General features: G+C 35.1%; 2 protein-coding genes across 4 annotated transcripts; one reads left to right on the top strand and one right to left on the bottom strand.

Moving 5' to 3' along the window:
- Positions 1-1,946: 1,946 nt before the first annotated feature.
- On the top strand, positions 1,947-20,409 carry LOC120627321 (excitatory amino acid transporter). 3 transcript variants are annotated; one of them, XM_039895296.1, is made up of 10 exons: positions 1,947-2,113; positions 10,400-10,555; positions 11,063-11,399; positions 12,516-12,656; positions 13,635-13,843; positions 14,968-15,139; positions 15,711-15,905; positions 17,145-17,279; positions 19,333-19,438; positions 19,813-20,409. In XM_039895296.1, exons 2-10 carry the CDS (start codon positions 10,417-10,419, stop codon positions 19,951-19,953), a joined length of 1,575 nt encoding a protein of 524 aa, XP_039751230.1. In that variant the 5' UTR covers positions 1,947-2,113; positions 10,400-10,416; the 3' UTR covers positions 19,954-20,409. The 3 variants fall into 3 exon arrangements, with proteins under 3 accessions (XP_039751230.1, XP_039751231.1, XP_039751229.1); XM_039895297.1 differs by lacking the exon at positions 1,947-2,113 and adding an exon at positions 2,706-2,721; XM_039895295.1 differs by lacking the exon at positions 1,947-2,113 and having other exon boundaries at positions 9,695-10,555.
- Positions 20,410-23,543: 3,134 nt separating this feature from the next.
- On the bottom strand, positions 23,544-68,024 carry LOC120627379 (protein dachsous). The gene is made up of 15 exons (XM_039895373.1): positions 67,847-68,024; positions 64,505-64,972; positions 51,016-51,021; positions 40,317-40,492; positions 39,711-39,940; positions 38,820-39,006; positions 37,035-37,458; positions 32,169-32,516; positions 31,921-32,075; positions 30,647-31,721; positions 29,755-30,475; positions 28,375-29,501; positions 27,645-27,935; positions 27,218-27,509; positions 23,544-26,175 (listed from the first exon to the last, which is right to left on the bottom strand). The coding sequence occupies exons 1-15, from the start codon at positions 68,022-68,024 to the stop codon at positions 23,544-23,546; spliced, it is 8,310 nt and encodes a 2,769-aa protein (XP_039751307.1).
- Positions 68,025-121,896: the final 53,872 nt, after the last annotated feature.

Raw genomic sequence — 121,896 nt, 5'->3', positions numbered from 1 at the left:
TATTGTATTTAACGATATTTTCCTATTATTATTTCAGATTTTAATCTCGACGGATTTTTTTTGGTCGTACATCTGTAACCATTGGTTCAATATATTTTCAAATCTGTCTAATATCTGTTATTCATATTGTTTAAAAAAAAAAATATATTAAGAACATTAAAATAAATGTTAAGAAGCATCCCATATAAAGTGTGAGCGGCGCGGTGCTTTATGCAGCAGTTTGATCAGCTTCGTGACGTCAATAGTGACGGAGGTGAAACTTGACATCACAAAATACATTTCACACTTAGCTACTTACGCGTAATTATAACGTAAAAAACAACTGTTGTTTTTGCTAAAACAGACCGCGTCACTAACATTACCTGAAACATTTAATCCTTAAAAATAAACTTAAAGCGTTACAGGCGATTCGTGACGTCAATCATGACGGAGGTGAACCTTGACGTCACAAAATACAGTTCACACCTAGCTTCTTACGCGTAATTTTAACGTAAAAAACACAATTGCTAAGATTTAACCGGAGCGTCACGCGTGAAAAAAATTATTTGTTTCCCATTTCATTTCTATTTAGAGACGTTGTCCCATATTTGACTGAACCTATGTTTTAGTTGCTGTTTCTCTGTTGTGATAGTGGTACGTACCTTTACCTTTTTGTACATGTGGTTTTTTTTAAATATTGAGTGTGATTTTTGTTTTTTTTCTCTCTGTTACATTTTTTTATTCTACTGCACGTTAGCCCTCTACTTTTAAGACGTGGCATTCTAAGATGTCCCTGGAGCAGTGGTGAGCACTGTGGTCCTATTAGTGGAAAGTCCCAGGTTCAATCCCCAGCAGGAGCAATTTTGGACATGCGAGTTTTCTCTGATCTGGGTCTAGCTTTGGTCTATGGTAGTTAAAAACCGACCGACAAAGATAGACGTGCCGACAGCTATTTACCGATTACGGACATGGGTTGTAATATGGCTGCCATAAAACTAACAAGCATAGAATTGAGAACAAACAGAACCCTCATTCAGCCATTATTGCATACAGCGCATTGTGTCCAGAAGCGGTGAAAACGCCCTACGCACTTCACACTCGCGGATTGTTGCTAGCTCACAAATTTTTCCCATTGTATGGTAAATGTTTAAAACATCATAGATAAAATAATTACTGTCAACTGCTAAATGGAGTGAACGACTAACCACCTGTTGGAGAAACACTGCTAAAGTGGAGTGGTTTTTGATGCTTCAATATTAGTCTTATACACGGTTTCTGTATGTTCTTATTTCTTTGCTAACAAGTTAGCCTGCATCCATCTTAGACAGCGTTAATACTTACACTAGGTATATATAACAATAAAGGCATAACTTCAAAAGTAATATAAAAAAGGAAATCTAAATTTAAATAAAAATCAAAATTCAAAATTCATTTATTTCCAGTAGGCCTTCAAAGCACTTTTGAATCGTCAAGTAGGTATGTCTGTTTGGAGTGACTCTAGCACCGGTTCGGAAGGCAGATTCTACCGGGAAGAAGTAGAGTTTAGTCACATTAAAAATTCGAATGGGTTAAAAACTATGCTAATACCATACCGCCTGTATTAAATCACTCCAATATGTTAAAAGACAACCACGATACAGAAACAAAAAAGAAATGTCCGTATCGTAACATCGATTTATTCGCGTGACTTTCCTAATTGATTAAATTGGTATAAATGCCTACCAATAATCGTAATAAAAGGCCAATATGGAGTGCACTGTGATTAAAATAGCCTTGTCCCTATGATCACGTGCAGTCAGCGATTGCATCCGTAAGAAGACGCTCTTCCGCGATCCAAAAAAAAAAAATTAAATTTAATTACAATCTTTTAAATCAACAAATCGAATTTATGACGAGATTTTTAATTTTTACTCTTAACTATACTAATAAAATAAAAATAAAAAACAATAGGATTTTTCTATTAATAAAATTAATAAAGTAGTTTATTTCTTTTATGTTTTAATGTCGTTTTGTAATTAAGGGCGCTTCTAATTATTATAGTTTTTGGTTTAATTTTTATAACAGGGTTACCTGAAACCCTTTTAATAGTTTTGTGCGGGTGATAAAAAATCTATCAAAATTAAACAAATACAGGGTGAGTTTACATTTTATATGTTCTGTCTCTACCGGTCAGTGACCTCCATTATTGTGACTTTTATTTAACTTCACTTGTGTGTTCGCTTATATCATTGATTTTAAGGGTCTTTTGAACCAATTTAACACTCGTTGGTTTATTGGTTATCATATTTGACTGCGGATCATGAGGCCAATAAATAGTATTGGGTTTTCAAGAAATTCATAATAATAGCCTGCAGTTTGGAAATTGGCGTTGACTCTTCCCCGTGCTTCCTAGAGCACGTTAAGCTGTCTTGCACCTGATCTCTAGCCAGTCGTGTCACATGTACCATCCCATCAAATTATGAGAGCGAGGAAATAGATAGAACATCTGTGAGCACACACTTGTGCACTGTACAATCTTGTGTCTCCCGCTTTAAATAGTTGGAAAATCTCTTGAACTTGAACTTGAGGAAATCGGTCACGGAAACAGTGACATTTTGCCAAAAATTTTGGTATTCAGATTGTCTTAAGTTACATTTGTATAAGCCCAATGCATTATCATGGTATCTAATAGATAACCTGATGATTATATTGGAAGCTGTTTATAGAATCTCCGCCATAGTTGAATAAAAAAATCCAAAATATGTGAGTGGGTGTTTAAGTGTTTGTGTGTGTTGAATGCGTGTTTGTGTACTTGCATTTGTGAGTGTGTGTGCGTGTTTATGTGTGCGTTCGTCCTCGTCGTACGTTAATGATTTTATCCAATTTGTTACTGTTTTTTTACAGTCGTGCAGTTTCAGTGGATAAATATTCAATAATGTATTTATTCTATTATACAGACAAGATTGTTCCTTAAGTTGCCTAGAGGCAAAGGCTGTTTTTGTGTTAACTTTACAGACAATATGACTATTTGTTCTTTTATTTAAAGTATTATTAATAGTTAACACACACGTATTGACTTTGGACGTTACAGTTGTCACAATGATTATGTAGTTTACTGGTAAATAAATAATCAGGATCATACACAATCAGTAGGTCATTAGAAAACCAGTTATTTATTTTAAAGTTTTTTCTATAGTTAGTAAGTTTAAACAATTAAATATATACTTAAGGAAAACATCGTGAGGAAACCTGCATGAAGAATTCTCTATATTGTTCAAAAGGCTGTGTTAAGTCTACCAATGTACATTTGACCAGAGTGACGGGCTACGCTCGAAACCTTTCTCATCCTGAGAGGAGACTCGTGCCCCTTAGTTCATTAATTCAAATTAATTTATTTCAAGTAAGCCCCGTTTATACTTTGAAACGTAGGAGTTAAGAGTGTTTAGTAGTGGCTCTACCTCCGCTGTTTACTACAAACAGTCTGTCAGTCATTATCGTAGTATATTTATTTATTTATAAGTTGAAGTGGCAGTGGGCGGGCCATGTGTCGTCGTAAGGCCGATGGCCGTTGGGCACGCGTTCTGGTGTGGAGACCGCGAATCGGTAAGCGTGTGGGTCGGCCTCCAGCCTGCTGGACAGATAACCTTAAAAAGTTTGCTGGAAGCACCGCTGTTTGCTACAAACAGCGGTGGTAGAGGCACTACAAGACCACTAGGTCCGAGAAGCAGATTCTGGCACGAAACTCAGTAGATTTTAGTATTATTTTAGTGGGCCCGTAATGGGTTGATGTTTGCAAGATCTTGCGAACTAACAAGACAAGCTAGTTTTATTTTATGTTTTATCCACGCGAATTCCTTCGTAAACTTAACAAGTTATTTGAGGTAGTACAGCCGCTGACCTACTATTACTTACAACCTTTAATATAAGACCGATAACGCCTGCCTATGCGATCAAGCGAAGTTGTCCTCAGCACTCGCGAGCTGCTTTTTATTTTACAAAAATAAAATATCATCAGAAACCATTCCATTTTATCCGGAAAATTATAATAAACTAATTGAGTCCTTTTTTAAATAAAGTTCAGTTTTAATCTCTATCTGTAGTTGTTTATCATATTTTGTGTATTTAATTTAACATTTGATTCAAATTTTTTGGTGCTATAAGCGAGTGTTTTATAATTATTATATAAGTACCAAAGTGAAGTTTAAAATAATATGAAAGTTCAAGAAATATTTGGTAAGTTGCTTACTTACATTCAAATTCAAATTTAAAATTCCTTTGTTTCAAGTAGGCCCAGTTTATAAGCACAACGTCTAGTCAGTCTGTTTTTAGTGACTCTTCCACCGGTTCGCAAGGCAGATTCCACCGAGAAGTGCCGGCAAGAAACTCAGTGGATTGCTCTTTTTCAACATCATTTTACAGTTTACAATCTTTTAAATTCACTATCTTGTGAGAGATGAGAGCGGGGCCTGCTTCTAGGCAGCCTTGTAGTTAAGAAATTCATCAATCGCATAGTAACCAAGATTTATTAAATGTGTTTAACAGACGGTTCTAACTTATGCATTGGCAGGTCCAAAATTACCTTGGAAATCATTTATATTTTTATGGTCGTTAAAAAAGTAATTAACTTGCTTGTTCAAGCTGGATTCCTATTTAGGTACTTTTCAAATAATACTGAAATTCATTATATATTATTTATCAGAGTTTAAGTGTTTAATATCTTTTCTGGATCTATTCATGGTAAAATATTTAAATTATTTGTAAGACCTTGACTGTGTTGCGGTCATTCGGCATCAGCCTATTGGAGTGTCTTAAATTATACAGGATTCTGTCCCTACTCTCAAACTTGTTTTGTATCATAACAACACATTGTATAAGACTGTGGCCTTCTGGTGTATCAGTTCTCTTCACGATGCTCTATGCTGTAGAATGAATTCGGATTATCCTCATTACCTCTTATACCGGTTTTATTGAATGAGTATGAGTATGAGCGTTTGTAGATTGACAAAATTAGCAAGTACATCATTTATTTTATTCAACTACAAGTTATACCTTACCACTGCAATCTCACCGGTTGGTAAGTGTCCATACAGTCTAATTAGAGCCAACCTGTTAGGGTTATATGACAGTAACGTTAAAATCAAAAGTATTAATCCGTTTTTCATCGCGGTACTAAAACTCTACATCGTTTGACGCCGTATGTCTTTGTCAGTCAGCCGATAACTAGCCACGGCCGAAACCTTCCACCAAACAAAAGGGCTGTTACGTAGCCCTGTCTTACACGTTATCCATTATTCACCATGATGATGATATGTATTTTCTAGTTTTTTTTTTTTTTTTGGTCAACTTAAGAGTAAAACAATTTACGACAACTAGGTCACTCACCTCATCTCAAACCACACAGAGTTTATGTGACAAGGTATAGAAATGATATTCAGTTTAAAAACAATTTTTTTTTAATTTATTATTTAAGTTGCAATCACAATCCTACCAGTAGTCAGTACACAACAGTTAGATAGCAAGTTTATGATTACAACTTGTACGTAGATGACATACGTGTTATGTTTACACGTGCCACTACCTACCGTTTCTATCCAGCCGTTCCCTATGACCTCCACCATATTTGACGACATCCACCTTTTGGGGTTACCATTTCTCAGCATTTTGACAAACGGTTTTGAGACCTATGGCCAGTCTACTGCAAACTTTTCAGGAGCTAAGTTATCTCTGCGGAAAATTTTGTACATTTTGAATTAAAGCATCTACTCAGACGTAGTTATGTAATTGCTTGAGTGATTCAGAGTTTACTCTACAATTTGCTTTGAGTTATGCTAGAGATTCAAGGATAATAACGATTTGAATTTGAATTTGATAGCTAATGTCATTGTTTTCTTGTCTACTCCTTGGGCTCTGTTACTTCTAAATCGATTTTTTAATAGGAGCGGTTACATCTATACTATACCGTTATCATGTCAGTTTTGCAAACAAATATTAAAAATTTTATAAACAAAATTTGTAGAGAATTTTATATGCTACAATATTGATAATAAATACAAATAGCAAAAAGCGACAGGATATGAGGTATTTCCAAAAAAAGCGCAAAAAACCGATTTTTGTGACCTTTGACCTTGAAATTTAATAGTTGCTTACACCCTTCCATACGTAGGTTTTCAGACAACTTTTAGGGTGTCAATATACAAGTATTTACAGACTTACAGCTAGGTATCTCGAATTCCGAGATTCTTACCTAATTTAATCTTAAATGACTGGACTATATAGCAATAAACGTTTGATAATTCCAAGATAAGCTGTGCTATGATTTGATTTGCACCGGTTCAGAAAGCAGATTGTATTGAGATATAAAATCATGATACTCGGATGTTACAGTTGTGAGGCGACATATTTCAACAAAATCTAAAGATCAACGATACTATTAAACATGCCAGCTGTGGTTATAAATAACACAGAATCTTGGCATTGCTATTGACATTGGCTGTGAAAAATTGTCTTTATACTATTAATAATGATAGTTTGTTTAATAATAACACAACTTCTGCATGTGCACGCGTCTGTCAACCTCTTTGTTACTTTTTAATGAAATTCGGTTCCGTGAAATTATAAACTTTAGCCTATAAAAAATTTAAAAATACTTGATTTTTAAACACTATTATCGTTAGATAATAGTGTTTAAAAATCAAGTATAGTTATTATTCTAAAAATAGTTATATTTTTAGAATAATAATATTAATTTAATGATTCACATTATGTGTGCCAATTTGTGATCCAATAAATAAAATAAAATCTTATTTACTGACAACAATATGTAAGGTATTATAGTTAGGTATCTTTTATATTATAATAATAATTTTACATAAAAAAATCTTTTATTTTAATACATAATCTTATATTTTAGCTCTCATTTAAAAAGTTGGCTAAATAATATACAGTTTTTCTTAAGAAAATTTCGCATATAAATCATTATTATGAACTGGTTGTTTCCCTCACGAACTTCTATGCATTTGTCTATTTTTTTTTAAATCCCGCAGAAGTTTTTCCGGTGATACCTTAAAGATATTTTGTTGCAAAATTATCAAATATTTTAGCTTAAGGAAAGCTTATTTAGGAAGCATAAACGCTTCCTAAATTTTGAATTTAAATTAATTTAACAGAAGTCTTATGCCTGTGTTCAGAATGCAAGCTATCTCCACAGTAAAATTTCATCGACATCGGCTCAACGATCAGCTGAACAAAAATTAAAAACATACAAACAAAAGAACACACAGACCAACAAATATACACACTTCCGCATTTAGAGTATTAGCAGCGATTTGTGTTTGATATATAGTAAATTGGCGCTACAAAAAATAAGTTGTCATATTAAATTAATGTGGTCTAAATATTCTATCGTGACACCTCGTCACCAAATCTTATAAGTCAAATAACAATCCAAGAATAATTTGTACGTTAGGTAAGCCAAAATGACTGTCAATCCAATACCAAAGTTTTTAAAATTATGGCTACAGGTACCAAAATAATATGCAAGAGAAGAGATTCGGTATTATTATCATATGATTTCATTATTCTGTGAGTTTTTTATCCATAATATTACTAGCTACAGCCTCGTTGGTCTAGTGATGAGCATGGTAGACTGCGGATAACGAGGTCCTGGGATCGATGCGCGTATCCGGTCGGTCAAATGAATGGTATTGGGGTTTTCTACCAAGAAATTCTTAGTTCACGCCCGGACTTTAGAAATGGCGGTTATTCGCCCATCGTCGGACTCTGCCATCTCATGGGACTATGGGAATTGGGGAATAGAGAGTACCTACACTAATATGTCCCATCATATCCACGGAAACTCTGGAGATTCACCACCGTGACCGACATCGGTCAGGGAAACCGTAACCTTAGTAAAACCGTACCCTAATCGAGGATTCGTTCTCGAGTATTGAGATACATCAGAGTAAAATGGATCACATACTAATTGTTTCAAGTTCAAATTTGCCTGCGATTCTTCAGCTTCGGCTTTTGGCAGCACTTATGAAAAATAGCATGTACGTAATCAAATGTACGATATTTACGATTCTAAACCTAGGGCAATAAGGTACATTTTAGTTTGACGATATAAGATTTGACTCTTCGATTGGAAGCGGGTAAATATTGTTCTGAGGAAACGGTATTCCTAGTTAAAAGTATATGATACGTTTCAGTGTAAGTAGGCTAAGTGAAAAGTTCAGTCATATAAACATCGCTACTGATAATCATGCAGATATTATCTGGTACCTAAATATATCTTATATCTTTAAACGAGCAATTCTTGTATATCTTAATATATATAAATCTCCTGTCACGATGTTTGTCCGCGATGGACTCCTAAACTACTTAACCGATTTTAAATTAAATTGGCACACCGTGAGCAGTCTGGTCCAACTTAAGAGATAGGATAGCTTAGATCTTTAATTATAGTTGCAATTTTATTTTATTGCAAATTATTTGTCTATGATTAATTGACAGTCACATGTTACATATGAGACTATGTAACATGTGACATATATATATATATATATATTTATATATACTATACTCATTTAAGGCTTAGCTATACTGAATACTTTAAAAACAAAATCAAATGCAGACGAAGTCGCGGGCCACGGCTAGTATATATATATATATATATATATATATATACTTGGAATCTCGGAATCGGGTCCAACGATTTTTATGAAATTTAGTATACAGGGTTTTGGGGGCGATAAATCGATCTAGCTAGGATTAATTTTTAGAAAATGACATTTTATTCGTGTTTTTTTTATTGGAAGAATAATAACAAAAAGGTGGCGTTTGGGTAGTCCTAATTTAAACTGAAAAATATGAATCTGACATCTATTGGCGAATAATAATACTATTTTTTTTTTATTGTGATACTTTTTATAAAAAAAATATATTTATTACGAAAGATAAAAAAATGTTTGTCAAAAATCTCATGTATGACTATAGGTGTAGACGATGTAGCAATACGCTGCATTCGAAATTTACGCGGGCGAAGCCGCAGGGCATATCTAGTGAGTATAAATAGAGTTCAATGAACTGGTTCGAAAACAGTTGATATAACTAACTTTACGTGAATACAACATAATATAATCATTTGTAACGTTTTACCAAATCTTAAAGAAGAGTTATAAAAGAGCGCAGATTGTTAACATAAATATAGATAGATAGATAGATAAATTCTTTATTGCGCACAATTAAGTGATAAAGATAATATAAATTGAAAACATAAATATAAGAAGAATAATAATGCGCAAAGGCGGTCTTATAAGCGATCTCCTCCAGACAACCCTTAATGAAAGAAGAAAATATAGATATACAACTAAAATTATATCATTTTCATCAACCCAATAGCGGGCCACTACGGGACACAGGTTTCCTCTCAGAATGAGAAGGGTTTAGGCCGTAGTCTATCACGCTGGCCAAGTGCGGATTGGTAGACATCACACGCCTTTTAGAACGTTATGGAGAAATCTCAGGCATGCAGGTTTCCTCACGATGTTTTCCTTTACCGTTTAAAGCAAGTGATGTTTAAATTGCTTAGATTAAAAACGCTGATAACTGCGAAAAGTCAGTAGTGCGTGCCGGGGCTCGAACTCGGTGTCCACGAAAGAAATACTGAAATACTGAACTGTAATATTGATAGAGCTTTGAAACTATAAGTACCTACCTATGTTATTATTTAACCACCTCAGCTTTCAAAAGACAAATTAAAAGCAACTGCGCATGCTCCAATCAATGTATATACTTTCTTAGTCTAGGTAACATGATTGACCTCGAATCATGAAGTCAAGAATAAAACCCCCATCGTGTGACATAAAGACGTAATGCTACTAATTTAATAATGTAAGCAAAGAAGTATTATTGTACAAACATCTGACTCAAAAGGGTGGTAATCGATGATTGCGCGCGCATACCTTACGTACTTTCTACCACAAAACTTTACAATACCCAACTAGGTGTACATATTTTCATTCCATTGCTGGTATCAGACTACGGTTTTGCGAAACAGTAATGCAAAGAAGACATGGACAGGTCACGGGGGGATATGAACGAGAAAATTCTAATATGGAATATGGGATGCAATGGAACTATTTGTAAAATAGAACAAGAGGTAGCAGTGCATTGAATGCACTCGTGTATCTTAATAATATCGAATCAAATACAGACGTGGTAAACGTTGAACTCAATTTTGATAAGACAAAAGCATTGAATAATGAAGAAATAATAAGAATATTGAAGCTGCTTGAAATTAAAAGCGTTAAATTTAGGAAAAAGCACAATAATAGATCGCAAATCTGTAGAGGGGAAATAAAACAGAGGGTTAATTAGGTCCAGTGACCTGGGCTAGGGCGCAGAACTGTGCCTGTAATGGAGAAAGGTGAACGTTTTTCAGAGTACCTGTTTGTGAAGATGGGCCCAGGAGACAGGGGCCCTAAGACTACGGAAGACCGGTCGGCCCGTATGGACCATACTGGCGTGAAAAAATGGTTTATAGATAACACTTTACTTGTTATCACTTTGGCTGGAGTGCTTGCGGGGATTGCAGTTGGTGAGTTAATTTTTTACGTTTATCTATTAAAGATTTCGATAGAAAATCTATTATTAGGTAACTAATTAATTTTCAAATTTATAGATTTAAAAGGAAACCTTTTTTATTATTTAAGAACACGTCCTTCTAATTAATTTTTGCAATCGTAATTTTCTTTAGAAGGTTTAGCTTCTCAATCTTTTGTAATTGTTGCGATATTTAATTGTGAATTTGGTTTTAAAAAATAAGTTTTTTATTTAATGTACAAGTATTATGAGTATTGTTCTACACCTGCTATAAAAGTAAATCGAGAAGATAAATGACGGTATCTTCTCTAAACCATCTTTACCAAATTAAAATAGGGTCAGCTACTTAAAGCTTTAAAATTAAAACGAATATAAAACGCTGGAAAAATTAAAATAGAGAGTAAAAAAAGATATTTCATTGAAAGTTTTAATTCTTATACGCACATTATAAATGTATTTCAATATGTTTCGGGATATTTACTTGAATTTCTTTTTGTCTTAGGATTCGGTCTTCGCCCTTACGGTCTCGGCTCGGATGCACTTATGGTGATATCTTACCCGGGAGAATTATTCATGAGATTATTAAAGCTTATGATTTTGCCTTTAATAATTGCCAGTCTTATAGCGGGCTCCGCGAGCCTTAATGCGAAGATGAGTGGCAAGATTGCAGTCAGAACGCTGTTGTACTTCATCCTCACTTCCATGTTTAATGCATTCCTCGGGCTCCTATTGGCTGTGATGATACATCCTGGAAAACCGGAACTGAGGGACGATTCCACTGCTATCGTGGAAAATAAAAGGGACCATAAAATTTTAGACAGTCTTCTAGATATCGGACGGTATGTAACTTTTATATTTATTTTATTCATACTTACTGTTTATTTGTAGACCACGGCAATGATAGCCCAGTGGGCAGGACTTTAATATAATATGGACTAACATTTGGAATAAATATACACAACTGTACTTAACTTTTTTTATTATTATTTTTTTTTTAATTGTTTTTAATTTTACTTATTTTTTTTTTGTTTTCTTGTGTGTTTCTTGTATTGTTTCTAAGTTTGTGCAATAAAGTATTCTAAATAAAATAAATAAAAAATAAATAAAATATCCAAACAAACAAATTGTAATAAGCAGCACTAAGAATCAGTTAGGATTAAATAAATAATATCGATACGACTTCACGACGGTGTTATGACTTCTAGTGATAAGGCTGCCTTTGCACCCTAGCACTAAGAACTATTACTGCTATAACTTAACTTAACACTATACTTGTGTTTTTCAATTCACTTTCGAGGGGCCGAGTTCGAATCCCAGCACCTCTGACTTTTCTAAGTTATGGGCGTTTTAAGCAATAAAAATATCACTAGCTTCAACGGTGAAGGAAAACATCGTGCCTCCGAGTTCTCCATAATGTTCTCAAAAGGTGTGTGGAGTCCACGAATACGGACTGGGCCAGCGTGGTGGCCTAATCGCTTAGTAGCGATTTCTGCCAGGCAACCGGTTTCTATGTGTAATGTTCAAATGAAATTTAAACAATATTTAATAGATACTAAATAGATTTCAATATAAATATTTTAAATTAAAAAATTTTAACCGCATTAGTGAAATTGTGTAAAAAATAAACTATCTTTAACTAACAATTATTCATTTTAAAGTCAACATCTTAAGAGGATTCTACGGTTTCAAAGTAAAATGTGCGTAGAGAGTATATTGCCAAAGGTCAATTTGGTGTGGAGTATAAGGATTGAAGAAATTATTAATTACACCATACAGATTCTCCTTTTCGCGGAGTATCGCAAATTTAGCTTAATGTTCATAATATAAGTACAGGTTGATAACGATAAAATAAAAACTATGTAGTTTTAGTAGGTGTAGGTTATGTATTATTAATAAAAAAATATCCTTCTACTTTTTGTGTTAGATTTTTTTAAATTATTTCAATATTTTTACAGAAACATCTTCCCTGATAACATAGTGCAAGCGGCTTTCCAACAGGCTCACACGGTTTACACAGAACCGAAAACTCTATTCTCAAATGCAAACATAACTAACGACAGTGTTCCAGTTGTTTTGGTACGAGAAATACATTACCGGTATGTACACATTTATTTAAAAAAAAAAACAATTGTACTCCATTCTAATATTGTCTATGGAAAAGGATGTAAGGTTGTTTGTCTATGAATGAATGAATGAATGAATATACTTTTATTGCACACCACAAAAGTACTTAAAAATATTAAAGTATAACAAAACAACGCATACAATTTGGCGGCCTTACCGCTTCGTAGCGATTTCTTCCAGGCAACCAATGACAATACAGAAATAATACATATACTCATAAAAAAAAATATATATATAATATATAAAACAATATTTGTAACTAAAGATAAAGAAATAGATAAGTAACTACCGATATAAATATAATATATAACAAATGATTTTTACTTAAAAAAAATATAATAAATAAATTAATAATATGAAACAAAATAAATTAAATATATCTATGTCAGTTATTTTTAAGGCTTAACTTCTTGAACCAATTTTATGGAGAATGAGAAAAAACTTCAATATAACATAACACATATGACATTAGCATTAGTCCCACTTTTTTCTATTTTCTGTTAGCTATTTTACTTCCCTCTACATATTGATTTAAGAATATATTGTCCTAATTTAGCCATTATTTATGCGCATTGTGTCCAAAAACAGTGAAAACGCCCTTCGCACATCTCTCTTTTAATAAGATTATACCATTTTTCAATTTTCATCCTTGAAATGATGTAAATTTTAATTTCCAAATATTATCTTTAGCCGATATCTCCAATATTAGCAAATTTGATGGTGCATACGTTACCGATTAATTTTGCTCTAATAAAATTATTAGTTGAAGAAAAACAAAAAAAAAACACGTATAAGTTTGGTTTTTTATACCAAGCGTGTTTTTTTAGTTTTTGCTAAACTAATAATTTATTTTCAATATCTGTTGTAAGATGACCCTACGTTGCCGATCTCAAAATAAATAAGGTTGATTATGTGCAGTGTAATTTAATGGCATATTTTGTTGATTTCAGATCTGGCACCAACACTTTAGGTCTAGTTTTCTTTTGCCTAGTTTTCGGCAGTTTATTGGGAACACTTGGACCGAAGGGGAAAGTGGTTATTGATTTCTTTCAAGCTATTTTCGAAGTCATAATGAAAATGGTCACAGGCGTGATGTGGTTCACTCCGGTCGGAGTCAGCAGTGTGATAGCGGGGAAGATTTTAGGAGTAAGCAATGTTGGTATGTACGTGCATAATATGTATGATTCTAAGTATCTGTCGCCTGAATGGTGATAGCCCAGTGGTTAGTGCTTCGGCCTCCCCGGGGGGACCGAGTTTGACCCCAGGCCCCTCCGGGCCACCAGACCCCAGGCCATCAGACCCCAGGCTACCATCTAAAAACTGACACAACCCTGACTTTTCAAGGTTACATACGTTTTTAATTTAAGCCGCTAAAATATCACTTGCTGTATTGGTGAATGAAAACACCGTCAAGAAACCTGCGCGCCTAAGAGTTCTCCATAATGTTCTCAAAGGCGTATGAAGTCTACCAAAACACACTAAGCCAAAAGCAATTTTATTAAATCCCGAATAAAAACATTTCTCGGATAAAAATCCTGAAAAGGCTGTGCATTAAGTTTTATGACTTAGCAATAATCCTTTTTAAGTCAACATCTCCAGAGGATGCTCCGGTATCGGAGCAAAACGTGGATTAAAAGTATGGAGTATAAAGATTGGAGAAATTGTAAATTATACCATACAGATTCTCTTGCGATTATAGCAAATTAGCTGTTGACCGCGCCTTCGTACCCCACCCCTCCATTTTCCCGGAATAAAAAGCTGCATATGTGTTATCCAGGGTATTATCTATCTCAATTCCAAAATTCCATAAAATGGTTCAGTAGTTCTTGCCATGAAAGAGTAAAAAACATCCTTCCATCCATCCATGCATCTAAACTTTCGCATTTATAATATTAGTAGGACTCAACTTAATATCCATTGTTATATTTGTTTACAGTTTTAGTTCTTGCGTGAAAGAGTAACAATCCATCCATCCATCCATCCATCCATCGATACTAAAATTTCTCATTTATAATATTAGTAGGACTAAACTTAATTTGCCAATGGTATATCCATTGTTATTTTTGTTCATAGTTATAGTTCTTGCTTGAATGAGTAACAAACATCCATCCATCCATCCATCCATTCATCCATCCATCCGTCCATACAAACTTTCTCATTAATTATATAAGGAGGACTAAGCTTAATATCCATTATTATTTTTGTATATAAACATATTAATAAGAATTCATTTCAGATTTGGAAGAAAGTTATTTGTACTCAGTATTTTGTTATTTATTTCAGGTCAAGTTATGTCTCAACTAGCATGGTTTATAGCCACGGTGACGGTCGGAGTATTTCTGTACCAGCTGATAGTTATGCAGTTAATCTACTTCTTATTTCTAAGGCGGAACCCGTACAAGTTCTATTGGGGCCTATCTCAGGCCATGCTCACTGCGTCGGCAACGGCTTCTACGTAAGTCTATAAATCCATAACAATATTATGAACATTAATAGTTGATTTTCATGTCAAATATGGGTGTACCCATTATTCTAATATTATATTTGTTTGTCCCTTACTTTGCGCCTTACCTAAACAACCAATAGACTTGACTTTTGGTATAAAGTTAGTTGAAACGGTAATTTTGGACCTGCCAATGCATAAGTTTAAAGAATATGTCAGAAAACATTTATTACAGCGAGGTTACTATACAATTGATGAATTTCTAAACGACTGTCTTGGAAGCAAACGGTTCCGCTTTCATCTCTCAGAAAAATGAATGTTCAAATGTAAAATGTGAATTGTTGATGTTGGAGAAGAGCTGAGGTAGTAGAGTCACAGACAGACTTGACGTTTCAGGAGTGCTTATATTTTGCCAACTTGAAATAAATGAATTTTGAATTTGTTTGAATTTGACTAGTTAGAAACTATTCGGGGCTTTTAGTGCCGCGTATATATAATATACAAGTTAAATTAACTCCTCACGACAGTTTTAATTTTAGAATCTGGATACGGTGAAGCTTAATTCCATATATCTCGATTTCAGGGCCGCAGCTTTGCCTGTAACTTTCAGAGCCATGGAAGGTCCTCTAAGAATAGATCCACGCATCACCCGGTTCGTCCTTCCCATCGGCTGCAACATTAACATGGATGGAACTGCTCTGTTTTTATCAGTAGCGAGTGTATTCGTCTGCCAGATGAACAGCATGCATTTAGGATTTGCTCAACTGGCTACTATATTGTAAGTATATGCCCTTGTCTAACTGATACGTAGACTAATTAATAATAATAATAAATAAATAGACTACGACAAAAAGAAGAAAAGCTGAAAGAAGAAGAAGAAAGAAGCTATTAAATCATCTTACTCGCATCCTGGGGTAGCTGGAAGAGATCTCTTATAGAGATAAGCTTTCCTTTGTACACTTCATGTATCGTATGTTCACAATCACAATTTATGGTACATAAATAATAAATAAATAAATAAGCTAGAAGCTTTCGCTTCGTTGTTGGAACATTGGTCAGATACAGAAGGCCTCCTCACAATACGCGCCCTTTCAAGGACTACTAATTTGAAAGGGCACGTATTGTGAGGAGGTTCTGGAGCCCTGACCGCTGATTGCTTGGGCATTCAAAAGCCCCGCAAGAGTGGATGTTTTTTTTATAAATTTTTAATAGTGCTTATTTTTAATAAAGCATTGGGTACTAAGATGACTGAAGAATATTTTTATTAATAATGTATATATATATTTATAAAATACAGATAAACGCCCAGACACTGAAAAACATTCATGTCCATCACAGTAACACATTCCAGTTGTGGGACATGGGCAACATTGTTGTGTTACGGTCTGAAAGGTGTGGTTGTTGGCAAAACATTTTAAGTGTTTACTTATGTCAACCCTACTGAAGTTAAAAGACCGACACGTGTATAGTACCTATATTATGTACTATAATAAATTGACAAGAGTCACTTGATTTTACTTTTGCATGTGATGTGAAGGGCTGTATCTGATTTCTTTCAGTAAAAACTATGACAATGGTTTACTCAAAAACCGTAATCATTTCGGTTTCACAGATAAGTTTTAGAGACAGTAAATAATGTACCCCTAAAGCCTCTAAAGTATTATTCGATTTTCATTTACACGTTGTATTATCTTGTTAAGCTTTTAATCTTGAAATTGTAGTTAAACAAATGATTGGTTTTTATTTTATTTTTATTGATCAACTTGAGAGTAAAACAATTAACAACAACTAGGTAACTAACCTCATCTCGAACCACAAAGAGTTTATGTGACTAGGTATAGATAAGTGTTTTTTTTTTTTTTTTTTTAAGTTGCAATCACAACCCTACCAGTAGTCAGTACATAACATAGAAAGTTGTTAAAATGTTGTGGTTTTAACTATCCCGGACTTCCCCTAAATATTTTTTATAGCATAAAGGTTCTATGATTACATAGTGTCAAATATTATCTGTTTCCAGTTTAACGTCAACAGCGGCATCTGTGTCATCTGCCTCTGTACCGTCTGCTGCTATGGTGTTGCTGCTCGTCGTTTTAGCAGCAGTTGATGCCCCTACACATGACGTATCATTACTGTTTGCGGTAGATTGGCTTGTGTGAGTAAATATTTTTTTTTCTTATTAATTCTTATTGAAGTAGGCGCGACTAAGGAGTAACTGAGATCTTTTTCTGAAGGTAGTAACGCTTACGTCAGACGTCTGTGTAGTTTTCGCTATTAAAAATAATATACTTGTTTATTTATTACTTTTGTAATAAATAAATTAGTTATAATTTTTCTGACGATTGCGTCATAATTCAATGACAAGGTTATAATTGACATGTGCTGATCTTACCTTCAATTTTCTTCTCTCAATTATTTTATTTAACTAATGAAAATATTTATAAAACGCGAAAGTGATATTAATGAATTTAAATTGAATATAATATGAAATAGTTCAACGAATTAGTTTGGCCATCCAAAGGGGCAATGCTGCCAGCATCTTAGGAACTGTGCCTCGCTGCGGTGGTTTCGAGGACGTTTTAGATTTTATTTAGTTTTAAATAGTTTATTTTAGTTTATATTTATAAAACAATTATTTTAAAGAATAAAAAACTAAACTAATTTCTAAAAAAAAAAAGATGTGAATATAATATATTTAGATAGGTAGATACCTAAATATAATAAATATAATTATAGAAATAGTGACTATTAAATGAAATGGTGGAGTCCCGGGAACATTTTACTCTTTTATCAATAAATTATAATAAAAGTTTTACTTCAATCGCACGTAACGGTTACACGCACACACTTTTTTATACTAAGTAATAATATTCTCCATATTGGTAACCAGTTTCAGTTACTACACTATTGTTAAACATAATAAATTATTATGAAAGTTAAGCTTAATTTACTATAGTCCGCGAAAAGTAGGAGAATTTGTATGGTTTGATCTATCTTCAATCTTAATACTCCAAACAAAATAGATCTTCAGCAATATAGGGTACATTGCTGAAGACCTACGCAACTTTCGCTTTGAAACCAGGGCATCCTCAGGAGATTTTTACTTCAACATTAGCATGCTCTTCAAACCAGAACACAGCATTGAAACAATGCTGCTTAGCGGCAAAAATAAGTATGGCGGCAAAGCTCTAACCTAAACTACTTATTACTTCTGACATAAAACTGATAAGCTACATATTTATTTATTTAAAGTCCTTTTTATGTTTACATCTTGTTAGTACATTTGCACTAATTAGATTACAACTAGGAACTGCGTAATTTATGGATAACTATAAAACAAATGAATTAAAGATGGCAGTAACAATATATAAAAGGCATGATATTAATATAGTGTAATTATTACTATAGTGGTACTCTGCGGATATTGAACTAAAGGTCACTCAATATTCTCGGAGTACCTTTATTACACTATAGCTATTTGACCATTAAAATACATAGGAAATACATATTATTGTCTATTTTCGTTTTGTCTTTTTAAGTAAGTTTAGCGCCTGCACAGATTTCATAGCATAAACGCCATTGTGAATATTTGCCTTTTAATTTAAGTGTAAACAATTCAATAATTTATAACATGATAGAATTAATGAGTTTAAACACATAATTGAAACCGATATTTTATTCATTTATTTATTTGTTGTGAATTCATTAGACATGCATTCAACCATTTCTGGCGTACAACAATATATTGAAATTGAATAAGTACATTCCATGAGTGTACTTGATAATTTCGTACAATCTCATATAAAATACAAAATCATGTTTAACTAATACACTAATACCTAACTAATAATTAACAAGTCATTCAAAATTATAAATTATGAATGTGATATTAGATTAGAAGTCTTAACTGAAACTGTGATATGTGTTCGAACTTACGCAGGCCATATATAAATCTGATGCAAATATTTTGTAATCTTTCGAGCTTATTTACGAGATTCTGCACATCTCACATCCGGGTAACACGCATCACCACAATCAATAATAGGAAGTATAGGGTATTGGCTAAAGCAATCTTCGTTTTAATTGGCAGATTCTTCCAACGCCTTAGATAACCAAAGCAAAAATTTTCCGCCAATTGGTCCCCATGAAAAGGAGCTATCCAATGTGTGTATTGTCGTAGTATATTTATTTATTTTTTATATTTCCAGCGACCGCATACGCACAACAAACAACATGCTAGGTGACTGTTATGCAGCAGCGGTTGTTGAGCGTATGTCGAAGAACGAGCTAATGGCGTGCGACGCTGCGTCGATGGTAAGCTTGCTTCTTACATATAGAATTGATTGTGGTGAACCTTGGTGGTCTAGTGATTAGGTACTTGAGTATGGACGTTAAATTGTCGTCCATACTCAAGTGTGGACTTGGAAAGTCGTTTGGGCCTTTGGAAAGTTTAAAACTAAGATTTTCGTGGTTAATTTTAACATTTCTTACATATAGTTCAACGGGTAGATACCACGATAATATTTTTGGATTTTTCGATATATCGACTCAGTTGCATGGATCGTGGTCACGACGGGACTGCGTAGGTACGAGATGTCCCCAATCTGGACATGATGGACATCTCGTAACTACGCAGTCCCGATTACTATGATTTCAACGATTTGTTTACTAATTTTATTTCTTTCCAGGAACCATCTACCCTTCCAAATGGTCTGCCAACCTCAAACACTGAAGTTGAAATTGGAATCGTGACTCCCGGCAAAAAATCTATTATATCTGATGACGCCATTATTGATATGCATTTACACAACGAAACTAATAGGATATAGTCTAACACCAATAAACCTTTTTAGTGTAATCTTTGATATTGTATCAATTTATAGACTGTGCCAATCACATAATATGAATATCAATGTAGACTGCAACTTTACTATAATAAAATAGGCCTGATTGTTTTGAAGTATTTATAAAGTACCAATACTTTTCATTGTAAAATTCTTAAGCGAGGGCCGACCCGCAGCGTCCATAGAGGCGTCTTTAGAGGCGTTTAATTTTGCGTCAAGCGTGCGACTTATAAGACTCTTATACTTTTAGTCAGATATTATACATAATAATAATAATAAAAATATTTTAGGCTCATATTTTTTGTTATTAAAAATCCATTATTTCTATATAACTAGTGGAGTGCCGTAATGCATAAAAATTGTAAAATCTCGGAGTCTAGGGCAAGTCAATGAATCTTCATAAAAAAATGTTCGATTGCATTGTTAAACGCTCAAATAAAATTTCCCGATCTTGATTACAACAATTTATAATAACAATTTACTGAAAATAAGTGAGACCAGAGGAAAAAAAATTTATACCTAATAAATTAAATTTGCTTAGTAACTTTGATGTTATTTTAATAATATATATGGATTCCGAGGTATAAATGTTACGGCGCTCCACTATAAAAGATAATTAAAAAATAATAAACAATAATTAATTCATAATATTTCAATATGCGAATCACTGCCGCTCCAATTCATTTGAAATAGCACAGCAGTGACTCACATACCTGCATTCCAACCTGCCAGCATCTTCAGGATGCTGTTGGTGCTCCCCGCAACCTTCGCACCAGGGAGCCCCATCTTTTGCGCATTGTGGCATAGAAGCAGTCCACTCTCGCGCAAACCCTGATGCGCTACAAAAGTGGAGCAGCTTCATCAACACCCTGATTGTATTATTATACTGTACTCGGATTAGTGTGTTTCTAATCGGAAGCGGTGTTAGCTTAATGGCCTGTCTGTTGGGGCATTGAGTTTTATCCGCGGCATGCACTTCTCGGCATTTAACTTGTCGGAGTTATGTGCTTATTTAAAATATTGATGATAACGTTATCGATGAGGTACAGAGATACTCTGTACCGTCAGTATAAAATGGAATTAATGCACCTAGTTTTAAAGCTACAATTTCAAATATTAGGTCCATTTTGCCTACAACATTTTCGAGATTACGAGCGTGTAAATCTTATTTTAAAGACTTGGCTTGCTCAAACGCGCGCTTCTAGAGAGTGGCACGCTGGACCCATACTGCAGCGCCTTAAGACGCACGTTGGACGAGGCTGTTCGGCCTTGCCTTTAGACTTTTGAACAGTAAATTTATAAAAATATATCTTTATGTTTTATCATTTGCGGTTTTTCATGATGCCTTTGAACGGCTTGTCACACCGATAAGAAAAAGTCTTGGTAATGTTAATACCCAAAAAAAATCATTGAGGACATGCTGTGAGCACCGTTGGAGTAGAAGTTTCAGGGGAATTTCAATGTTAATTGTATACGTAGAGCATTACTATAGCCAAAAGGGTTTTCAATTTCCATGGCGCACTACTTTACTCGGAAGTTTTAAAATTACTAATTGATATGTATCAACAGAACAGAATTAATTAAAAAATAAATAAACTCGTAGCTGTTAAAGTATTGCCGTGTCATCCTTTGTATGCTACCATTGGTAAAGGATATTACAATATTTGTTTTGAGCTGTAATTTAGGTTTGTGTACAGACGAATTAGTTTGGTACTAGTATATCCTGTGACCGTCATTCTCTTTTAATGCCATAATATTCTCCTGCAGCTCTGCTTTTTACTAATTTCAGTATTAAATTATACTTTTTACTATTTGTAAGTAATTTCGAGTCTGTTATGTACTCTCAAATTACCAACAAATAGGTCCTAATTCCATTAGTATTAGTGTATAATTATTTATTATTGTTTATTTTTCTAATATATTTTTGTTCTGGATCTGTATAATTAATGAATATCATTAATTTATGTGGGCATTTTGATTATTATTTAAATATAATTATTTATGATATTGTGATCATAAATAAACAGATATTCATTATTGGTATTAATTGGGCAATAAAATAAAGAGTGTTCGAATGATTACATATATATTAAAATACAGGTTCTAAACGGATAGCGTTTTTGTTGCGAGTGCATCGAAGAAAAGTCTTTTTGTTAAAAGTTCTACCTATTTTTATTCTGTTTGGCATTTTTAGATTAAGATCGTCCGTTTGTGTAGGCAAATAGAAAAGCACATATAGATTACAGTTTCGTAGAAACCTTTGTCTTATCGGAATCATAGTGACTAGTCTCTAAATGTTTTTACAACACCTATACTTCGCAATTCTGAAACTTATTGTTAACAAAAACCTTTTTAAAATTTGATAACAACTATTATATTGTTATTGGTGCTAAATTTGGATTGTAGTAAATTGTGTCGCGAAATTAATTCCCTTTTTTGTATGAATTGTATTGTGATATATCAAGAATACGTAGTTTTAGATCCATCTGTGATATGTGGTTCATTATTGTAATGTATATCAATTCAATGTCTCCTCATATCGAGGCCGTAGTATTTATGCTTTTAAGCAATACCTTTATTCATAAGATCCGTAAATTAAGGGTTCGATTCTCTTTGTTATTAAAACCGTAACACACTCTTCAGTGCGATTTATGATGTCCGTGTTGACAGTAATTATATTTAGTTTCACGTCACGAAATGCACGTAGTTACGACTTCAATAGCATTAAGAATTAGAACAAAGGTCACTAATGTTAATCAATATAATGTACCGAATGAAACAATTAATCAATTTTACAATTTTGTTTATTTTTCACTAAACATCATCTCGGACAGTCGTTTTGTATCCTAAAAAAAATATATTTACAATCAACGATATCGCTCCGTCGGAAATAATTTGACATGATAATATACAATTTATTTACAAAGCAAATACTTATAATGAAAAGATTAGTTGGTCTCGAATTATTTCGAACGAAGCAAAAATAGGCGTTTTCGATACTTAAACGAAAATCACAGTATATAATATTTCTAAATAGGTATAATAATATAATTATTGTTCTTCTGATAATAACACTGAGGCAGAGGAAATCTAAAATTCAGATTTCAGAACTTTGCATTGTAAAATTCATTGCAATCATGGTATTAAAACAAGTACCTAGTCTGATTACAAAATAAAGCTAATAATAAAATTGCAGTATCTAAAATAACCTTATAGCTTACAGTAAAGCTGATTTGTTTGTGTTGTAAGTAACAATAACATGGCAGTCTTCATTTCATTCTTTACAAGGCACTATGATTATACAAACTAATATATACAGTAATTAAAGTTATGACCCGAATGAAGACACTATTTACATTTACCGTAAAATCGGTAATAAGCGCTTAAAATCACTTTGAGCATATCCAGGGAAGTAAAATACAGATAACATGCACAAAATGATGCTAAATTATAAAGAAACTAGTCCGATTACATCGGTAATCAATAAATACTATTAAGTCAATACTTATAAGGCAAACAGTCACGTATTACTTATGTACAAATATAATTAATACATTTAAAGTCTATTCATAAAATTACATTCTCATTGTGGAATGAGGTGGTTTTCTATTCGCTGGGGCAGGTGGAAGACCTGGTCCTACTAAAGGTGACATTGAAGGTGATCTAGTAGCTAATGGCGATAAGGAAGGCGAAAATGACGGTGACATTGCAGCTGCGGCAGAAAACCCGCCAGAAACATCATGACTTATAGGTGACCTTGGTAACAAGTGCTGTGGTTGCCTACAAGACAATGATGGAGCTGGACAACTTCGTGGTGCAACTGTTGTAAGTAAAGGTGGTGGCACACTTTTACCGCCCGATATTGACGTGCCTTTACTCTTAGCACTCGAGGCACCACTATTTCCGCTTTGTAACGATACAGCATCATCCTTCAAGCGTGCAATTTCTGAAAATACGTGTGCTAAAGGCTGATACTGAGGGCCCCAATCGAGTAAGTAATCCCAATTATAACTACCAGTTAGTTCTTCTTCTGAATGAACTATGGAGCTCAAGCTACCTGTCATAGATGGTCCAGCAGTTGGTACAGCGTTGTTGTCTCCTGATGTACTTGGGAAGGCTCCAAGTGCCATCGCTCTATCAACGGCTGCACTCGCTTCATCAGCACTACTTGCCCTTTCACTGCCAGTCACTTCATTTAATTTGGCGTATATTAAATTAGTTATATCATTTTCATGGGCACCTTCTTCATCAAATATGTGCATTGAATCTATTGGCCCATGATGCATCATTGTGTCCTTATTACCAACATTCTCAGAACATCTTCGAGAAGACGTCGAAGCTCCTCCACCAGTACCAGTGTCTACGATTCCTAACCTTGCTAAGTACTCTTGAGTATTATGGACGGAAACATCTGAAAGATTATCATCGTCTACTCCATTTGATTGTCTATGTATGCCCGTTTCACGTTGTAATGGACCTTCATTTATCATTCGTATTTCTTCATCTTCTCCATCCTCACCATCTTCTGCTGATCCACGGCCACTAGAGCCAGACTGATCAGACCCAGAAAGTTCTGAAGTCGTGGCTGCGCCAGAATTAGAGCTTGCTGTATGAGCACCGTACGGTGGTATTTCGTCGTACTTTGGAGGAGCGAATTGATTAGCAGAAGTAACTGGACCTGTGTTGCGTATAGGTATAGTATCAAAAGCACTAGGATCGACATAGCTGTTAGTAGCTCCAACGCCTTCTGAATTTAATCCTGGTTTGTTTCCTTTCTTATGTCTCTTGTTTTTCATATGCAAGAATAAAAATGCCGCAGCAAATATTATTATTATGAATATAAATGCTATCAATAATCCCAATGCCCAATCGGAAAGTCCACTACTTTGCGCGACAGATGTATCATTCATATGATTTGTAATTTCAGAAACTACTGCTAATGGGTCAAGTAGTATTTCGACGGCAGTTTTATTTGTTAGTGAACCTTGTCTTCCTGAACTAGCCGTTACTACTAAGCTAATAGATTTATCTGTACCAAATAGGCTCTTAATGGATTCAACTTTTTTCTTCAAAATAATAATACCAGTTGTTCTATTAATTTTGAAATAAGAATGTGAAGTAGACAACTGATATACAATGCGGCCATCTATACCTTTATCTCGATCCGTTGCAGTTGCTTGACCTATTACATAGCCCGCTGGTAAAGATCCAGATTTAGGGACACCAAAATTGTACGTCTTCTGAGTGAACTGCGGATAAAATTCATCACGACTTTCAATATCAATCCTTACTTTAATTGTTGAACTTTTACCACCCAAATCGGATGCTTTAATCGAAAATTCATATTTATTCTTCTGTTCGTAGTCAAAGACTGCATTAGTATTTAAGAGTCCAGATAGAGGGTCAATTTGAAACATTTTCCAGGAATCGTCGTTTCTATTGTAATTGGTCGACAATGGTACTATAGAGTAATTTAATTTTCCATATTTGCCTCTGTCTAGATCTGTGGCTCTTGCCGTAAATACCGATGTCCCGACTCGCTCATTCTCCCCTATTGTTTCGAAATATTCACTAACAGGGAACGTAGGTGTATTATCATTTTCATCCAGAATTTCTACATTTATGTACACTGCGTTGCATAAACATGGTGAACCCTGATCACAAGCCACTATGATTAGTTTGTGTTTTGTTCTACCTATATCATAATCTATTGGTTTATTAACCGTTAAGATGCCTGTTTTTGGATGTATGTAAAAAGATTTTTCGTCATCTCCCGATGTAATATTGAAGATAATAGCAGAATTCGGAGTCCCGTACAAATCTGCATCATTTACAGTTAGTTGGATCAGCGTGTGACCTATTTTAACATCTTCACTTATGGTAAGTTCGAAATCAGTGACAGAGAACTTTGGAGCGTTATCATTTGCGTCAGTCACAGTCACAAAAATCATGACAGAAGTTTTATTTTGGTTATATGAGAGGATCTTTCCTTGTTCTATAGCAGCCATTCCTAGGACATAAGAGTCTTGTACTTCTCTATCTAATCTATTTACAAGAAGCAAGGTTCCTTCTGTAGTAACGTCGAAGGCATCACCCTCATTGCCGGATATTATATGAAAGTCCAAGTTATACTTTTTGAGAACATCATTAATTCCGCCAATTTGTAGAAGTGATGTCCCTTTTTCTGTATCTTCATTAACGGTTATCCTGAAAAAAAAACAATCCTTTTATTGTACCTATAAAGTAACTTATATACGCTCACACACAATTTCCCTGACTGATTTCATGCACTATGGTCAAAGAGAGATTTTTTTATCTATTTCAAAAGTTCTAGTTCAAAAGTGTACGAGCAAACACAGGTTCACTTTCTATTCTCTCACTCATATTTCAAAAACGGCAGCACCGACACGACCAGAACTAGATTATGTGTAAGACCGACCGCTTAACGTGATGGTATAAACTGAGAAATTCGTGAAATTAAAACCCAATATTATTCATTTACCCGACCCGGAGATTTGATCTAGAATCTCATGTTCTGCAATCGAACATGCTTACCACTAGACCAACGAGACAGTTACAGTCATTAGACTCAAATGCCAATGAGGTTTTACTATGATTGCAGATAGTCCCAAAACATTAATTTAAAAGAAATATAAACTGAATTTATTGTAATCATCATTATCATCATCATCTTTTAAACCGATAGACGTCCACTGCTGGACATAGGTATGTCGTATGGCGTTCCAAACTCCACGATTCTCTCCACCTGGTTGGGGGTCGACCAACGCTACGTTTACCGGTGCGGGTTGCCACCTTGGGAGCCCAACGTCCGTCGGTTCTCCAAGCTATGTGAATGCTACTGGTTGAGAACGAGACAGTTGATTTAGATTATAAAAATTGCGAGTAAGTTAGTAGTTGCTTTGAGGTGTTTTTCTCCATTCGCTATCTCCAGTCGCTCACCAAATTTCGAAACTCATATCGAATTGGGGTTAAAGAGACTGAGATGTTTAAAGCGAAATAACGATACATAATATTACCTTAGCAAGGTTGTTTTTTTATTTTCCAGTCATATTTTTAAAGTTGCGTCTTGGCCAAAAATACTATAAATTGTGTATAATATACAACCGCTCTATTTTTGATATCAGATATAATATTAGGTTCGGTTTTGTTTGGTGATAGCTTAAGAATTGTAATAATCGTTAAGAGTTCATAATATTTTTCACAGATGGTGTAGTAGTAACAAATTTACCTGTACGTGTCTTGCCCAATGAAAGGTTTTATTTCCGAGGAAGCACCAGTACTGATTCTTACTGACGCTACGGAACTTCTATTTGGTTTTCCATTATCTGTGGCAATCACAGCCAATTGTATATCTCTGTGATGAGCAGGCAAAGCACTGTAGTTGACATATAGAACACCAGAGTTTGAGTTTATGTAATAACCAGGGGTGGGTTGAAGAATGTGGTATGAAACTTTTCCATTCTCATCACTGTCCACGTCTTTTGCGTTTACTGAACCGATTTCAATAACACCGCTGCCTTCTGAAAAATTTAACATATTTAAATTTTAAACTTAATTATTAAATTTAAAAGAATTCAAAATATTTCTCCACTGTCAAAACTTAGTTTATTTCACTTTAATTTATAATGGAGATAAAAGTAGAGCTGCATATTTACCAGGTAATACTCTGTTGTAAGATATTTCGTCGAAAACTGGTGAATTATCGTTCACATCTGTAACTTTTACTGTTAGGGTAGTTTTTGCGATATGCTCATCATCAGAAGCGCTTATGTTTACTTGATATACTTTTTTACCCTCAAAATCCAGCGCTCTGTTTAAAACTATCTTTCCACTGTATCGGTCTATTGAAAAAGTGTTATCTCCTTGAACAATCGCATATTTTAGTGCCGGGTATGTGTCGACATCATTTGCAGTAACAGATGTAAGTATCGATCCGACTTCCGCTCCTGTAAACGATAAAGAAAATAAATAAAAAGAAACAATATACATGCGGTCGCTACTCTCGTTTGACTGCCACTTTAAGGATTCGCAAAATAAAATTCTCTAAAACAAAACCCGAGCGCAGTACAATGATATAAAAACAAAGAAACAAAAAGAGAGCGCGGACCGTTGCTTGGTCGGGGAGGCCAGTAAAACATCCACTCGAAAAAAATGTAATACCGTCCAATAAATATTGATCCTAAAGGAGTCTCTTTTATTTAATCTCAGCGCTGGAATCAAAATGTCGCAATGTAAGCCAGCCGGGGAGTTGAGAATACAAATTATGTAAAATGCCTCTTTTGTAAAATGCTTTTTGTTCTACCAATTTATATCGAAAATACGATAGGCTGTGCTACAGCAATTTAAAAACGAATACGTAAGTAGGACCAACGCTTGAAAACGTACCTTCCGATACAGAAATGACATTCGGTGGAGGAAATGTCGGTTGATTATCGTTAACGTCCACCACGTTGATTCGCAGCGTAGCCGTGCCAGTCATTTGGGGATTGCCTTCGTCCGTTGCTATGACAGTCAGTTTGTATGTCTCTCTTATCTCCCGATCCAGTACAATGTTTGTCTTGACTGATCCGGAAAATGCTGGTTCAATAATGAATGCGTTATCGTGATTGCCATCGACGATATGATATAAGATTCTTGCGTTCGCCCCTCGATCACCATCTTTTGCAGCTAACTGCACGACAAACTCGCCTTTTGTATTTCCTTCGAGAACATTCGCTATGTATTGTTGTTGCGTAAATCTAGGAGCGTGATCATTCTGATCCAAGAGATTTATTATTACATTGCAGTATCCGTATAATGTAGGCGTGCCTTCTGTTCGAGCTACTATAACAAGCTGCCTACGTGGTCCTGGATAGGACTCATAATCCAAATTATCTGAATTGTTAACCCTTATGACACCGGTATTAGAGTCTATTTCAAAGGCATACTGATCATTGCCATTACCAAATTCATAGAATATTCTTTGGCGCCGACCGTCACTTCTTAGGGCGGTAACTTGTAATACCTCTTTACCATATTGTAAATTTTCCTCTATAGTAATATTATAAGTGGAATTTTGAAAAGATAAGGTTGGTGTATGCTCGGGAAAATCTCCAACTCGTATTTCAATGAGACCTACTGAGCTTTGCGGAGGGTTTCCTTTGTCTTTAGCCATAACCTTGAGATGTATTAGCTTTCCGTTTTCACTAGCTAAGCTTTGTGTTGCAGTAAGAACACCTGTGGTAGGATTTATACGAAACTTATGATTAGAAGTATCTAGAAGCTCATATAGAATTTCTGAATTTGTTCCGATATCGTTATCAGTTGCTGATACTCGTAGTAAACTTTGACCCGGAGGAGTCAGCGTGGCCATCTGTTCTTTGAATGGATATTTTGTAAAAATAGGCTTATTGTCATTTACATCATTTATGGTGACTTCTACAGATACTCTTTGAGAGCGAGCTATGTATCGACCTTGGTCGGTAGCCACTGCGTCAAAATGGTAAATACCTATTTTCTCACGATTAAAGTATCTGTAAAGAAATAATAAATTATGATTCGTTTTTCATACGAAATACACAAAAAATTAAAGAAAGCGTGAGCCATATTTATTTATCTAAAGTAAGTAGAATCATCATTATCATCGTCAACCGTATCCTATTTACGTCCCACTGCTAGGCACATGTTCGTCTCTCATAGGAAATACGGTATTAGGGTATAGACCCCACCATGCTGCTTCAATGCGGTTTATATAAGTAAAATAAATTGATTTAAATTATAACTTACCCGGTAGTAAAAATAATGCCAGTTTTGTTGTCTATTCTAAATAGTCCTTGGCTTTCATTTGCGAGTGAGTAAACGATTCGTTTATTTAGTCCCAAATCAGCATCAGTAGCTCTGACTTTAATAATTGAGGTATCAATAGATGCATCTTCTGGTATGGCAGCTGAATAATGTCCAGTATCAAATACAGGATCATTGTCATTCTGATCTTCAACCATGACGGTCAAATTACATGAGCCTTGTAAAGCTAATGGCGAGCCATGATCGTAAGCAGATATAGTTAAATCATATCTGGCCTGGGTTTCGCGATCTAATGTTTTCGCTGTAAGTTTTCCCGTAGTAGAGTCCATAGAAAACTTGTTTCCATTATTGCCAGAGATGATACTGTATGTTATCATTCCATTAGCACCAATGTCTTTATCTGTTGCTGTTACTGTATGTATAACTTCTGCGTTATTATTTTCGGGCACTGTTAATGTGTAACAGGATCCAGGTTTAAAGGTAGGTGGGTTATCATTCACATCTAATACACTTATTAGGACCGTCGCAACGTCAAAATTTGTAGTGGATTGAAATGTACTTGAATCAGTGACATAAACAGGAAAAATGTATTGATCAGCTTCTTCTCTATCTATTTTTGTCTTAACAGTAACAGTTCCTAGTCTTTCGTCAATTGCAAAGTTATTACCAGCGGCACCGGAAGGTATCATAAATCGAAGGCTTCCTAAAAAAATTAAAAACAAAATTAATACAAAGCACATGACTTAACGGCAATTTGGCCTTTAGCTTACAGCTTGCGTGCATTAAATTAACATAGGCTACTTTTGTAGCGGGTAGAATAGCTTAATCACGCATTAAAAACTAGAATTTATTTGTATTAGACAGACACACGTACCTGTATTACCTCTAGATGATTTAGCAGATAGTCTTGTAACAAAACTGTTCGGACGTATGTCTTCACTAATATTTGCTCTGTAGAAGGAATCCGTAAATCGTGGTGGAACATTTGTTGACTCTTGTAAATTTAGAAATAATGTCATATGGCTGTGTCTTGGAAATGGTGTGCCATGATCGGAAGCTGTTAAGTTAAGCTTATATTGCCCAGGTCTTACTTTTGCTATGTCGGAAGAGTACTTCTTCGTCAAAGTCAATTTTCCGGTGTCTTGTTCTAATGAAAAATAAGCTTGGTCATTTCCTCCGGCTATAAAATATGAAATTCTACCATTATCACCAGAATCAGTATCAACTGCCAGAGCTTGATATAAAGTCCCAGATAATGTGCTTAACGTTATAGATACTTTATTAGTAGAGACAAAAGTAGGTGTATTGTCGTTTGCATCAATAACAGCCACATGTACTGTTGCAGATGTAATCATCCTCTCTGTAATATTAGCTGCTAGATCGGAAGCTTCGATGACCAACCAGTACTCCTGGAGAAGTTCATAATCAAGAGGAGAAGTAAGTGTTAAAGAACCAGTAAGAGGATCTAAATTGAATGCATTTTTATTTAGTGGAAGAGAAGACATTATACTGAAATTTAGTTCTCCGTTTGATCCAGCATCTGCGTCACTTGCGGTAAAGTTGTAAATAGTCATTCCTACTGGAGTCACTTCAGAAACTTCTATTTTTATTGGATCTTCCGGCCACTGAGGTGCATTGTCATTGACGTCTACAATTTCAATACGAACGGTGACTGCACTACTCTGTGGATTATTTGTAGCAGATGTGTCCAGCGCTCTAACTTCAAGCCTATATTCGTCCTGTATTTCTCTATCCAATTGTCTTGCAACAACAAGATAGCCAGTTCTTCTATCAATTTCAAAGGTACCAGGAGAGTGATCCGATGTTAAAGACATTAACAAGTATGTTATTTGTCTTTCTTCGTCACCGCTTATAGAATTTTCACGTAAATCACTATCACAGCATGCAACCGTCCCCACAATATGACCAACTTTGGCGTCTTCTTTCACCTGAAAAAAGTTAATTGTTACATTTTTATTTGAATAAAATTCTTGAGTATTAAATTTAAAATGTACACGTCAGCTACTTATAACAAACTTACTGTTTAAGATCCGCATGTAAACAAAAAAAAATGCGTTAAGAACCTAAAAATATTTTATCTTTCTCATATTTTACAAAAAAATTGCCATCAATTCTTATTTTACTAACCTTAAAAGATAAACTTGAGCTGGTAAATGTGGGTCTATTATCATTTAAATCTAACACTTCTACTTTCAATTGCCTGACGGTCTGTCTCGGTGGGTGCCCTCCATCTGTTGCTGCTACTGTCAAGCGATAGATTGACCTTTCTTCGTGGTCCAATACTAAAATAAAAGTATAAAGCATATTATAATGATTTGGTTTAGGTATTAATTTATCTCTTATTAAAATAAATAATGTTGATGTCTTGTACAAACCTGTACTTGTTTTTATAACCCCAGTATCAGAATCTATGACAAAAACACCAAATCCGTCCATATCTCTCTCATTTAAAATAGAGTAGACTACAGTAGCGTTTACTCCATTATCTCTATCAATAGCTTTTACTCTAGCTACTTCTGCTCCCGGTTGCTGTTCTTCTCTTACACTAACTACATCTTCTCTGGGGTCAATAATCTCTGGAGAATTATCATTGACGTCCGTTACTTTAATAGATATAGGCACTCTGCTTGATCTAGGAAGAGATCCCTGGTCACGCGCTTCAGCAAATAATGAGTACGAAGTTTTATATTCTCGGTCCAATATTTCCTTGGTTGTTATAATGCCTGCAACAAAAGTATTAATTGATACCATTATAATATACATATGTGTTGTGACTATAGTTTCAAATAAATTTTAAGTAGCAGTAATTGATATGTTTAAATCAACACGTGAAAATTATGCCTTAGAAATTTTTGCGAAGTCTTGGATTTAAAGCAATTCAAGTCTCGTTTGTCATCGTACGCGGTCATGTACATGACATTGACAAAATTACGAGATATTTATTGTAAATAACATGAACTATAATATACCATGACGCATATTTTGAATAATTGACGTATATTGATGTATGTATGTATACTATCAAATCTGTTTAGAACTACATGTCAGCAACGGAGATCATTTGATACTGAATACCTATGATAATACTTCGACCCCGTATTGGGAGCCTAAAAATTGTCATAAGAGAAACTTGGAAGGAAGACAAATGTAATTTTACCAATTATTGACGTAGAAAATTGATCTTTATTTCGAACGTATCAAAGCATTTATTACCATTGACGGATGGAAGTCGGCGGAGGATAATAAGATGTGGCAGGGTCCCTCGTAATGAGCTAAGTGATGCAGGCTCGAAAATAAAAGTTATTTACCCAGCGCAAACATAGGATTTTGTTTCGATAATATTTAAGTAAGGATTTTTTCTTTGGCAGAATTAGATGGTCGTGAAAATCAAAAACCTAAATGAATGAATGAATGAATACACTTTTATTGTACACCAAAGAAAAAAAAGTAGTTACAAAGATATAAATACATATAAAGAGAGTACAATGTAATTATTTTAAGGATGGGTTGCTTTTATAAAAGCCACTAAACTGAATCATCATCAGTCCAATCTCTTGTTCCATCGCCAGCGTGAAAGCATCTAGCTATCGACAATTTTCTCAGACAAGATACCCACATTATATGATGTAGTACCCGTGTCAATTATATAATACTCTTTTCATGCATATTCCAGTCCACTCAGTTTTTTTAGTATCAACCATAGAGTTAAAAAGTTTCTGAACGTTGTAAATGCAATCGATTGGTATTGCTACATACCTACTTTTTTTTTATTCGAAGTCGTATGTAATTAAGATACATTGCATCGGATCATGGTGATACATTATACTCGTAATTCGTTTAGACGCAGCAAAATAAAAGACAGCCATCGAGCAATGACTCATAATCGGTATTACAGGATAAGTATCATTGTATAAGTAGCAAGAGAGCTAGTGGCAATTATATATTTAAATCAATAATCTATGCCAAAAATCCGAACTTAGAAATTCGGGGGTGCTGGACCATTCACACATTTTCTGAATTAATAATATGCAATTGATATTATGTTTTATCATTTTGAATTCACATTATATTTGATTTTATAAATTAAATTCAATTAAATTATTAACCATGAAAACAAAATATCTGCATACAAGATACGTAATATATCTAATTATATTTTCATTACGTATTTAATTTTATTTACATACTAGTTTTGTCAACTCGACACAATAAAGACTCAAAACTTCCAAATAAATTTTATTGCAAAACATGTAAGTCCGGGAATTTGCAGGTGATTTATTATATTTATTATTTTTAACTTTTATATTTAAGCTATGACAAATAGCTTTTCGTTGGATTCGTTTATATAAAAAAAAAAAAATTAAAATAGTAAATTAATGCTCAGCATGATCAATCACTGAAATATGACTGCTAAAATTGCTACCTGCTCCCTTACTATAGGGCCTCAAATATATTCGAATATGTGGACATAATGGCGAGCATTGATAAGGTTTACGTGCTATGCTTGTTAAGCATATATCTGCGTTCGAACCCGACTTAAGGTTTAGGGGACGTTCTGGCTTGGTGTGGCATCATAAAACATGGAAAAGAATGGCGGGCCTCCTACATAGCAATATATTAATAGCACTTGATGGCTGGTCTCGGCAAAACGCGCATGCAACGACATTAACAACTTGGCAATCGACGCGCACTAATTCATTTAAAATGGGCTGTGTTATATCTAGATATAATCTTTTTTTATTGAACAGTACACTTTTTTATTACATATAAATTTTTTATTACAGGACAGCTTTATTTAATCGAAATGATTACTAGGAAAGTTAATTAAATAAAATTTTATAGTTTAATAAAAAAATAAATTAAAATTGGCTTTCTGTTGTTGCCAGTAATTTTTAAAGAGCTCACTTATGGGAAGATATAGGATTTTGTCAAAAGAATTCTCTTAACCATGGAAAAGACAAACCGTATTTCAAGCGAAAGCCAAAGGTTCAAATGATAGTAAGGAATATGCTAGGCTACTTAATAATAAAGGTAAGGAACACAAAAATGCTGCTATTATAGTGTGAAAGATAAAACTCAATCTGAGAACAGTTTGTAATAAAATATTTAAATTTTAATGCAAAACCTTAATTTTTACAATTATTTTAGAAAGAACAGCAATAAGTAATAACAAAAATTTGTAACTTAGTTATGGTCATAAGACAGAAAAAAGATGCCTGCAATAAATTACAAAAAGTAGGCATCATGAAACCTGGCATTTACCTCAATCGAAACAACATTTATATCTAATAAAACTTACGACTTAACATTTACAGTAGGTACTAAGTTTCGAAATCGCCGAATAATTGGCATAAAGAATTGATTCCAGTATCCACGGTTCGGCGTCAAATGCCGTCTTTGAAGACGCCGACGTATAAAACAAACAAGTCACGAGCGATTATGGACATAAGGTTGGTGTCGCCCACCGAAAACGCACCTGTCGAAATTCCCTATCAGTAGAGCCGAATGCATACAGTTGTCATTGAGTATTGATTTATCGATTCATGGATTCACTTGGGGTTGGCTTGCGGAGATGCGCTAACTAGCTCCGAATCGATCTTTGATAAGCCAAATTGAGATGGTAAGTTCCACCGTGGTTCCACCATTCATCAGTCACTGAAAGGCGATAACGACCTAACCTCCTCTTTTTATTGGGCCGGTACCGATTCGATTCAGATTGCAATCATTAAACGGTCAAGACAAAAAAGGAATAAAATTTTGGCATATTTTTTGCTCTCTCACTAATTCTAACTCAAAATAAGTAATCCCGTAGTTGCCTAAGCCCTTTCCTACTTAAATTATTGTACAATTCTGTTTGATTGATCCAGACCCAATGATAAATCTATGAGATTCCAATATGGAATACATTATGCTGTCACATATAGATAGAATATTAAAACAACCCATATTCACAAAATGTTGCCATAAAGTCCTAATTTTCAGAGAACCAGGGCCAGGCCCTGATTAGATTTAGAAAGATAAATTTGTATTTTTATATCACCATTCAGACGGTTTCAATTTAGACTAATTTTACTTTTTAAACCATTATTTTTTACTTTAATTACTCGATTTGACTGCAGAAATACCGGAGCACCGAAATTTTATCGTATCTATCAGAAATAAATAGCCTATAAATCGAATATATATAGTATTTCATATTTTATGATACTCGACCAGTTAGTTACGTATTTATATCTTAGCAGATAAAACATAATTATAAACATTATGTTATTTTAAAATACAATATACATAAGTCATTTTAACACGAACATTTCTAGTAATACGAACGAAATAAAAGAAGATATTGAAAACGATATTCACGAGAAGGTCGGCAAACAATCTTCAGACTGCTCCCTATATCTTTTTTTTTAATTATGCAGGTATTAATGCAGTTTTGTTTATTCAAATACATTTGTTTAGTCGACGAGTCTTAAGTCACAACATACTTTGGGTTTTAGCTTTCAAAGGCGCCGACTAGTCAAACACAGTGGAGTGGCTGGCGGCAGGAATAATTCTTGGGCTGACCAAATAGTAGTAAGGATGGTTAGGTTCGTCGAAGTTACGGTAAACGGCTTTGTTTTAAGCCATTCAAATATTGTCAAATAGATTGTTATGCCCTAATGATGATGATTAGTTGAGAGTAGGAAAAATAATCATAAACCGTCTACTACCAACAACTAGTTATTCTTTATAAATAGAGAAAAATAAAATGGGTTTGCTTCAATCTATTATTAACTTTTTTTTATTTTATTAGTAATAGACTTCTGATAAACAGCTTTTAGACAAAGCCTCTTTTGGCGTGTGAAAATCTGATTGGAACATTTTACTGTTTGTAACAAAATTTACGAAGATTTGACGAGATGAAGTTAAGACTCCTGTGTAATACTATAATTTTTGCTCGTAGAAGTCTCCTTCTATTGTTTCACTGAGTTCAAAATTATAATAATAGAAAAAACATTTGTAATAATAACGTGCTTAACAACTTATTCAGAATGCCCGTTAACTCTCCTATCAAAATATACACAACGTTTTATTTATTTATTTTATTTTATTTGGTAACTTTGACCCATCTACACAATTATATAACAGATTTAGTTGTGTGTTACTTATTTATTTTAAGAAAGTAATTAAAATAAAGGTGTACATACTTGTGGTGAAATGTACTTTTGGCTATTTAAATAATAGTAGATATGATATCTTACCTGTATTAGGATTGACGACAAAACTGGTATTAGTTGGGAAGAGACTGTATTTCAGTAGGGCATTGTCACCCAAATCAGCATCTGTTGCAGCAATTCTTCCAACGAACGCGCCAACCTTTTGATTCTCCTCAACATGAAAGTCATAGGCAGTCTGTGAGAATACTGGATCATTATCATTAGCATCTACCACATTGACAATAAGGCTGGCAGTCGCTGACAGCGGTGGGATGCCATTGTCTGTAGCTATTATTGTCATTTTGTGTTTAGCTATCGTCTCTCTATCAAGTTGTTTGGCGAGGTATACCCAGCCTGTGGCCGGCTGAACTTTGAAATGCTCTTCGTTTGTATTATTCTCTGATACTACGCGATAGGTTATGCGCGCATTGTTACCAGTATCCTTGTCGATGGCTTGTATTTCTAAAATCTGAAAGGAAATGTTTCTCTTTTTAATATGCCCGTTTGTTTATTCGAGGAAAATGAAATATGCATTCAACGTAGTTACTCTAACGATACTTAGTGTATGCAAAAGTTGGAACATGAAGCATTCTATACCTAATAAACACTAGTTTCACGAATAAAACAGATTAGATCATTAAAATAGCGTAAGAAGTAATGGAATCAGATATTACATAACAAACAAAACTGGGTAAATATAAGAAAAAAATTAAATAGCAAAAATCCAAGTATAGAAATTAAAAGCTACTAAAAACTGGTTAGATCGTGAAGTGTCTGCAGTAAGTCGTGCCGTGAGAAAAGGTTAAAATTAATTGATTGTGATTTGAAAAATTATTTTTATTAGTTTGTAACCAACACCAACACACAACCAACGATCTATTTTGGATTCGGTTGTGTTGTGATTTGTTGAAAATAGTTCATTACGTCATGTGAAGATCTATAACGTTGCATTCCTGTTATGAATTCCGTATGCTTGAATATTCATACATAAGATACATTGTATGGACCTCATATTGTGTATAAGAGTATCACAAACGCAGTCGGCCCTTTTGTATAAGATTATCGCTTTCGTCGGATCAGATATGAACACGTGACACAACGAATACTCTCATGAATACAAAGAATATTATTTTGCATGTGTATATGGATGCTTGCTATATGGAGGTACATGAAAAAGGGTGGGTGGTTATGTTAAAAATTCTTGATTTAAAACAAATCCCGGAGCAAAAATTAAGAATAATAAGCCATACATCGACATCAGTATTCACTGTTTACGATAATACAAAAGTAATCTCTATAAGCAATCAATATGTTCAAAGATAAATTAACAAGAAGGGTAGAGCTCTGTGTATTTCTTAGCCCTTTTTTTTTTACCATTATATATATTTTTGCAATTATCAGTAGATATAAAAACTAGTGCGATGTGGTATAAACTACGCGTTTTGCGAATGGTTAACTGTAATTTTAAACTTTATTTTTTATTGATTTTGACTAAATGTGATGATGCCAATCGCATGCGGACAATTAAATATCCATTTTATAAAGCCTATGTCTTGTTTCTTATAAGTTGTCCTATTCCTACATTGAAGTGCAATTCAGCACATTTAATGTGTTGATTAACTGTGAATCAAGCAAAAATATTTTTTAACTCTTCTTATTTTTATTTATGTACTATTCGATACTTTGATGTAGTGTTATATTATAACTTTGCCTGCGCAATCATGAGCAACCTTTCCTTTCCTGGGCGCAAGGTTTAAAATATGCGATTTGTATAGTAAGACGTAAAATTTATTGGGGGACACCATTTATTACATCAAAACAAGCTCTTACCTTTGTTTTTACGGTGTCCGATTCTAGAACATTCGCGCTGTAGGTGTCATGTTCGAAAACTGGCGCGTTGTCGTTCACGTCTTGTACGTCTACTGCTAGAGTAAGGTTGGCACTCAGTTGAGGGTTGCCACTGTCCTTGGCTGAGATGATAAGTGTATGACGAACGAGATTTTCGTAGTCCAATGACCTGAGAAATTTATGAACCTATTAGTCCAACAGTAAAATCTAAAATACTTAGCGCTATTAGTCGTGCAACGTGATGCTAAAGAATATTTTATGTAATAACGATATAAAATATGTACCAAAAATAAAACTGTCGCCCATGTCTCCAGCATAGAGTTATAGAAAAAATAAAACGATGCACACAGTTTTCTAAAATTATTCCAATTTTGAAGTCTTATAGTCAAAGAAATAAATTAGTTTCAGAGCCATCGAATAATTTTGGTTAAGCAATTTATATGTTTATCAATTCCAGTTTACTCTTCCGCGATTTGAGAACGCTTAACTTGCTAGTCAGACTCAAACTTGGCCTGGCTATTTTATTCTTTGATCAAATAAATTGTAGAAACACTTCTAATTTGTTCGCCAGCTGTAAACGAGTTGTCATTTGTGCTAGAAATGGATGTGCCGACCTGTCTGATTAGAAAACTGGATTCTCTTCAGAAGTCAATTATATTTTTTTTTACTAAACTGACTCATAACTAGTAGTTCTGGCTTTAGCTGCGTTTTCCATACCATTCAAGGCCATTAATATACCATTACCATTACCATTCAAGGCTATTAATGATATGAAATATCCAAAAATATATTTTCCAGGCTTGAAGCGTTAAGTTGTGCAAAAAATATTTTAGCCAGCTTTACAAAAGATTAATTGATAATATAATTTCTTACCTCAACAAAGTAACGAGTCCATGCTGTGGATTGACAGCAAAAGTATGAGCCAGGCCAGAAGCAGATACAAGATTGTACGTTATCTGTCCGTTCTTCCCCTCATCTTCGTCGGTAGCTCTCGCTGCGTATACAACTGAGCCAATAGCTGCTGACTCAGCCACTGATACCCTCACTGATGAAGTTCCGAATTCTGGAGCGTTGTCGTTCACGTCTTCTAGTGTTATTTGGACCTGCGTTGATTTTGGGTTTTAGGATATTTTTATCGAATTTAGTGATTTATTAGCGGTTCTAGTTCATAAAAGGAGATACATAGTTTGTAGGGAGTAACGTTGAAATAAACATCACACTTGTTGTAGTAGTAGTATAAAAAAAGTTATCAAACGTCAAGGTAATTTATAAAAGGCGCCACAGTGGTGTTATATTCAAGAGATTAAACATTGTCAAGCTTTGCTGAATGTGAAGTATTTCATCTATTTAGTATTTAACTTAACTAACGAGATATCTCTTATGTGTATTCAAAAGTTTGAACTTTGAATGCCCTACCAGCTCTTATTTTCTAATAGGTAATAAAATCCATTGGATTAAAAAAAAAAAAAAAAAACTCACCTGCGTCTGATCATAGTTTGCTGAATTGCTAGTAGCGGCTCTGATGTTGAGCAGATATGAAGAAGTAGTCTCCCTATCCAGTTTCCCAGAAGTTCTGATGGCACCGGTGTGAGGTTCGATTGTGAAACGTTTATCCACATCACCGGTGATGATGCTGTACCTTACCAGTTGTTTGCCTGTTGAAAAAATTATATTTATTAACTAAAATTGGATAATGAGTTTAACGCGCACTTTGGCCTTACTCCCAATTTCGACCTCCGATGCGCACCTCTAGTTTGAGTCTTCGAATTGTCTTGGTTTATTGGTGAAGGATACATCGTGAGGAAACTGGCATGCCTGAGAGTTTTCTGTAATGTTCTTAAAGGCGTGTGTCTACCAATTTGCACAATGAGAGGAGACCCTTGCCACAGGGCACACCACTGTTACTGGCCTACCACAGGGTAGGCCAGTAACATAGTTGATAATTATGAGGTAATGAGAACAAAATTGAACATGTACATCCATTTCAAGTATTTGAAGTAACAAATAAGAATACTTTGTAACATAACCCTCGAAGCTTTAGTTTTGAGTTGACGAATTTAGTTATCGCCATCAACTCACTTCTATGTCATATTTTACATGCAAAGTACGCATCAAAAGTGCCATCAATGTACCTATTTGCATAAAGAAATAATTGACTTTGATGAATTAAAAATTAGGTTAAACGTAAAATTATTGAAATTGAATTTTGGAATTATAAATTGAAATATCGAAATTATTTAACATAACAGTGAAAGTACGATAAAATAATTTGGAACTTGGATTAAAAGGAACTACATCAACAACTAGGTAATTGTGTAATAAAAGTGATATTTTCATCAATATATTAAACTTAGTTTCTTGCAGGTTAAATAGATCAGGAGTTTCTGTTTTTAAAAAAATAAACTATAAATGAAGATGATAAGTGTATCATCTTCATTTATAGTTTATTTTTTAGGAGTGCCTAAATATAAGTTTGTTCTAAATTCGGTCGGTTAGTTTTTAGAAAAGTGAGTACTTTTCTGGTTCTCTGGACAGATACAAAATCAGGATAGCCAGAGTTAGAGGCGTTTGTTGTATTTTTGTATGTTGTGTATATATTATTAAATGTATATAGTATAATAAATAATAATAATAAAATATTCACAAACCCGTGAATATTTTAGCCTATAAGTAAGGAACGTAATACTGTTGCTCGCGACTATGACCGCTTTTTTAGGGTTTTAAAATATCTCACAGGAACCCTTATTTCCGTCGGATGAAATTTATGCTATGGCCGTCTGCAGACTCCAGGGTGCAAACTATTGGAATGAAAAATTTTACCAAGATTAGTAAGATGGTCTTTTTAAATAATAATATAATAATAAATAAGCGCTTCTCTTGCAGTAAATTGGTATGAGACTTTGTCGGTATAAATTTTATCTCCGATAAATACTGATCATATTTCGTCAACATACCGCATTAAAAGACACCCCGGCGTGTGCACTATAAATTTTCTTAATGACCCCACGTCCAGGGTCCCGCGAACGAAATACTGGCGAGTCTATTTACAGAAGCCGAAACTGAACGACAGCCGAAAACCGCTTTATATCTATCAAATTTTAATTGGCACTTTATACAATGTAAGCGATTCATTGTCGTATATTTTTTACCGCTGGGCCGCTTTTTGCGGGAGGGTTTTTTCGCCAGACGTTTTCGGCAGGACAGTTGACGCAACGAGATTGATATACGGTCTTATTCGTCGACGTGCCGGGCAGTCTTTGTTTCTGTAACTGGTCCAGGAACACCCCCCGCCCCCTCTTTGACCCCCTTGCGGCACTCCTGCGTCCTCCCTTTGTCCCTTCGCTCTTTATACAGTCTGTGAGGCGATTGTCTTATTTTCGAGAGATTTTACGGCCCGACTTTAATGTCTCTTGTTTGTTTTTGAATCACAAATTTTCGGGTATTTGAGGTGGTTTCAATAACTTTCTAAAATGAGCTATTAATATACTAGCTGAAATATCCCTGATTTGTTATATTATATCTATCTTCAATTATATTTAAATGTTAACTTCTTCAACATACAGTCGTTCCAAATCTGTTGTATAAAACCTCTAAATTTAATAAGTTGACAGGTCTAAAAGTATAAGTAGATATATCCTTTTCACAATGCTACTTTTAAAAAAGGACAGCAATACTTATAGAATTATTAATTTAGCTACATTTGTGTAAACCATAATCGACTTCGTTATCTGTTTAAAAACTTTATCTTCTGAATTTATCAATAATTTAATTTTTGCCAAAATGTCTTCATTTATCTGTTTGTCCTTCTTTAAAGCAGCAACAGAGACAATGGGTCCACGTAAATTTCTATAGAGACAGTTCAAGACCAGCGGTATAGTAAAGGATACTTTTTTTTATCAATTAAGAGGTCATAGACAAGAAGTAGTAATACGATAACCTTTGACAACGTCGAAGTCGTGGGGAAGATATAGTAAAAGTATTATGTTTTTATTATTTATTGTAATATTATTATTCATTTTTGGCTATGTACCTTAGATTTATATAATATTTGTATTGTTAAATTTAAAGCTAAAAGGATTCTGACAAGTGGATGGGCAGGTGGATAAAGTGAACTGTATTACAAAGTAAAAGTAGTTGTTCCCGCGGTTTCTGTCGTAACGAAACGTTATTTTACTCACATACCTTTGAATCTTCTCCATAAAATATCTTTCTAATTGTAGAAGAATTATTGAAATCGGTTTAGTACTTAGTTTCAAAAATATGGATTACAAACAATAAACCAAATCTTTTTTCTTTATAATACTAGATACTACCTATGTATAGATACGGATACACTCGGAGACAACATTGGCCATATACTACTCTTACACAAAACTATCTTAGAAATCCTACATAATAATAAGATTTCCTTTTAAAGTCCACTCAGTCAGGTGCGTACAACCTTTCGCCTGACCCTTAATTCATTAGTCAAATCCTACCAGTGGTTTACTCTTGTCCACTTACAAAATATATTCACAAAATGCCATTCTAAATTGAAATCATTAATGGCCCCGCGATTATCTCGCTCACGAGACCCCATTTGGTTTCAATTAAGAGTTGTAAAGATCTTCTATGCGAATTATTCGATTCTCGATTTGAGTTTAATGAATTAATTATCTGAAAGTTCGATTATCTCTAAAGGGCAAAGGAGTTTCTTTGTGAAAGGCTGGCTTATTTCTGGTGCATATCGGAGGGAGTCTTTTTTTATAAAGGGTTTAATTTATATATGTTAATTTCTAATTATAGTTTTTGAAATTTTTGAGACTGCATTTCTGATGTAATTAATACATGCATTAAGCTAGACAGCTCAGCCTCCTTACAATCATCACTTAAAGCAGTATATTTAAATTATTATCTTTGTTTGAGGAAACTTATGATACGTCAGATAAAACTATAATTTTGAGATAAAATTGAATTAAGCGATGGTAGTATGCCCCCTGGTGATAGGCTTTCGAGTTCCGGCCTTTTTTGGAACTGAGGAATGCAGGTTTATCTTTACTCGGTTTTTCCATTCCGGATAAAATTATCACATATTTTCTTGTATATTAGACCTAAATTAATTGTAAATTCACAATTATTGTACATTGTAATTATAAGCTTGGTAATGGATGCTTTCTGATTGACCAATACACTTCTTTTTCGTATACAATACACAATCTTCACATCTTTTGCCAAAAAGAACATTAGTTCCGACGTCCATTATTACATTTTTGGGTAGAAAAGGCACTATTACAGAGAATCGAGGCTCTGATATAAAGTAATTCTTGCAGCCTTGCAGATCGTTGTCAAGAGCAAATTTGTTTATTTTAAAAAGCTAACAATAAAAAAGGCAAGAATTACTTGCAATATAAGGTGCATTCGCCGAACATACCTACAGCATGCGCGTAAAGCGGCTGGTTCTCACTCGGCAGCCGTCACGGATTTCGCGAGTAAACGTTTAACCGCTAAACATTTTAACACATAAATTGTGTAAACAATTTCAGTCCCACTCCGTCCAACAACGTCGGGTAAGGAGTTGAAAATAATTGAGCTGGACTTGGAAAAAAGAAGTATAGGAAAGTTGCGGGCAAAAACTGTCGCCGAGGGTTCGGTTTGTTGACCTCGGGAGGTTGAATTTATTCGGCTGCGCGGGCGTATTCGACTCAACCACACTCGCCCGGGCGTATCCTTGGATTTCTCGGGATTGAATTTCAAATTTTCAGTCGTGTCGCCTGGCAAGAAAGCGTGAACCACATCTTGATTTTTTGAGTGGCGAAAAAACTTTTGACGGTCAACCTGTGACATTCAAGTGACCTTGGTGATTTTGAAATTTTAGAACGATTTTGGTAAAGAGCAACTGCTGAGTTTCTTGCCGGCTTCTTCTCGGTAGAATCTGCGTTCCGAACCGGTGCTAGAGCCATTACAACTACGCTTTAAATAAATGAATTGCACGCCTCATAAGCGAAGCGTTGAGGTTGTGCTCTACTCTCGACATTTCAAAAAAAACAGTTTTCTCGAAACTGAAATTGATTTTTTGTTATTTATATTGCACTTACAGGTTAATTTGAGTACACTAATATCAAGTCAAATAATTTGTCAGGCACATAAAATACATTTCAATAACAATTTTTTTGTTTAACATAGTAAATAATAACATTAAACATAATCTTTTCTGGACGTCCGTGTATGGACGGGTGTATGTGGCATCAAAATTGGTCGAAAAAATGATCGTATCGGAATAATTTTTTTTTAATTATATAAAGTAACACACGACATAATTTCTTAGTTAATATGAGTGTTCAATTCACTGTCGTTAAATTTCCATGTAATTATTCTAGCTAATATTAATTGTAACTTTCAATGTGCAATCATTATGACATTCCCGTGTCATTTTTACAAAAAATTTATAATAATTGATATGAAAAAAAAAAATTTGTAACGAGCATTGAAAGTTTCAGTTAAAAAAATTTCAATTTTATTGTGAAAAAAAAGAGATTATGAGGCGTGCACTTTTGGATTTTCCAAACTTTTTTGAATTTGAATTCTTATGTATTTGACACCCATGGAGCACTGACATTTGAGTAAACTGACTAAAAGCCATGATGCGGGGAAGTTTGTGCTGTTTGATCATTATTGATCCTTATCCCTTAGACATTCATTCCAAGGATTATCCGTAGGTGACCGAATTCAGCGACTAAGTCTACTAAAGGTAAAGGGGCAGCGGGTAGGACAATTGAAGACCATGTCAGTACCCTTAGTACAAGATTTGCTCACTCGCAATCGAGGAGTGAAGTGGTAATAGCGCAGCGGACGCACGACTTCACTTTCGGTTGGCCGATTTTGAATCCCAGCACGCACCTCCAACTTTTCTAAATTATGTGTGTTTTAAGTAATTAAAAATATCACTTTACAGCGGTAGGCCAGCGTAGTGGACTACGGCATTAACTTCTCTCATTGTGGGAGACCTGTGCCCTGTATTGGGCCGGTAACGGGTCTAATATTATGATGACGATGAATTGGGGAGTCATTTTCGCATATCAAACTCTGTATTGTCAAATTAAAGTTCACGTAATGTCATTCGTGTTAGAGTCGCAAATCCTGTACTTCTGATTTTTGTTTTACAAACGTTCTGTCAAAAGCCCGAGCTATTTAATTGTAGGCAAATTTGAGCTTTAAAAGATACGAATAAGATTCATTTTACTCCGATGTTAGAGCAATTTATTACTCAAAAACGACTACTCGATTGCGAACAAGCAAATATTGTACTAAAGGTACAGTTATCAGGAACTATGGTTGAATCAGGAATACTCGAACCGTTAAAAGCATCATTGTATGAAATCTGGTTGATTATCACCTGAAAGCGGCTAGAAGAGAACATTGGTATAGATTATTTGGTGGTGTGCTTTTGGAAAGGTCTTTATTTATTTAATCATTTATTTATTTAATGGACAATCAACAGGTGACTTTAACTCTTATAAAACTAAACAAAAAATGAAAAAACATATAAATGTAATATTGTAGACCCACTTAAAGACTGCCACAACTTGCTATTAAAAAACTAGATTGTTAGAAGAAGAAAAAACGATTAAGAGAGACATGAGAGTATAAGCTTTAAGATCCATCAGGCTGTGAAAATATACATAAACTTGACGAATCTAGAGCCGCGAAAAAAATACATAAATTACATAAATTAAAAAAACAAATACTCAAATTAAATATAAAATAATATTAAATATCTAGATTATTAATATAGGCTGTTGATAAGTACAAACTAGGTATAGGTAACTATTTTGGGCTATTGCACGCCTCATAAGCGAAGCGTTGAGGTGGGTATTACTGTCAGTCTACGCACACCGAGTGATTCTCCAAGTTAAAATGTTACTTTTTTATTCTTAATTTCTTTTATAAGTGAATAAAATAGGCAAATGTTGAGAAAAAACACTATTTTTAACACTCATGATATTATTTAAATCTCTTTTTATTATTTAAACGAATTAAAAAATTGTTTAAAAAAGTTCTGTCTTGGACGTCCGTGTGTCTGTACGTGCGGATCCCGTATCTTGTGGTCACGATAACGACCGAAATACTTCACTTATCGAGTTGGTTTTTTTTATTGGCTTCAGTATTTTGAGGAATAGAAGCCTATTACTTTTCACGGAATAATTAGATGTAGTTTAATTATTATTTACAAATAATGATGAGATTATGAGGCTTGCACTTTTGGATTTTCCAACTATCAATATTTTATCATTTCGTCAAATGAATAGCAACCAAGTTACATCATAAGCATCATTCTAAGAATTTAAGCGTTTTCCGAATTAAGAATTTGTACTCTTGCTCCAAATAATGAATCACGAATGAATTCTCGCCTATCAAGTGAGTTATCTTCAAATAAGTACTTAAGAGTGCTTACCAAGAAATGTTACGAATTTCGTACTATAATAAAACATAAGAAATAGCCGTGGTGAAATACAAGTCCATAATACTTAAGTTATGGCTCACGGCGCGTCCTAAGAATCGGATTTAAATTCATTGTCTTAGATATATTCTAAGACATGACCAACGTTTGCATTCGGCCACCCAACACATTTAGAGTGAGAAAACGAGATCTGACGCTGTATACATTATCTATCTTTACTTTCTGATATTTTTTTATTTGTACATTTGCAGGACTCGGACACCTTAATATACCAATCTGATCTGATTGTTTTTGTGCGCACGACCCTTAAAGTTAAAATGGGTATTTCATGACGCGGTGATAGCCTAGATGTTAGTGCTTCGGCCTCCCATTCCATGGGACCGAGTTCGGCATGCACCTGTTAACTTTTTGGAGTTATGTGGGATTTTAATTTATGCAATAATTTTATTTTATTTTTATATGCAATAGAAATATCGCTTGTTTTAACAATGAAGGAAAACATCGTGAGGAAACTTGCATGCCTAATAGTTTTTGTTCTCAAAGTCTACCAATCTGCACATGGTCAGATAGCTGGACCTCATCATCATTATATCAACCCTTTACCGGCTTGAAGAAGTTAAGGCCGTAGTCCACCACACTGGCTCAGTGCGGATTGGTGGACTCCAAACACCTCGGAGTACATCATGTAAAACTCACAGGCATGCAGGTTTCCTCACGATTTTCTCCTTCACCGTTGAAGCAAGTTATATTTTAATTACTTAAAAAGCACGTAACTTAGAAAAGTTAGAGGTGCGAGGATTCGACCTCGGGCTTCCGAAAGTGAAGTCGAGCTCCTACCCACTGGGCCATCGCCGCTTCCGGACTACGGCTTAAACCCTTCTAATTATGAGATGAAACCAGTGCCCAGTAGTGGGCCGGTAATAGGTTGACACTGATAATGAACAAAAAAACTCAAAATTGTATGAACTGTGAATGATTGTCCGCTTTTCTTACTAATGCTTTGCACAGCCTGATTGTATTTGTAGATTAGAATAAAATACGCGTTAGATTCCGCTTCCTAATTGCTTCTGTTTGTTCCCAAATTATTTTATAATAGGCTACTAAATCCCACTTGATGGATAGCGGTGTCATCTATGATGGAACGCATTTATAAACTTAATTTCGCAGAACAAAGAAAAATTAATATCTTTAGTGTCGAGGGACCTGTCTAAAGACTTGCATCTGATACAAGTGGATGAACAATTAGAATACGATGATGTCTAACGGTCTAATAACTTATATTTATTTTTGCCTAGCACTTACAATTTCCTATTTAGGGCGTCTTTCAAAACAACGATTAGGGGTTACAGGAATCTTTTAGAAGCTTGCTACATACCCTCTGGTGAAGTAGATGTTAGTAAATACTAAATAACGTTTTAATTAAAAAAAAAAAATTGATCAATAGCAATCTCCTGAGTTTATTGCAGGCTCTTCTCGATTAAATCTGCCTTCCGAACCGGTGGTAGAGTCACTACAAACAGAGTGAGTTGACGTTTCAAAAGTGCTTATAAACTGGGCCTACTTGAAATAAATGCCTGATTGAAGGTCTGGCTAGTTTAACGCAATTAATTGTATTCATGATATCTAGAATATTATGGGTAATAGATTTTAAATGAAGTGACACTAATTAAAAAAAAAACTCTATAAAGCATTGAACTGAGTTTTCAAATATAAATGGTCTAGGAATTGGATAGTCTTTGCTCACCACACGACTGATTAAATAAAGATTTGATTGTATGTAAGGTTGTAAAAATGTTTTACATTCCGTCTCATTCATCCGCTCCGTTCTTCTTCATGCTCGGCCCATCAAATCTTCTTTCTATTAGCCTTAAACTCCTTTTACTCACGTACTCTCATTCCCACAATCTATCCGTTTCACCATGCCATATTACGGCTAATCTTTAACGAACAATAATAATCATATGCTATAGACAATTATTAGAGAGTGATCGAAGCCGGTGGCCAACATATACCGAAAAATAAGCTAAGAAAAAACTTGCAATACATTTGCGTACAATGAAACAGCGTTTACTACAAAGGGACGCGTGCCTTTCACTTTTTATGTCTGTCTCTCTCGCTCTTAGGCGGGCTAACCATGCCCGAGTGGAAGGGACGCGTGCCTCTCACTCGCTCTCATTGTGAGCGCATAACGTGAGCGGAGCGTAACGCAGTTTCTTGAAGTGTCACCCGGCAAACCAATTTATAAGACGTTGTCACGTCAAAAAAATTGCGCCTTGTAAAAAAATAATTTAAAAGTTCTTTTTTTTTTTTTTTTTAATTTATTGTTCAAAATAAAAAGTTACAAATATTTTTCCAACATAATTATCCATCCCCTTAGAAACTATGCGTTTATGGTGGGGATGGCAGGTTCGCAAGTGTATATCTAAAAAAAAAAAAAAAAATCCCTCCTCAAGTTTGACTCTACCAAGGGAAGAGGAATCGTCCCCTTTGGTAAAACATGACAGTAATACTTAGCAGAGATTCATGTAAAATTTACGAATGTTAACAGTGACTAATAAATCATTCAATCGGGTATGTGCAGGGTATGTACTTCAATTTTCATGTAATTGTTTTTAGGTTACTATTGTTATGACTCAAAGGTGGCATACCATTATTTTTTCCCACATCAGTTAGCAAATTCATTACACACTATATATCATTAGGCAGCCGATAGGCAAATCGATGCAGACGTCTAACTGTTTTTGTATAACGGAAGGTGTTTCTAATCAAAACTCGATTAAATAATATAGATGCTGTCGGACCACACAAGTTTTAACTTATTACTTTTACATCGCACGATAAAATCCCCAGCGATATTGATCCCACCGCAATCGCAATGTTAATCGTTTTTCTATCAATGACAAGTTTTGTATTTCTATTTGATTGCAATTTCATTTGATGGTTAGATGAAATGCAAAAAAATTTGGAAAATCCAAAAGTGCACGCCTCATAATCTCATTTTTTTCACAATAAAATTGAAATTTTTTTAACTGAAACTTTCAATGCTCATTACAAATTTTTTTTTTCATATTAATTATTATTAATTTTTTGTAAACAAGACACGGGAATGTCATAATGATTGCACATTGAAAGTTACAATTAATATTAGCTAGAATAATTACATGGAAATTTAACGACAGTGAATTGAACGCTCATATTAACTAAGAAATTATGTCGTGTGTTACTTTAGATAATTAAAAAAAAAATATTCCGATACGATCATTTTTTCGACCAATTTTGATGCCACATACACCCGTCCATACACGGACGTCCAGAAAAGATTATTTTTAATGTTATTATTTACTATGTTAAACAAAAAAATTGTTATTGAAATGTATTTTATGTGCCTGACAAATTATTTGACTTGATATTAGTGTACTCAAATTAACCTGTAAGTGCAATATAAATAACAAAAAATCAATTTCAGTTTCGAGAAAACTGCTTTTTTTGAAATGTCGAGAGTAGAGCACAACCTCAACGCTTCGCTTATGAGGCGTGCAATTGCCAAATTCTGAAGCGTCCAAGTATTATTAAAGAAATATTATTGCTTTCCAAGCACAATTTTATCGGAACTTCATTTATTGGATTTTTATTTTCTTTTTTACATGATTATGTATGTATAGGTTACTACAGTCTCATCCGCATCTTCTAAAAATATCAAGTTATCATAATGATGATAACTTGATATCTTTTTGGCATTACCTCGTGCTTCTATCATAGAAGAAAGAGATAAGGAGTTTAGACCAACCAAACTACTCCAATGCTAGTTGGCATTTTCAGCTTACCTAACCTCCACGCGTTAATAGCCGGGATCACATGTCAAAAAATTGTCAGAGTCTCGGAGGACATGTAAAATGTAGTCTTTCAAAATTAAAAGATTATCGATTTGGGATAACGTTGCTTATCTAATAATTTATTGTTAAGGCTGTTGCAATTAGGTTAACGGTGTCAATACAACGATTTTAAGCGAATGAAGTTACGGTAGTAAAAAAATCGTGTAGTAATCTTGTCGTGAAGTGGAAGTGCCTTGCAATATGTTATACGATCCACTGCGTAACAACGGGAACTCTAATTTTATTACTCATAATGCTAAGATAAATCATAATTAGCTTAGGGACATCTTTTGGGTTCCGACATAAATGTTTTATGTGGGCTTTATATGACCTACGATTAGGTACCTACGCTATCATTAGGGTAACCATATATTATATTGGACGACCTCCTTGGCGCAGTGGAAAGGGCTGTTTATAAGTTGAAGGTCCCGGGTTCAGCGGGGGCAATTTGAGAATTTATAATTTCTGAATTTTCTCTGGACTGATCTGGTGGAAGACTTCGGCTGTGGCTAGCAACCACTCTATCGATTAAAACGTGCCACTGAGTGTCCTGGTACAATGCGATTAGCAATTAGGGATAATGGGTTTATTATAATCCGACTTACTATAAACTAAGGCTGCATGATCCCTTACTATCGATTACAGCCAAGGACTTACTTGCGGTGAAATAAGAGTAAATAAAAATTTGATATTACTAAGTAATAAACTAGCTTAAAATAAAATTGTTTTATGTACGTGTCTTAGATTTTTAACACTCAACTCAAAATTTTGGATTTGCTTTAAAAACCTCTGCCACTTCCAACACTGGTCACAGGTCTCCCATTTGATCCCCCAAGACAGAAGTTCTCAGCCCACAGGTATAAATATTCAATTTCAATTATTGATTTAGAAATTTGATAAATATACAAAATAAAATGTCGACATCTCAAAAATCTTAAAACAATGGTCACCCTAGTTATCATTTATGGCCAAACCAAGATAACCTTAGGTACCCTACCTACGGATTTCTTTTTATACCTCTCACGTTATCTCATTAGCAATGACTGATTGAGGTATCCGAAGATGTTGTTTTGATGTTTTAAAATATTCCTCGAGGAAAATAATGTGCGACTAATTAATTGGTACAATACGTTAGGTGGCGTCAAATCCTTGTCCCATTGACAAGGCTTCTTGCTAATAAGATGATATTTCAATTTATTAAACATCATCATGATTTTTTTTTTTCATTTGGGAATTTGACTTTGGGTAAGGTGATGTTTTTTACAGTAATAATTTTACCTATCCATAGACCAACACTTTGCAGGGCATGGAAGGAACACGTCCTGCAACGTGCAGCCACACGCTCCAAGTGGCGTAGCCTCGTCATCATCAACGAACTACCGTCCCACTGCAGGGCATGGTCTCATCTCAGAATGAGAATAGGTTTAAAGCCATATATTATGAAAATTGAGCTTAATTTGCTATACTCCGCGAACAGCAGGAGAATCTGCATGGTGTAATTTATAATTTCTTCAATCCGTATACTATACACCAAACAGATCCTCGGCAATGTACCCTCTACGCACGTTACGCCGAAACCGGAGCATCCACAGGAGATGTTGACTTTACAATGAATAACTGTTAAGAGTAATCAGTTCGGAGCGAAACGTGCGTAGAGGTTACATTGCCGAGGATCTGTTTGGTGTGGAGTATACGGATTGAAGAAATTATAAATAACACCATGCAGTTTCTCCTGCTGTTCGCGGAGTATTGCAAAATTAAGCTTAATTTTCAAAATATATTATAGATTTCCGCAAAGTAACGCCTGCTTCTATCCAATATTAAAAGCCGTAGTCTCAGTGGTGATATGTGGACAGCACACTTCTTTGATCAATGTATAAAGAACTTTCAGGCATGCAGGTTTCCTTACGATGTTTTCCTTCACCGTTGAAGCAAGTTTAAGTAGTAGTAGAGATTTTTATGTCAAAGCTCGTCCGGTAAGTACTATCGCCTTGCTTATTTCTGCCGCTAAGCAGCATTGTTGTCGCATTTGATGGCCGATTGGCGCGGTTTTCAGCGGCCCTGCTATCTGAGTCCAAGGCCGTGGGTTCGATTCCCACTACTGGAAAATGTTTGTGTGTTGAGCATGAATGTTTTTCAGTGTCTGGGTGTTTATATGTATATTGCTATGTTGTGGATGCAGTGTAATTACACATGAGGCTAAACTTCGTTTCGAATTGATGGACACAGGGCGACATGGTGCTCCAAGCATGCCCTGTGACGAGTCCGTCAATTATTACTATAAAAAAAGAGATGTAACAATACATTTGACGTTAATTGCACTAAAGTTGGAGTTCAAATACCTTTATACCTATAAGTTTATCCGCTTCTTAGTATTACCCCTAATCGGTGTCTAAACTGAACCGTATCGGAACGTTAACACACGGGCGGTACGCTACTTAAGTCATTGGTTTTATTTTTCTCACAACATTTCCGATCATATCTTATCTCCATACGAGTACGTATACTTTTTAACAAAATATCCAAATAAATTTCATACGATTGGCACCAAACACGGCACCAAACTAATTGGTTCCACAGTTGTGGCAATCGCATTTCAAACGCGGGGCTGTCGGGACCCATTTAATTACATTTTTAGGGTTCCGCAGTTAAATAACTATTAATAAATAAATGAGGATATACTTTGGATGATCATGCTTGGAGGTCCGAAACAATTCAAAATTATTACCTATTTAACGATCAGTTTATCAGTCAGTCAGTTAGATTATAGGTTTTTTTAATTAATAGCGGCTTCAAGTATAACGTTAAAATTTACACGTAATATAAAGTTATTTCTTACTAGTTGTACCCTGCCACGCTTCGCTGTGGCACATTTTTATGGAATGGTTGAGAAATGAGAAACAAAACAAAGAAAACATTATATATGACAGCGAGTGTTTTTCTCGCTTTCGGTAGATGGCGCGGTCACTGGTACATCAATCGTTAAAAAAAAACTGTAGTTTCGCGGTCGAGGATATGTGACTGATGCAAAAAATAGATAAAAACAATCCTTGATGCGGATTATATATTATGCTAAAATTTCAGCTCGATCGGTGCAGAACTTTTTGAGTTTTTGAAGCGTACACAAACCAACATAACATTTATATACATATAGATTCTAATGTTTCAAACTATATGTTTACATTGAAATATTATTTATCTCTTTGCGATAAACTTAATTCTATTTATGAATCATGAATTAAAAATATGCCCATGCAATGGCAAAATATTCTTACTTCTTACTTACAATAAGCGAGCATAGGTGAATTTTTGGATTAGCATGTTAAAGTAGCATTGAACAGACTTCCTACCTACACAGTAAAAATTGAAAGACCACGTAGATGATAAGTGGCAATCCATCGCTATAAACAGAGCCACACTTTACAGAGCATGCAAGGAGCCCGTCCTGCAACATGCCACCCTCCATGAATTTGAGGTCAATTTGAGTTCTCTATAGTACTGCGTGTGAAGTCCACATATCCGCACTTGGCCAGCGTGGTAAAACACGGCCTAAATCCTTATTATTCTACACCCGCGCTCTTTAAGCCGGTAATGGGTTGGTATGATGATGATGATGATGAGTAGTTGTATTCTAGATTAAGGTACGTGCCATGTGGGACGTCCTCTAGAATAAACAGAGCCTAAATTAGAGAATTTAATAGACAGGCGACTTTGAGGTGGTCGCTGAAAGCCGCTGGCGTAAGACAGAGGACCCTGCGTAGTGGCCAAATGATCTCCGTTACGCACTGGGTGCTCGTAGTCTGCTGTCTGATAGTCTGATGTTTTTTTTTGTTTACGCAAAAATATTTCTACGGAACTCCTTTAGCTTGTGCCGGACTCTCATTTGATAATTTTTTTAATTAATGGCCCCTTATCTCCGGGCAGTTGGCTATAAATCTGGGGGGGCGTGCGTTTGGGCAATGCTGTTCAATATTATGGTGCTCTTTCTAATTAAACTTTGAGCTGTTCTGACCGGCTAGGTCGGTGGCTAAGTCATAAACTTTAGCGTGACAGTGGGACAAAATTCCTTATTCAAAATTCCATTATTTCAAGTAAGCCTAGTTTATAAGCTCTTTATAAAGGCAAGTATGTCTGTTCGTAGAGAATTTAACACCGTTTCGGGACGCAGATTCTACCAAGGACGAGGTAGCATTGAACTGCTTTTAAAATTTAAAACTTATGCATTTATTGGATTTATGTTTCATGTTTTTGTAGAATGTCGACAAGTACAATGTACATTTTATTACGTAATTAGTCGATATATTAACAATTTGTTGCTAGCAGTATATATTTTTTTATACTAACAGCTGGCACACAGCAGCACAGACCTTCTCTCTTAATACAAAGACGAATTCATAGATTGGCTTTGCTTTCAACGCGTCTATTCTGCGTCTACAAAACTCACACGGTGGCATTTTTGACCAATCACTAAACGAGTTTGCTTTAACAAGTCTTGTGATGGTCACAAGTAGTTTTAAATATTGTTTTTCTAGTAAGATAGCGGTGTCGCAAAGATACGTGGGTAGAGAGTACATTTTCAAAGATCACTTTTGGTGTGGAGATAGAAAGAATCTATACACTTCACCGTACAGATTTACCTGGTTTTCGCAGGCTAGGCTATAGGCTTTCAGTTAACTGTATGGAGTATAAAACAGCCAGAGCTTCTAACTTGCACCACACTAAAGCAATACAAAGCCGGATAACTCGCGCGGTATCTTCGCAATCTGAAGATGTGATTTGCAATATTCCTGCCACCGATAGCGGTTAATTGCTTAAAAATTTATTATTACCTCCGCTTGGACGCGGTCCGGGGTGTTCATATTCAAGCAATATTTTCCATCTCACAGTCGTTACTTGCCCGTGCCTCGGAGAGCACGTTAAGCCACTGGTGCCGGTTAGTATCGATTACTTGTTGTAAAATTCGTTAAACCCCATCAACCCGCATTGAAGCAGCTTTATCGATCTATGGTCTAAAACCAAGTCTCTGAATAGAGACCTGTGGCCGGTAATGAAAGGCAAATAGGCTGCAGATGACGATGATGAAGATTATTGGCCCGTGGTTTGCATGCTTAACTACAGATCGTCATCATCATCAACCCATCACTGGCAAACACGTCACTGGTCGGCTTTCAGTGAGGTATACTTACTGTAGCTTCACAATATATTTATTATAATATAGTATTTGTAAGACAACATATTAGTCTTTATAAACAACAAGTGGATATAAACAGTCGACTTACAAGAAATGGTCATAAATTAGTGACATCTGCATATCGTCTGCGAAAGGTACAGAAGTCATTTTTGGGATTGAGTAAGCTTTTATAATATGATTCCTAAGGAAATTTTGAACCTACCAATGCATAAGTTTAAAGAATGTGTTAAAACACATTTATTACAGCGAGGTTATTAAACAATTGATGAATTTCTTAATGACAAGGTTGCTTGGAAGCATCCGGCTCCGATTTCATCTCTCACAAGATAGAAAAATGCATGTTAAAATGTAAAATGTAAATTGTTGATATTGGAAAAAAGCAACTGCTGAGTTTCTTGCCGGCTTTTTCTCGGTAGAATCTGCCCTCCGAACCAATAGAGTCACTACAAACAGACAGACTTGACGTTTAGAAAGTGCTTATATTAGGCCTACTTGAAATAAATGAATTTTGATGATTTTTTATTTATTTATTCCACTTCAAGTTAGCCCTTGACTTCAATCGCATCTGGTGTAAAATGATGCAGTCTAAAATTGTAGCGGGCTAGCCTGGTAAGGAGTATGGTAGTCATACCCCTAATCGGTTTATACGCGACATCGCACCGGAACACTAAATCGCTTAGCGGCACGTCTTTAACGGTAGGGTGGTAACTAGCCACAGCTAAAGCCTCCCACCAGACCAGACCAGAGAAAATTCAGATATTATAAATTCCAAAATTGCCCCTGGCGAGAATCTAACCCGGGTCCTCCTACGCCGGGAGGTCGTCAAAATTATGTAAAAGTTCCGTAAGCACTCGGATTGGATTGCTGGATTTGCGTAGCAATGGTGCTAACATTATTTCGAATAACGTTAAAAATCTTATTGATAGGTCCTTACCTTGCACATCTTAACTCTATTCTTAGACTTTGTAAGCTATAGATAATATCATATAATTTAATATATAAATATCTTATTACATTATGTTAGCTTGAAAATAGTTTGTAATACGAAGCCAGTTAATAAACTATACCCGCCCTATCACTGGCCAATGCGTTGTGTTTCGCTAATATTTATACAACTAGACTTTCTATATTGTCCCAAAGTCACACCGTACCGTAACACTTCATTTATAATTTGTTATATTAATTTGCTACAATGATTTCATGGACGTCATAATTCATTTTGAAATATTTATAGTTTAGTGACTTAAAAGCGCAAATAATTTTAGTGTTTTTAGTGTATATTAGTCAGTCAGTTGACCGCCAAGTCCTAGCTCTTTTTCGATTGGTCAAGTTAGGTTAGTGGACAGTTGGATTGCTGGGAAAGTAGCAAAAAGATGGATTTCAAAAAACTTCGCGGACAAAGACTGTCTGGCCAACATACTTACAATTTATAAAAGTAAGTTTGGCGTAAGCTGGTGTGATTTATTTTACAGCCCATAAAAAATCCCCGGGTGCTATTATTAATATTACATTTACTATAATGCTCCTTTTGTTACAAACTTTTGTTTACCGATAAACCTTCGCGTAGAACTTCTAAAAATTACGCAATAAGCGTTACCTTAATGTGTTTACCACATTCTAAATATGCTACGATACAGTGTAAGGGAAGCCAGTTTTATTACGAAGCCATGAATTACGAGTCGCGCCGTTATGTGAGTATTTTTTGTATAAATCAAGATATCGGATAAATACCTACTGCCAGAATGGTCACAAGGCTGATCGTTACCTTATTTTTTAGGTGAGTTCGGGCCGATTTGCCATGCTTCTGAGAAAATTTCAGAGAACTTTTAGGCATACTGCGATTATCACGTTTCTTTCATCAAACGATAGCAGAAAGCATCGTGATAATTGCTGAGCATATTTAATTGCCTAAAAAGCATAAAACTCCAAAAACTGGTCCGCCGGAGATTGAACTTAGTCTTCCAGCAGAAAGGTCGATGCCCTTAACACTAGGCTATCACAGCTACCGTTTTATTTGCATAAAGCTCGTAAAATCAATGATCCGTCATAAAGTACATACTAAACTAAAATTCTATTTCCGTTTATATAAATATTATATTGGATAGAACAGGTGTTACTTTGCATTATTTAATGATCATGAAGCTTTATCATGCAAATAATGTGCGTCCACTGCTGGTCACAGCTCTTCGGTAGGGAGTTCGAAATATTAAAGTCTTGTGCCGCTTGAATCCAGCGACTCTCCGCTAGTCCTTTGATGGCACCTATCCACCTAGTCAGGGGTCTATCAACGCTGCGTTTACCGGTGCGAGGTCACTATTTTACCACCTTGGGACCCGAACGTCCACATTAAACGCAGTTTAGTCTTATATATATAAGACTATAGACTATAATTGAGCCTAATGTTCTTTGTATTACTTTGTATACGAGTAGTTTGTGCTATTATACAGTTTACTAAATCTGAAGCACGATACGCTGCGGTGTAAGAGAGGTCAGTTTTATTCTCGAGCACGTTTATTCTGTACTGTGTAGCGAGTGCGGGCGCCGTAAATCACTGAATTGCGAGCCACGCCGTTATACGAGCACTTGTCCATGGGAAATCCATGAGTACTATTGTTGATAGCGCTCGAGATTTGCAGTTCGCTTTGCGTGCGTCGGTGTGAGTCTTTGATGATGTTTTGTTTTACGTTTCTGGTATATACCAGCTTTTAGGGTGATGTTAGCTGTGGCCATAAAACATTTTTACCTCGTGACGCCAACAGACGATCGCTGTCTGTGTGTACGTGTGTTTTGATATATAGTGTTCGTGTGTTGTTATACTTGTGTGTATTTGTGTATATAAATAAATAAATAATAAATAAATAAATATACTACGAGAATACACACATCGCCATCTAGCCCCAAAGTAAGCGTAGCTTGTGTTATGGGTACTAAGATAGCTGATGAATATTTTTTTATGAATATAATACACATAAATACTTATAATATACAGATAAACACCCAGACACTGTAAAACATTCATGTTCATCACACAAAACTTTCCATTTGTGGGGATCGAACCCACAAACTTGGACTCAGAAAGCAGGGTCGCTGCCCACTGCGCCACTAGGTCGTCAATATGTTATGTGTCTGTATTTTGTCATGTCATTACAAGTTAGTCCTTGACTGCAATCTCACCTGGTGGTAAATCGTGATGCGGTTAAGATGATAAGCGGGCTAACACATTTACAGCCTGTCTATAAAAAAATACCATGCTTTTCGTGAATAGAATCCGATCTCCCATTTATATGACAATAGCGCTCAAGTCAAGGAGGTCGTAAAAATATACTATGTCATGAAAGTCTTGGAATTATGACAATGTGTTTAAACTCAAGGTTAAGCTAATCTTAGTCTTCGGTAAGTAGGCTACATTACCGCTGAAGCTGAGAAACTATCATTAAATTCAAGATGCCGCCTCTAGGGCTCATTTTCTTTACGAGCTGTTAAACATGTTTTAAGTGCGTGAATTTGAATCTACATTGTAGTAAAGTACACTTTGGTTAAACTGCAAATTGATTGGTAAGATGCATGGTTAATCGAAGTGGGTATTTATTACATGAATTTCAAAATTATGCAGACACGAGGGCCTGAGGTATTGTAACAATGAAAGAGGTATCCAATGTGCAGCGAGTTAGCGAAGTGAGAATCGTAAGTGCAGATGGGCTAGCATGCGCACCACGAGAGAGTTATGCCTATCTATTATATCGTACATCTCTGCGGGAAAAATCCGAGTAATTGGTAGAGATTATTGTACCCCTACAGGTTTCAATTTCCGGAAACTATTTCTTCAATGGGGTTATAAACACTATATACTTTTTTTTTTTTATAATTTTTATTAGTGTTTTTACCTACACTTATCAATTTTATAAATTTAAAATGCATATTTAAAGCGCTCAGGCCGCGATTGCCCGAGAGTCGCAGGTTCAAATCCTGTTGGTTCCGAAATTTTAAATATGCATTTTAAATTACTAACTATATACTTTATCCACTTATGATCGATAGTTTTAACAACGGTCTTCCCTTATTTCTATCAACAATAAGATTTTTTTTTTATCAAATTTATATTTAAATGTTTCATAATTAAGTTATAAGTTTGATGTCAATTTTAATGTAATTAGTATGATTTATAAGCGGCTACTTATATGTGTATGTTATTTTTCTTTGTACTATTTTTGAGTGCTAAGCAAACTGCTAGGGCCTTAATAAATAAAATAAAAAATATTCAAATTATTTAAGTTAAAAATACTTTCACAACAATATAATTATTATGATTTTTTTTTAAATGACCTCAAAAATATTGAATTTTGATTGGTTGTAAATTAAAAAATATCGTTGATAACGATTTAATTTTAAAATAAATTTCCAAAAACGTGTTCGACTTTTGGACCGATAAGGGCGATCGGAATCGACCACAAGGCGCTTTCTACCGTGCCATAAAGCAATATTGTTGACGCTTTAAAAAGCTCCCGGATAACGCTGCATTAAAAAATTTGTTGCTTTGTAAAAAACAAAAACCAATCTATCACCCGGGAAGAATTAGTTTTATTATTATTATTTGACGGCCGACTGGCGCAGTGGGCAGCGACCCTGCTTTCTGAGTCCAAGGCCGTGGGTTCGATTCCCACAACTGGAAAATGTTTGTGTGATGAGCAATAAGTGTTTTTCAGTGTCTGGGTGTTTATATGTATTTTCTAAGTATTTATGTATATATAATTCATAAAAATATTCATCAGTCATCTTAGTACCCATAACACAAGCTACGCTTACTTTGGGGCTAGGTGGCGTTGTGTGTATTGTCGTAGTATATTTATTTATTTATTTATTTTATTATTATAGGACTAAGGTTGTAGAGCCACATTCGATAGTCTATTAATTACCCATTCTTTTCTCGCGGGTGTCCTACCATTTCTACTATTGTAACGGGCTAATCTGTTGGAGGTATGGCAGTTATATATAGCATATACCCCTAATCGGTTTTACGCGGCATCGTAACGCTTAGCGGTTCGTCTTTGTCGGTAGGGTAGTAACTAGCCACGGCCGAAGCCTTCCAGACTCAGACCCAGAGAGTATAAAGGAGAAAGGGCAGCAGCGTTCTGCGAGCTTATTCATTAATGAATTCACCATGGAGTCATGGAAATGCGTGCCACACAATACATTGTATGTAATTGGCGAGCAATATCAGTAATTTGATCTCAATTAATCCATACAACATTATATGTTAATATGCGTGGAATCTTCGAGAAGCGATCGCCGTGCCTCTAAAGGAACTCGATTTAAAAATACGATGATATTAAGTGGGCGTTCTGTTTTGATTCGCTTTCAATCGTGAATGATTATTTTTAGGTAGATTTTATGTGGTGGCCTTTTTTAGTTGTAGAAGATCTTTATATGACAGAGCTTGTCCGGAGAAGTACAAGAATAAGTCTACTATGCTTATTTCTTCCGTAAAGCAGCATTTTTGCAATGCTGTGGTCCGTTTTAAGTGGCGTGGTTGCTATTGTAATTACAGGGACATAAGACAAAACACCTTTGCCTAAGATTGATGGACACAGTGCGGCAAGTTGCTGGATAAAACTGATGACTTAACTGATGGTTTTGTAGAGAAAGCGGGCTCGATTCCCGGAAGGAGAGATTACCACCCTACCGATAAAGACGTGCCGCTAAGCGATTGTGGTACTGAAAGCTCTACCAATGCTAACGTAACAATGAAAAGTTTTTGTATAGTCAGTCAAAAAGTCGTTTTTCTGTTAAGACTTTTAAACCCAAGAGTGTATCGTACGTAGCGTAACGTGTATAAATCGTAGCGTTGGTCAGCTGGTAGCGAGCGTAGCGTAACGTATATAATCAGTTTTAGTCCGCTTAAACCTAGAAAAACAGAACTTATAAGTGCATGAGCAAGAATATTTTTCGCCTCACCGATATTCACGGATCATATACGGCCTCATTTTAAATTGAAAGTACTTTCATCACCTGATAAAATCGACACAAAACGGAAGGAGCACTGAGCATACGAATACCATAATTTCAATATATTTATAGCCCTTTTTCATGGCGATTACAATACAAAGTTATTCCCGTATTAGAAAGTATAAAGAGTCATAGGATGGGAGGTGGGAGCATGTTAAGACGGCTGCTCATCACATGGTCGTGATCCCACTCTCAGACAATGGCCGATTTTGTATTTGCCGCATAGATATAAGATTCTGGTGTGTGGTGCAAATTGTAAGAAGAATTTACCTTCAACGAAACTTATGTCGTTAGCGCAACGGTGAGCGCTATGAATTTAAGAACGAGGTCTCGGGTTCGATCCCATGCAGGGGCAATATGTGAATTTATAATTTCTGAATTTCTACCGACAAAGACGTGCCGCTAAGCGATTTAGAGTTCCGGTGCGATGTCGCGTATAAACCGATTAGGGTTATGACTACCATACTCTATAACAGGTTAGCACACTACCATCTTAGACTGCATCCTCACTTACCACCAGGTGAAATTGCAGTCAAGGGCTAACCTGTAGTGGAATAAAAAAATAAGGATATTTAAGTACTTTGCTTTAAGTCGTTAATTTGTCTTCAAATAATATCGAGTGAATTAGGCGAAATCAGATGACATTAGACGAGTCGCACGGACGGAGCCACTGGGCCCAAGCGGAACAAGGCCGTAATATTTAGAACTCCTTACAAAAGACCTATGTCGTATCTTTATATGATGATGATAATGAGGAGTTGGGCGTAAATAATACATCTGTCTGTGGAATCATAGCGGCTGAACCGATTTTTAGTTTAGTCTCTTTGCTTAAAAGAAGAACTACTTAGTCGAGAATGTTCATAGCTATGTTTGATGAAAATCTGTCCAAGATGGCCGCTGCCACAAAATGGCGCATTAGGTACATATTATTTCACACCTCCTCAGTATGGGTATCTAATGAAAGGGCTTGACTAGTAGAATAATGTCGGGGATTTTTTTTTTTATATTTCCATATTTTTTTTATTAAAAAATTTTTTGAACTAGAACTAGCAAATAGGGACATTTATTAACCTTATGTTATTATAGTGTGGTGCATTTGGAAACGTTTCCGTTATACAGCACAAAACCAATTTTATCCTCCTGTGGTAATTGATGATTTGGGGGGCTTTTTATATATTTTTAGTCATAAACTGCATTTATCGAATATCAAATGTATTTTTGTTTAAATTAAGTTTTAGTGTAGGTACATGAAACTGAATGGAGTTTTTTTTTTTACTGATAATACTAAACTACTCTTAGCGAACCACTACATTTATACTCAATAGCAGATTTTTTTTCATATTCTATTTTCCCTACAAGTACCTACCTACACATCATACGTATATTTGTTTATATACAAAATCGCGACAGTTTATCCTTTATCACCTCATGAAAGATTTCAATAAATTTGTTAAAACAAAATGAAGCTATAAGGTAACTCGATTCCCCGGTAGTCGCCATATCCTAACATTAATATTTACTTTGTCTCTTAAGTGATTTTCTTTGTACGTAATCCCAAACGTTCCCTCGTGTTAGCTTATGCTTTCTATTCAAGTAATGTTATCGGGACACATTGTACGTCTAAATCTCTGGCATAATAATTGTATCTTATTTCATCATTCATCTGTATATATCGAGTTACGTCATTAACAGTCATATGAATGTTTGTGATGATTTTCAACGTACTTAGCATACGTGTGTAACCATTAAATTTTTCAAAACGTACGCAACAGTCACTAAGTTTTTATCGAAATTTAATACCATGTTTAAATTTTGTACTCTAAAATAATTACTGTAACATTATCCGATGTTTTTTTTATTTTGTATAGATTTAACCACCTGGCTGCTACCCTGTGGCTAGTTACCACCCTACCGAAACCGACGTGCCGCTCAGCAATTTATATTTTTTAATTTTTGTACTATTCCGCTACGATGTCACACTGTCACTAATGAGGGGCATAATATAACTGCCAACTGAGATTGCAGTGCAAAACCTGGCTTGTAGTGGAATAAAAAAAATATATATATAGCAAGTACGCATTCACAAAAATTAACGGAAGATTAATTTCGTAACACACTTAAATTGGTACCAATCTTATAAAGATTCAAATAAAAAGGAACTCACCTCCAGCTGTAGCTTTGAGGCTGCCAACAATAGTTCCGCTCCTCACGTCTTCACGCACGCGAAAATTATATCTCGGTTTATCGAACAATGCGGATCCAACGCCAGCAGGTATCACGTTCACATGTACCATGGCTCCTTGTGGTGCAGCCAGACCGCCACCATCAGTCGCGGATACCTCCAAGTCAAATCTTCCATTAGCTTGTATCAGCGAAGGTTTAGTTACGAAAAACTCTCCAGTACTTCTGTCTATACGGAAAACATCATTGTCGTTCCCGTTAACAATTCTGTAAGTTACTGTTCCAAATCTTCCTGAATCTGCGTCTGTGGCGGATACAGCTACTATTGGCTCGTTGCTAGATATTCTTCCCTCCTTCAGAGAGACGTTGTAATCTCTCACAGTGAAGACCGGGACGTTGTCGTTTATATCGAGAAGCTGGATCTTCACCATTGCGGTCGTGGACAGGCCCCCTGCGAATAAATAAATAATTGGTCCCTTGATTGTCTGTGTATTGTTGTAATACTATGTTTAATTGACAGGCGGTTGATTTATGCGGATGTCAACGCGTTTTCGTTACATGTTTGCGATAATAAAATGATGTTCGCCTTAAAGCCTCAAACACTTGGCAGACTTCGTTTCCAACTTATGTTGCAGTCAATGTTATTAATACTTCAGCAGAAGGGGAGCCAACTTGACCTTTGACCAACCGGACTGATTTCAAAATCAACGTTTCTCCGCTCACTCAAAAATTCTACCAGCGTGGATAGTTGGAATCTGTTTGTAAATAAAGTAGTTTCTACGCCTATGAATTGGTTTCAAATACCGAAAGATTAGAACTTGCTGTCATTTAAAGATTCGAAAAAAAAAAAATGAAATTGTAAATCTGTTTTAAGAAATACATCGTACGATCTCTGGTGAAAAGTATAAAAACAATAATAGCTTCGTATTTCTTTTCAGACAAATTATTCATTTATTTAACCACGTGAAAGCAAAAGTTGGAATCGAAAATTGGTAAAGTGTGTAGAGAGGTGCAGTCTGAGGATTTTTTAATTGTGGTGCAAATAACTTAAAGCGCAACACGGCAATACATCGTATTCGTACAAGACAGCGGAATGCTATTTCGCCGATTAAATTTTATTGATTAAGAGGCTAGGATATGACTTTTAGACTCAAGTTAAGGACTGGTTATGAATAAACTACACGCAGATACTAGACACAACAATATAAAACCTCAAAAGCTTAACTGTATAAGTGGGCAATGAATTCCGGAAGGTCATGGGTTCAAAGCTGTTGTATTCCTAGCATAGACTTTATCTAAAAGCGCTAAGTTTTGAGATAAGATACCATATACCGTTACCAGGCCCCTACGCAATTATATAACATTATAATAGATTTTGCCGCCGAATTATAGCGTATATTTTTGTATTGCTAATGCGTGGCTTATGTTGACTAAACTAATGACTCATCATAAAGTCAAAAATTTTAATCGATAACCCCGATTGATATTTATTATAATTTATGTGCCACTGGTTGATATTTGACTTTGTGTGGATCATACAACGTGGGCAGATGACAATCGCTCTCTAAAAACTGGTAGTCCGTCAGTTGCTCAACTGACTAAAACTGCTGTCTAAGAATGTGTTACTCTCCACTGAAATTACTTTTGCAAATGTAATGCTACATTTTAAAGAAATTGAAGTAACTACAACTTTGGCTAACTCCTTCGACATAGCAAAAAATATTTAAGAACATAAAATTTAAGTATGATTAATAACTAACATACCTAAAAAATATAATACGAGTAAGTGACTAGAAAACACAAGACATTAATTGAATAAGATCTCTGGGAGAAGAAAGCTCTACAATAACATATTTTATGGATCAAAATAATTTAGACTGTATTACCACAAAGCTAAAATATATATTTCGTTGAAACGAATTTTTAAGCCCTTTGAATCGAAAGATTACCGAAAGGAAACTACTTAAGATGCGTTAATTTAAGAAGACGCATTTAACACAAGCTTCCAAATATTTCCCAACCGAGCGCATGCATACATCTCCATTTTGACGCCCAAAGAGGTTAATAAATCTCTTCTTTAAACAAACTCGTCAGTTTCACTATCCGATGCCGAAATTACTACCGAAATTCTCTCCCTAAAATTCGCAAAGTTGCCGGCAAAGAATAAAAACTTAAAATAAGGTTGGGACTACATAGCAGTCCAGCTGGAGTATGATCCAGCAACCAGATTCACTTTTCTGACAAGTTTCTACCCTTGTCTTTCTTCAAATCACACCAATGGACAGTGACAGTTGTATACTCATCGCAAATGTATGAAAATGACATCAATCATAGAAACGGTCAGATGATTTACGAAATGGGGGGAATTGCATTTCTATTAATATTATGTTCTTTTAAGTGATAACCTTTTTCACACTGTGTATAGCTGCCGGTATTTGTTAACCAGAGAGGCGTTGGACCGTGACCAGAAGGTGGGTTGAGCGCAGAAGTCCAGTGAAACTCCTGCGTCGGTCAAAAATCTTAAAGAAATCGAGGAGCCCATATAGATTGAGCGTGGATTATTTAGCTGTAGTTCATGTTATCTAGACATACAAAACAAGCATGCATGGAACCGGACCGGAATGAAACCTGACTCCATGTAGTCACAGCCTAAAGTAATAGTTTGGTCTTCTCGCTCCATAAATCAGGAGTGGGACAAGAGGCCGACACTTTTGGAATTTATTCCATTGCCATTTATTCTGTGGTTATTTCGCCGGTGCTTTATTTCAAGCTGTATAATATGTATATGCATAGCTATATCCACTGTCACTGGCAAACTTATTGCTTCCAATTGATAATGAATGGGAGGACACAAAAAATATACGGAGGGGCATTCATTGTTTCCCCTTTTAATGCAATGAGTAATACGATACAGTTGACATCGGGTGTGTAGCTTTTGAAGATTTACTCTGAAGTTTTTTTCAATCAATAACACTGTGAGTCCGATCTACGTGATATAAGCGAGTATTGAGCTATAGTTGGTTAAACACATAGAGTTTATGTGCCTGAATCAGATAAATAAAAATTGGAGAGTCTCTTTATATAACCAGAAAATTAATTTTTTTCCAAAATATACCTCTCCTAACTTCTTTCAATATAATAACTGAAGATAGTGCTATCTTCAGTAATTATTCTTTAAATTAATTCTTTAACAAAATAATCTTACATGCTGCCTGAAGTAGAACGTTCTGTGGCCAAAAAGCCAACAAAAGCCGTTACTACACCCATAGAATATTGATAGCTTATGCACATAATTCTTGAACTCAGCAATGAAACTAATAATCACCTCTATCAGTAGCAATAACAGGAAACTCAAAATCGCTAGTAGTCTCATGATCCAACGGTGCGGAGACGCATAGTTCCCCAGAGTCTGGCTTCACGGAGAACTGAGGTCGTGCCAGGCCATCACCAAGGGTGTAGTTGACCATCGCGTTCACACCGCAGTCCGGGTCTATTGCTGACATCTGGAAAGAAAGAGAAAAGATATTTAGATATAGAGAATTTATCCCACATTATATTCTAGACAAAATGCTCCATCACTAGAAATTGAGTAATTTGGCGTGGCAATGGAATATCAATGTCTCTTTATATAATTATATTTTATCAATGAGCTAGGTTATTTTATCATTTATACATAGAAAAAGGCGTATAATTTCTTGATATTACAAACAAAGAGCTTGAAAGAAAGCAACAGAGTAAAGTGGTGAATAAAAGGCCACCAATAAAACAATGAAAATAACCACCATATTGAGTTCTGTAAACCAGATAGTTTCATGAGCTAAGCAAAGACAACATTGCTGCATACCTACACTGCAAAGACAAATTTATGCTTTTTAACAGTGGTTTAAAAGAAAAGAATGATGTTGCATCAAAAAATGTATGGCAATATCCTTAAAAAGTAAAATAGAAAATAATAGGTTTTATTCCATAAATAATATTAAGGTAGCGTTTGCAGATTAATGAAAATGGGAATGCTGTCCATAATTCTCTAACAAATTGGAAATAATAACCATTGTAACAGTAATTTGTTGCACGGTCCGATAAATGAAATATGATAATAATACCATCATAATATGAAACTCTGTTGTACAACTTGCAACATTCTTAAATATAATTGACGCTGTTCACATCCTTACATCCATTAGCATAGGTGCTATTTTTATATGTGGATTCGCGATAAGTGGATACGTGAGCCTATCACTTTCGGATTTCCTTTGCAAGTACACAAATAATTGTCTAAGCCCCGTCCTCTAGATAAGAATCGTAATTAATAAAGGTTTATTTAATTCTGCAAAATTGGCTTCCTGTGTGGTCTGCGCTTAAAGCTCAAGAAGACATTTAAAGAATGTTTTATCCTCTGATAAATTGATAGGTTTAAATGGTCGGACTGTTATGCCTATTAGTTGTTATTGGACGCATTTAGCTCTGCTGATAACTGTTTTACTCTGTAAAAGACGGTAGCGGTGTTCTTTGTGATTTTTGGTCTCTGATTCGGACAATGTAGTTTTAATCTAAGGATTCATTAGCGGATAAATCTTTCTAACTTTGTTAAAACAAACTAAGAGAAACTTTTTGTTTGTTCAAGTTATATTTGTATTATATTTCAATGACTATATTTTACACAATTAAGTTTCGGATGTTAACCCTTCTTATGGCCTTTACTTTGCTGATTAGGTTGTATGGCGAATCTATTATTTCATTAAAAATAAAAAGTTTTTACAAAAAAAGGTATTCGAAATATGGAAGGTATAAAATAATTTGTTGTTGCTACATATTTTATGTCGTCCATAGGAATCTATCAGGTTCCGAACAATGCGGAACAGTTCGCTAGAACCCATACGAATAAAATTAACTTTATCTCAAGAACCTTTGCGTCATTGAACATTTTTAGAGTCTATATGTTTATTTAAAATAATAACAATATTCCCCGTGTAGTTTGTAATGAGAAAATAATTGTATTTTCAATGCAAAATCTTGATATGTATTTCTAAATGCATTTCGATTGAATCAGAAATAAAGCAATTTGACAGTAAAGGTGTTAAGTGGCTGCAAAAAGGAAGACCACGCAACATTGTCGATAATTAGCCTGAAATCATCTTTTTCTCTTTATCGGGCTATACCATACCACTGGCGACAATGTAATTTGTATCTGTCACATAAGATACAATGAAATTTCACCTCTGCGATTGAGTAATTGGGCATATAATTGCTTGCTCGGATTTAACAGAGGCGTGTAACTAGTGTCCAGGTATGCAAGTGACAACGCCTTCTGATTAATTGCGTCCGAGTGTAAGGTAAAGATAAATGGCTGGGCTTGCAAAAGTGGTCATCTCTTTACTCAACAATAAACTCTATTGCAATGTTATACCTTTTATTATTCCTTGTGGTATAAGGGAAAGATTAATATTAGTCATTTTACACGTTTCCCTCTTGTCTTCATTGGTATGAATTATTTAAATGATATTTTTTATTATTTTACAAGCGCAATTAGAATTATCGTTTCCTAGTGTGTTTCTTTGATGTAATGTCATCTCCAATTACGTAGTGATCAATTGCTTCTTGGCCTTATAAATTATTGTTCACACCATTTTGATTGACTTAAGGTATAATATTGTGTTATACACTTATGTTTGAATACATAAATGGTGATATGAGTGAGATCGTGGTCACGACGGACGATCCATGCAACTGGGTCGAAATATCGACAAATTCAAAATATTATCGTGGTATGTACCCGTTTATCTATGCTTAAGAAATGTTGATTAACCACGAAAATCTTAGTTTAAAATCTTTAATTTTTTCATTGTTTAAGCAACGAAATGTCTATGAAAGTAACTATTGATTTGTCACTCTAATAAAAATACTTTGGGACCGTGGGGTCCGGAGGCAAGAGCCCTTTTCAAAGAATTATCGAAAAGGGTTATCGAGTCTACCAGTGATCCTAGAGCGGGCAGTTACCTTGGCCAACGAATTAGTTTGGCCATCCAAAGGGGCAATGCAGCCAGCATCTTAGGATCTGTGCCTCGCTGCGGTGGTTTCGAGGACGTTTTAGATTTTATTTAGTTTTAAATAGTTTGTTTTAGGTTATATTTATATTTTAAAGAAACAATATTACTATAATAATGAAAATACTTGTTTATTAAAATTCTGTAAGTTTAAAAATAACAAGATTTTGTGTTATGATTAAAAGTCAAAAAATATATGTACCTAATTAAATGTCTTTCTCAGCAGGATTAAAATAAACAGATATCTCACATATAATTGAGTTACTAAAAGCACCGAAAGCTTCTCATGATGCGTCAGGAGACACTATCGGATTTCATTATGCAGTATTTATTTCTTCAGCAATTCCCTTTTGACCTTTTCAATCCTTTCTGTTTCAGCAAATCTGTTAAATACATTTTAAAAATATTCCCCATTTATAGCGTTACCTCAAATGGACCGCGATGCACTTACAATATTTTAAAGTTTTACCACCACTTCAAAGAAGAGTATCTTCCGATGAAGTGGTGCTTTAGCGAAATCTCGTTGACAAATAAAAAATCCACTCTTACGCAAGCCGCCTCGGAGTATTAAAAGAATTTCCCATTTGCTTTGTTTTTAGCGTCGATTTTAATCTTCGAAGTGTTATAAGCGAAAAAAAAAATATTAGCGGCCGCATTAAAGTTCCTAATTGAGACGTGTGAGACACAAAGTAACACTCTTATAAAAACGTTTTAAACACAGCGTGCTAACGCGAGTGTGCAATAAATCTCATTGTGGCCACTCTTATCTCTTATACTGAGGTAGCCGATAATAGCCACTGTCAACTTGGCTGGAAATTTAAATATAAACAACTTAAGTACTTCACTATCTGTTTTAAAAGCGGCCCCGCTCCACTATCTGGCAGCCCGTCATATTTTGAAAAGCTTACGGTCGGTGTTTTGTATCGACTATCGACTTGTACTATCCCGCATTATATTATTGTTGTGAAAATTATTTGCAAACATCGTTTAGCTATTTTTGTGCGTCTAGGACGGGCTTTTTAATGTTGTGGTTAAGTTTATTTCGACTAGTAGCTACGGTTCATTAAACATACGCGTAAACATGGTTTTGGTGTATTAAAAACTTGACTTAAACCTTTTGGGTTAAGAAAATAATTATTTAGTTATTTATTTAAAAGTTTAAAAAAAATACTTATAGCTAGCATCAGAAAACCACCTAGTTTTGTAATATATGCTAACAGAGAATTAAGTCTAGGTACGTTAACTACAGAACATTATTACCAGTTTACCATGTTGTGTATAAAATTGATCATAAGTGACTTAAAAAGAAGGATTTCAGTTTTTTCTTAATATTACGAGGATTAATATCGTCTCGTACATCAGTGGGTAATTCATTAATTATCAAGCCGATTTATCTCAAGGAGTTGTGAAGTTCAAGTGGCAATAGGTGGGCACAAAGCTGCCGGAGTACCGTTCGTCGTTGGGGCCCCAAAGTTCTGAAGTGGTTCCAACTACCTACGGAAAAAACACCGTTTGTAGCACCCTCCACAAGGTGGACAGACGACATCAAGCGAGTCGCTGGAAGCCGCTGGATACAAGAGGCAAAACGTTGGAGTGGAGGCATCTATGTGTCTCTTCGTGTTTAAATAACTTTCATTGTTTTAATCCATACTCAAATAATTGTATTTAAAATTTGAATGTATACCTCTTTGTTTGTTATTGAACAAACGGGTGGCTGAGGCGTTGGAGTGAACTTGTTGAAATTTGGCACAGAGACATGTATTACTTTTTATCCCAAAAAGGACCCGGGAACCATTACTGATTGAGATTAAAAACAACTAGTTTGTTTTTAATCTTAATGTAAGACTCTCACACAGTCTGATCCTCTATCTTAAGAGCAGAAGTGGGATAGAAAATAGTTCAAGAGACTGCAATACTTTAATTAGTAGGCTCTTATTCAACTTACGAACAACTTGTATGAATGAACACCTCTATAAATATGCATTACAGTGAGATTTGTATTTTTTATGAGATAATTTAATATTTCTTGACTATTTTATAAGTCGAGTAATACAAAGCATGCGCGACTAAAAATCAGTAAGTTCTGGGTTTAATTCCCGGATCAAGCTGAAAATTATTGGATTTAAAAAAGTAGGAAATAAGTACACCTACTAGCTTGGAAAGGAAGTTAATACAATGCGTGGGTAGTTATTAGGATACAACCCCTATAAAGTAGGACTATTAGATACACCTACTTGAATATTATAAAATCAAATTTTTTTTATATACTAAATACAATTGTATCATTACGTGTATGTGTTTGCTAATGACTACTATTTGTACTATTTATTATTTTTGTTTTACTTTTTGTTATAATATTATCTAGTGCAAGGAAGCGGTGATAGCTCGACTTCACTTTCGGGGGGCCGAGTTAGAATTCCAGCACGCACCTCGAATATTTTAAAGTTATGTGAGTTTTAAGCAATCAAAATATCACTTGCTTCAACAGTGAAGGAAAACATCGTGAGGAAACCTGCATGCCTGTGAGTTCTACATAATGTTATCAATGGTGTGTGGAGTCCACCAAACCGCACTGGGTCAGCGTGGTGGACTAAGGCCCATTGTGGGAGGAGACCCGTGCTCTGTAGTGGGTTGATGTGGTGATGATGATGATGATAATATTATCTAGAAACGTGTTGTTCTTGCCATCTTAACGCCTAAGCCCATTTGCACGTAGTGTTTTAGTTTGCAACATATATAATAATTAAATATAAAACAAAAATTAAAGAAACATTCCAGCAAAAATAGACTGCATTCATCACAATCGCGGTACATATACCTACAGAACACCGCAAAAGTGATTGCGTATGAATAATTTATAGAAAACAATTGCTATACACTTGCTTTTGTCCGAGTAGAGGTCCTACGCGTCAAATTGTAGTTGTTTAAATTCAAGGGGCGAACCGACCTCTCTCATCTAAATAAGGGCCCTGACAGACACCAATATTTTATGCTTGCTAGAGCAGATAACTTTGAACGTTGGAATGGCAACCCCGAGCCGATAAACGCAGCGTTGGTCGACCCTCAACCAGATGGACAGACGACATCAAACGAGTCGACGGGAGCCGCTGGATACAAGCGGCCTAGAATCGTGGCGTTCGGAACGCTCTACAAAATACCTATGTTTAGTAGTGAACGTAAATCGGTTGATTTGATGAAAATGATGATGATGAGAGCAGATGATAAAGATCAAGGAATAGCTGAATAAGTACGGGATGGCGGACATCACCATGTCTCAACACTTCAACACATTTTCACCTGACTCCGTCTAATGGGCTTGATCGAAGTGAATGAAATTGTGTGTGGATGTTACAATGGGTTCAAACGATTCTACAAACGATGTCTGGTGGGAGGCTTCGGCAGTGGCTAGGAGCTCACCGAGAAAGTCGTGTCGCTAAGCGATTTAGCGTTCAGGTACGATGTCGCGTTGCAACCGATCAGTGGTATGGGTCTAATATAACTGCCATACTCCCTAGCAGGTTAGCCCGCCACCATCTTAGACTCCATCATCAGGTAGGATTTCAGACACTTGTAGTGGAAAAAAGTCTGACGCGGTAGGTGGCGCTGCTTGACTACACAAGACTATGTATGCCTAGTCCGCTAGTTGTGTATAAAGATTTAGATACTGGATAGAAGCAGGCGTTACTAGAAGGAATTCGTATTTTAAATTGAATTGATATATTATGAAATTTAATCTTAATTTGCTAAACTTCAAGTAGTTGGGGAGAAAATTAAATTGATTGTATCAATGCCGTACACATTTCTGTCAAGTACCTCGTAAAGATTGTTAGCTGGTTTCTTATTGATAAATGTCTTTCTCTAGTAGAGAGCCTTATCCCAGTCTACAGCTGCCTTGTTTACTCGCAGCAAAAACGTATAAATAAATGATTTGTAACAAAAATAATAAAGATTCCTTACCCAGTTCGGCCGAGCTAAAGGACATTGTAATTCAGCCTGATTGGCACACAATAATGGAATCAAACATAAGCCATTTAAAAATTGTCCGCGTTAAAAGGAAAAAGGTAGGATTAACGCTCACGATACTCACTACTGGGTAAGAAAGACCCATTCGGTAGATTTGTTGACGGTAAAATTTGAGTTACGTTATTTCTCCTTGCGAATTTACTCGATAAGATATCATCTTTATTAAAAAAGGTTTTTATGATGTGTTATACAAATTTATTAAAATTAAGGCAATCGAGATTTTTGTCACGCCCAAAATCTACTACATGATTTTTGGTCTACCATGTCCATGAAAAACTTTGTATTTCAGATGTGTAGCCCATATGGGTGGATTGGTTTTCCGTATTAATATCTGGGCAGGATAAACAAAGTATACGGATATTCTAGTTTTGAGGGTTTATTAAACCCGCTTTGGAAAGCGCAGTGCTAGTAGAGCCTCCTAGAGGTGGATCATAGAAATTTAATGAAGATCATAGAAGATTATAGAAGATCATAGAAGTTTAAAAAGGCAATGTTAAATGCGATTTCTATGAGTAGTGAACAGGTACTCGTTGGATTCCAGCGGCGCAAAACCGTAGCGAGTGAATCTCCCTACAAAAGACCTATGTCCAGCTGTGGACATAGGACATGCTATGTTTGGAATAATGATGATGAAGCAAGAAGGAAAGCCAACCAACTTCTTGCGACGTTTATTAAGAATTGTAGAGTTCATTCAGTTCTATATACCTATTTTCATTTACGTTTAAATTACTGGTATACGCTTATGTTTGACGTTTATCAATAATACCTCAAGGAAAATCAAATTTGTAAGTATAGTATTGGTGGGTCGAAAATACCCCATACCAATAATTTCAGTAACCAAAGAAGGTCGAGTGTCTCAGTGTTAAGGCACAAATAAACTGGACTAAGGACAATACCAGCGCCCGGTTCAGAGGGATTTGTAGACCCATTAGTTGTGCAGGATGAAAATAAACTTATGGGATTTTGGAGTCTATGCTTTGCCTTATAAAGTTGGTTGTTGTGTGGAATAAATAATTAGTAGTGTAATTAAATATGCGAGAGAGAATACCGTAGGAAGGTTTGGTACTTTCACTGATTTTAAGGAAAGTGCAAATCTTTACGTTTCAAACTGTGAAATATATAATACGGAGTTTAATAGATTAGTGTCAAAAGAATCTCCATAAATCTCCAGAAGATTTTCAAACATCTCCACCAAAATCCAACTCACTCTTTAAGGAAATTTTAATCCCCATAACTCACTGCGAATCCCATAGTGACTAATGTTCAGCATGTAAAAAGAAAATTTATGAAATTAATAATACTGCAGTTTTTTTAAAGTTATAATTGTCTGACCAAGCAAATTATCCACAATATTGCAATTGGAAAAACATTGCTTATAAACAGAGCATAGCTTCGGAAAGAGCACGTCCTACGTAGCAACATCCTGTGTTCATCGACCTTAGACGTAGGTGATAAGCCCCATGTGTCTGTAACTACACCGGAAATCACTCCTTTCTGACCGGAACACTGAAATGCTGGTTGGCAGCTGAAATAAGCATGGCGGTAGTAGGTACTTCCCCGGAAGAGCTCTGACACAATAAGATCTACTACTTTAGTAGATTTGTAGTAGATACCCATTTAAACAATACTGGAAAGCAAATGAGAAATTACATCTCATTCTCATCCTAAACAGGCTTAAATCGAATGATACGGTATTCAACGCATGCGCAAACTGCCAAGCACAGCTAAGCCATTAAAGGCGAATTAAATACATTAACATTAGAAAATAGTTGTAATTAAGAAATAAAATACCACACGAGTTTTCCATACTACTGTTTTTATATGGGATCATTAAAATAAACCTATATAAATAAGTAAGTAAATTATTGACATAATTAAATGCTTTAACGGTTAATTTAGTTCTTCTGGATGTAAAAGATACTTATTTTAAAAAGGTAATAATGAGATATCCTGTCGATTCAGAAACGGAAAAAATTACGATTTAAAGTTGGATGGAGTCATAGATGTTCATTATCGTTTAATTTTATAAAAAAAAACTGGTCGAAAGCGAGTTAAGCGTTGCGTTGTTATGCGTTGGTTCCGTATAATAGTTATGATTGTTTATCTGAACTTGCAATATGTGATGTATATTGTTATGCATTTAATGCGCGGTAAAGACATTTAGGCATATATTTTTTCTACCATTTATTAATTTTCATTTTTTTTTTAATTCTTAACACCGCTTGCGGGGCTTTTGAATGCCCAAGCAACCGGCGGTCAGTGCTGAGCGAGGAACCTCCTTACAATACGTGCCGTTTCAAGGACAACTGCCTTCTGTATCTGACCCTTGATCCAACCAAGCGAAAGCTTCTTAAGATGTCGGTCGAAGCTTTTCGTGAGAAGACCATTGACTGGAACGACGATCAGAACAATAACGTACAATAACGTTGAGACTCAACATTGAGTCTCAACTCATTTTTTAATATACTACGACAATACACACATCGCCACCTAGCCCCAAAGTAAGCGTAGCTTGTGTTATGGGTACTAAGATAGCTGTTGAATATTTTTATGAATATAATACATAAATACTTATAATATACATATAAACACCCAGACACTGAAAAACATTCATGTTCATCACACAAACATTTTCCAGTTGTGGGAATCGAACCCACGACCTTGGACTCAGAGAGCAGGGTCGCTGCAAACTGCGCCAATCGGCCGTCATGGCGGTAACCTCGTGAGCAAGGTCCAAGTATTTAGATACTTTTTCCTTTTCAGCTTTCACTAGATCACTACTTATATTCGCTTCAACCACTACACTCACACAAATATAGATTGTGTCCTGGAGATAAACCTACAAACAATTTATAATTGCAGAAAAGCATTAGGGATTCTCGGGACTTTAATCTTTGGCAATGTACCCTCTACGCACGTTTCGCTCCGAAACCGGAGCGAAACGTGCGTAACAGGATATGTTGACTTTGCAATGAATAATTGATCTGTTTGGTGTGGAGTATAAGGATTGAAGAAATTATAAAATACACCTTACAGATTCTCCTGCTTTTCGCGGAGTATAGCAAATTCAGCTTAATTTTCATAATATATCATGGATTTCCGCAAAGTAACGCCTGTTTCTATCCAATAAGCATGAACTTTCGCTTTAATATGAGGAACGACGCAATAGAAATCTAGTGAACATTTAGTTTTTTCTTTCACCAGCAGAACCCTAAAAACAGCGTATTGTAAGCAGATTATGAATAGTGGTACAGGTTCTGCCCTTTTCTACCTGTACTCTTAGTTAGAGCACCAACAGGTCGCGGTATGCGCGGAAAAAAGTTACATATCACTTGAAATTGAGGAACTAGCATTAAAATTTTATAATGTGTTTTTATACGGTACGATATGTCGTATTGGTGCATTTGAGGTACGATATGTCGTACGGTTTGTTTGTGCTTTTTATTAAGTAAGTAAGGAATTTAATGGAGGTTTGTAAGGGATCTTGAACAAGTATTGAACATGATGCTCAAAAGGACCTTTAAGTAGTACCTATATTTATTTGCTAATAGCACTGACATTATAAGGCTAATATATACTTATAATAAAATTGTAACTGGAAGATTTTTGCACATTTATTATATGTATTTTGAAAATTTTGATCAGGGGATGCTTTATAATCGATACTGAGTCCAAAACAGATTTTTATTTAATTTTTGTCTGTCTGTCTGTCCGGGCATCACGTGAAAAGTACTGAACGGATTTTTATACATTTTGGTATAGTGGTAGCTGATATTCCGGGTCAACATATAAGCTACTTTTTGTCCCAATAAACAAAAAGTTTCTTCCGGGAAATGGGATGAAAGTTTTTATCAATTTTACTTCATAGCTCCGTTAAATTTGAACCGATTATAATTTTTTTTTTTGAAAGTGTATACTAACAAGCATTTATTGTCTTATTTTAATAAAGATCTGATAAATATTGTCGGAGATAAAGGACATAACTCTTTATAGATACTAGCAAGTCGCAAGGCATATGGGGTGCCCCTGTAAAATATTAAATCAAAAGAAGAATATTAATTTTTCCATGGCAACTCATTCAAAACACTTACTTATGGCAACCCTAGTGCAGACAAAAGACCGACACGCGCATAGTACCTACGCTACGCGACGCGTACCAATAAAGTGACAGGAGTCAATTGATTCTACAATTGATATGGTACAACGATTGAATGCATGCCTACCATCCTATTGAAGTTTGTGAGTATGAATGGATGGTTTCAGTGTATAATTTACTACGGTTTTCTGTAAATTTGGCTGAAATATAACTATGTTTTCTAAAGATGTCATACCGACTTTTACTGAAACTTAGAAGTTGCGAAGGGTATAGAAATGCAAAGGCCGCCCGGCCGCGCATAACATAGTTGGAAATAAAACTGGACTGGTAGGCAGCGCTGCAATTTGTTTCTAGGTTTTTAAAGATATTAAAACCTCTTATAACCTATTCGGTGCAGACGAAGTTGCACGGGTCAGCTAGTAGCAAATAAAAGGGTACTCTATATTAGAAATAGAAAATATTTGATTAGAAAACTATTTGAATAGAATTAATAACGATTGTGCCATCATTCTCTCGTACGCGAATACAAGCAATATTAGTTTTTACCAATAAATTGACTAAATACTAATAATCTCTAATAATACTCTTAGTTAAATTTAAATATTATAGCATAACTATAATTATAACATAACATAAACATAAACTAAATCATATTCATTCTTATATTTTTTTTCTTAGGAAAATTGCCTGGTGGCTTGAGACACAGGTTTTACCTAGTAAAAGTATCATTCCCCGCATTATAACTGTGTAACAAAGTAGCCAGTAAGCAACATTATACTGTACTCATATAAGTAATGTAGAAAATTGATTTATTAATTGGGGAAAGCGCTCAGGCCGCGATTGCCCGAGAGTTGCAAGTTCAAATCCTGTCGGTTCCGAAATTTTTTATATGCATTTTAAATTTATAAAATTGATAATTCCTCCAAGTGTAGGTAAAAACACTAATAAAAATTATAAAAATATAAAAAAGCAATGTGTCATCTCTCGTTTCAAACGTGTCTCATTGTAATATGGACCTTTGAAAAAGTATATCGAAACTGCAACGTTTCCTACTAGATGACGCGACAGTCGCTATAAGACTGATGTGAAATGCATATACTAATTTCGTCATCGACGGTTTCGGCCGATTGGTGAAAGCGCTCAGGCCGCGATTGTCCGAAAGTCGCAGGTTCAAATCCTGTCGGTTCCGAAATTTTTTATATGCATTTTAAATTTATAAAAAATGTAGAAAAATAATTAAATCATTCATTCATTCAATATTGTTGATATTTCCGAATAGTAATTCTTATTCGACGTCAAGGTATGTCTAATAACCTGTAATGCTATGATACCTACAGTTATAAGCAAGGTTAGTAAGCCCAGATTTCACTTATTATTATCTAGACGTACATTGTACTAGTGCCCGAAAGATATGTCACAATATCTTCAGATATAAATGGCCGATCATGGCTCAACAAAAAGCAGCTTGTGTGACAAAGCTGTCAAGCTGTCCTGCCTAGTTCGCGATAGCTGAACGAGCTGTTTTTTTTTGCAATTTCATCAATCAGTTGCACAAGCAAGTCACAATTTCTGTATATTAACATTCAGAACAGTAAATATCCTTGTATTACTTAATAATATTAATAAATTTCAATATTATTAAGTAATACAAGGAGTATTACATAACATAAGTTGTAACAGGATGACCTACTTTGTGAATTATTTGTTCTAAATCGTACGAATGAAAAAAAATACGCAAATAGACATGATGAAGAATCATGTAGAAGCAGGCGTTACTTTGCGGAAATACATGATATGAAAATTAACTTTAATTTGCTATACTTCGCGAAAATACACACCTTTTCGCGGAGTATAGCGAATTAGGCTTATTTTCATTAAAAAAATCGCTAATATTATATGTATCTAATGATATATTATGAAAATCGTATTTATATTTATATTCGAAATGAGATTGGTATTTATTTTCAGTAAATTAAAGTGAAAAATCTAGAGATCTTAGGTAGGCTTAGTTGTAGAATGGTTGACGATTGACAAACGACAAAGACACCGGAAGCTATCGTTGCATAGTTTGAGTCCATGTAGGTGTGAAGTGTATCGAAAGCGCACTCGTATTTATATCGAGATACTCACTATCTATGTCATGAACATTGGTTGTAAATCAAATATAATTTTAATTGTTTCTTGGAAACTATTTATTAAATAAGACACGAAAAATTTTAGTTACAACGTGTCCCAAAAATTGGTAATTACGTCTGGTGACCCAAGAGCTGGCGCTTATTTCGCCCAACGGCTAAGTCTAGCAATTCAAAGGGGAGCCCATAAGTGAACAGTTAGACGCCTTAATATTAATTTTAGTTTGTAATTAATAAATAAATAAAACTTTCTTAGAAAAAAGATAAAAAAAATTAAAAGCATATTTGTAAAAATCCTAATCAATTTAATAAAATATTTGGCCAATATAAATGTGTAGTTATCAAAAGTTTATATATTTACCCACTTTATAAAACTACTGTAACACGATGAATTGTCCACTCGTTGACGTCTCGTTGTCCACTTTTCGTCACCGCGTTGGCGAATATTAGTCAACAAGCCGCCGACTCAAGTTGGAGTTGAATCGGCGTCAAAACTGTGCTGAGTCAATAAGTGGCTAAATAATAAGGCCTTAATAATATGCCTCATTTAAAATTAGCTATAAATAAACTGCCTCGTTTTAATTATAGTTGCTCACTGGCCTTTGCCTTGGTACAATATTAAGTTTCATTGTCTCGCGCGATTTGTTCTATTTGGTTTAATCGGACGGGCAATGCGTTGGTTATTCGATCACACATATCGGTTAAAAATACTTTTAATCCTGCACCTAGTTGTTTTATTGCTAAAGTATTGAAGATGCATGAGAACAAACTTATGGAATCGCTAGGTTTAGCCTGTGACTGGGTCTGGTTACCATTATGTTTATAGGCGTAACCTAAGTATAGAGGTGATAACCCAATGGGTAGGACTTTGACTTCACTTTAGGGGGAGCGAGTTCGAATGCCAGCATCTATAACTTTTCTAAGTTATGTGCGTTTTATGCAATTAAAATATCACTTGCTTCAACGGTGAAGGATAACATCGTGTGGAAACCTGCAGCTGAGTGTGAAGTCCACCAAACTGCGCTGGGCCAGCGTGGACTACGGCCTTTACCCCTTCCGTGGATACCCGTACCCGTGCGTGACAGGGCACGGGTCTCCTCCCACAATGTGAAGGGGTTAAGGCCGTAGTCCACCACGCTAGTCGAAGTCCTACCCACTGGCCTCTATACACTAAAATAAATTAGCTCAAGAGTTACTAGTTTTGACGAAGATTTCTAAATTTTTCTTTAAATGAAAAACTTCTTTTCTACTAAAATCTCTTTGGTACATTATTACATAGTTGCACTCCCTCAAACTTAATAGTTTGCCTCAGCTTTTGTCAGTATATTTCTAAGTTTTAAGTGTGATTTGAGTTTTTTTTGAAAGACTATTTTCTAACTACTTTATATGTTTTGTAATTGGAAACCTAGGAAAAATCCTGCAGATATAGACATGCCGCTAAGCGATTTAGTGTTCCGGTGCGATATCGCCTAGAAGCCTATTAGGGGTATGACTACCAAACCTGTTAGGGAGTACCCTAACAGGTTAGTCCGCTACCATCTTAGACTGCATCATCACTTACCGCCAGGTGAGATTGCACTCAAAGGCTAACTTGAAGTGGAATAAAAAAAACCTTGATTGATATGATATGATAATACAAACACAAAATACCAAACCTTGTGGCGAGAACAAGAAGGTTACATGAGTTTGCGTAGGGGAAATCGATTGGTGAAAGGTAAATGCTTAGGAATCTACATGATTAGGCGTTACTAAAACGGGCCTAGGATTAGTAGACTGAGGCTTATGAATTGCGTAAGTTTTATTTATTTTGTTGTACATAAAGTAACACATGACAATAGTAATTAACTATTGTCATTTGAAATACAAGTTTGCAGTATCATAAAAAAAGGACAACAGACACGTCAGTGAACAATAATATATCACGCAATAAAAACTGAAATTACCTATACCGTGTATTTCGTGAAGGGTCAATTTATCTTGTACAATGTAATGTACACCGGTGTATCTTACCCACACGGGCCGCGATATGTATGCGAAAAACAGCTCTGTGAAGTGTGAAATGTACAGTCAGCATACAAACGGTTTTAATTATTAATTTTTATTAATTTTTATAAAGTTTGAATAACTCAGCCACTGGTCAGGAACGTAGAAGTTATTAAGAAGAAATCCAGCACGGAACCCGGTACATGTTCTCTTTTTTTTATTCACTACAAGTTAGCTGTTAACTGCAATCTCACCTGGTAGTAAGTCATGATGCAGTTTAAGATGGTAACGGGCTAACCGGTTTAATGTAACCTCAGTTATATTAAACCCATGTTATGTTAATCTACGCGACATCGTACGTAATCATCATCGTTTAACGGCTCGTCTTTGTCAGTAGCGTGATGATAAGCCACGGACGAAATAATAAATTCCAAAATTTCCTCTGCCGGGGACGGAACCCGGGACTTCTGAATTAAAAACACAACGCTCACCGCTACGCCAGGGAGGTCGTCAAAAATAGTGATTATAGTTAAATACAGTGTTTAGTGTATTATAACATTAATGGAACTACCATACCCCCCTAACAGGTGAAATTGCAATAAAGGGCTACTAGGTGTGTAAAATATAAAAAAAAACTACGTCGGCATTTATTAGTAAGCTACAGTAATTAAATTTCACCTACTAAATGTACTATCATCGGGTATAACCCGACACGGCGTTAATTCCACGACGAAAGCTCATCGAGGATTACTCAGGTCGACCGCACGGGTATCACGTTACATTTCCGGCAATGTATGCAATACAAGTTGAATTTCCCTCACTAAAGGCTTTACAAAGGTCAGTCTTAGTCATAGGGCCTGCTGGTTTTGTAAAGGTGTTTTCAGGTAGGTCATTGTGCCCTGTTTTGTTTTTAAAAGCACGATTGTGACGTCAAACTTAGTGCATACACTTATTCACTGATGTGACGCTTCATATCACGTCACAGAATATTCAATAAACTAATTCAATTTTCATAAATGCAATGCACATTTCTTTGCGTCGAGTTGCAGTCCATAGCTCAATTCCTTATAGTTGTAGCGTGATGATAGTTAGCTTAAAACTTTTCGCAAAAATAGGGTATAAGATGTAAAAAAGTTTTTTCAAATCAAACTGTTTGTTATGGAGATTAGTGCGGCCAAACATACAAACAAATAACTCTACTTTATATAATATTTTTTATTATAATAAATTGTTTTTTTAAATATTTATCGATGCAAAAATTTAGCAACTCTCCATTGTTGGAGAAGAAAGGTTATTACATTTAATATTGGCCAAATACATTCTCCATGTTATAGTATGAAAAAAACGAAAAAAAAAACTTAACGTATAACTATAAGGTGATATTATTATCATATTGAGCGATCAACTGATTAACGTCACTTTAATTTCCTTCTTACACATCAACGCCTCCCAAATTGGAGAAATACGATACGTGTTGGTTGTTACGGGTCTCTAGACCGTTTTCACTTTATCCGATACGATAACTCTGTCGTATCTGTTGGAGTTTAAACCATCCATACTAAAAGTCGGAGTTATAAAAAGGATTCATGTAAAGCCATAGAGTTCGTTTTTTACTTCTTTCAGATTTTGTTTTAGATTTATTTATATTGATGAAATATGTATCGTCAATAAAAATCATAATTTTCCCAGAAGAAAAAGATGTACTTTAAAATACACAAACTTATAATAATACAGTAAACAAAAGGAAAAGAAAAAAAAACAAATACAAAAGTAGCCCGGCAAAGGCGGCCTTATGCTGAAAGCAAACTGTTATCAGATTAAATATTCATTCGATATTATCGATTGAAAACTCAAATTGTTTAGACTAAGAAACGACTAAGTACTACTGCTTTAATTATAATATTAAGGATTACATGTATGATAAAAGAGCTTGGGTATGAATTGCTCTTACTTCTTAGCTAAACATTAACTCGACTGTGAGATGGTGATAACAGAAAAACAACCTGGCTAAGTTTGTTGTGGGTCTTCTTAGACCAGGGCGACAAGGGAACCCTCCTAGCTTTAGTTTTAAGTTGAATCACTAACATTAGTGTAACATGTTAAATGTATGAACGCTTCATTAGTGCCTGTAATAAGGTCTACATGAATAAAACATTTTTGAATTTGCTTAGTTCATGAGTTTTCTTTTTTTAATATCAAGCCACTTTTTTGCTAAATATTTTCATTTTCGATGAGCATGGATAACTTCTTGTGGTCGACGTCCGGCGGTATTATAAGTACCTTCTATGGGAAACTTGAACAGGTTTGCATTTTTTTTTTCATAATGGTACATAGTGACCATTAGAGCGTGGTGATAGCTGGTCGACCCCTATCAAAATGGACAGACGACAACAAGCGAGTCGCTGGATGCCGCTGGAAACAAGCAGCCTAGGACCGTGGATTTTGGTTCTCTCTACCAAAGACGTTTGTCCAGTAGTGGACGACCGACGGTTAAAGTGATGATGATGATGATGATGAATATCTTCAGCACCTAGCTTTGCCAGCTGTAAAATACTTCCATCCATAGTAGTTTGAGGAAACACCATAGACGGGAGATTCCCAGTATTTGCAAGCCCACCTCAGAAAACTTCTGGTAAAATTCCAGGCAGGTCAGATGACTCTGGAGATTATTGATAAGGTTTCTCGCCTCTCTCTCGACCGAACAGATAATGTTAAGCACTGGGGTCCCAGGATAGTAGCTAGAACACAGTTGTTATAATCGGCGGTCTTACACGTAGACATTTAAAACGGTCTAATCAATGACTATCTAAACCATGATATGGTACGGTTTGACCAATTCCACAGGAACACTATTTCTACCACAAACTTCTCTAATTTTATCTTCATTGTCATCGCTTTTCTACAGAAATAACAATGTCGTCTAGGAGTTGCCTATTTATACCCAGCGTTTTTGAATCGTAAAGCATAAAATTATTTCAATTTTCTAATTACTTTCCCTTTTTACTACGAGGTTCTGGTTTTCCGAAATCCGTCAGGTTAAAAAACAACGAGAATGAAGACTTTCTCACCTTATCTCAGAAAGTAAACTATCCCATGAAAATATCCGAACCTTAACTCACGGTTAGGATGATCATTGAATCCGTAATATTCTATACATATTTTCTCATAAAGCATCGACTCATACAGCTTCCCTGCGTATTGTATATTAGCTCCGCAGATTAGTTTATATAATTAAAGGAATAGAATAAATAAATTCTCTCAAGCCAACTGATTAAATTGAAATTATATTGCATGGAGTGCTCCACGCGAGTTGATTTGACAAGAAGAAAAACCTCTATCCGGACTGGTTATGAAAATGTAGCAGCGTGGGCTGAGGCGCGATTTATTGAACAACTGACTTACAGAATAGGTCGGGATTGTAGTGTATTAAGCAATTAGTGGGGTACCTTTTGTTATAAGTGTACTGGTTTTTTGTGAGTCGCTGTTTGTGTAAGTAGATTTCCTATCGGCAGTATAATGTTTGATAATACCGCCTGTCAGTGACATATAATTCTCATCTGCAGCTGTGTCTTTTGCTCCATTGGTTGATACAGGTCACTAAGTAGCAATAAGACCCCAAAATTGTATGCGTTATGTTAATTCTCTTTTTTTTCCGTACTTGTACTATACAACTGTATTTGTTCAAAATGTCAGAATATATTTTGTTCTAGCTTAAGGAAATCAGGACTTTCTCCTCACCATGTACTCTTTAGGTATTTACACCAGTTTTATAAAAGTTTTGTCTTCAACAGGTAGAAGTTCTTACATAGAGATTTCCGAAATTAGGTATTGTGGTATTCGTTATTTTTGCCATGAACTGAACTTGTACCTTACTTCTTCCTTCATATTTATGTTGCCTGCCTTGTAGGACTAATCCATCATCTAAATATGAACATCTCTTTAGGTCTGATTTAGTACGAAATAGTACTCTACCTAGGCCGCTGAATGACTTGTCTTAATTTGCAAGTAAAAAAAGTATCTCGTAAAAACCTAACAGAACTTAAAAATTCGAAATTCCGAAATCAAACTACAAAAGTTAGAAAGAATAACATAAGCCACGTTCTGTAACTATGGTGTCCAATAAATCAAATTCGACTGGCTGATTTGAATTTGCTACTAAGTATGTTGATTTTTGCTTCGTTAATTACCCACACGGAATTATTAATTAATGTGGTTCATTCACCTTTGGAAAAATTTGAATATAGATAAATATAATCTAGATTTCTAGACTGTGATTTATTTTATGCGGCATCGGAATAAATCAGTCAAAGAGTCAGCAAATTTGGCTGTTTGCATAGTACCTACAACCACTTATCTTAACTGGTGCGATGATTTGAAATCTTTCTGACATGATGCATATTGAAAATTTGTTTTTAACTTCAATATACTAACTGGATTATAACTCAATAATCGAAACAAATTGGCTGTGTTTCTAACTTAAAATGTATAAGCTTCAAATTGCGCTAAAAGCTTAGCAACAAAACTCAACTACATTACAAAAACTTAAGCGGTTTTTTACATTTTGCATTATTTATTTAATTTAATTAAATAATCAATCTCTCTTCTTCAATTTCTATGTACCTTTAATCCACAAAAATATAAATATAGATATATAAGATATTATTATTAGATTATAGAAAGTTTTTAAGAGGTAGTTTTTCTATCACGTCTCTTCAATTCGACTTTTTAAGGAACTCTAATACAGTGCGAGTATCCGAACATAAACCAAGATGGCGTTGCTCGCGCTATGTCAAGAGTAAAATCTAATCTCCGGAATGATAACCACGACACTAATTCGAAGCTGATTATTGTTTAATCCCTGATGGACGTCCTCGCTATGATTTAAGATTTCTAGAGAGAAAGTACCATGAGAATTTAATAATGGATCTTGGTATAAATCGTTTCTAAAAACAGATAGGTGTGTGTGAACGTTAATTTTTATTTTACACAGGTGTAAGATTGAAATATAATTTAATGATTTTGATGAAATCACTCTCTTAACTTAAACAAAATTAAATTAATTTTTTTTTTTACTGTTACTTTGCAAATGTTATGAATGAATGTTTATTGGTAGTGCTAGGAAAATATAACAGTAAATAAATAAAACATTATTGCATCAATCGAGGAAGCGTGTCTCCTTATTTTTTTTCATGATTATTTAAATCAACTACATTAGTATGAAGTGTTGACGCTGAGTTAGAGCGAATCAACGACTCAACATTGATGAATTATATGTAAACAAAAAATAGTGCAAGCATAATATATTAAAAAATAATATCGACTAACAAAAGATAGGTAGGTATGACTGAAATAAATTAATTAATCTGTACTTCTCTTAAAACTCTTAATACTTACTTTAAATTAATTCATCGGTTATGCAAGGCAGTGACGCGAAAAATATATAAAAATAGTCTCATAAGGACTTCTTCACAATAATATTTTTTTATAAGACATGAATGCTCGACATACAGCTTGTTAATAAAAAGGCTAAGATAAATAAATTCAGCCTCATCCTTTTTTCTTTTAGTGTCCGACTGCTGAGAACCGTCCTCCGCTCTTTCATAGGATAGGGATAAAGAGTTTGGACGAATAAAATACAGAACAATATACTAGTTATACCTCCTTTAGCCTATTAAAGTCCCACTGATGTGCTCATCTTTCTCATAGGAGAGAGGGTTTTAGAGCATATTTTTAACACGCTGCTCCAATGCGGGGTGGTGGGCTAGTTATAACTCTTTATTATAAATTCAGTTCATCAATATAGCACACGACGTTTCAATTTAAGTAATGTTGACAAATTTTTGTGCAGAGAAAAAAAAAATATTGCATTATTAAAAAACCAACCTTGACAAGTAAGCGTTTTATGTATTATATTAAAATAGTACTTTCAAACTGCATTACAATTCCAACGTTATGCCAAGTTAATTTGTAAGTACAACAACAATTATAAACCATTATAGTTTCGATGTTTCGCATTTCTGCCTTGTATACCTAGTTACGTACCGAGTTAGTTGACCTACCAAGGTGTAACTCACTAATTGACGTTCAATTAGTGAAACCAAACGCATGATTTACTTCTTGTGCAAAAGAAAAAAAAGTCTCGCAAAAAGCTTCCACATTGTGAAGTAGTCCTTACTTCTTATCAGTTTTCTAATATGCAGACAGACAATGTGCAAAAAATTTATCGCTCGACTTTGCATTTGCAGATAATTCGGTGGGACAGGTTATGATAAAACAGTGATCTCATTGTAGGTAACCTACAAAGTAATGGTATGAGAAGAATTTAATATCAATTAAGTAACTACTTCCTGCTTTGATAACCTAGTTACTAGTAGTAGATTCATAACAAACGGACGGAAATTTGATACTTCAAAATAATATGAAATTAATATTTCGATGCTTCAAGATATATTAACTTGATTTCCGAACAGTTAAAAAACAAACTTGCAAATCGGCAATAGTACAATGAATGCTGGATTTGCTATATATTTTTAAAGTTATATTTAAGGCTAAAGTGTTAAGACAGTGCGTGTTGCTAGTGATGACCTAGGGCTCTGAGGCGATGGAGAGAGCTATGTTTTGAAAGTATTTAAGTTGTCCAGATGAAAGTTATAATAATTTTGATGACCGACTGGCGCAGTGTGCAGCGACCATGCTTTCGGAGATCATGGCCCTAAGGTCGATTCCCACAGCTGACACATGTTTGTGTGATATACATTAATGTTTTTCAGTGTCTGGGCGTTTATCTGTATATTATAAGTATTTAAGTACATATTATTAAAATATTCATCTGACGTCTTAGTAACACAAGCTACGCTTACTTTGGGGCTAGATGGCGATGTGTGTATTGTCGTAGTATATTTATTTATTATGCAAAGCCTGAAATTTTCCGGGATAAAAAGTCTTAATGCGTTTTAAAACAAGCCTACTCATTTAATTTTCATTTAAAAGAACTAAAATGAAACGTCCGTAAGCCGGGAACTCCAGAACTTTGCGATGCGTTGTTGATGAAACCAACAAACTATCTATCGCATTTATAATATTAGAGAAACATGTAATGTAATTTGTAATACAAACACAATGAAATATATTTAATAGTTACGCAATATTGCTACTGACATTCAAACCAAATTCATCATTCAAATTGTAACAAGTGTATGACACAATACATGGCGTTCATACATACATTATAGCGAAAGAGCTAGTGGTCATTTCTATCTATGATTAGTTAATTGTTAGAATTAACCTATTGACTGCCCGCGATTTTTATTGTCAGCTGTCACAAGGCTCCTAATTGGCTGCACTACCTGAGTTTTTTAGTTTTATACATTTACGTCACTTTTCAGAAAAATGCATATAAAAAATATCCAGACCTATCATGGTTCTGTAGACGGCATTGTCTCTCTTAATTATTTATGTTAATGATAATGTGATTTACAGAAGCTGCAGTATTAACAGGCAATGGTAAATTATTGATGCCTGTGTGGTGAACTGTAAGGTTTTAATACGTTTAAAAAATTAAAATAATAATATTCCTATAATAGCGTTACTTAGATGATTAGAATAAGTTTACTATTGCGGACGGCCTCTTAATGGAAACACCTACAACATGAGGTTTGAGAAATTTTATATGGTTTTCCAGATAATATATTCTCAGGATCTACCCGGAGTTAGGAATAGCCATTACTCGGCTCTAGCCTCGGAGAGCACGTCAAGCTGTGGCACGTAGTTAGTCTCAATAATAAAGTTTACGCGCTAAATCCGGTTGGGTGGAAGCAACGCCCGAAGTCCCACCAGATCAGACCAAATTCCGAAATGGCCTGGTAAGCTCTACTTATAAGACTACAGCACTCATAATATCGCCAGAAAACTCATCATAATGTCAAGTGTCACTAACATGACATAAATCATTTTATCTTCTGGAATAAGAACGAATGGTTCAAAAATCTCTGTCACCAGCTCCTAGCTTATACTAAATGACGAAACGTACGCACAGCCAGTTTGATATAATTAATTGTATGATAAAGCATACAATAACATGATGTATCGCAGTTTTTACATGCGTTCATTCAAGTTATGATTTACAATGTCAGCTTGTTATTTAGATTGGATCTTGAAAGTTGATTTTGAGAGGACATACCTACTTACTATGCAAATTAGCACTTATAAAAGCCATGAATTAAAAATGAAAAAAACACAACCTCAGTATCCCTTGGTGACCTTTGACCTAAAACTATATAATATGTATATAATTGGATATATATAAATAAAAAAATATAAATATGCTACGACAATACACACATCGCCATCTAGCCCCAAAGTAAGCGTAGCTTGTGTTTTGGGTACTAAGATGACTGATGAATATGTTTATGAATTATATACATAAATACTTAGATTAAACATATAAACTTAAGATATATACTTAAGTAAATCAATGAATAGACTTATACTGTAGACAACAAGAAGTACATTAAATAGAAAATACATTAAAAAACTGCGTATACAATTTAGCCTAATGGCGTATAAAAACAAATTAAGAAAATATAATAACATACTATACATATATTATGTAAGCCCAGTGGGTAGGAGCTTGACTTCACTTTCGGGGGGCCTAGTTCGAATCCCAGCTCTAACTTTTCTAAGTTATGTGCGTTTTAAGTTATTAAATTATCACTTGCTTAAACGGTGAAAGAAAACCTGCATGCCTGAGAGTTGTCGATAATGTTCTCAAAGGTGTGGGGAGACCACCAATTCGACTAGGCCAGCGTGGAGACTACGGCCTTAACCCCATCTCATTGTGGGATCCCGTGCCCTATAGTGGGCCGATAATGGGTAGATATGATTATTATGATGAACAACATACATCACAAAAAAAAAAAAAAATGTTCACCTTCTTGAATTTCTCTTTTCTGGCCGAGCAATCAAATTTGGCAGTCTTTTAACTGGACCCGTATCGTAGGGTCCAGTTAAAATATAGTTAGGTTATAGTTAAAGGAAGCCTAGGGTGGAGTCCACAGGTTATCAATAAAAGAAGCAAATATCAATATGTGAAATTATTCCGTTCGCCAACTGCAACTTGAAGAGGGAGGTCGTCGAAAAAGCTTACTGTGTCACATCAAAAAAAGTTTTCAAAGTGTTTACAATATTTTAGTAGTTTCTGATTACTTTTATTTAAAAAAGTAACGCAAACTTTAGTGAATAAGCTTAGATTACTCCAATACATAACTTTACAATATAATACGTAAAATATTTGTATGTAAAATATACAATACAAGTATAACTTTTAGCCGCTTGGTGGCCGCGCCATCTCTCATCTAGCGACGTAATGTATCACTGTATGATACACTGAGCACTAAACGCGGATGCGGTCATTTGCAATACGTGTGTGTACATGTAACCATCATACCTCGAAATCATGGTAACATTGGGTATGCTTGTAATATACAATTATTATTAAGATTAATTTACTAAAATCCACGTAAAGCAGGAAAATCTTTACAGCGCAATTTATAATTCTCTAAATCATTACACTCCACCCCAAAACGATCTTCCAAAATATACTCTACGCGTGTTTCGCTCTGACACCGGTGCATCCTCAGGAGAAGTGAAAGATTTGTAATAAGTGTTGTATAGACAACGCGGTTGTAAAGTAACGCCTGCTTTTATCCAATATGCTTGTATTAAACATGGCGTAAACTTAAGTTTGTTTTATTGGAAAAAATATTATGATCAGATATGATAGCTCTTATGACCAAAATGGGTGAGCACCAGCTTCATGTATATAGATTATGTTATGTTCTATTATATAGATACTGTATTAGCAATATGTATTGTGAAAGCAACAAAAACCAAAGGTGCCGTTTTGAATACCGTAATTTCGGTAAACTGTGATGTTAGTTTTATAAACGAAGTAATTTTAACGTAAAAGGATCAGGCATCGACTGGATGTGTAACGCCGAAATTATTCAATGTTGATGAAGTTCAAATCAAGTCTTTATCCGAGTGAGGATGTGTATTGGCTGCTGATGATGTTGATGATACGTAATCACTAAGTAACATTAACTATAAAATATCTTAATATATATAAATCTCCTGTCACGATGTTTGTCCGCGATGGACTCCTAAACTACTTAACCGATTTTAAATTAAATTGTCACACCGTGAGCAGTCTGGTCCAACTTAAGAGATAGGATAGCTTAGATCTTTAATTATAGTCGCAATTTTATTTTATTGCAAATTATTTGTCTTTAATTAATTGACAGTTACATGTAATATATATATATACTACTATACTCATTTAAGGCTTAGCGATACTGAATACTTTAAAAACAAAATCAAACGCAGACGAAGTCGCGGGCAACAGCTAGTATATAATATATTTTTCCTCATAAAGTTGCCACATCCAATCTAAGTCTTCTATTCGAGCATCGCAGGTATGCGCGAGCGCAACCTAGCTCATTCTAATTAAGCAGCCAGCAAGAGATTTATAAGATATGGAAGCATTAGTGAGATTTATACCTAGTGCTGAATAATGAGATAAGGCTAATGGTCCCCGTGTATACAGATTCCTTGAGTGCAATATTCAAGAATCGGCTTTGTAGGTTAGAAGCTAGTGGTGAATTATCTAAAGAGGTTATTTTAATATTTATTTATTATATATTATTGTAGGTTAGAAGCTAGTGGTGTATTATTTAAAGAGGTTTTTATAGTATAAATTTAATATATATTATTATTTAAAGAGCTAATTATAATATAGATAATTCAAAAACAGCATTTTATTTCTATAAAAAAAATTATCTACACTCATATCTATCAGAAAATGTGTTCAGAACCAGTACCTAATAAATATTTTGTCTCTCCTATAAAAGTTTTTTTTGTTTTCTTAGTAATATTTGATGGACTATGCAGATTACACGTCTGATAGTTAGTTTAAACCATCGCACTCCCTCTGCTATTAAACAAAAGTAGTGAAATTTAAAATATGCTACGACAGTATACACATCGCCATGTAGCCCAAAAGTAAGCGTAGTTTGGGTTATGGGTACTAAGATGATTCATGAATATTTTTATTAATAATATACCTGCATACATTTTTATAATATACACATAGCAGCTTGACTTCACTCTCGGGGGGCAGAGTTCGAATCCCAGGACGCACCACTAACTATTCTAAGTTATGTGTGTTTCAAGTAATTAAAATATAACTTGATTCAAAGGTGAAGGAGAACATCATTAGGAAAACTGCATGCCTGAGAGTTCTACATAATGTTCTCAAAGATGTGTGGAGTCCACCAATCCGCACTGGGCCAGTGGCCACTCACTCATTGTGGGAGAAGAGGTGCCCTGAAGTTGACCGGTAAAAGGTATCAACCTTTATGATGATGAAACTTGAACACCGCTGAAAACATGCATGTTCATCACACAAACATTTTTCAGTTTTGGGAATCAAACCCACAACCTTAGACTCAGACAGCAGACTCGCTGCCCACTGGTTAAGGCGGCTGTCAAATTCAAATTACGATTAATAGTTTATTTTAGTGTCGTGTGGTGATGGAAGATCAGAATACAGTTAGCACCACCCCCCCTCTTCCCCCGGGTGTCATCTACCATCTTTTCTATTTTTTTTTCCTTTTACGCCATTGGTTGCCTAGAAAAAAAATAAAAATAAAAGAAAAATTATATCTCTGCAACTACTTTTTTTCTTTGTTGTACAATAAAAGTGTATTCATTCATTCATCTACTGCGATCACCAACCAGTCTGGTCGGCGTGGTAATTGGGCAAACCCTTCCGTTGGGAGAGACCTTTAGTCCAGCAATGGACTGATACAGACAATTTAATACGTTGAAGTTTATATTACATTATTTTTGTTATATTTATCTTAATGCTTGTTTCCTGTTTTTAATTTAATTTGTGCTTCTTTTTATGTTAATTTTTTAAAATGTTAAGTGCACTGTATACCGTGGCGTGCATACAAGGTATGCACAGGGTATACGCTAAGCGGGCAGATGACATAAAATGAACAAAATCTCCAGTCCGAGTTATAAAAAACTTAAGGATAGGCATTGTAAGAGTTGTAAAAGCCTACCCTTAAGCTTTTATAACTCGTACTGGAGATATTCTTCATTTTATATAATCTGCATACCCTGTGCATACCCTCTGTGCACGCCACTGACTGTGTATGGGCTATGCCTGAAATAAAATGTATTATTATTATTATTTTTCTAGTAATATTGTTTGGATTTTATATTTTCAAGTCCCAGTATTGCGGCATGTATTTAGTCACCCAAACTAACGAGTTTTGGCATCAAACGAGTCGCAGCTCGCACGACTTAAACTGATTATGCTTGACGACGAAATCCACGAAAACAAAATTCCAATGGCTCTTCAACTAATAATATGTCATGCTCAATTTATTTTTGCCGCGTTCTCATGGATAATAACAAGAATATTATCTGAATATAAACTAATAATGGAACTAATCAAAGGTTATTGTTAGATGCGGTATTTTGTTTGGAATCATCACCTTTGTAATTTGTTTTGTGAGTTAAATTTTAATAGGTATGCGTGGATTCTTATTGGATATTTTTTCCCACAGAACATTTTGATGTAATCTAAGCGTTTACTGCGATCTATGAAAGTACTTAGATTTGTTTTGATAAGAGCGGACACAAGTTCCTTTTGATGATACACCCCTAAGTTACTGATATAATCAACATTATCATATCAACCCATTAACGGGCAGAGCACGAGTCTGCTGCCAAAATAAGAAGGGTTTAGGCCATAGTCCACCACGCTGGCCCAGTGCGGACTTGTGGACTCCACACGCGTTTGAAAACATTATGGATCTCTCTGGCATGCAGGTTTCCTCGCGATGTTTTCCTTCACCGTTGAATCAAGTGAAATTTTGATAACTTAAAACGCTCATAACTTATAAAATGTAAAGGTGCGTCCTGGGATTTCCACTCGGCCCCTAGAAAGTGTAGCCCGAGTCCTAAGCCATCGCCCAGATTTGAATTTATTTATATATTATACTAAAAATATATAACCTTGCATATATTCTAAGTTACAGTTACGATTAAATAAATCAGTCATATAAATAACGGTCGAGTACACAGTAATCGGAATCGGTCCCGCTTGCCCCACAGACCTTTATTGCTAAGCCTCGGGGTGTAGGAAACCAGGTCCGCGAAATTAATGGAATTACATTAGTTTAAACTGGAACGAGGCGACACCGACAGAAGCTACATTGCATCCCTACAAATATTATAAACTAGCTTCGGTTAGTATCCACGCCAGTTTCCTTTTCTCATAAATACCGCGGGAACCGTTTGGTTTTCCGGGATAAAAATTATTCTATGTTTGTCCACAGGATGTTAAGATCTCTATACAAAGTGTTGTCTTGATCCGTGTACTACGTTAAGCCGTGTATGCTTCTTCTCCTAGTTTGACCAAGAACGAGCACCAGGAAATTCTTCTGATATGACACGGGCAGAATCTTTCTTGCATTATTGTTTCAATCCAAATCTAAGCTCGTCATATGTATCTCTGACCAATGAAAATAGAAACACAAGCAAAGTAAAAAAAAAAAATTCAAATTCTAATGGTCTTTTTAAACGACTACATATTCCATTCACGCGAAGAAATAAAAAGGCTTGATCATTAGAAATGCATTCTTCATCATACACGTAATTTTGGTATTTAATTGGTCCGATTATCGAACCGATTGCCATTTTACAAGATGATAATTGCAATTCTGTCTGTCAGACGGATACATTTTAAAGGCGGAAGTCGAATAGTATTATGACAGGCTCTAGATCCGAAATGTAGATAAGCCAAGGCTTTCTTAGATGCATGGTATCTATGCTGGTTAGAACACTTGGGCACTACATTCGGTTTAAATCCGAGAAAACAGGGATTGTGATGTCGTGAGGCTTAATTTCTAATGTTGCTATTTTACATTGCTACGTACATATAAGAATGGGGGAAAAAACAGTTTTATAATTAGTTAATTATGATTCTTTAATCTTTAATTATAATGGATAATCATTGCCCTGCACAATCGGCACGATTGGACCAAAATGAGTACCGGTGAAAAGCTTTGTATCATGCCCTGACAAACAAACCTCTGGCTTTGTTAGCCCATTGACGCCAACCAATGCAAACGCTACGTAAACTGAAAACCCAGTTTCCGATATTATATTTTGTGAAAACAGGTATCTAACGGCAAGTTTTGGAAATTTTCTCTCGTCTGGTCTGGTCGGGTGCTTCAATCGTGGCAAAGCGATTTAGCGTTCCGGTACCATCGTACCGGAAGAAATTGATTAGGGGTGTGGATTCAATATAATAACCACACTCCACTCCAACGACAAAGACGTACCGCAAAGCGATTTAGCTTTCCGGTGCGTTGTCGCGTAGAAACCGATTAGGGGATGGTGAAAGTACAACAGCTAATATACTCCCTAACAGGTAAGTCCGCTTCCATCGAAGATCCCATCAGCACTTACCATCAGGTTAGATTGCACTGAAGGTCTAACCTGCAGTCAAAAAAACATCCCTGACCCATTTTAATGTTCCGGTGACCCAAAGCACCCAAATGATGAGACTTTACTTTACCATTACTTTTACAATTACAAGTAGTACATGTGATATTACGGGGCGCATTTTATCGGATACAAATCGGAGGTAGTGCACAAGCGCTCTAAATCTCCAGCTGACCTAGATACGCGACGGTAGCCGTTTCGCGTTTAATACGCTTGTCGCCTGCAGGTAAACATTTATTGAAAGTCAGAACAAAATACCAATACTAAGAAAGAGTGCTTCGTTGCATAAATTCAAAAAGGTGAATGGATAAATAAGTTCACTCTTATTGTATACTACAGAAAAAGAGAACTGAAATATCAATATTATAGAGCAAGTTGTACTTATAAAAGTACAAAAAGATGAATTGATGGCTGCATAGCCATCTTTCCCAGACAACCAAATTCATTTTTTGTGTAATATTGAGCTGTTCTCATCTATACTTATTTATAGTTTTTTTTTTTTTTAATTCAATTAGTAAGGTTAACACCAATTACACTAATTAAATACATAGCAGATTAATACGAGAACAAAAAAAAAGAAAATACAAAAATAAAGACAGATACAAAAACATAATTACAACAATTCAATCAACTTAACAATAGTTTAACCTATTGTTAAGTTGACTTATACTATCTTCTCAAAATATAGAAAAAATAGTAAAGCCAAAAACATGGTGCTATTCAAGCAGTCACAACTGTCACAAAAAAGGATGGACGTTGGGATCCCAAGGTGCTGGAATGGCAGCCGCGCACTGGTAAGCGCTGTTCAACTGCGTTGGTCGACCCCCAACGAGGTGGACAGACGACATTAAGCGCGTCGAAGGTAGCCGCTGGATCCAAGCGGCACAGAACCGTGGAATTTGGAACTCCCTACAAAAGACGTATATCCAGCAGAGTCGTCTATCGGTTGATATGATAATGATAATGATGTCACAAGTAAATTATATTTTCCTATGCTGTGTTACTTTTAAGAAAAAAACGACACCAGTGTAGGTGTTTGTATATGTAGGTATATTATAAGTTAAATAAATGCGCAATGGACAATCATGGGAAAACATACTTTTCAGATTTTAGTTACTACTAAAAGTTATCACAAAATATTCTGAACGTTGCAAAATATTGTTTTAAGACATCATAATATAGACATCTTGTTGTCTATACTATGATGTCTTTGGATATGAAGTTTTATTTTGCTCCACGAAAACTACAACAATCACCGCACCACACAGATCAAGGATCATTGCTTTAACCAACTTACCAATTGTTAAGTCGCAACATTGCCTGAGGCTCCAGTGTCTGTGAGAAACCTGTGTGAGAGTGCATTGTAGAAAATCTGTGTGTTGTTGCGTATAAAGATCAAATAAATTAAACATTGTTTTTAGATGATAGAAAACTAGCACCCGCGGCTCGCGTGGCAATTTGAAAAACTTTGCCAGTAGGTATATAAACCGATTGTGAATACAGAACAGTGAGCTAATTTAGGACGCTTTTCTCTCCTTTATTCTGACTCAGTGACTGTGCAATTTTCCATAAACTATATCTATGCAAAAACCCACATAAATCCCTTGCTCTGTTGCTAAGTTATTAATATCCAAACAAACACACTTTCGCATTTATAATATTAGTAACTATAGGGAGTATGGATTAGATTGATTGTAATTATATCTATTTTTCGGAGCTATTTCGTAAAATTACTTAACCGGGTGATAAACTTGTTAAATTTGTAGAGCGATTATTCATACACACACAAGATGCAAAAACCAATATAACAACATTTAATAGATCCGCATCCGCCAGTTTTCGCCGGCTGAACATTAATCTAAGTTTAATTTCGCCCATGACTATTTGATTTCACATCTGGAATACCTACGCAGATTTATTGCGAGTGTTTCCATGTCAGAACAGGGAACTGTGAAAGTGTTGCCGCGTAAATTAACTGTATAGGTTTAGAAATGAGGATTTGTTCTGTAGTACAATTATCTATTGCCAATACCTGCTCAAGAACAGAGCTTCCTAACCTACTTTGCCTAAACCAGTTTAACTTTAGTAAATCCATGAACAATAATTAGGTAATCGCTCATTTCATTTCTATTTTACTACAAGGATAAAATTTATCATATTTTAAGTATATGATATATATTTATCTTCTTATCAGTTTCTACGCGGAATTGTCCCGGAACGGTAAATCTGGTGAGTATGGATGGTAAATAGCCACTGCCAGAAAGCAGACGTAACCAGAGAAAATTCACAAACTATGAATTGCGTTTAAACATTTTAACCAATTCAATTCAAAGTCCAATATTTCAGTAAATACATTACATTTTTTTCAGTACATTTCATTTTTATATTCCTCTACAGATTAGCCCCTGAGTACAATCTCACCTACTGTTAATTCATAATGCAGTCTAAGATGGTAACAGGCTAACCTGTTAGAGGTATAGCATACCTATTACCCCTACGCCCAATCGGTTCCTACGCGAAGTCGCTCAGCGGCACGTCTTTGTCGGTAGGGTGGTAACAGCCGAAGTCCCCCACCAGACTAAAATATGTACATTTTTGCAAGGATTCCAAACGCGCAACAAGCATACGCACCATGAGATAATTGTCTCTATCCGTTACTCTTAGTTTGTCTATAGAGAGTGACGAGATAATGGGTAGCGTACTCTCTCGTGCTATCCCGACCCTACTGGTCTAAGAAGAAGCCCAAAACAAACTTAGCCAGGTTTATTTTAACTGATTTGCTGGAATGAATATAGGACACAGAAACATTAATTCTCTTCCTTAGAATCATTAAACATTTGCGGCTTATGAAAATATTGGCATTAACTTTAAGAGTGCGAATTTCTTAAGTGAATAATAAATCTGTTCGACTGTAATATAAAGAAGCGCTGGTCTTAACATTGCTGAAGCCTAAGAATTGTTGGCAGTATACACATTATATCCGCAAAAGGCTAGGAACTCCTTTATTGAATTGATACGAATTGACTATAAACGTAGGTGCAAAGTTGTTGTCAAGACGGCAGGTGCTAATTGGACTATCGCTGTTATTTTTATTGAGTTTGCCGTAGATTCATCTGCTATAGACGCTTGGTATGAAGATGGTTTTAACTGTGTTAGTACTTACATCAGTATTATCAACAGTCTATTCTCCTTTTCTTTTTTTCCTAATTCAAATGTTGCCTGGCAGAGATCGCTATAAAGCGATAAGGCCTCAACTTGTATTCTACTTCTTTCTTTTTTTTCTGTTTTTATTATACTTTTGTTTATGTTAATGTTGTGGAATACAAATAAAGAGTTTAATAATAATAAAAGTATCTAAATACTTGGACCTTGCTCACGAGATTACCGTCATGTGGAATGTTGAGTAGACAGTTATTGTTCCGATCGTCGTTTCAGTCAATGGTCTTCTCGCGAAAAGCTTCGACCAACATCTTAAGAAGCTTGCGCTTGGTTGTTGGATCAAGGGTCGGATACAGAAGGCAGTAGTCCTTGAAACGGCGCGTATTGTGAGGGGGTTCCTCACTCTGGAGCCCTGACCGACGGTTGCTTGGGCATTCAAAAGCCCCGCAAGCGGAGGGTGGATGTTCTTTTTATAAATTTTTAATAATGTTTTTTTATTTTTTTAAGAATTGTTCATCATCATCATTCTCCTGGCGCATTCCCTATTTCGGGGGTCGGCCCTCCTGATACTTGTCCGCCATTTAATACGGTCTTGTGTCATTTGTCATCATAAATGATAGATTATTATTATTGCAAATTCGCTGTTTGTTATTTTTACGAACGAGGGGAATAAAAGTAATTATGTTTTTTATTATAGTCATAAGTAGTGTTAATTCTAACGCTACGCGACGCGTACCGAATAAAGTGACAGGAGTCACATGATTTTAATTTTGCATGTGATATTAGGGCTGTGCCTGATTTATTTCAGGAAAAACAATGGCAGCAGTTTACTCAGGAACTATCAGGTTTCCGGTTTCACAGATAAGTCTCAGAGGCACTACATAAAGTTTTTCTAAAGCCGGTTTAGTATTATTTCGGTTTTCATTTACACGTTTTATAATTATTAAAGCAAGCACAGACAATCGCATTATTTTCATTTACTGGGACCGTAGTGCTAATTAAGTAATTGTTTAAGGCAAGTATGCAGTCTGTAAGGATAATAGGTAGTACTAAATGAAGTCTAGGATTCTATTACTTGTTAATGATTAACGCTCTTTGCCCATGGGATGTTTAATTGAAATCCAAAACCTTTGATTTAGTGCCGACCAATTAAATAAGAATATTTGCACGACCAATTAAACGAAACCGTTTGTAATAGTCAGAGAACTAGTGGAAAGTTTTTAGGAGTGATATGATTAAAGTCAAATAATATCTGTACCATACATAACTTAGGAAAAGTAGGCTTACTAGCATTATTAGTATATCATGCTTAAAAGTATATTTAGCAAAAGTATATATCATGTAGTTTAAGTACGTTTTATACAAAAGTTCTATGAGAATACGTAACATTAGTTGTACATCATTAACTTCATTATAAGCCTCAGTTGCCCGAATACAAAATTCTTATCAACATTATTATTAAACTATTATTATTAAACTATGTATATAGTTATCAACATTAAAACAGCTTAAACAAGAATGATCAAATGCCATACAGGGATTACAGCTTCAGCGAGAAATTCAGCGTGTAAAATTACAACGCTTGCAATTAAAATCACAACTTCAGTGCCTTCTAGATCTCATATCGATCCACACTAAGAAAACGTAGAGGTTGACCGAACGTTTATTACAAACATTCAGCTTTTATTAACTGCCTGCCGAAAGTTTCCCACCAGCTCTTGGTCCGTAATTATTGTTCGCTTTCTGAAATTCCATTCGATAATTTGTAAAACGTTCTCAAATATCACATCATAAATCTTTATTGCTACGAATCGCATATTAAAATGAATTATTACAGAAATAACTGAATTCACTCTTTAATTACGATCTACTAGTTGATTTAGAAACATAACGGTTTTCTTACCGATATAGAGATTTAAGTAGGTTATAGTTTTGACATTATATTAAGGCAATGTTAGTCTTGCCGTCAAAATAAATGAACCGTTATTTTCATACCAACTGTACAGCCAACTATGGAAATATCAAAGACAGTCTTTATGTCACAGCCACTTTATATAGTAAATAACTTAACATTTTTAGGCGTACGCCTTTAGTTGGATGAGATTGCTGATGTAGCGATAAAGCAGCCAAATTGTAAACTTTTTGTAAATATTTTTATATATAATTTTTGTATATGTTTATGTGGTGTACAATAAACAATAATATAATGGAATAAATAAATGACAGAATGTTATCAATTAGCCAAAAAAGGCGCCAACGTCAAATGTGATTAATATATACCTACGTCCGCATAACATCTTATCTTTCTACGTTATAAATGTTACATAAATATTGCAGTTGAAAAAATTGGCTTCTCTCATCAGATACTTCTTATTTATTTAATAAACCTACAAAATACATCCCTTCTAATATTATAAATTTGAATGTAAGTTTGTTTGTTACGCTTTCACGCAAAAACTAGTAAACCGATCATCACGAAACTTTGTACACATATTCCTGAAGGTATAAGAAGTAATATAGGATGCTTTTTTATCCCGAAATTACGCTTAGTTCTCTCGGGAGAGCGGACGAAAGTGTTTCACGATTTTACACCAGGCTTAGCTATCCTAAATACATAAAGTGCTGCTACATTTATGAGGCACAAGTCTTTCGAAAAACAAAAACAAAAGCGGATGAACTCGCGGGCAACAGCTAGTATTCTATATTTACACAAATTGTGCTGATATCTATGGATATTACAAATTTTCAGTTCACACATAATACCATGTTCTTAAACAAAGTTTTCATACATAGCTACCTCTAGAAAGTAATGTATGAGCTCATAATTCCCCATGCTTTTACCATATACTTGACGTTAGTTGTTATTAAAATTGAAAACTCGAACAGCTCCTTGAAATAAAACCATAAATGCGACTCACGTACCGCCCGTGCCCTTAAAACCTTCAAGTAGCTACAAGATCTCAAGACTTGACAATTTATTTGCGAAACACCGACAAGATCTGTTTCAGAAGGCCTCACCATATTTATATGTTAATCAGGTACGACATTTTTCCGTCTGTTCGTTTGCATCTAATATTTCACTAGGCAGCGCATCTTATTTATGGTACCGCTGAATAAGACGTCCCCTGTCTCTTTGAAGGCCCTGAGTTGGATTTTGTCCACTAATGATGTGGTGGTACCTTTTTTGTGACGTCCAACTTAAGGTTCTAGCACACACAATACTTTAAGCGTCAGCCACCTAAGTCGGAGACATACTTAACACGAAACGCAGTCCTGTCAAATTAAAAAGTAGCGTGTCCAAAATAAAAAAAATCCGTCATCAATTTTGTTTGTGTAAATACTTTATCAATTCAAATGGACAGATTCACAGAATCAGAATGAAGAAGAAAAATGACTATAAACGAATAAAGAAGGTTGAACAAAATTATGAGAAAGATAAAGCTGATTATCTGTACCTACTGACTGGTTTTAAAAGAAAATAAAATAATTTCGTGTAAGTATGGTAAAGAGTTAGCTTTCGGTATCTTAACGCTGTAACTAAACTCCCGTTTTCATAGTTTTCCTGTACCAGAATATTAAACATTAATAATTTAAATTCTTGCTACTGATTGGGAAGCCAGAAGCTAATATTCGGTGCATAATTGTCAAATACAATATTAAGTAATATTATAAATTAGAATTATTTTTTTCCTTTCTTTAGATTAAAAATGCCTTCCTTTCTCCCTCTTGACGCTTGAAATAAAATGCTTAGTTATTTAAATTTATATTACTGTTTCATAATGTTAAGGCATGGATTCAAACACCGACCTTATAACGTTAGTGGAAGCAAGTAAATAAATACATAGCTATCTCAGTCCAGCAACCTTGCTAGAAAAATTAATGGTAAATAGACTGCACAGTTTGTGGTTCTATATAATTATTATAAGAAATAAAAACAACACTTAAAATTTTTTATAAAAAAAAACATCCACTTCTCCGCTTGAGGAGCTTTTGAATGCCCAAGCAACCGGCGCGGCGGTTAGGGATCCAGAGTGAGGAACCTCCTCATAATACGCGTCATTTCAAGGACAACTTTTATTTTTATTCCATCATTTATTGATTTTCATTTTTTTTTTAATTCTTAACAATGCTTACGAAACCAATAAACACTATTAAAAATTTAAATTTATAAGAAAAAAAAACCACCCTCCGCTTGCGGGGCTTTTGAATGCCCAAGCAACCGGCTGTCAGGGCTCCAGAGTGAGGAACCTCCTCACAATACGCGTCGTTTCAAGGGCTACTGCCTTCTGTATCCGACCCTTGATCCAACAACCAAGCGAAAGCTTCTTAAGATGTTGGTCGAAACTTTTCGCGAGAAGACCATTGACTGAAACGACGATCGGAACAATAACTGTCGACTCAACATATTACTTATTTTTATTATTAATAGTCCCTAAACTAAGCAACTAACGAACTAAATTTTGGATATAAATGACGGAGAGTAGACATAGGCAACTTTTTATCCCAGGAATACAGTTGGTAGCCACGGGATAAAAAAAACCGTAGATAACAAACGCGGCGGAACTGCTGTCCGTCTTTAACAATCGCACGCGGTGGGTTGTTCGGACATTGTTGATGTAAAAGCGCAAAGCGTATACAAAAAAATATCAAGTGTGTTAAGCCCTTTAATAATGTTGACGTGATCTGGATACTTAGTTGGATGGTTCTCTTGCAAAGTTATACAGTTAGCAACAAATCTGAGACATGACGGGGAATGGAAAATGATGTTGGAAATGAACATCGCTGACTAGACGAGCTGGATTTATCATGTGACTTGGCAAATGAACGAAATAACGGTGTATTAAAATCTAAATACAGAATTTGACAGCCGATTGGCGCAGTCGGCAGCGACCCTGCTTTCTGAGTCCAAGGCCTTGGGTTTAATTCCCACAACTGGACAATATTTGTGTGATGAACATGAATGATTTTCAGTGTCTGGGTATTTATCTATATATTATAAGTATTTATGTATACTATTCTAATAAAATATTCATCAGTTATCTTAGTACCCATAACACAAGCTACGCTTTGGGACTAGATGGCGATGTGTGTATTGTCGTAGTATATTTATTTATTTATTAAATATACTACGACAATATACACATCGCCATCTAGCCTAAAAGTAAGCGTAGCTTGTGTTATGGGTACTAATATGACAGATACATATTTTTATGAATAATATACATAAATACTTATAATATATATCTAAACAAAAGAAGAAAGCGGTGATAGCGTATTGGGTAGAAGCTTGACTTCACTTTTTGGGGGCCGAGTTCGAATCCCAGGTCGCACCTCTAACTTTTCTGAGTTATGTGCGATTTAAGTAAATAAAATATCACTTGCTTCAACGGTGAAGGAAAACATTGTGAGGAAACCGGCATAATGAGAGTTCTACATAACGTTCTCAAAGGCGTGTTAACTCTACCAATCTGAGAAAATCTTAATGGGTAATAGCTCGATAATGATTGTGAAACAAAAAAAGAGAAAATTTCATAAAATAACTTAATCGATTCAGGTAAGCAAATGATTTCAAAAAATACTTAAGTAGTACTTTATTATCCAAAAGTTATATTTAAAGTTAATTTCATGAAGCTCATCCATAGTGATGTACTCGTTAGATACTGAATACAATAAACGATAATTGTGTAATGAAAATTATTACTTAAGGTGGTAACAATAAGCACTATATTCACATAAAACAAATCAGATGTAACCTTCAGTGGTCACCGGCGTATCAATGCACAAAATCATAATGACTGCACAAAGTGGGCTCTAAGCAAATGAATGGCAGTCATTATAGGGCAACAATTACATTTGAGAGTGCGGGACAAAAGCACGGATAGGGTATCTCGCATACGTGCGAGCGTTGCACTTAGGGTGTCCATATTCAAAGCTAAAAAACTATATTTTTATTTAATTTTGCATTTTGCAGTAGAAACTTCGGGACCGTGGGGTCCGGAGGCACGAGCTCCTTTTAAAGAATTGTCAAAAAGGATTATCGAGTCTACCGGCAGCCAAAGGGGCAATGCTGCCAGCATCTTAGGCACTGTGCCTCGCTTCGGTGGTTTCGAAGACGTTTTAGATTTTATTTAGTTTTACATAGTTTATTTTAGGTTACATTTATAAAACAAATGTGAATGAAAGGGTTTATTTAATTAATTAATTATAATAATAAATTAATGTCCCAGGATTGAATAATATCGTAAAAATAAGTACAAGTTAGCACTTCACTGCAATCTTATCTGATGTTAATTGATAAAGCTGTACCGTACCCTACCGTAGCACGTCTTTGTCAGTAGGATGGTAACTAGCCACGGCCGAAGACTACCACCTGGCCAGACCAGAGAAAATTCAGAAATTATAAACTCTAAAATTGAATTCGCCGGGTATCGTACCTGAGACCTCCTCAGGACTTATTAACCACGGCGATCAGCACTACGCCACGGCAGACATCAAAATAATATATCGTTTGTTATGAATGTGAAATATAAACAAAAAATCTTAGGTCTTTACCAACATTAAGACCAAACCAAAATAGTACCAACTGAATTCGAAGGAGAAGCGGGGACCTGGAGTATCACATAATTATATGCTTGTGTGCCAGAAATGTATATTACTGATGTTAATTACCTTATTATCATTCTTACTAATATTATAAATGCGAAATTGTGTTTGTTTGTTTGTCCTTCCTTTGTGGCCAATCAACTTGATGTTTGGCAAAAAGTTAGTTGAATAGACAGAAAATAACATAGGCTTCTTTCAGTGGCGTGCATAGAGAGTATGCAGAGGGTATGCAAAAGATATATAATGAACAAAATCTCCAGTACGAGTTATAAAATACTTAAAGATAGGCATTGTAAGAGTTATAAAAAGCCTACCCTTAAGTATTTATAACTAGTACAGGAGATTTTCTTCATTATATATGATCTGCATACCCTGTGCATACCCTCTATGCACGCCGCTGGCTACTTTGTATCCCAGGAAAACAAACTGATTACAAAGGGTTTTTAAAAAATCGTAATAAACTAAGACGAAGAATGCGGGCAACAGCTAGTAGTAACCAAATAACCAAAATAGGATTTTTTTTTGTTTTGAGTAAAAGAGTACTCGTCATACTACTTATTAAATTCCTTGTCACACTACAAAGTTAATGCGAGGGCAGCCAACTACCGTCATTCCCGACCCGCTTTCTACGCCACAAAATAATGGCTAACAATTAATTTTGTACAGTGACTAAAAGATCAACACCACAGCTGATCTGAATCGAGTTTTTATTTCTATTATGTAATTTAAGGTCATGGACCAGCGAAACGTTTTAAGTTGTTTGCTGAGAAAAATTGTTACACTATGGCAATAAAAATCTATAATAAACTTCCATCCAATCTCAAAACAATTTCAATATAACATTTAATGCAAAGGTTGAAGAAATGGTTGCAAGGGAAAAATTTCTACTCCGTAGATGATTTTTTTCCAATATGACAAAAGAACAACTGTGACATATGCATTTTATTTTAACATTGAACACGAATTTTCAATTTATGTTTCTAATTTCTTAATTTTTTTTTACTCTTATTATTATTAATGTATTATTGTAAATGCTAGTAAATAGTCTGACTATAAACTGTATTGCAGCTGCGACTATATTTATTTAACTTTTTAATAGTTATAATTTTTATTAATACATAACTATAACCTAAAATAAACTATTTAAAAACTAAATAAAATCTAAAACGTCCTCGAAACCACCGCAGCGAGGCACAGTTCCTAAGATGCTGGCAGCATTGCCCCTTTGGATGGCCAAACTAATTCGTTGGCCAAGGTAACCCGCTCTAGGATCACCGGTAGACTCGATAACCCTTTTCGATAATTCTTTGAAAAGGGCTCTTGCCTCCGGACCCTTATTGTAATGTAGTATTAAAATTTCATGTTTTCATGTTAATTGCAACCAATGGTTTGTATATTTGCACGCCATCTAATGGCAATACACTGTGTCTTCGTTATTTATATTTAAATAACATATATCTAAACATGTGTATTATGCAAATAAAGATCTATCTATCTATCTATCTTGGTGGGGTTTCTTTATCGTGACAATTGACGGACCAAGCCTATGGTGATGTGATGGTAAGTTTAAACCATCGCCTATATACAAAATATAACTTTGCCGGGTATGCGATATACGTCCTGCAAAGTTTCACTCTGTGTCCGTCAACCTGAGCTAAATGTGTTATGCTTTATGCGCCTGTGATTTGCAACAATGCTGTTTAGCGGCAGAAATAAGCATGGTCGTAATTTCCCGGACAAGCTCTAAAATTTTATACTACTATGTACATCATTGAGCCGGAGAGGTCACCAAGTACACGTCAAGTTATCATCGCTGACCGCCAAGTATGTGGCGGGTTTAAATAGTGGTCTCACTACTGTTATTCGATTAAGCTTAATCAAATTTACTTCCGTGCATTGGATTAACGCGACCTGTTTTGGTGAGCACCTCGGTTAATGAAATTGAAGATAGGTTTATACTCGTCTACAATTAGGCCGCGTTTACATTGCGTAAGTTCTTGCGCCGCATTAACGTGCTAGTAACTTCTAAATAGTACTTGCAAAACGTACCTTTATTACAAGTTTAACTATTAATGTCTGTAACAAATATTAATAGTTATTAGATATGTTAAACACAAGTTACAAAAAAAAAAACCAAACAAACCCTGATTAGAGTACCTGTCTTATTTGACAATCTCATACACTTATACATAAGCATTCTTTTCTTTTATAAATATATTGTTTATAGTGTCGAAGGCTTTTCTTAGTAGGGTCCTGAGAAAATATAAAAGACAGAATACAGAAAGGCTTACAATAATATCCATAACTTATAAATATAAAAGACATATATATTACGACAATACCCACATTGCCACCTAGCCCCAAAGTAAGCATAGCTTGTGTTATAGTTCTAAGATGACTGATGACTATTATGTACATAAATACTTATAATGTTAACACCCAGACACTGAAAAACATTCATGTTCATCACACCAACATTTTAAAGTTGTGGGAGTCGAACCCACGGTCTTTGACTCAGAAAGCAGGGTCGCTGCCCACTTCGCCAGTCGGCCGTCAATATATATAGTTGATTCAGAACCTTTCTATTCACATTACATATTAGATAAGGCCCCATAAACTTACTTACAGTTAACAATTATATCAAAGGTTACTCTGTATGTATTTAGGTTTGTGTTGATAAATAAACGTCATGTTTATTCGTATTCTATTTCACTTGCGACTGCTCGCACCAGAGCAAACAACACGACATAAGCAACATGCGACTGACATATGCGCACACAATTTGCTTGTCACTTGCATAACACTTGCACGCGGGCAACGCATTCGTGCGTTATGCTTGCAATTTCAAAACTGCATTCAACCTAGAACTTATATGCAGTATTATGAAAATAAAGCTTAATTTGGTATAATCTGCAAAAAGCAGGAGAATATGTATAATTTATAATTTTTTCAATACTTATACTCCATACCAAATAGATCTTCGGCATTGTACCCTCTACGCACGTTTCGCTCTGAAAAAGGAGCATCCTCAGGACATTGTAAAGTAAACATCTCCTATAGATTCTCCTACTTTTCGCGGAGTATAGCAAATTAAGCTTAAATTTCATGATATATAATGGAATTCCGCAAAGTAACGCCTGCCAATCCCATATTTAGATTGAATCAGAAAATATGAGATACTTGCACAATGGAAACGCGCGCTTAGTCGCATATTTCGATGAGATAAATTTACATCGAAAGTGGTCATAATGTAAACTTTTAAATATACATAAAACTGTGTTCACATAAAGTACAGATTTTATATTCAATCGTGCACAGTAAAAAAACTATAAGGAAATGATTCCCATACAAACTTTCATCCTCAATTCCACACTGTAGACTACGACCAAGTGAAACGCAGTTTTTGGGTGATTAAAATATTAGTCTAAACCTATGAAATTCTCCAGGCCATAGATTAGTTTTTAGGACCACCTGATGGTATGTGGATCACCTATAAACAGAGCAACAATTCGCAGGACACGAAAAGAACACGTCTTCCCATACCCCATGGTCCACCAATCCGAGGCGCAGTCGGCTTGTAATAGCAAGGTTGCTTGGAAGCTAGCCGCTCCGTTTTCGTCTCACACAAGATAGTTAAATTTAAAAAAATATGATGGAAAAGAGCTACTGCTGAGTTTCTTGCCGGCTTCTTTTCGGTAGAATCTGCCTTCCGAACCGGTGGTAGAGTCACTACATAAAACAATGAATTTGGAATTTAATACTGGCATGACTACTGAAACACAGTTTATAGTCTAGTTAAACTAGTTCAAATGTCAATGAATAATTGGATCGTTTATCACACATATGTATTTCTGATGTAAAATATATCTAATATAATAACTATAACCTATAAATACTAATCATCCTAATAATTTGTGATGTTTTTTACATATTTGTGTGCCCAGTGGATTTAAGCTCGACTTCACTTTCCGGGGGCCGAGTTCAAATCCCAGCACGCACTTACTGTCACTTTTATAAGTTATGTGCGTTTTAAGTAATTAATATATCACTTGCTTCAACGGTGAATGAAATATCGTGAGGAAACCTGCACGCCTGAGAGTTCTCAATAATGTTATCAAAGGTGTGTGGAGTCCACCAATCCGCAATGGGTCAGCGTGGTGATAGCCTTAACCCCTTCTCATTGTGGGAGGAGACTCGTGCCCTGTATTGGGCCGGTAATGGGTTGTTATGATGATTTGTACAATATGTAAATAAAATAAGTAAATAAAATAAAAATAAAACATAAAATTCGCTACACTCTTATCTGGTGTGTGTAATTATTGAAATGCAAGAACCCTTCAATGTAAAATGTAAATTGTTGAAATTGGAAAAGAGTTTGTTGCCGGCTTCTTCTCGGTAGAATCTGCCTTCCGAACCGGTGGTAGAGTCACTACACACCTAATTGGAATAAATGAATTTTGAATTTTGAATTCTTGATTTTCAATTCCAAGATATAGAGTTTATAGCCCATGCGGAGAGACCCGCTTAGTTACAATATAAAAATCCAAAAATTCATTCATTTTAAGTAAATCATGAAATAAGCATTTTTGAAACGTTAAGTCTGTCTGTTTGTAGTTACTCCACCGTTCAGAAGGCAGATTTTTACCAAGCAGTTGCCGGCAAGAGACTCAAAGTTCTTTTCCAACATCAGTTAAAATTATTATTCTATCTTGCCAGAGGTAAAAACGGAGAGGTGTGCACAGAACACACAGATCTGAACTTTGAAGCAGAAATAAAGAAGGCGATTGAACTCCATCTTACAAATAGCTCTATCACCAGATCTGTCATCATCAGCTTTATTAATGTTCCAATGCAGGACACACGCCTCTTCTCCCGCAGGAGAGTGTAATAATGCGCTCATCCCTATCCCTATCCCTATCCCTACTAATATTATAAATATCAATGTAAGTTTGTTTGTTACGCTTTCACGCAAAAACTACTTAACCGATCCTCATAAAACTTTGTATACATACTCTTGGAAGTGTTAGAAATAATATAGAATACATTTTGTCTCGACCTTAAGCTCGGTTCTATTGGGAGAGGGGATGAAAGTTTTTGACGATTTCACACCATAACTCCGACAAATTATAATCGATTTAAATAATTATTGGTTTACTATAGAGGGTATAATATGTGTTTAATTTTGCCCAAACTTTGTGTAGATCTGATGAATGTGGTTGGAGATAGAGGATAGAACTCCTCAGTGGTCAGCAGCAAACCCCTCATTTAAGGCTTAGCGATACTTTACTTTTTTTTAGAACTACAACTAAATTGAATGCCACATCAAAAAACAACATCAAAAGCAGACGAAGTCGCGGGCAACAGCTAGTACCTAGTAAATAACAAAAGTTAATCTAAATTTTCCAATATTAATACATTATACTAAGCAATATTCTCCATCGAGATACACGTACTGCCTTCCTCGATCATCTGATAGCATTTCGTCTAATTTCACCGTTCATTCAATTAAGCGGTCATGATCATTAATTTTATCTTTGACGGTTAAAATCTAAAGCTATGATGTGTCCAGAGAAAGGTTAGGTGGGCTGATAGTAATTTTCTTTGTATCTTCCGTACTATGCCAGGTTTATGTAGTGTTAGAATAGATTTTAATATTCCACTACAAGTTAGCCCTTGACTGCAATCTCATCTGGTGGTTAGAGATGATGCAAGATGGTAGCGGGCTAACCTGTTAGGTAGTATGGTATACCCGTAATCCATGCGGCATCACACCGGATTACTAAATCGCTTGCAGGCACGTCTTTGCCGGTAGGGTGGTAACTAGCCATGGCCGAAGCCTCTTACCCAACCAGACCAAAGAAAATTATAAATTCCCCTGCCGGGAATCGAACCCGGGACCTCCTACTGAAATTCACAGCGCTCACAGTAGAATAGAATATCTATATTTCCGGGAAGTGGGTTATTCTTTTTTCTCTTGCAATTATTTGTGTTTATTAAAAAAAAAAAAAAAGTTTATTTCGGTAAGAAACAAAGTGGCATCAATATATAGCTGAAGCCTTCTTTTAAGAGTAGTATTACTTCCCCTGTGTCAGAAGACTCCGCTCTTCCATTACAATTAAAATAAACTTAACAAAATACATTAAAATGAAGGTAGGTAAACAAACAAAACAAGAGATACAATGATATACAAAAGGACAGACATGTTATAAAGAAATTTAAATGGTAATAAAAAAATAACAACTTAACATTCAACTAATTAAATAGTATCCAAACATTTTTTTAATGTAATTAATATTATTAAAATTTACTACAGTTTCAGTACTTACAGTTTTTTATATGAGAAAAAACGTAACAGACATAGAGATTTTGTTTTAAATTTATATTATAAGTATGCGATAAAAAAACTATGATATCTTAATAAAAGTTACAAGATGCCAATTAATTAATAACAATATATTCCTTCAACACTTCTACCTCTTTATCTAGACACGCTTCGGTTGCTTTTTCGGCACCGTATAATTACAAGTAATTAAAGTCATGTTAAAAATGGCCGCTTTTTAAAGAAACCAGCTTAACGAACCGTTCAACTCATAATTCCTTTTCAACAATAAAATATTATCTTTACAATTGATTACGAAATTTAAATACTTATTTGCACCTGTTTGATTATATTACTTGCTGGTATGAAATAAATTATAAATTATGCAGTAAAGTCTGCACCCGTAGTTTCTTTAGATTATTATATAAATTTAACAATATTTAGAGGTTATATAACTTTTCCGGCCATTTTAGCTTGCAAAAATTCACTGATAAATTTTATTTATTATGTCCACCAATCCGCACTGGGCCAGCTCGGTGGACTAAGTCCTTAACCTTTTTTATTCCAAGAGGAGACTCTTGCCTAGTACTGGGCCGGTTTCGATTCATAAAGATGATGACGATAACTTGTGAAACACCAAGTCAAAGTTAGAGTCAAATATTTCTTTATTAAAATAGGCACATAGATGTCCCTTTTGATGCGTATATTACATGTAAAATATGACATAGAAGTGAGTTGATGGCGATAACTAAATACGTCAACTTAAAACTAAAGCTACGAGGGTTCCAAACGCGCCCTACTCTAAGAAGAAGCCCACAAACAACTTAGCCGGATGTATTTTTTTTTGTTATTTTTTTTGTTACACATTGTCATTTAAAACTATTAAAGAAGCAACCTGGTTAGAACAATAATTTACACATCAGTATTTTTATCGTTGACGTAGTCCTAAATACTATAATAGGACTTTTCTATAAGATTACGTTTAATACAAACTTTGAACTTTTTCAGAGACATCTCCAAGATATCAACTGGTAGTTTATTGTAAAATTGTATACAATTTCCTTTAAATCAACTACTAATTTTATGTAGTCAACTGTCTCTTATGGTAGCACTATCGACTACGGATAAGGTATATGTAATGGATATATAGATTGCTGTAGAACCTGTAGAGTTTCAAGTATTCCCTCAAAATCCAGTCTTATTGTTCGTAAAGGCTGTATAAAACTTAGCTGAGTCAACGGTAATAACAACGACGACAGCTAGCCGGCTATATAACGGAGTTATGAGCCACAAGCGGTCGGTTTCAATTTAAACATCGCTGAGAAGGGGATAGTTAGGCACTAAATTATAGAGCGCGCCGCGTCGTGTCTAACTGAGATTGTTTATTCTATGGTGCTTCCGCTAATAGCTTGTGTAAGGTATCCTGAAATTATATACTCTGTGAATATAAACAAGTCAAGTCACTAAGACCTTAAACTAATAAGTTGATACATTTATAATGATCGGTTAAATTTAAATTAATTTAATTTTTTAAGACAACAAAAAGTCTATTTGTGTTGGGATAGGTTCGTAACAATATAAAGGCAAACTTAATATTGTAAGTTTTACTAACTTACAGGGATTGAGTTCTTTGGTTAAGGAGGATAATCAGAGTAACATTTTCCCGGCAATTATGCGGTACCAGGGATTCAGCTTAGTAGCGAAGCGGTTTTTTATGCCAGATGGCGTCCAAGCCAAAATGAAGAAGTATCGTAGTAAATAATATAAGGTATTAGTATTTAATATAATATATATATATATACAACAAGTTATATATAAATATATATTTATATATTTATATATTTATATAGGTATCATAGCCGTGAAGTGGTGATAGCGCAGTGGGTAGGAACTCGACTTTGCTTTCGGGGCTGAGTTCGAATCCCAGCTCGCACCTCCAACTTTCAATTAAAATATCACTTGCTTTAACGAGGAAGGAAAACATCGTGAGGAAAGCTGAATGCCTAAAAGTTCTACATAACGTCACAGGTGTGTGGCGTCCACCAATCCGCTCTGGGCCAGCGTGGTGGACTAAATACTTAACCCCTTCTCGTTGTGGGAGTAGAGATGCCCTTTAGTTGACCGGTAATGGGTTGATATGAGGATGATGATTTTGGCAGATCAGAATACAATTGTCTCCACATAATACTGTGTTTTACACTAAAGAGCTGGGTCTTTAGTGTAAAACACAGTATTATGCATTCTTTGACTACTTTAAGCAAAATTTGACAATTTAACTCTTGGAAAAGCGATAACAGCTAGCCAGCTATATAATTGAGTTATGAGCCCAAAAGCGGTCGGTTTCACTTTAAAAATTACCAAGAAGGATATAGCTAGGCATGTATTATAAAGCGCGCCGCGTCGTGTCTGAGATTGTTTATTCTATGGTGCTTGTTATATATTTGGTGATACGGACTAAAAATTAAAAAAAAAGTCGCAATAACATTTTAGTAGTAATTTGGTATGCAAAACTCGATTTGCTCATTAGCGTAATCATGGGAAGGAGGAAAAGAATAAAATATTACAAGAAAATATAATTACGTTAGACTCAAAGCGTTACCGCCAAATGACTGTACTCAATACATTTTTTTGTTTAAAAAAATTGACATAGAAACCAGCCTATTAAACAGGAAACTAATAAACGGGAAATAAAGTCAAAAGCAATATAATTAACAAACTAATTAATGTTACGAAAATTCATCTTACTCGATAAAAAATTGGTCAACAATCATTTTATAGCAGGTATATATAGGCAGGTTGCCAAGCTTGATAAGAGATTGCGAAGTCCTGCGCTTTATTACGAGGTCAGGTTATTTTTTTTTACGTTTAGTGGTTTTTGCTGTCTTCTGTGTTTTGAGGTCCCGGATTCGAGTCCTACTAAGTATAATTCAACAATTTTAGGAGTTTGGGTTTTATTTAACCGACATAGCCGGAACAGATTACACCGATACCATCTTAAACGACATCATCAACATTAACTCGACTGTGAGATGGTGATAACAAAAAAAAAACCTGGCTAAGTTTGTTATGTTAGAGCAGGGCGCGTTTGGAACCCTCCAAACGCGCCCAGCTTAAGTTTAAGTTAACGAATGCAGTTATCACTAACATTAGTGTTACATGTTATATGTATGAACGCTTCGCTTCATGTGCCTGTGATAAGGTCTAAATAAAGAATTTTTGAATTTGAATTTGAATACATCATTTACCAGCAGGTGAGATTGAATTCTAACTTGGGGTGGAATTAAAAAAATATATATATAAATTTCAGTATTTTCATTGCTCTGTTTCGGATAGAGATTTCGGTTGTGGTTACCAACAAAAGCTACCTATGGCACGGTGCCAGTTGTTTTTATCCCGGGAAAACTAAAGCTCTTGTCGGTAATTTCAGAAAACCTAAAAAGTCGCGGGCAACACCTAGTGAGGTAATAAAATGACATTGCAAATTTGGCCGCTATACTTATTATTTCACTAGTGAGCTGTTATTAAAGGATATTAAAGGCAATTTAGTGCAAGAGTAGCAATTTAGCAATTAAATTTACGAATAATTTTATAGTGACTGTAGGTACTACCGTACTAGACTTGTGTACGGTTGATTTTAATAAGAATATATAGAAATAAATAAAACTGAACTGACTGACTGTTTTATTTTTCAAATTATAGCCTCTTTAATCAAGATTATGAGAAATACTGTATCATATTAAGGTATTATTATTATTTAAAATACTTATTGTTTGTTTATTTGTTGTACCTGTGGCAAGGGCTGTACTAATTTCGACTTAACTAACACGGGAAGGTAGAGACTTTCTAACAGCAAATTTTGCTATAGTAATGTAATTAAAAAAAACTCATCATCATGAAAACAACATTCAAAAGTTCACAGTCAGTGTAATGGAAAGAAATTTAAATAATACTTTTTTTATAAACTTATTGATAGCCGGCTTAAATTAGAAGGGCTAAGGCCGTAGTCCATCACCCCCGGCTAACAATTGAAGGGTTAGGCTGTAGTACACGCTGGCCAAGCATATTGGTTGACTTCACACGCCATAAGAGAAAATTATGAAGAACTCTGATGGCAGGTAGAGACTTTGTAACAGCAAATTTGCTATAGTGATGTAATTAAAAAAAAACTCATCATCATGAAAACAACATTCTTATTATATATATATATATAACAGCATTATTATTATAGCTTATTATCTTGCGCAATAAGACGACTGGTTTTTATTTTTATATTTATTTTATATATATATTTTATTTTATGTTTTTATTTGTGTATATTTTGTTTATGTATTCGTATGTAGTTATTTGAATGTAGGTTTAAATTAATGTTACACCACCTATTTGTTCTCGCTCCTAATGTCTCCTAATCCTAAGGTTGCCTGGCAGAGATTTCTTTTAAGCGATAAGGTCGCCTTTTGTATTCTACTCCAGTTTTTGTGTTTCTCTCAATTCTTCCTTTATTTTCCTAACTGTGTAGTGGTTTACAAATAAAGAGTTTAAATAAATAATAAATAAATTCTGTAGTTCAAAGTCAGTGTAATGGAGAGAAATTTAAATAAAACTTTATTTCATAAACCCATTGATGGCCGGCTTAAATAAGAAGGGTTAAGGCCGTAGTCGTGCGTGCCGGGGTTCGAACTTCATAGCTCAACATTAACTAGACTGTGAGATGGTGATAACAAAAAAAAAACCTGGCTCTTCTTAGACCAGGGCGCGTTTGGAACCCTCCTTTAGCTTAAGTTTTAAGTTAACGAATACAGTTATCACCATCACTAACATTTGTGTAACATGTTAATTGCATGAACGCTTCATAAGTGCCTGTAATAAGGTCTACATGAATAAAATATTTTTGAATTTGAATTTGAACTCGGACCCTCTAAATAAGAGCTGAAGTTCTAGCCATTAAACTAACACAGCTTTTACCTAAGCTATCAGCACTGTGTTATTCATGATATAATATGATTACAATTTTAACTCTTAGTATTTTATTTTAATAATTTGGTAGTCAGTTATTTAAAATATTTTATTTTATTTTAAAGATTCTGTAGAGTCAGTTTTTAAATAATTTATTTTTAATTGCAAAATTATTATAGTGCAAGACCAAGCCACCAGTTTACCGGTTCGCTGAATGCATTCCATCTATTAAGATAGGTGCATAAACAGTGCAAAATCTAGATTGTATCCTTAACCAGACAAGAGCAATTGTATCTGGCGCGCCTTAAATGGATATCAACTCGTATCTGTGTAACGGCGTGTATACGAAATTAACTGTTCAACATGCATCTAAGGTGGATATCGGCTTGTTATATGAACATTGATTTAAGCTCTGCCTCGTTGCTTTAGTGGTTTGCTTGTACGGATAACGAAGTCCTGAGTTCGATTACCAGGTCGTGCTAGATAATATAAAGTTTTGGTTGACCATGAAATATTAAATTAAATAAAATAATAAATAAATATACTACGACAATACACACATCGCCATCTAGCCCCAAAGTAAGCGTAGCTTGTGTTATGGGTACTAAGATGACTGATGAATATTTTTATGAATTATATATACATAAATACTTATAAAATACATATAAACACCCAGACACTGAAAAACACTTAATGCTCATCACACAAACATTTTCCAGTTGTGGGAATCGAACCCACGGCCTTGGACTCAGAAAGCAGGGTCGCTGCCCACTGCGCCAGTCGGCCGTCAAATATTGTCAACGCACGAAAAAAATTAGTATGCCTTTTAAACCTTACTATCTTTATTTTTATTTTAGTGATATTTTTATGATCTATCTGGGAAATTGGAAAATTGTCATTATTTTCATCACCATCTTAGCCTACAGCCGTTAAATATAGGCTATATTAAGAAAACTCCGCTCGTCCGCTTACACCTTTTCTTAAGTCCCATACAGACTTTAATTCTACGACCCAACGCATCGCATTACCCGCCTTTAGCTCAATTCGTCTATAACTTACATCAATAATAGGACTAACAAATGCAAAATCGATTGGTTTAATTTTAGGGATTATGGCCTTTAATTAAAAAAAAAACAACTCTTCAGCTTTATTGTTATTTATAATTTTGCTTTTTTATGTATAGCTGATAGAAAAGATTTAATCATACAGGCATTATAACATTATCTATACGTCCAAGAATCGACGCTAAATATAAATACCCGTCCGCTAGTCTGTATTTATAACATTAAACAATTTATTTTAAGATTATGACTGTGAAATTGCTTACCCGTGTTCACCGAAGAAGCGCAATCAATTAAATATGCTCTTTAGAACATTTTTTGACTACAGTAGACAAACTAACATAAAACATCGATATCCTTACCTTTCAGTACTTATACTATGGTTTAGTTTAATAAGTGAAATCAAACATTTAAAAGGAATGCTCATTCTTTCAGAACGTACGTAAATCAACACTATTTTTATATGCTTAGGTATTATCATTGCTTAAAGTAGTATTATAAATCATTTAAACATATCCTGAAATAAGACTTATAATCCGAAACAAGTGTGTCAATAATATTAAAAACATAATAAATTCGTTTCGCTTTGTCCGCGTTTGTTTTAGTTTTTTTTTTTTAAACTTGCGAGAACAGATTTTTACCTAAGCTGAAAAGTATCCTATCTTTAAAAATGAAAGCTATCTCAGTTCAACATATCGTCAAGAGAGCAAAGATAGCAAAGTCCTTTTTAATCCCATGGGAAAAAAAAAACTGATGCTTTTCTGGGATAAAATGTGTCCTAAGTTAATATACAGAATGCAAGCTCCATGACTTCTTCTTCTGCAACCATCTTGATGCAAGATCGGTGCAGTATTTGTTGATTTGAACGGAAGTGAACGGAACAATTTTCAGCAGCCTTGACTTCTTTAAGATAACATCAGTGTGGTTATGTGGAATTGTTTATTAGCCGCCCCGCTGCCAAAAGAGGCGAGATCGCTCACCAAATTGTGCTAATACCTATTCATCACCATCATCGTCTTATCAACCGATAGACGTCCACTGCTGGACATAGGTCTTTTGTAGGGAGTTCCAAAACCAAGTTTGGTGCCGCTTGGATCCAGCGGCTACCTGCGACGCGCTTAATGTCGTCTGTCCACCTCGTTGCTGCCATTCCAGCACCTTGAGACAACAACGTCCAACCTTTCTCCGAATTATGTGCCCGCCCATCGCCACTTCAGCTTCGCGAATCGTTGAGCTATGCCGGTAACTCTGGTTCTTCTACGGATCTCCACATTTCTGATTTACAACTATTAATTGTATGGAATATTTATCCTGATGATACGTCACGTCAAGAAGTCAAATAAAGAGAAAAAATAACAAATCCTTTAGCGATAACCTGGCGATTAAAAAGGCTAAGAGCAAACGACCCGCCCGACCGCAGCACTGAGACAAATGTTTCAAATTACACACATCGATATAATATCGCAGTAACACTTATTATTATTAACCACAGCCCACGACTTCGACGCTAATAAAAATTGCAACATATCTTTTAAGCTTTACTACTTTTGCGTGACTTATATCATGAGCAAGCGCCTTTAACAAATAATATACGACATAATCATATTACGACAGTGAAATGCTCTATATTGATATGTATTTATTATGTTTACTTCTAGTAGTAGTTAAGACCACGGTTTTCAGTGTTATGTGCATTTTTAGAGGAGAATCTATAATACAGAACAATAATTGCACAATTATTGTTAATAATTGTAAAGTCAACATCTCCTGAGGATGCTTCGGTTTCGGAGCGAAACGTGCGTAGATCTATTTGGTGTGGTGTATAAGGATTGGAGAAATTATAAATTACACCATACAGACATGCTTTTCACGGAGTATAGCAAATTAAGCTAAATTATTGTAATATATCATGGAATTTCGCAAAGTAACGCCTGCTTCTATCCGACATTTAATCAATTACAATTTCACTAGCTTCAACGGTGAAGAAAAACATTGTGAGGAAACCTACATGCCTCAGAGTTCTCCATGATGTTCTCAAAGGCCACCAATTGCCTCTTTGCTTGTTTTCTATGTTCGGCTCTATCATTGAACCGTCCTTGATGAAATTTGGCACACATATTTCTTGCTTCCTGGAGATGGACATAAGATATCATCGCGGAATGCTGGCAGTAGCTTTAACGCTTAACTTAACTGGGTGAAGTTTTGCATAATAGTTTGCATCCTGGAGGCAGAAATTGGACACATTTTATTCCAGGATTTGAAAATGACAAAATAAACGCGATCGAAGTCGCTTGAAAAGCTAGTAACTCATAAAGATCAAATAAGAGAACTTCACTCTTACTTCTCTCTTCTTCTCTCTTTTTGTGTTTCTCTACTACTTGAGGTTGGCCGTCAGCTCAGTGAACTTCTCGCGGTCTTGCGC

The sequence above is a fragment of the Pararge aegeria genome, chromosome 11 (genome assembly GCF_905163445.1).
Source record: "Pararge aegeria chromosome 11, ilParAegt1.1, whole genome shotgun sequence".
Taxonomy (NCBI): Eukaryota; Metazoa; Arthropoda; class Insecta; order Lepidoptera; family Nymphalidae; genus Pararge; species Pararge aegeria.
Note: the sequence above shows the minus strand (reverse complement) of the source record. Positions and strands in the feature narration are given on the sequence as shown.

Excerpts from the sequence above, each read along its gene's own strand:
- LOC120627379 (XM_039895373.1), bottom strand. The coding sequence starts at position 68,024 with ATGTCAGCAATAGACCCGGACTGCGGTGTGAACGCGATGGTCAACTAC. Across the intron at positions 39,941-40,316 it reads CAAACTATGATCAGACGCAG|GTCCAAATAACACTAGAAGA; the intron begins GTGAGTTTTTTT and ends AAATCAACGCAG. Across the intron at positions 39,007-39,710 it reads GGACTCGTTACTTTGTTGAG|GTCATTGGACTACGAAAATC; the intron begins GTAAGAAATTAT and ends TAAATTTCTCAG.
- LOC120627321 (XM_039895295.1), top strand. The coding sequence starts at position 10,375 with ATGGAGAAAGGTGAACGTTTTTCAGAGTACCTGTTTGTGAAGATGGGC. Across the intron at positions 12,657-13,634 it reads GTACGAGAAATACATTACCG|ATCTGGCACCAACACTTTAG; the intron begins GTATGTACACAT and ends TGTTGATTTCAG. Across the intron at positions 19,439-19,812 it reads CGTGCGACGCTGCGTCGATG|GAACCATCTACCCTTCCAAA; the intron begins GTAAGCTTGCTT and ends ATTTCTTTCCAG.